The following is a 136385-nucleotide window of genomic DNA, read 5'->3' as shown; positions in this document are numbered from 1 at the left end:
TAAAACATAACATCTTAGCTCTATTTTGCAGAAAACCCCATTCATTATTTGGTTAAGTGGTCACAGAGAAATGTGGGTTGTAAAGCATGTCATGAGTCTAATTCTTTTGAGTTTATCACTTTGGATGCTGTTGGAAATGTAAATTAATGTGTGAACACAATAGACAAAACTTGGAGGGAAGATATTTCTGACATGCTCTACAAAATTCCTCATTTCTCTTTGACCACTGAAGCAAATCAAATTGGGTTTTCTGTGAAATGTGGGCAATGAGTTATACTTTCATACCCTGAAATTGTATTTGGATTGATTCATTATTTTTAAAGCTATCATTGCGGAGGGTATACCATTTTTTTTTGGGGGGGGGGGTGGGACATACGGTATAGGGCTACTCTCATGCATGCATTATGAAAGAGCCCGAATTGCGCTCGAATTCGAGTGCAATTCCACACCCAATAATGTACTCACATTGAAAAAATCAGACAAAAAAAAAAAAAAATTCCCTGATTAAAGTTTTATCAAAGTCGCACTATGTGGAGTAACAAGTGGTAGAATGTTTATTGCTCACATATATAATTTCACCAAAATACGATATCGGGAGCAACCTTGCACTTCTATGTGACGTCACAGAAAAATAAAAAGAAAGTCGCCCTCCCGATTTTATACGAGGAGACAAAACAGGTGAAATGGGTTAACCTGTAGCCAATCGCTATTATATAATAGTTGGAAAGAGCAATTCTTCTTCAATACGTAGTTGTAAAGTTTGGGATCGTAAAACATATGGGAAATTATATTTTTGCCTTCTTTTTTTTTATATAAAACACTTTTTTTTTTTGCAGAATTGCATGTGTGAATGTAGGTTTGTCTGCTATGTAAGAGGCCCCCTAATTGAAATGACGATGCTATGTTTTGAAAGTTGGCATTATAAGTCGTGAATAGAATGTGCTTATATGCAAACTTTCAGCTTAATCTGATAATCCCTTCATTGTGGTTGCTATTTCTGTGGACGTTTACATCCTGTTTTCGCCCAATTTATTGCAGAGAGCACAATTTGCATGGTGAGATAGCCCTTGAATAGACCCATTACCTTAAAGCCTCTTTCTCAATGTGAACACTTTTCCAGTGTGTAGGTCTTACTTTATATGCCATTATTTATAAGATAGTAGGAAAGTCCATTTGTATTGAGTTAAACATCATTTTAAAGCTGAGAGTATGCTCTTTCAGGATCTGCCCTTTACTAAAAATCCATGTCAGGTAATTTTCTGTTGGTTATCTGATGTATAGGGTCATACAATGTATACGAAATTTGGCGGGAAGCTACACAACTTTCTTTGTTATATTTTTCAGCAATGACATGACATTATGCTTGGTGGTTTTGCTAATTTTGCCACATACATTCTTGCCAATTCGTAAATAGAGGGAAATGACGTGGCACATAGTTAAAATGTGTGCATAATTATATACTGTCTGACTATTGTTTTAGCTTGTACATGTACATCGTTTACTGTTTCTTCGGTTATATCCTGCATGGGTTCTTCTGATTTGTTTCTTCACATAATTTTCCTCATAAAAGTATGTTGATGATTTGAATACGCACCTATAGTGATGAAATACGATGTCGTCAACTCACGTGTTTCCCATCGACTGTCCGTAAATCCTCACTATATTCCTTCTTTGAAGTGAAATCAGATTTTACAAAAAATATTAATATCATTATTTTGTATAATGAAATGAGTAATATGCACTTGCTTTATGCATAGTAGGTATTATGCCTATATAGCGTCGATGATTTCTAGAGGGGGGGGGGGGGGTATATTAGATCTATACAATCGACCAGGAGCATGATTGGTATGATTATTGTTTTCCATGGGGACACTAATTGGAGAGGTTTTCCGGGGGCCCTGACCCCGGGTCTGTTGCAATAGCGAACGAAAATAATGGATGAAGAGACAGGGGCGGATCCAGGAATTCCGTAAAGAGGGGGCGTGTTTACAAAAATAAAGGGGGGGGGCGCACGCACCCCTCCCCCATTTTTTTCTTTTTATTTCTTTTGTTTCAACAAAAAATAAAGGGGGGGTGCGCCGGTTGCTGTCCTCTCTGGTTCCGCCCCTGAAGAGAGGTTGATTGATATGTCAGGTGCTAAGGGGAAGCGTGACATTGAGGGAGAACAAACACAATAGAACGAAACAAATAATGGCGTGTTGCGCCACTGAAATTTCAGTGTTTTGACATAATTATTGATATGCAGTGACGCACAGTGTTGACAAAGACTGACAGTAAGACGAGTCAGCCAACGCGTGTCCACCGATTCTTCAGACTATAATAACATGTTCAATGAAAGTTAAACACGAGCGCACACATACAAGCATAAGCATGTGAACCCTTTTCTTACTTCATTGAGTTTTTATCTTCTATTGGCTATGTATTATAGATACGGAGTTGATGTATGCATCCCAGTCTTTGCTTACTTGTATCTGAAAGGTTTCAAAACGTCCTCATAAAATGCCGTCGGATCGATTCTCAGGATAATTTTAATTATGTTGTGGATGGTGTTTGTCTGCCCCAAGACTGGCACTAATTGCTGAAAAATTCCTCGAAGTGTAAGAGAGCCCCCCCCCCCTTCCACACACATACACACTGTTTAGAAATCCCTCTTGCTATCAAAAAGAAATACATAATATTTCTCGTAACAAACTTTATCCTTTATTTCTTCTTCGATATCAATACAGGAATCTAGGCTATATCATTGAGGGGACTGAACGACTGAACTGGACACAGCATAACGAGAGATGGCGCAAGCACCACACGCATTCAACTCATCCATACCCATTCGGAGTATTGATAATCTGAAGCCATCCTTCGTCACAATTACCACACGCTGCGATCGATGCAAAGGCTCGGTCGGTCGTAAAGTTTGTATCGACTGTAAGATAGACGACACATTATCGACCAATACAAAAAAAAAAATAACGAAAAGAAACAAAACATAAGACTGATAACACACTTGAAAATCACACATTCTGTAGCTTCGCGCCGTAATGTGTATATGGCAACGAATAATCACCAATTATTGCGAGGTTGGCTTGCTCTGGTCCGTGCACCATGTAAACTTGTAGGATATCAATATCGTCATTATTAGCATATGTCTGGTTTCATCTGTTGCTGATATTAAATCAAGTTCAATTCCATTCGAATCAATAGTTATCATTAATTCCATCAAGCAAAATCAACTGAAAAGAGTGAAATAATATATACAAGGCATTTTATGCATTACACAAATTATAAATTGTTTTACCAGTTTGAAAGAAATAATGTAGTGTGCATGGATCGTAAAGTATGTAATAAAATACACGTACAATTAAATAGAATAACCCAGAACAGCCACGCATACTTTTGAAGGTTGACAGCAAAAGAAAGTATGGAAGGAAAATATGGAAAAATGGATGGCCAGACGCTGATCTGTCGGTGTCAGGAATACCGGTATGTCATTGATATAACACGTCAGAAGTATGTTTCAATTGGCTATTATAGGTAGTTGTGCGATTGTGCATCATTTCGATTTGATAAATAAAGTGAAATAAGAGCAAAAAGAAAAGCAGGACGTTAGAGGATTTGCATAGAATCGTACTTTCTAATACGTCGAAAGAAGATGATTTTGGAATTTAAATGCTCCATAAATGTTTCCATGACAGGGGCAACTGAACCCCATTTTGGGGATCTTCGAAAGATAAAAAGGGAATGTATTTTTTTTTTATTGTAAAAAGAAATATTAACGACCATGGCTTTACGAAAGGTGTTTGTCCTTCTTTTCTCCTGTGTTTGTTTGTGTATGTATGTATGTGTATGTATGTGTGTGTGTGTGTGCGTGTGTGTGTGTGTGTGTGTGTATGATTGTGCTTGACTTTTTTTACTGGGGACGTACCCCTGCTGTTCTATAGGTTTCCCAACACATAATCGTAATTATCTATTATGAATGTAACGTAAAATAATACTCTAGACTGATTTCGTTTTTTGCATCATATAGATGTTATCAAAAGTCGGTATACTCCGAATTTTCGCTAATACCTGGTACAAAAAAGAAGAAACAATGCACACTTTGTCATGGAAACAAAAGAGAAGAAGATATCATAACGAAGGAAAAGAGTGTCCCACTAAAAAGCCAAGCTTGTAGGACGTGGAACACTGGAATGAAAACAACAACAACACCAATATACCAATTTATATATTTATATTAAATCTATCTACATACCATTACACATGATGCTGATAATACAAGCATACTATCAACTATACTTACAATGATTTTATAAATGCATATAAAATATATAATTAACAAAGCAATAATTATTATGGTACAATCACTATTTGGCCGTGTATAAGGAAAATGTGACCAAAAGGGAAGAATGGAGAAAGAAAAAGAAGAAGAAAGAATGGAAGAGGTCTGTATATACGCGCTACACAATCTCAATGACAAGTAAAAATGAGGATTTTTCATAAACGACACAATTTTGTCTCACCTCCCTGCTGATACCTATGTGGAGAGCAATGTTTTTTTTCCAGTTTATATTTGACTTCACAGATTCTGTTAAATTATAATCTAAGCTATTCCAAAGTCTGGGTCCAATATAAACAAATGTATTTTGAGTATGTGAATAGTTATTTTGCAAAAACCGATAAGTCCATTTTTGAAGAATTTGAAGTACGGTCTCTGTCATAACAGGGGCGGATCTAGCTTTTTATAATGGAGGGGGTGGGGGGGGGGTATGCGAGGGAGCGTAGCGACCGAGCCCGAGCGAGCGGAGCGAGCGAGGGGGGGGGGGGGGGAGGGTGTGGGAGGGGGTGTCCCCCCTCCCACAGTAGGGAGAATTTTTGAAAATCTGTGTGTGAAAATGGCGTTTTCTTGCATCTAAAACACCACTATTTTTGGTATAGAGGTCATTGCCATAAATATAAAAAAATAAAATTACAAGTTTTAAAAAAAAAGATAAGATTAAAAAAAAAATGGTCCCCGGATTTTTATTTATTTATTTATTTTATTTTTTTTTTTGGGGGGGGGGGGGGGTTGCAACCCCCCCCCCCACCCCCCCCCCCCCTCTAGATCCGCTTCTGCATAAAGTACAAAATAATACATTTTAAATGATATATTGGTCACTAAAGGTACATTTTTGAAGTTATGATCAAAAGAAGCAAAAAAATCTTATTATTCTCTTTATTTTTCTTGACCTTTAATGGCAAATATCTCCATTTGACAAATATGGACTTATCGGCTTTTGCAAACAAACTCTGACTTCATGTACAGTTCTCATTAATGGAAGATGGAATTCATTGGATTGTCTCGTGGGATAGTTATGAAGGACTACGTGGCTATTACGATAAGACAAAGAGTGAAATAGTTTGAGTAGATGGTTGCAGTTGTAATCAAACATAAATTAACCAAGTTAAAATAAATACAAATCTTTTATTTTCAGGATTTTATGTTCAAAGAACAAATTTCCAATATGTGCTCGGATACTATGTGTTCCCTCTGTCGCTAGAATAACATTCAGAGATGTAACGATTGCAATATTCTATTTTATGTTCAAAGAACAAATTTCCAGTATGTGCTCGGATACTATGTGTTCCCTCTGTCGCTAGAATAACATTCAAAGATGTAACGATTGCAATTTTCTATTTTCTTGGCCCTACACAACTAACATTTAGGTTTTATACTGCAAATATTATTATAGGCTAACATTTCTTTTTTTTTTATCAGTTTCAGTTCAGTTCAATTTGATTTTATTTCTACATTTTAAAAAAAATGCAAATCATACATAATGGTACAGTGCAAGCACAGTGTATTTTGAACAAAAATACATAAAGAATTTACAGTATAATGATTTAAAAAAAATATTTGAAGTGTTTTAACAGTTACAACGAAATCAAAGAAATCAACAATACACTTAATTTCAGCTGCAGAGAGGGAGAAAAAGGCAGCATTGCAGCCTCAGAAAACAAACAAACAAAAGAAGAACGAGCAGTGTGACCAGTATGATTTATAAGTTGAAATGGCCCAGCCTTTCTTCACGACGTACTGTGAGCAGACTAACTATGGTGTACAGAATCAAGAACGACTTCGTTGCAATTCATCCAGATACATTTTTCACAATCAACTCGTCTAAAACTAGGAAAAATCACGACATGTGCTTCCAAACATACCGCCCCAGGGGCAACATCGACAAATTTGCATTTGCCAGAGAGATCCATACCTGAGTGGAACAAACTTCCAAGCTCTGTAAATACGTAGTTTGTGCAGTCTCACCTGAGCAGTTCAAGGAGCTCTTAATGACCCACCTTAAAATCACACCTTGTGATTAAGACCACACCCCTCCTCTCATCGTGCACACAAGTTGTATTCATCTTTGTGATAGGCTGCAGTTTATAGCCCTTTGAAGATTATAGAAGAAGAAGAAGGAAGAAGAAGAAGAAGAAGAAGAAGAAGAAGAAGAAGAAGAAGAAGAAGAAGAAGAAGAAGAAGAAGAAGAAGAAGAAGAAGAAGAAAAAGAAGAAGAAAAAGAAATATGCACAGAGAAGGGCAATTTGCCATTGAAACTTTAATTATTCAACAATTGGAAGGAGAGGAGGGGGAAAAAAGAAGCAACGAGAGACTGCATGTCAGTTTGATGAGTTAGATGCAATTTTTGCCTACACACACCCACACACTAAAAAACGGTTTCGCTGCCGCTGTTTCCATAGCAACAACATTGCAATATGCCTGTTAATCACTATGCAACTGTCCTGGTTCTGTGAATACTGTCCACTTGCTCCATCCAGATCCAGGGCCCAGGGTCACACGTGTCGACCACCTGACCCGCCTGGCGCATCACATGTCTACGCTTACAGGTCAGTGGCGATGTCACATGACTTGATCACGGGTCTCGTATACACGACGTGCGTAGCTTGGCCAAGCGGCATGCATGCGTCGAGACGCGCAAGCTCTGTTCCAGCCGCTGCCCATGCCATGGTCTTGGAATCGGAGTGAAACTTGCGATTGTATAGACTGTGGTTCACGGAGGAGACGACGCTCGACAGGCTACTCGAGCTCTTTTTGCTAAATCTCCGACATCTTGCAGTGCAACAAGGGTCTAGCCAGCTAAGTAATTTCTAGTAAAGTTTACGAACTTGCAGTAAGTCAACAACGAACGACGGTACGGTATTTGTACTGCAGCGCTGTGACGTCCCTGTGTCCGCTGGCACTGGCTACCAGAACCACGTCTATAAATTTACTACTTGGCTTGGGTTGCCGGTTGCGTTTGTTGTGGGCCGTTGTTCGGATGATCTGCTGGCCGTCGTCGTCTAGCTCCAGTCTCTTGTTGTAGGAAACAGAATACCTGTAGTTGAAGCATGGACGTACCCACGGGGAACTGGTAGGTTTAGATCTACACTGTTATTGTCCCCTCAATACCCCCCCCCCCCCCCCGTGTTGTCTACGTACAAACCTGTTATTGTCCCCTCAATATCCCCCCCCCCCCCCGGTGTTGTCTACGTACTAGCTACTACTTGTACTAGCAGTAAAAGAGAAGGGTGATGACAAACTGATGTTGCACTGGCTTCTAAAACATTATTCCATCAAGAGTATGATATCATAAATCAAAGGGACTATAGTCTACAGCGTCAGTACCGACTACTACTGGTTGAGGTGGGGATTCATGTTTTGAACATTCGTGCATTCCTGAGTGAAATAATGAGAAACCTCTTATGAAATATGAAAGAGCATGTTCATGTAATATTAAGAAGGATTCAACGTTTATTTTGATGAAAATTGGTTTTCAAATGGCTGAGATATCCAAAAAAGTGAAAATAATAAAAGGCGACAGGCCACGCCTTTTATTAGGATCTCTTTGTTTCACCTTGTTTTTGGATATCTCAGCCATTTCAAAACCAATTTTCATCAAATAAACTTTTGATACCCCTTAGAATTGCATGCTCTTTGACATCTCATAGAGTGGTTTCTGAATATCTCGCAAAATGTTAAAAGCTAAATCCTCGCCTCGACCAGAACTGTACACACATGTGAATTATTACATTTTTCATCTTGAGCTAACTAGGGTATGTCTCTGTATGCATATGGATATGGATATGCCATTTGTTTGTTTGTTTTAGGAGAAAAAGATTCGAGTCTGCCATCATTCATAAATCCTAGTTGATGAATGGCAGTTGCCTTTCTATACTTTTTTTCCACACATTCAACTTGACAAGTATGAAGTAGACTAGTTGATGAATGGCAGTTGCTTTTCATTATTTTTCCAAACGTTCAACTTGACAAGTCCCCAAAATAGAAAACTGTTGAGATTTAAAGTTTTGATCAATGAACAGGCATTGTCCTACATTATCGTCGGATTAAAGTAAAGTAAGTAAGCAAGCAATGTACTTTCACATTCTCTTATATATCGATGTAGTGCATGCATGTGTGTACTGTGGAAGCAATAGGGTTAAAATTTAGTGGCCTACAGGTACTGTATTTCTGATAATCTGTTTTAAAACAAGATGCCACCGAACAAGAGGCAGATTTATTGGTCTAGGTAGTGGATGATGTTGAATTGAGGAAAAATTTCTTTTACACCTCCTGCTCACTATTCATGCCCTCCTTTTTGTCAGTTTGCCGTGCACTGTTATGGTGACAGAAGAATTTCGGACCGACATAGACTGCGATGGTATAATACTCGTGGCAGAGAATGCTGATCTCATCACAGATGCTGAGCTTGCATTTCTCCGGACTGCAATTGAAAGACAGAAGAAGGTGAAGTACTGTATGGTAGATTCCCCTTTAGAAGTTAAAGGACTCTTGGCAAATTTTTCCAACACAGGCCAAGGCAAAGAAGAACTATAAGTGTACACTGTATTTACTAACAAAAGAGATCTGTTTGTATTTGGTATCATTCTTTTGTAAATAAGCAGTGCATGAACCATTGGTCATCCCAACTCTTGGATTTACCACAGTTAATGTTGAACCAAACTCTTTCATTTCAAAATGATATGATTTAAATGGTTATAAGTCATTATATTATAGCGAGGGACACCTTTTTTTTTTTTACCTGTTGAGGACGAGTCCTGAATGTATTCAGGCAAGTGTCTATGGGAAATCCTCAACAGGTTAATGTTGACCATTGTTTGCGTTGATGACCTACAGGTGTTGGCACATTGTGTATGAATTTTGTATTATACTCACTAGAAACATAGCATATGTATCTCATTTCCTTATCGGTCTGGTGCCTACAACAGCCTCAAGTATTTGGAAGTATTTTTTAATGTAGGAATTGGAGAAGTGAACGAAAAACAGAGCAGTTTGGACCCTTTGTGGCACAGTCTCTGCCAAAAGTTCCAAAGATCACAGGTCACCTCCATTTCTTAACTTGGTACCATATTATTAGAATTCACAGTTCTTCCTTATTTATCCCTGGCTTTCTTTTTACTTTATTTTCACACTGAAGATACATGCAAAGTGTGTATGCTTACTTGCTATTGACTACATTATTCAAGCTTTGATTTGCCCATATCCTTACCGTAATATAAAACCCCAAAGTTACCTTTCCCAGGATTACACAAGTTTTTATTACCTACTGAATTGCAATTTAAAAATACTCGCATCCTGTGAAACCGTGCTTCACCATAGTATTGTTGTTTGTATGGCACTATGTTATTTCACATTGTTTTATCATTTCTATAAAACGCATCTATTTCACTTGACACAGATTGATGCTAGCGTCGGGAAGGAGGTGATGCTACTGGCCTTGCCCGACACTTCACTTCAGCGGTTGGTTTTCTCACCCACAGGACCAACAAACAGGGACTATGATGATCATCGCAGGTTTTCAGATGCTGCAGGAGCTGGACTAAAGAGGTAAGACCTGTCTTCTTGCCTGTCTGGACAAAATTTGCAAGTTGAATGGTTTGGCAAAAACGAAAAGAACAAGAAAATGATAGCACAAACATGGGACTAGATCTAGACTAGATGTCTAGTGTATTAATACTAGTGCTCATCTCCCTTCAATATAATTTCTACTCATATTTTCAGCTCACCTTGATTTTCTGGTTCTGGCCAAAGCCATGGCCACCATGACTTTTCTTCTGCAATTCATGATAGATTTGCGGGCATACCTGGACCGCAGAAATTTTTCAGTCACTATGTGACTGCATGGTTAGCACTGACACTGTAGACCTACTGTAAATCCACACCGTCCTGTACTGTGCAAGTGATGACTAGACTGTGATGTGAAGAGTTCTGCATAGTGCAGTGTTGTAAGCGTACAGTGCTGCAAAATTTATGCGCATGCAGTACGCGTACTAGTATGCTGCACTCTGAGTGCGCTCAGTCTGCCAGCTTTGCTAGTCTCCAGAAAGAAACATTTTCTACCACTTGTCATAATTATGATTCCCTGCGGGCAGAGTCAAGTTACTGGTGAAACAATCTTTTTATATCTACTCCCCTAGATTATAGAAGAAACTGCTGTTTATATTGTTTTTAAAGATTGATAGATTTTTTTTTTAAGGTATGAGAAATAAAATATACAGGAAGGACTACACAGTCTGAATGATTAGACTAAATTGTTAGTTACTGCTTTCTTCCGTAGGTTTTGTCAGTTACTGCTTTCTTCCGTGGGGAAACTTGCAAAGTGGAATCAACTGGATGCAGTTACTGCTTTTTGCAAAAGTGAAAAATTGCATTTTTGGTCACTTTCATTTTTTTTTTTTTGCAAAACTGACCTATTCACATTAAGAGCATTGGGTAAACTATTCATTTTTGCAAAAAAGTAAAATTCATAAAAATGTCAGTTACTGCTTTTTTCCGTGGGGGGGGGGGGGGGGGCAGACAAGCAAGTAAATGATATCAATGCGTAGCACCTGACGATTTACTTTGAATGTATTGCTTCAATTTTCCTTTTTTTTTTCATATCACAGAGCGAAGGATGCAGGCATGTCAAAGCCCCTTCTTATTGTAATTCCAAGTCCGGATTATCCAAATGCCACCCTGGTCGCTGCTCTTGGCCTACTCCAAGTTGCATATGTGGTGAGTCAAGTATTACTCTTCAGATGATAGTTGACCGATTGATTTACTAATTGACCTCATTGATTGACCTCATTGATTGATTGATTGATTGATTGATTGATTGATTGATTGATTGATTGATTGATTGATTGATTGATTGATTGATCGATCGAATGGATCATTGCTCGATTGGTCAATCAGTTGATCAATCAATCAATCAATTAATTGGGTGATTGATTAAGTGATTGAATGATTCATAGATCAAATGTCTATCTAGGATGGTGCATAGTTACATGTATTTGGCCTTGTGTTGTAGGTCAGTGTAAAGCAGCATTTTTGCATTGCCAGAGACTTCCACCCATCCAGTGCATGGTTCCTCTTATTGTCAAAACTAAAGTCAAATGTACAAATGAATGCATTCTCATCTGAATTCCAGATTGGATCCTTTAGCTGTTCTAACTTATACTTGAAAGTAGGTATCAGAGTGTATTTCGTCTTCATTCACTTAGCTGTCAGGGGTAATTCAACATGAGGACACATGATATAGGGCAGATGTAGGATAAACACTCTGGCTAGGAATACTATCCTGTTGTTGGGATAAGCAATGACCTGCCATCTTGGGGTTTTCCCTCTTTTCCCACCTAGCCTTTTGAAATTCGAGCTGACGTGCCGGAGAAGAGCAGCAAGCTGTCACAGGTGACCATCCTGGCAAAGGGGGCTGAGATGGCAAAGAATCTTCAGAAGTACATTGAAGGCATTGAAAGTGGCAGGTGTGTACATATTATGCTTAACAGGAATGCCTAGTTTGCTCTGTGTGTGTAATGTGGACAACTACAAAGGGAAACTCAACCCCATATTCAAAGTAGAGTGTAGAAAGCCAAAACAAAACAAAACAAAACAAAATAAAACAACAAACATCACTGTTTCATTAATATTACACATTAATGAAAGTTATGGAACATTTAATTTTCTTGTGTTTTCATAATGAATGGTATTCCATCACAGTCTCAATTGCTGGATGTCATCTCTTTAGAACTAGATCACTGGTCAGGGCATCGATATAAATATGAAGAGTATGATTCAATCTAGTTAAATTCAAGGTGTTGTGGTTGATTGGATAAGAGTGCTCTTCTCTGAATCACATGAGCATGGTTTGGGTTTGTGGGTTCAAGCCCAACAAAGGCCGACACATTTGTCCCTCAGCATAGCACTTTATCCACAGTGCTGCTCTCTACCCAGGAGTATAAATGACTACCTGATAGGATGGGTGGTGGTTGATCAGCATATGTGCACCTATAGATGGCAACTGGCTGGAATGCTCCCCAGGGAGTGGAGAGTGAGCACCCTACATTGTGGATTTGGAGCAGTATAGGTTGTATAATTATATCAGTATCATTATTGTTAATACGAGGAACTGTAGTATAGGTCCTTTTGCAGGCAAATGGGAGACATTAGCTTACAACACATCACCTGATATGCTTTCCATATGCATGACTATCAATGATATCACCACTCTACGAGAAGTATGAAACATCAATGCCTTCAACCATATTCAACTTTTCATGATTACCCTCTTGTGCTGTTGGCTGAATGTTACTTAACTTGAGCATGAAATGGACTTTTACTTTAATGTATTGTGTGAACAAAGAGCCGTATTGTGCTCGTAATACAAATTAGAGCACAGTGCTAGAGACTCTAAGCATCACAAATTACAGAGAAATATGGCATGTCTTTTTAAAATGTAATATTGCATTTTATAAAACTGTTATATGTGTGGAACTTCATGCATAACTACTCTTCGATTTTGTAGGCATTTCTGCTGCAAGCCACATCTTGGTTCTCTTTTAGTGACTACATGGACCTGTATTAACAAGACCTCATTGCTTTCACACAAGAAATGATTTGCCACAGTTGATTCTAATATTTATACTTTCTTTGTTCATCGTTTGTTTGGCCACAGGTTGGTGGCCAGAGACATCGGTGGCTCCGATCCCGAGAGGATGGCCGCACCAAATGTGGCCAAGTATGTCACGGGGATTTTTCCAGCTGGCTCCTCAGTCAAGGTAACTTCACAGTGGTCATCTTTGCTGGCCCGATAATCTTAGCAAAATTGACACGATGCATAGGTTGTTGAAATCCAGCCATACCTTGATGAGTCTTATTATCAGTTCCAGCATTAAAGTGTGCTTTTGGCTTGTCAGGTTAAATGGAAAGTAGCCCTTGTAATCTCATGATGCCTATATATGACTCTAAGTTTGTAGACAACAGATCTGGGTCCCGTTTCATAAAACTTGTTATCGGTAACAACTGCCACATTTCTATGACAAATTTGCTCTCAGCCAATCAGTTACAAGGATTTTTACAAGGATTTCAGTAGCTTATAACAACTATCGTAATTTGTTATTAATAACAGGTTTTATGAAACGGCGCCCTGAGCTGACTGTGGCAATAAACATGTATGATTTCCCAGATTTCTTATCGCAAACAACTTCTGTCTGTCTGTCTGTTTGTCTATCTCTCTCTCATCGTAACTCCTGTCAATCAAAGCAAATATAATGCAATCAGACACTGAAGTATAAATTACTGATATAAAACTAATGGAGAAAACACACACTGGTGAAGAATTTCTGATTACTCCATTTTCCTGGGATATTTGCTGATGCACATATAATGTGCAATATTTCTGCTTTCTTTGGTTGTGGAAATTACACATATATATCTACCCATATACAACATCCATGCCAAAAGGAGATGTAACGGCTGTTTTATTTCTATTAAAAGGTATTATCCCATGTTTGTTTTCATTCTAAAAAGATCAATATCTTTCAAAAAAAGATCACTTTCTTTCTAGCAGTTCATGAAATGGCTATGTATATTTTCTTTTTGTTGTCAAAATTTTCATAAATATTTCCAGGTGGAGGTGATCTCCGATGATTCGTCCCTGATGGAGCAGTATCCTCTCTTCTCGGCCGTCAACAGATGCGCTAAACTTGTTGACCGCCACAAAGGGCGTGTCATTAAACTGGAGTATGTTGGCTCAGGGGAGATCAAGAAGACACTGATGTTGGTCGGAAAGGTATAATAATTTTGGAACTGCTCCTAATTTGTCTGGTTTACCTGAATGTTTTGCTCCAACTGTATTCTTGAATTGTAGTGTTGTACCATAGTTGTCTTGGTCCTGAGCATTTACCGGCTTTAGATGAATAGAATACAAATAACTGAATACCAGTCTTGCAGTAAATTAATCGACCTGCTGGGACATAACAGTACAAGTCCATTTGCTGATGATGAAATGTCTGTTCTATATTAACCCGTTCCATACTGAATTCTGGATTCCCCATAGACTTATTACATGGGCCACTAGGTTCCCGTATGGAACAGGTTAAATGAATGGTTCTTGCATTGTCATATCACAAAAAATGTCCCATTACTCTCTCTCTCTCTCTCTCTCTCTCTCTCTCTCTCTCTCCCTCTCTCTCTCAATAAAAAAAAATTATGTTTCCAGTTATTCATTCAAGTTTTGTGATCTTCATTTTCTGTCCTGGAAGTTAATATTGATCATCAGATATGACTGTTTGACCAAATAAGTGTCGAGAGTACTATATAAAGCCCCAAAGAAGAATGTAAAGCCATACAAGAGATGTGTTTCTACGTTCCACAAGTTCCCATTTATGAGCACCTGACACATAAGTAAGCAAGGTATGACATGACCTTTGTTACAGGGCGTGACCTATGACACAGGTGGAGCTGATGTGAAGGCAGGAGGTGTTATGGCTGGCATGCACAGGTGAGATATACAGCATGTCAGTGTGTCTACCATAAATCACATGTTTTGTTTTGTTTTTTTCATTCTCTCTTTTGCTATAGTGGTGTGGTGGTTATGAGATGTGAAGAATATTTAATTTAGTATTCTTTTTCATGCCTTCGACATTTTTTTATGTAAGATCTTTTTGTGCCTAAATGACACTGCAGGAGATTACTCACCTCTGTATACTTGGTATAGTGATGCAAATATTCTGTGGAAGATACTTTGTGTTTGGAAAAGAAGAAATAGACATTGTACAGCAGGCAGAATGGAAAGTAATGCAGAAATTCTTATGCTTTAGCAGCAATATATTTCAAGGGAGTTCTTGCCCAAATGTGTTTTGCAGTCTCCAGTGCATGCTATTATTATACACTGTGTGACCCTTGGAATGATGCAATTGACTGGCTAGTCAGCCAATTTCTTTGCATCTTCTCAGTCATCGGAAGCATGTGACTGGTTCTCCCAAACCTCTCAACAACAAAAAAGTAGCAGTGATTGATGATATTTCAAATACAGGTTTACCTTTTAAGCATGATAAGCCTCTATAACTAATGATCATTTGTTCTCTCATCTAAATAGCATCGAGTTGTTCTTGGGCATCAAAGTCAAATGGAAGTTACCTGTCTTAAATGTGACTGTTGGAGGTAATAAACCGCTAAGAGTTGATAAAGAGTTTAATTGCTTATTTTTAACTTTATACCCTGTCAGGGATAAGTGTGGTGCAGCAACAGTGGCAGGATTTTTCAAGACACTGGACACCATCAGACCCGCAGGAATCAAAGTGGTTGGGACTATGGCCATGGTCCGGAATAGCATCGGAGTCGGTAAGGTTCAGCAGAGCAGTGATGAAGCTCTGTCTTTGCTTTGTAAGCCCTACTTCTACCTTTCATAAAACGGTACTATCAATAAATGCATAGATTCTAAATATTTCCTTAAAACAAAACAAAACAAACAAACCATCATAAATAAGTGGCCCCACAATTTGAAAGGAGCTAGTTTTTCGTCATGGCCTATCTTATGTTTTCAGGATTGATAGCGTGATTACTATGGACTTATTCAACACAAGAAGCATATATGCTAGTCAAATGGTAAGGAACAAATTGTTGTTTCATTTTTTTTCTCAGTCCAGAAAGAAAAAAAGAAAGAGAATAAAAATGCTGTAAAATTTTTTATTATTAGTACACAGCTCTGGAAAAGGAAACTGTTTTGAAACTGTTTTGTGCTTTCCTGTTCATTTGAGAAAAATGGCATACATGTGTTTGTGTCATAGGTTGTTGTCTTTGTCGTAGCATGTTTTTATTTTTTATGTTGTTTTTTGTAATTGTCATTTTCCTTTTAGTGATTCCTTTTTGTTAAAAGAACATTCTAACTTTAAAAAATGTGTTATCATGGCCATGAATATCAGATCGTGACCATATAAAGGAAAAACAGGCCTTATTTAAGAGCTGCCAAACCATTCAGATCGATCGATTGTATGCAACCATAGTCACCTTTGCCAATTTGGCTCATTTTGCGTCTGTCCAGAGAGTTATGTAGCAGATGAGATCATCACCTCGCGAGCTGGAGTGAGGGTCAGAATTGGCAACACGGACGCTGAGGGCAGGATGGCAATGGGTGACTGTCTCTGTGAAATGAAGGAAAAGGTGGGATAAGACATGAAAGAGATATCTGTCAGGATGTTGTTGATATTTTAAACTAGAATTATATATTAATATTTTCGGTAGAGCATTGTTATAGCTATCCAGAGGTCTCGTGTTTGTATGCAGAGATTGAATCCCATTTTCTTTGCTCAATTTTTCCTTCAAGCCACTGTTAACCATTGGGAGCAGTGATTTCAAAAATGTTCAAGTTATCACATTTTGATGCATATGTGTAGGTCAGTTGTATAACAAAACATCCTACCATATAAAAATTTTGCAGTAAAGCTTAAAATAAAAGGAGATATCACTATTTCTCTCACTAAACCATAATTGTAGACGGTTTAGTCTAGACATAATTTCATTATAACTATTGTTCACATTTTTTACATTTAACATTACATAACATTGATTATACTGATTAACTTTTTTACAAACATTGTTCCCATCATTCACTCACATATAAGAACTATTTTGAAGCACTAAAGCTTGGTTTTTGTTTCGTCTGCAAATGGTAAATTATGCCTTTACTAAATTATATTCATTTCTGGTCAGGTTTTTTCCCTTTTGTTTGCATTTATTAGATAGTTTAAACTGTGTGAGAACTTTATCAGGTGAGGTGAAGAATGGCCTATGAAGAGTTGAGAGATGGAGTTCTTGTGCCGCTTCTCTCTCTAACATGATTCTTTTCTATGCCTTTTTTATCTTCTTGCTGTTTAATGTGCACAATATGGAAGATAAAATCATTGACAAAATTGTCTACAACTATCTTTTAGTGCATCTCTTGATTGTATGCATGAAAAATACATGGTTGCATCCCTGCACAAACTGCAAATTGGGCAAAATTATTAGAAAGCAAAACAAAGGATGAAAAATGAAAACTCCCAGCCAAAAAGTGGATGAATCTATCAAAGCTATGGAAAGGGACACATTATATATTTCACTCTCTTTGGAATCCAGCTGTGAAAAGGTAGCATCTCTGTCTAAATTGCAGTTTGCTTCTTTTTTCACCCCCACCCCCTCCAGGCGCTGAATGAGGTTGAGCCTCAGATAATGACCATCGCTACCTTGACTGGACATGCGATCAGAGCTATGGGACAAGGTTATTCGGTATGCACACATTATTTTAGGATAGCCATGTGTTGTCTTTATCATTAGCTTTTTCTTGCCACATTAGAAATGAGGATGGAAAAAAAAAGTGTAAGAAAAAAAAAGAGGGACAAGAACACACTCCATTGTTGGAAACTTATGAGGTACGGGATGTATGTGGGGACCCATTTTTCAATAAAAAAACAAAGATAGTTTGCATGATCATAAGCTGGCATGGGATAATGGAGTTACTGTGGCAGCAGCTGCCTGATAAGAGATAAAGTGTAAGTTGTTTCCGTAATAACGCAAGTTTTTGCAAATTACAGTGATTGCAAATTTCTATTTCAAATGGGACTTGTTATTTTTTCCCCGAGTACTGTTTGTTTTTAGTCATCACATTTTCTGTATAAGTGATACTGTAATAATTGACAATGCAAGCACAAGGATTTTCATCAAACACTGAAGTTCTGTAGATATGATCTCATTATCGTTATATGTTCCATGATCAAAGAGTCAGGTAGAAACTGATTATGATGTTGTACAACTGAAAGATATTGAACTCTGTCCAGGTCACAATAAAAAATCTGAAGCATTACGAATTTGCCCCCACCAAGGACTGATTGTACTTGGACAGGGGCGGATCCTGGAATTCCGTAAAGGGAGGCACCTTTACAAAATTAAGGTGGGGGGGGGGGGGGCGGCGCATGCTTTTTTTTAATCTTTATTAAAAAAAAAAATAAAGAGGGGGCGCGCGCCAAGTGCACCCCCTCTGGATCTGCCACTGCCTGGACATTCATAAATCTCTGGAAGAGGACTTGTGTTGTATTTCAATGAAAACTGTAATAGAAATCATATACATGCATTATCTTCTGTACATCAATTCCATATTTTCACTTACTGTTATCTAGATCATCATGGACAATGGCCCGGCCAAGAAGAAAAATTATGCAATCAACATGCAGAAGGGTGCGTTAGTGTGCTCAACACAATTTTGTTTCCAAATTTGGTAATGGATCATATTTACTGTTGTATGTGTGTGGTATCTGTGATATTTCTTCGTTTATTTTGTTCTTATGTTCGCGTTGTAGTGGGACATTTTAGTGTATGTTACTGATCATGCATATTGTAGTCGCCTCTTTTGTTCTAATTTGTTTATTATTTTACAAAGCAATGTACTTTTGTCAATTCTTTAATGGGTACTCCATTTTCAAGTACATGTACCAGTAATCGTAGTGTGTGCTTTATTTTGTTTAGGTATGCATACTAGCCTTCATCTTTGAAGCCTATGCTATGAATTTAGATATCCTCTAAATAATGCCCACCAATTCAGGACCCATAATTGGGATATTTCACAGGAATTTGATATTTCTCAATGGGTCTCCTTAAAATGATCAAGCACCTCTGATATTTGTTGTGATGTACTTCAGTACTTCAATCCATGCCCATGGGACGGCAGAATTACAGTATGAATAGATCACTATGAAAACTTATGTCATATTGTAGTAAAATTTACTGATTGAAACATGACATCTACCTTGTACTTGCTGTTTGTGCAGCTCTGGACTTCAAAATTCAGGGAAAGATATTGAGTTCACTGATCCCACCAAGTGTGACAGAATGAGTTTACACATTGATTTTGCTTCTTGTGATAATTTTCCTGATAAAATTTGATGTTTCATATCAGAAATATTTGTTTACATTTCCTTCTTTCTAGTTGGAGACCTTTTGGCTGATCCGTTTGAAATTTCCAACATCAGACGAGAGGTGAGCTCAGGTCAAGATGTAGTCTTTTTCAAAGACCCACATGCTGTTAGCATTAACAGTCATACATGAAGCAACAGAGCTGAAGCAGAGTCAGTACAGGAGCTGGTAGAAAGCCTAACCCATTCCCCACCCCTACTGAATACTCATGTTAGTCCCTTCGCCCAATGGCATTGCTAGAATCACCAGCTGGCTGCTAGTGCATAATGATTCTTTGTGAGCTTCTTTGATTTTAGCTCCTTTTGATTGGTCTTGATTGTGCCATTAGATGTGTACTGTACAGAGTAAAAGACAGTATCAATGCCTATTCATAGTGTAGGGCTCGTGTTCTTTCAGCTCTCTATCAACTCAACAGAAACAGACAGGGCACCACACATGTTGCTTTGATGAAGTCTCCTGGCTAACTCACTGGTAGCCAGTTTAATAGTCAGATTATTTGGCATAGGTTTACATGCAAATTCGATTTGTAACATAAATATTCGTACACCAAATCATCATAACAAAACATGCAAATGAGGAAACAATAGTTAAAACTAAATATTTATAGTATGTAAATGGATGTTTAAGCTTGGGTGAGTTGAGCATGTTTCCAGCATTATAGAGACCAATCGGTGAGGAGTGAAAAAGGCAGGAAAATGACATGTGATGTGTGGAGTGTCTGTGATAGGCAGGGTGCATGGATGCGAGTGTGGATGTGAATATGTATGTGATGTGGGCTGATACGTTGGTGTATAGAGGGGTGGTGCATGTAACAACAGAAGGGAGAATACAATGCTGTAAAAGGTTCAAAATAAATCCCAACAATAGCAAACAATCGTTTGTAGGATGCTTTCTGCTATTGAGAGAAAATTTTGCATCACTCGATTTTCCCTCCCCACAATGCTTTGCACGCAGGACTACACTTTCCACAAGGGGAAGTCCGAGTATGAAGATGTGCTGCAGAGCAACAACCTGCCGTCCACTATGACTGCTAGAGGTCATCAGACTCCAGCCGCCTTCCTCATCATGGCCTCAGGACTGGACAAGGTATGACCATTTTCTCCTTGACCCTTAGCCTTATCCATTAAAACTTATTCAGTACCATGGTAGTTTGGCAATATTTCAACATAGAGTGTATTTGAAAATCCAGTATAACTCCCATTTCAAATGAAAGTCCATTACAATGGCTTGAGGTTGAATTTATTTTCCATTATATTTCATTAAATACAAACATGGAAATTGAGAAAATGAAACAAAATGATATCAGGAAGACATGAATACTGCAGATTAAGACAAAACAGAATGTCATTATGGATAATGTTAGAAAAAAGTAGCAAAGGTTATCTGCAGGACTGGAGATCCAAGAAAGATCAGCGGCAAATGATTATTTTGGAATACAAACAAGAAATTAAAAAAAAAAACTAAAACGATGATACATTATATCTCAGGCCTGTCAGCTGGGTGGATGAATAATAACAAAGTAACAGGATTGTATTTCCAGTTGATTTCAAAACGGATATGATGCAGGCAGTCAGCTTTGTGTGTGAGCCTGTACATGCTGCCTCTGGGTGATCCGAAATCTTTCTATGCTAACACAATAGAATACTTAGTATTCATTGTATAAAACAAATATTGACTCCTTTCTCATATGGGTCATGACAGTTCATATTAATGTAACACCATCCAACAATCCACACAAATACATAATACAAACACAGGCTGGGCACCTGTTGAAAGGAAATATTTCAAATCCATATCTTTCAAATCCTGAATATAACTGGAAAGTGTGGGAAACACAAGTTGTTTTATTGCATTGCAGTAAACTCATTTTTCATAGCACAGCAGCAATCTGAAGGTTTTATTCAGGCTTCCAATGAATTTGTTCCAATTATTGTTCTACTTTTCTGGCTGGAAACCTTGCCATCACATTTCTCAGTGTTTGATTTCTTTGTCAACATGCTTATCACAGCATGGACAGGATTCGCCGCAGCCCATACCCTACTCTCACATCGACATCGCTGGATCATCGGGCCCCTTCCCTGGTGTTCCGACCGGTGCAACCATTCCTGCAATGACTGCCTTGTACCTGATGGGTTACTGATCCACCCTGCCAATAATTGTCACCCCCACCAAGGAATGTGTGACCCTTGGTGAGAGGAGCAGCAGTATATTTGGTCCAGATACCCTGGGATATCGATGCCATTTTCACATCCATAATCACTGATTAAAGGGAGCGATTAGTTTTGGTTGAGACCTAACTTCAGGTTTCTAATATTTTTAGGTGAGATGACAGAGCATGTAATTCCAAGAGGGATTCAGTGTTTATTTGATGAGAATCGCTTTTAAAATTGCCGAGATATCCAAAACAGAGCATTCCTAATAAAAGGTGGGACCCATCTTTTATTAGGGTCTCTTTGCTATACTTTGTTTTTGGATGTCTCAGCGATTCAAAAATCGATTTTCATCTAATAAACTGTGAATTCCTCTTAAAAGGGTAAGCTCTGTACTATTTTATAAGTGGTTTGTTGGTATCTCGTAAAAAGTTTAAAGCTAGATTCTCATCTCCACCAATTCTATACAATCCCTTTAAACAGAGCATGTAATGCTACCTGATGCAAACTAGCATTGCATACCAGATCTTTATGCAAATTATGAAACCTCATTTACAAAGGTATTTTCTGTTTATACTTATTTTGCTGTATGTCTTGCAGATTTGTCATTTGTCATTTATATAAGCGCAAGTAAGAAGTCTGTAAAGACTTTCAATTTTGTGATTCAGTCAAAAAGAAAGTGATTAATTCAAACAAGAAGAAATTGCATTTGGTTTGAGGGCTGTTGAGATCATTTATGTAATACATGTGTAACTGACTGACATGGATATCATGCAAATTACATGACTTTGTCCTTGAAAATGAATGATAAAGATCGACAAGCTGTCATTAGAGTTGTATAGGGAATCTATGATGAAAAAATAAGAAAGTATTTTTTTTTATCGTAACTCGACAAATATTAATCTGACAATGTCTATGATATGCCCCTCAATATGATCAGCAATGTAATGCTCATGAATATACTCCTTTGAATTCTTCATTCAAAGTATTCATAAATACACTTGTGTCTTGAGATGGTTTGAAGGAACAGTCACCCAAAAAGACTCTAAAAGGAACATGAACAGGTTGTCACAAGTAATATTAAGAAGGAAATGAAAGACTGGAGTCTGCAACCAGTAAAGATCTCACACTGCATCACTTTCTTGTCCCAAAGACTTAAAAAACAAAGCAAAAATCATTAAAATTACTTATAGGGAAGGTAAACCCAAAGAGCAATGTGGATTGAGTGAAAGCAGCAACATTAGTAGAACACATCAGTGAAAGTTTGAGAAAAATCGGACAATCGATGCAAAAGTTATGAATTTTTGAAGTTTTGGTGTTGGAACCGCTGGATGAGGAGACTACTAGAGGATATGACGTATGAGTGGACAACAATACAAAGAAAATATAAAGGATATTCAACAAAAATTCATTTTTCTAGAATTATGAAAAAGCAGTGGACCAACCGCTTTCAGAAAGCAGGGGGAATAATTGCTACCCATATGTCATATACCATATGTCAATATCAAGTTGATGGAATTTGTTATTTTCATGAAAAATTGATTTTTGTAGTATTTTCTTTATATTTTCTTGATATTGTAGTCCACTCATACGTCATAACCTCTAGTAGTCTCCTCATCCAGCGGTTCCAACACCAAAACTTTAAAAATTCATAACTTTTGCATCGATTGTCCGATTTTCTTCAAACTTTCACTGATGTGTTTTACTAATGTTGCTGCTTTCACTCAATCCACATTGTTCTTGGGGTTTATCTTCCCTTTAAAAGAAATGTCAACTTGACGGGAAGTACCAAGCTGTGGTTGATGAGGGTGAATTCCACAATAAAATGCATCTTATTTGAAGGATGGACATGGAACCTGTGAATCTAGAGGGAACGATGTTTGTTTTCTTTTTAGATTCACTAAAATTTGTGCACATTATAAGTGGTGAAACTCGAGTCTCCCGTGAATGAACACTAAGAGGAGTTTATTGAAATTAAGCAGAAAAAAAAAAAAAAAACCCAGGAACCATGCCAATGTCAAGACTGAAATGAAACAAGTAGATTTACTTGCAAACATAGAAATTATTAGTTCTTTTATTTGCATTTTCTTTGCACGTGTCTCTGTGAGCATTTGTGTACAGATGTGACACCCAACATGGTCAAAATATTTGTCAAGGACGCCCTCTTTTGTTAGATTTATGATACATCATCACCGTATTGAAGTGGGTTAGATTCAGTGAAGCAACAGGGCTGGTTGTTACCATTCTCCAGTATATATGCTGAACTTAAACTTTCTGCATCCAAATTTGCCTTTGAATTTGGTAACCTTTGTCTTTTTCCGTGAGTATACCAAAGCGTTCACACCCTTTTATAATAATTGTTACCTAGCATGCCATATAGATGAGCAAATTAACAGGGTACACAATTGCATGTGGTAGATTGCCGAAAAACATAGCTCATCTGATACGAATTTAGAGTTATTGACTATGTACTGTAATGTCACACAATTCCATCAGCTTCAAGGATAGTGAGATTAAGTTTTCTTCTTTAGCACACTGTAGTATGTATGTACATCTGTGGCAGTGCCATCTGAATTACCTTATGCATCTTGTTATTTGTTTGTATGTGTATTTGTAAGTCATCTGATCACAATGTTTTATCATCTTTATTTTGTGTAGGTTTTTTTTCTGAGAAAGTAAAAAAAAAAAAAAGGTATATATTATTTGTGTTTGATATTCTCTTGTCGGTGTTATGACTCGGCAAAATACTTCCCCAGCATAGCAGGGAAAATGTTTTGGTTTGTAAAGTCAGTAAAGAGACCAACCTGACTTGAATTCCTGCAGCAAATATGAAGGAATTGAAAATAAACATTGCCTCTCTGCAACGAGGCTGCTTACATGTGAAATGAATATGTGTATTGCTCGCCGGTATGTACTTACAACCTGTATTAAGGAAAATATAAGGGTATATGTGTTTTACAACAATCTAATGAGTGTGCTCAAATTGAACTGACAAAAATCTGTCTTCCGTTTGACCTAAGGAAAAAAGAAAGTGAATTTCACCATCAGGTTAATTTGTTACTATCAGTGACATCATGTTTGTGTAGAAAATCAATATTATTTAGAGTTTGCCATTTTCAGAGGGTTAAAGGTCAGTTTACCTTTGGGAGCAGTGATTTAAAAAATGTTCAAGATATCACATTTTATGCATATGTGTAGGTCTGTTGCATCACAAAACATCCTACCATATAAAATTTTCGCAATAAAGCCTAAGATATAAGGAGATATCAGTGTTTTTCTCAATAAACCGTAACTGTAGACGGTTTAGTCTGGAAACATTCTTATTATAACTATCGTTCACATTTTGTGTATTTAACAAACTTAACATCGATCATAGGAATTCAAATTTTTACAGTGGTTGTTTCTATCCCTAACTCATATTTTAGAACTATTTTGAAGCACTAATGCTTACATTGCTAGGTTTTTGTTTCATCTGCAAATGGTAAATTATGCCTTTATGGGAAGTAGAATTGAGATTTAACCAGAATCACCTTTTTGTATATTTCACAAGTAGAAAAAAAAAAAAGATAAGAGCTCAAGATGTAACGTGTTCGACTATATCCGTAGAGGCTGAAATTGAGAAATATGAGATACATGGCGAAAGTTGGTTGACATTTCAGTGAGGGAAATCAATAAACAGTGAACATGATGAAAAAAGCATTTTAGATGTGTTGCTTTTCTCTGTGGAATTGATTTTCATCGTAGCTTACTGTGTGAAAATAGAATAATGTTTTATACATGTAATTAATGGTAGCAGGAATAGAATTCGATGCATGCCATATCCTACTCTCACATCGCCGTTACGGGATCGTCTGGCCCCTTAGCTTCCCGGGTGTGATTCCAGCAGGGATATGTCCGCAATATCATAGCATTAACCAAAGAAGAGCTATATCACATTTGTAAAAATGCATTTTTAAAGTCGCAGAATGACATAACGCGGCACCATTATTTCCCGCGTGTGACCAATAAGAGATCTCAACCCTGGAATAGTATTTCCCCACGATAATCGGGGATTACGGGGAAATAGCCACATCACTCCTGATACATACTGCTTTGTGAACGTGGTCGTTTTGGCAAAATGATCATCAAAGATTATTCAGTAATTCATTTAACAATTGAATGTATCTAACGTTATATAATAATTAAAGAGGTTTGTAAAAACCCCTTCGTAATCAAATCATACCGATGCACACACATCGCAAGCACATTTAATAAACATACTTACACGCTAGCAATATGACACCGCTTAGGAAAATAACAATACAATCGTGTTGACAATATTGGTGGCTAGAAGAAGTAAACGAGCAGGAACAACTGGTTCATATTGAGAGTTTTAATAACGATAAGCTCATTGTATCAGCACACAAAACCTTTAAATTGGATCTAACTACTGTGCATTGTGATTCGTAACAAAACATTCTATACATAACCAAGCTAAACTATACCAAGCCGACTGCGGGCGATTTTACTTTTTTAAGGGTGCGAAAATTACACAACACAAAAAAGGCCCTTATATTGCCTGATTACAAGGTGGGACAGAGATGTCAGATATTGAAGTCTGCGGTTGCATTGTTGGTTAGATGTTATTGTATAACTAACAAACTAACTATTATTGTGTTACTCCGCCATGATGCAGTCGTTTTGGTTAACTCAAAGAGTGCTGAAAACAGCTGATCCCGCAGAAAAGGTACAAACTTAAACAGTAGCTACACAGGTAATAATAGTAATGAACACAGCGCGACTACCTATTAAAGAATGTCGTCTACACAATGTGGCTAATGAAGAACAAGAACAACAGCAATGATGATGCCTTATTCGTGTATGATACATATTTTCTGTTTCCATAATTATGCAGTAGTTGATACACATCCCTATAGAATAGATGGACCATGCGGTGCAGTTGTTACAGAAAGTTGATTTCTTTTTGAATGCATCACGTGCGGCAAGCTTATATGTTCCACATTTACTTTTGTACGCATGTATTTATGTGTGGTCATGCATGTTAGAATTACGAGAGCGTGTCTTTGATATTATGAAATATAGATATTCCGCCCCGGTGGTGTGTCGTAATTGTAATCGCTTCTCGCCTATTAACAGCCCGGGGATGCTGTCGACTGGACTCAGTGGTTGGTGATCTCGTATTTCGACACCATCCGTAATTAAATGCCGGCTGGGTCCTCCAGATACAGCCTACCATCCACTTCATATCTTATATATTGGCAAAGCGGGGGGGGGGGGGGGGGGGGGGACACGGGAAAAAGAGAAAAAGATGCGATTATTGCTCTATAAAGATACGCAAGAGTCGGCCTAAATCGTGCATGTCTTGGCTTTTGCGATACACACACACACACACACACACACACACACACATAACACGTACACATACACGCACACACACAAGACACGACACATACAGACATACATACACACACAGACACACGAACACACAAACACATAAACAAAAACACACAACACACAAACGCTCCCACCGTAACGCATTGACTGTGAACTTGGGACTATTTTGTGCTTTTTTTTTTTCGCTATCATCAGGACTTTTTATCCACTTGGAAGTGTCTCTGTCATTTCCGAATTAGGCGAAGGTCATTGTCTTTGAGCACTGCTATATCAATGACAAAGTGTTAACATGGAGAGATTTTATTGCATTAATTTTTTTCACTGTACTGAACCGACAACTCACGATCCATGAAATTTCAGGTGTGAGCATATAGGGGAAAAAAGCACAACGAGGACATCGTCACAACACCAACAAGACAAAGAATGCAATGTCTTAACTTTGAGACAAAAGACTGTAAATGTCAATTCAATATAAAGCCTCTTTTAGAAGAAATAGAAAGTGATATCAAATATAGGTTTTCCCATTCATTTTTAAACTTGTTTCATTCAATTTCACAAATTTTTACTTCAATTTCGTCGCGGAATGTCGGGAGTTGGCCAATCTTACTTTCAATTCGTCTTTCGTCGTTCATTTTCAAATAAAGTCCATTCGTTTAGTCATTTTGGCATACATTTTCGTCATTTACAGTTAAAATTCGTCAGTCTCACGCGCAGCACTCAAAACAGCAGGATCGATTTCGTCTTTTGTCAATCATTTTCGTTAAATTTTCATTCATATTCGTCTCATATCTCTACCCGGTGTGATTTTCCAGTCATTAATGTATTGGTTGTTTTTTTTTTTCTGTAACCGTTCACATTTTACATTCAGGAGTTAACATACACACAAGTGCCCCCCCCCCCACACACACAGAACCACAGATACAGACACACACACACACACAAGCAATCCGAGTACACACTGATACAAACAGACGTATACCGTCTCGCAAACGAAAACACTGACAAACGATTTCTAGGCAAACATGATTTAAGACAAAATTTAAGTGTAGAATTGTCGCCTGTTTAATGTCAAAGAATGGATAACATAATTATGTTTGCTGCTTTCCAGGGTACAAAATTTAAACTTTGCTTCATGCATTATGATGCGAAAACCTGAACATTGCGAGTTAAAATTCAAAATGTGACACTGACATTCTGTCCTGGGCTATGACTTTTGACTGTCGTTTATCCTTCAATCATTTTCGTTGGCAGTCTTGTTTTTCGTGTGTATTGTTAAAGAAAATGGTTAGGGAATAATGTGTAACGATACAGTTTACGAGAGAAAGTAAAAATATGTCGGCTTAAAGTTGGTTCACCATCAAAATAAAGAATCGACAACATCTGACTAATTTGAATGAAAAATCCATGAAATTGTGTGAACAAAGACGAATTTGATCTTCACATTCTGCGATCCGTCAGCGGGAGGGTCGAATTTGAATGACAATTGACGATTCTGAATGCTATGTCTTCGAAAATGTTTGACGAAAAACGAATTACGATGACAATTGACGAAATTGAAGTTAGGATTTGCGTTCCACCTGCTTCTCGGGACGAAATTGAATAATAAATCTTTGAAATTGAATGGCAAAAGTGCGAACATGGATGGGAAAACCTATATTATATCAATAGTATCAACTGAGCACGTGAAGAACGATGCTTTACTTTAAACAAATTATTTCTATGTCTACCATCTTTTAAAGCCTCAGTTAAGCGGCTGAAGATTATGGAAAAAGTTGATTTTAACCTTTTGATCATTTTCCTAGATTGCTTACTATCCGTTATACTTTTCTACTGACACAAACAATCTAATAATTAGGCTTATTTATATCAAATTTGTCAGACTATACTTGCTTGATACATGGAACATTCGTCATACCTTTGTCTTTGTTCTGCGACAGACAAGAATAATTTAACTCTTTCCGCGCCAATGTACTCAAATGTGCACGAATTTCACACACATTACCTATATTGGGCAAGATAAATGAATTTTGTGCTCAGAGGGTTAGTTTTGACATTACTTGTTCATGATGGTAATGATATGGCTTTGATTATAATTAGATACATCTCTAAATTAACAGCTATGCATTATACACTTTTACATGTCACTATTATGCATAACGACAGTAATCGCAGTCTGCGGACGCAACCCGAAACCTGTAGTATAGGAGTCCGAAACATATTCCACTACACCACATACCACAAGGCACATGCATTCTTCTGAATGTGAATACCGGTACCTACAATGAAGTTTCCTGTCTTCGCCATTTTGGATACATACGAGGTCATTTCATGCTGCGCTACAGTAAGCATGCATGCGATCTTGAAATACTGCTTTGATATGAAACGAGGTTGACCATATTTTTCATGCAGGGACGCGAGGAACCGATTCTGTTCGATATCACCGCCTCCGGCCTCCCCACCCCCATTAACGCACCCACCCGAAGAAAACTGAAGCTGCCTGTTTCACATTCTGACATTGGAAGTAGCCGCGCACATTATCATGTTTCAAAATTAATCATGAAAAGCCTAATTAGGAGAGCATTAATAAACTGAATGACGGGGGTGAGGATCGTTTTTTCCCTTGTTGTTGTCTTTTTTTACCACGGATATAGGTCCTTTGGGGTTTAGGCTATTTAATTACCTGTGTAGTTGTGTGGGTGTATACAAGTACGTGACTGCGACAAATCGTTGATACGAATCAGGATAAAACGTCAAATGCGATAGAAAAGGAAAAAAAAAACCCATCTGCACAGTAATTTCACATTTGACAACTTTTTAACATTTCAAAGGAATGTGTTATAGGATATAGGATCTTCATCCGCATTATCATGAAAATTGATGCGTGATTTATATGGCTCCAATTCCAGTGCAATAGATTTCTAGTGCATGTACATCGAAGTATAACGATTCAGATACGACATTTTTATTACGATGCAAGTTTATCAAAGATACACTTCGTCCAAAGCATTTAGATATGAGCGCGAGTAAAAACATTCTCTTGATGAACACACTAGGAAAGACTCCAGTGGATTCTAGGGCCGCCATCGCGATGCAAACTGGACGGTTTTAGCGGTATAGAAATGTCGACACAACCACTGACAACACCAAATATACATTCATAAACTCAGCAGACACGACAGATGGTGGCATCATGATCATCTTCCGAGCCTCAACCTTCAACCAAGAGCTTGTTGCATATAAAGACGTTTGCAGTTATTGTAAATTTCTATGATTACCTGGTTACTGCCAAGCAGCATAGTTGATATACCTACAAACTGACCGGTTATCGCGTGGCTGCTGCCATAGTAACTGCAATTTTTGCAGCTTATTTATATAAAGTTGTGAAAACCTTAATACACCGGACTTGTGATCAGCAACAGGAGCTTCCATTGGACTGTGACTGCTGTTGTCTGTAACAGACACACAATACCAAAATGATGATGATGATGATGATGATGATGATGATGATGATGATGATGATGATGATGATAATGATGGAGATGATGATGATGGAGATGATGATGATGATGATGATGATGATGATGAGGGTGATGATGATGATAATGATGGAGATGATGATGATGGAGATGATGATGAATATGATGATGATGATGATGAGGGTGATGATATGATGCTGATGATGGAGATGATGATGATGATGATGAGGGTGATGATGATGATGCTGATGATGGAGATGATGATGATGATGATGAGGGAGATGATGATGATGATGATGAGGGAGATGATGATGATGGAGATGATGATGATGATGATGAGGGTGATGATGATGATGATGATGATGATGATGATGGAGATGATGATGATGGAGATGATGATGATGATGAGGGTGATGATGATGATGGAGATGATGATGATGATGATGAGGGTGATGATGATGATGATGATGATGATGATGATGGAGATGATGATGATGGAGATGATGATGATGATGATGAGGGTGATGATGATGATGGAGATGATGATGATGATGATGAGGGTGATGATGATGATGGAGATGATGATGATGATGATGATGTTGTTGATGATGATGATGATGATAATGATTATAATAATGATGCTTGTATCCAAAGAAAAGATACGGAGATGAGGTGACGTCACAGCCATGTTAAAAAAATAGCTTGACTGCTTGAGGAACGCAGTTTTCAGATCTGAGGTTGCACTCGCCACATTGGACGACATGTTATGAAAGACTTATGAATTTTTAATCTGCACATTTTCTCAAATTTTGTCCGATGTTGCACTTAGGCCTAAGTTGATAGTATAATTGATGTTATATTCATTTCACCCGCACGTGTTATAATGTAGCACTTTCGTTGATGTGCTATTCTTATTTTATGAATTTGATAAGAATAAAAACCCATTCAGATTATCCTAGAGATAACTTTTCCTTTTATTCGACTCCATATTGATTTGATACCGATATAAGGAGGCAGTCACATCCATCAGCCGGAAGCAAGGTGAACGAAGATGACAAGATTACAACCAGACAGTTCCTACATGATTGTACCATTAAAGGAGACCAAAGCCCAATATATTTGTAGATTAGATTGAGTGAAAGCAGCAATATTGGTAGAGCAAATCAGTGAAAATTTTGAGGAAAATAGGACAAATTGGTTCAAAAATTACGAGTAATTTAGGGTTTCGGTGCTGTCATCCCTGGATAAGGAAACTACTTCAGGTAACTATGGACAACTATAGAAGATACAAAGAAAATTCTACAAAATTACATTACAAAACTACATTGTCATGAAGAGTTCACATTCTATCTACTTGTTACTGACACATTATAGGGGTAATTTTCCATTCCCCCTGCTTTTTGAAAGAGGTAAGTCAAGTGCTCTTTCATTATGCTAGAGAAGTTTGTTAATATTTTCCTTATCTTGTTGTCCATTGTGACGTCATGAAGTGTAGATGTCTCCTTATATCCACTGATGATGGCACCAAAACTTTAAGAAAATCATAACTGTGTAATTGATTCGATCCGATCCGATTTTCCTCAAAATTTCACTGATACGTTCTACTAATATTACTGCATGCTTTCACTCAATCCAAATTCATACTTTGGATTTGGTTTTCCTTTAAACAAAGGAACACGGATTATTCCGTCATAAGAAAACATATGCCCCGCTCTTCTGACCTGACCGGACTCTCCCCTGCAAGATCACAGTGACCGACACGGTAAGATAACACGGTGCCGCAATCCTGGCCCAGGGTGCGGGGCACACACACTTTCGACCCAGTTCTGACCCTTGTAGGCCATACCCATTAAATAGTACACCCCTGCGTCAGATTTCACTTTGGAGACATCCAGGTCCTGTTTCAATTGATTTGGTTTCGTTTTGTTTCATTCTAATTCCATTTCAGATTAATCGGGAAGCGCTGTGGATAAGTTTGTAAACGAAATGAAAACGAAAACAGAGCCTAAATCTTGCTGTGAAACAACGTAGAAAGCCATCTGATTTTGCAGTCGTCGACAACGATTAAGGTCTGAAAGAAAGATTGTATAAAACCTCTGAAATTTAAGGTGTCGACAATCGTCTTTGATAGACAAGACTGTATATACTTCAGTTGTTGTTCTTGTTTCTGTTCTTGCATTTTTTTGCTGGTAAGTTAGTTAGTTAGTTAGTTAGTTAGTTAGTTAGTTAGTTAGTTAGTTAGTTGGTTAGTTAGTTAGTTAGTTAGTTAGTTAGTTAGTTAGTTAGTTAGTTAGTTAGTTAGTTAGTTAGTTGGTTAGTTGGTTGGTAGTTTGTTTGTTTATATCCCCGATAGAGGTATGCTGTCCTCGGAGGCAAAACCGAGCAGGGTATATGAATGTGCGCTTGAGGTCAAGGGGAAGTGTGTACAAGCGTGTGAATGCGTGCGTACGTCAGACGGGTCTTTCCGAATGAATGTGGGGCTTCCCGGTGGCCTATTATCAGCATATTACTTTGGCAAAGATATCTGAAACCAATCAGCGGCCGCCTCGAGCGCTTGCGCACTGGCCATCATTTCCACCGGTAAAATGATGACCGGTATCATGTAACGTGTTGAAATCATATCTGAGATGGAAGCAGCGTGGTTATTGTGTGGTTCGTTAACTTTTGCCTGATTTTTGGTAGTCCTCCACTGCCTACGATTTTATGTCAGCGAGCAAGCTCTCTTGTCTTGTCTGCCGCTATAGAGGAAGGACACAGTTCTAGAAGTGATCATGAAGTGCATACTTTTCATTTCCTCGCAGTCATCTGCCGCGCCGAGTTGTCATCATTTTTTCGAAGTGGATGGGGGCGCTTGAAATCAGATTCATTATAACGACTTGTATTTTCATGGTCAGAACGCAGCTGGACACGGCTTTGACAGTTTACCGCTAGACATTGTTGACGTCACAGCGAAGGTGTGAGTGGTGCCAACTGTCGTCTGCCACACTCCGATTACATTCGATTGGCGATAATAACGATTCTCCTTTCGGTCAGCACCTGATGGGCGGGACGGGGTCCCTGCCTGGAGAGACCACTCACGGAGTCAAAATTATCATTATTCCCCAATGAAATTGCAGATTTCATTCAGAATCTTAGAGCAGACAGCGGAAATCAAACAATAGTTGATTAGTCCAGTGTCACATGACCACATACTGTCGTCGAGGTAGTGTCGTGTGCTCGGAGTATCGGATGGTGGCGCCAAAACTTCGAATAGATCGGGATGCCTTGCGAATCGAGCTAGAATCCATATTCGGCTCCTAATTGACAGAGAAAGACTCACTGCCGCATCACAGTTGATTTGTTGGAGCGAAAGCCGTCGTGCTTTGTTTACACCGTTTCCTTTCCTGGTCTTCTGCAGGCGTGTAAGGGAGATAAATTTTGTTCATCGCAGAGATAGCTCGGCCACAATTTATTGACCGCGGTTCTTTCATAAGGATTTTCGTGGCAGGGAACAAAAACAAGAAACTACTCATATAGCAGGATGTCTGGATAATAACTGCCCAGTCGCTACCATTGATCACAGCTGACAGGTGAGTTCCTCGTTTGCGTTTTCCAAGTTGAGTGATGCAGCAAAATTAAATCTCCAAAATAATGATCAACCTCAATCGCAAAAAAAAAGTTTGCTTTTAAGAAGTCCGTCCGATCAATCAAAATAGATATTGAAATATCGACTGCCTCAGAACAAAGCAAAATCGCATGTAATATCTCCTGTTGTTTACATATAGGGCCTACGTACGATATGTAATAATCGCCATACTAAGCGACTTCATAAGTATTGTTGTATTACGAGCTTCTTTTTCTGTTTAGACCCCCCCCCCCAAAAAAAAAAAAAAAAGAAGAAAAAAAGTGGTACCAAGAAATATTACTTCTATGATTTTTATCTTCTATTCTTCCCGGGTATAATTGTAACTGAGGTCACATTAAAATCAAATCTTATCTTCAGACTTCCCTTTTATATGTGAAAATTATCATATAATATCATAGTTTGTTCATATTTCAAACAGCGTCAATATTTGGTTATATCGCCTTTTCATACCCCCCCCCCCCCCCCATCCCCAATCCAGTCTTGGTGCGCGCTTGGTCATCAAAGGCAATCAACAAATTTCGATATTGGAGCCCCTTTTTTTCTCGTATTTATAAAAAATGAATGTTTCATGGAGAAGATTTGAAGAGTTCTTTTTGTACAATGCAATGAGATCAGATAAAAGATGAAAGTAGTAGAAGGATAGAAGTAAAATATAAAAGTAATAATTCCCACAAAAAAAAACACAAAAACAACATTTTCTCGAGAGGACATTGAAATAAATGAGCACTCAACATAGGCGTTCCAGGAGGCGGAGTTGAGCAATTACTATTAAATGTTTGAATTAATAAGTATAATAATGATCAAGGTGATGTTTACATTTCATCAAATAGAAAGGGTTTGCGAATTACCTTCGCAATACTTTCTTTATGTCGATCAACATAAAGAATTTTCGCAAATTTTTTCTTAAACTTAAATAGAATTCACGATTATATCCCTACCTTTTTGAACTGGTTTAGTGATTTTATTTATGCTTTATAATTCGTTGATATTGTCGACTATCTCATATTGTAACATTGTTTGGGCAACTGCGAAAAGTCACATTGACAGTATATTGCTTCTACAAAAGAAAGCTATACGTATATGTACCAATTCAGGCCATCGGGACCATTCGGATCCTTTGTTCGTAGAATTAAAAACACTAAAGGTAAATGATATTACTTTTCTGCAAAATTCACTTTTTATGTTTCGTTTGTACAACGGTCAGTTGCCATCTTCTTTCCTCCCATTATTTCAGTTAAACAAGGATATACATTCTTATCCCACAAGGCAATCTGATAAATTTCATCTACAAAATCCTAAAACGGTGATGGCTCTGAAATCTATCAGACACACTGGACCTGATATTTGGAACTCTCTTCCTTCAGAAATTCGAATTTTAAAGTCTATGTATTCTTTCAAGAAAGCTGTAAAGACAATGCTGCTTTCTGGATATCAGTGATCTTATAATGTCATTGCAATTGTATCGTATGTGAAATTCCCTTGTTGAATTATCGCCGTTCAGAAGTTATTGCGTAATGTTATGTAACCGACCATGACTTGTAAGTGTTCACCTGTACCTCGGTGAGAAAATACTTTGCTATGCTTTATTCAGTGATCCAGGTGATCTAACTTTGTGTATAGTGAAAGCAGACAGACCTCTCCTCTCTCCTTTCTCCTATCCTATCTCTATGCAAGTCATCCCTCCCCTTATTTTCCTATATGTTATGTATTATGTACGAGGGCTGCATGCAAATCAAGCAATGCTTAAGCTGTAGCCCTTCTGCGTTATTCATTGCATCACTGATATGTTCTGTTGTACATTGTAAAAGCAATGAAGAAACTGTATTGCTGTACATTATAAAGGTAATGAAGAAACTTACCTTGTTAGCACTTAATGTCTATGTATATCCATTTATATGTATGGTACCAACAATGTATATGATATATGTGTATGTATCTGCATAAGCAATGATATAATGCAGGAACCAATAAATCAAATCAAATCAAATCAAATCAAATCAAATCAATCTTTTTCAAACTTTCATCGAGGGTTTTCATGGACTTTTCTGCATTCTTTGAATCCCCTGTCCATTTCAGTGGGAAGACTGCCCCTTTAAGAGGAGAAAGAAGAAACGCCTGGTGCAACGCCAGGGTGCCTGATTGTGTCCCATGTCCACGGTTTCCGGATCATGTTAAATCACAGAAAACACACACACACACACACACCCACACACACACACACACACACACACACACACACACACACACACACACACCCCAAACCCCAGAAACATATTAATAGCACGATACAGATACTTATAAACCTGGTGAACAAGGATCTCTCATGGGCGTGAAGGAGTTGATGCTTTATAGGGCGATCATGACAGATACGTGATGCCTTTTCTTCACTTTCTTTTAATATCTACTCGAACATATATATTTTTTTTTAATTCCAATCCTTCTGAAAGGAAAAAAATCCATCCTCAAATTCAAATAAACAAATGAATAAACAAGTACAAAGCTGGTGGTTGCATCGTGCAGTTAATTGGCTTTTGCCACTTAATGTGTTTTTTTTAATGATTATCATTGTGTTACTAGAATACTACTAGGCCCTACTGCTATAAAATGATAATATGAATAGATTTATAGAAGTACGTGGTACAAATACCATACTGCAAGTATGCATTGTACAATAGTCTATCTATATGGGCCCCGCGCAAGACGAAGAAAAGGCTCTAAAGTCAAAATAAAGGCAATGTTCGATGTCTTAATAATGGTTTATTTTCTTTCTCCTTGAAGTCATGTCAAGGAGGCTCAAGCAATCTGAGAGGAGATTGAACAAGAAAGTGAAAGTCAGCGACGAATCAATCTTTTTTTTTAGGGATGTTTTCGCCCTTTTTCTCATCTAAGAAAGAAATTCTCTCATTAGCCTCTGCAGTGATGACTGTTGACCCCGTCAATTCAATAAGCCGGCGAAAGTACCCAATGGCGAACTCATGAAAACTAAACTATGTGGTCGGGTTACTCCCGCCGTTTAACCGAACGACGTTTTGACAATCACGCTCAATTTGTATTCAATCAAACTCAACCAACATTCCGCGCTAATGAGTTCGCGCCCGCCTCTGTATGGGTATTTCTGTAATGGGATGCCAAACTCACAAGTGCCTATTGGGGGTCAATGTGTCCGCTCGTGCAATGGTCGTCATTACATCGAACATGGGTATGGGTCCCTTTGGAACGTCAAAAATGTTCATTACTTTACTACTGCCAGCATTATGAGGAGTACTTCGAGTGCGATAAAAGGTCGGGTGAACAATATGCTGTAGTTCAGCCTTTGTGATCTCTGTATACTACAATAATATACTCTCTTTCTCTCTTTGTTTTGCGTTCGAATTTATGAATGAGATTAATCCATCCTTGCATCATTATATATATATATATATATATATATATATATATATATATATATGTATATATATTATGAAGTCAATGATATTCCAGTGTTATATCATACATTTGTTCACAGTGCTCCCCCGGAAAACTGTTGATAAACTGAGGGAACTACTCTGTTCAAATGTTACTGAATATAATTATATATATATATATATATATATATATATATATATATATATATATTGAAACAAAAAAAGGGAAATCTGACCAGAAAATAAATGATAGAATGGATAAAATGGAAACCCAATTTCTCTATACACACACACACACACACACACACACGCACACACATAGATAAGTTTATATATAACACTACAATACTGTCTATACCTTAAAGACATGTGAAAGAAGATTTCCAAGAATCAATGAAGTATAAATCATTCATTTTAATTGCTGATATCAGATGAATATCAGCAGTTTTGTTCTACTGCCCACAACATAAATACCTCTGAACATAATTTGCCTTTGAAACAGCACCGTCTGTGGCAGAGAATCTTTGTATCCCCCCAATGTGAAATCGCATATACTAAAGATGAAGCAAGCCATAAGAGGGAAGCTGCCGAAACTGTAATTTTTCAGAGCGTGACAAACTATCAATGACAGTGTGGGCTACATTTGGGAACACATTAGTCAAAAAGACGTTTAGCGTGTGGTTTCGCTCTGCTAATCAGAGATATTGTCTGTAGGAACTTTGATTACACGCCTATGCGTAACTAGGCCCTACACTTTAAAGTCACTTTACCATTTTCCCACTCCATTTAATTCTTGAAATCCATGTGATGCATCCATACCATCAAAAGTCTTCCCCCCACATGTGTGTGTGTGTGTTCTGTGTATGTGCGTGTGTGTGTGTTTTGTGTGTGTGCGTGTGTGTGTTGGGAAGTTTGGGAAATAGGGGAGGTTGTTGTAAGAAGCCAGAAATTTGAGGGAAATATATATGATTTTTATTCTGTTGATAAAGAGGAATATAATATTTTTTTGAAAATTTTTGAGAATGTAATTTTATTGAAAGATGTTTCATTTAGAAAGGTGTATGAACTCTTTGTTACAAATTTACAGCAATTGTATGTTTTACGAATGAAAGATGGCCAAAATGATTATTTGTTTTCGAAAAAGGAAATTACACATATATTTTTAATACCAAGAATGACAACACTTCTAACGAAACTTAGGGAATTTCAGTATAAATTATTACATGGAGTTGTTTATACAAAGGAAAATCTTTTTGAGTTTGGTTTCGTTGCAAATAACCGATGTTCTTTTTGTGAGCAATCGGTAGAAACATATAAACATTTATTTTGGGATTGTGTGTATATTAAGAATTTGTGGCAGGAAGTGATAGATAGGTTAGAGATGGCAGATCTTCGAAGTATAGAGTGGAGAGATGTTCATTTTGGTGTTACGGGAAGGGATCCAAAAGTAAAATTTTATAATACAATAATTTTTATTTTGAAATATATCATTTTCAGATCTAGGTCGGAGGGAAAAATTCCTACTTTGGAGAAAATTTGTAAAAGAATAATAAGTTTTCGGGATGAAGAAAAAGAAATTGCTATAAAAAGAAATAAGTTGGGATTACATTTGCTGAAATGGGAAAATGTTTCTGAAACGAGAGTTTAAGTATTGTTTTGTTTTCTTTTTCTTTTTATTAGTACAGTGTAGTTATCAGTGGTGAAGGCAATATAATGTGTCATTGGCCGCGCGCGGGGAGGGATAAGTTTTTGGTGGTGTAAAAGTTATAGGATTTTGTCCGCAGCTGGGAGTTTGATGAGTTTTGTTTGAATTTGAATGGGTATTTGGAGCGGTATTTGGGTGCGGGCGGACGATGCTTTTCTGCATACGGCCATTACACGCTTGTATGTTGTACGTATCAATCAACATTTGGAAGTCGTTTTCATTTATAGGAAGGAAGGTGGTATCGCTTCGGGTGTGTTTTGTGTGTGGGGTGTGTGTGTGTATGTGTGTTTTTGGTGTTGGTGTGTATGTGTGTGGGTGTTTGGGGTGTATGTGTGTGGTGGTTGTGGATGTATGTGTTTGGGGTTATGGTGGGGGTGTGGGATAGGTTTGAGTGCATCGGGGTTGGTGGGGATGGGGATTTGATTTTCAATGAAATGATTTCATTCTAGTTTTGCTATTTTGCTTTTTTTATGTATATACCCTTGTATATACCCTTATATACTCGATTTATAATCGAGTTGTTATGTTGAAGAGAGATGATTGGCAGTATAAGTATACCATAGTCAAAGATATATATATATATTTTTTTTTGTACATGTCAATATTTTCTCGTGAAGATTGATTTATAATCGAGTTGTTATGTTTGAAGGGAGATGATTGGCAGTATAAGTTGGTAATTAATTTGTCTTTTGAATGGCATTTGTACCTTTTTTATGTTCATGTTACACCCAGAATGGGTTGATTTATGATTGATTTGAATGAAATCAATAAAATATCATTGAAAAACAAAAAAAAGTGTATGTGTTAACGCCGAAATTGTCTGAAATCGGTACATTCGTCATTGAATATTTTTCTTACATTATAAAAAACGTCAGAAGTTATCGTCGAGTATATTGCTTGTCGATTATTTGGCCCAAATGTCAATGAGTATTCTGAATTTTAAACCCCAATGCTTTTTGCAAAGACTGTATTATGATCTATATATTCATCTGCTTAGAAAAAAAAAATCTTTCAGGCCCCCAAGAAAATGATTAAAAAGAGAATCGAAGTTGTTTACAATGATTAATTACATTAGCAAATAGTACATATATATTCATATACGTATAAAATAACCATGTGTACGTATGTACGTATGCATTTATGTATTATGTACAAATCGTCTTGAACATAGCCTAAGTGAGGAGGCGTATAATAAATATATTATCATGTGCTTTTATACAAATACATATTCCGACACATTTCTCTCAAACCTGCGGCTAATAATGATTTAACTGTAAGTGGTACTCTAATATGGTCTTGTAGTTATAATGGATGGCTTGAAAAAGAAAAGGCAGGCGCAGCTTCATGAAAACATGGCTGAAAAAGACGCTGAAGAAGAAAACTGTTATCGAGCCAATGAGGGCGGGATAACCTTACCGATTGTTGTAGTCAAGTGGTTTAGGGCACCTGCGTTGTGCTAATCTATATCCACCTATTGTTACCTGCGACAACTGTTCTATTTTGTTTGGCAGGATAATCATTGTCAAAATAAAGAAATTGCTCTCAATACCTCCAAGACCTAAATTCGTTTTTTTTTTTACATCTTTTTCCGAATTTTAGTAGGGACATCACTGACTGTACCCAAGGTCAAGCATTCATTCGTGTGAAATTCCACTTAGTTTGCTCAATTTTCCACCCGAGCTGTTTATTCATTTCTTTTCGTCATTCATTCAATATTAGCAGACGACCCACATCGTTTTTCTTTTTAGTAAATTGCCAGGATCGCTTCACACTTTTAGAATGTCCACACGGTCTTGTTAAAATCGCAATAACAACGCAGTAACTGATTCGTTCGGCAGGCAGGAGCCGTTCAGGGTGAAATGTACAAAAATGTACAGGAGTGCTAAAAAGTTTAAAGACGGTAACAATCGAAGCAAGTGAGAAATCGATTGATTGTGGCTTATTTTTATTTTCGCATCAAATACATCAAGACATCAAGCACAAAAACATGCAGTTTGTTTGCAAGATTGGGGATTGAATATTCTAGATTGTTGTTGTTTTGTTGTTTTCGTATTTGAGGCGCGTCATTCAAATATGAATATTTACGCCTTTATCTTTATAATATGATTATTTTATATGTAATAAATAAAATATATTCTAGATTATAAACACGCCGGGTAGTCTTATCATCAGGATTGACAATGAATAATATTGTTACTCGCTTTTTGTCTTCACAGAGACTCAGAATCCATATCATGACTGCGTAATGACGGCTGAATTCAAGGCTCGTGACATCGAACCCGCGGCAGCCGCATAAGTGCTCCGCCCTTAAGTTTGCGATGCACTGGTGTTTTGCCAGTGATGCTCCTTGGAATGAAACCCCTTTGAGTATCCGCGCTGATCCTTACAGAGCTGATAAGGCTATTGTACCATGACGCCGCAATGCAATTGTCTCCCCATTCCTAGATCAATCTCCCGTATTGATAGCGAAAATTGTCAGAATGTATTGCCGGTGAGGTACAGTAACTTCGCAAGTAGCTAACTCTATATGGGACGATGCTTCATAATGCATGGCGAAATAAAACGCATTACACCTTGGGTAATTACGTCATGTTTGTGTCATTCTTTTTTCTCAACAGATTATGCGAGGATCTTCGTCGGGTTCTGACCACATTTACTCTGGGGTAGCGATGCTGCCCTAATTGACTACGTGGACACTGTACCGCTATCAGACTGAAATTCTCAAATATGGCAACCTTCATTGGTACTGATATTTTGACTGAGGTGTCAGTGTCCCTGAGTCCACGGAGCCCGACAGAGTCGGGTATGCAGTCGGAGACCACCACAGTGGGACAAGCCTACGAGTCAGTGACAGTAGAGGAGGTCGAGTCTTCGTCTTCACAACAGTACCTTATGATGACGGTTGACATCGGGACAGACGTTAGTGTGGACTCGAGTACGACATATTTGCCTCTGTCGAGCCTGTCGTCATCCACGTACGACGTCGCAGAAATGTCATCTGCAAATATGTCCGACCACACTACCTTGCCCGATGAAGAATCTTTCGATGACGAGTTGTTACGCAGTGTTTTAGTCGGATTGCTCGCCAGTTTCCTCGCTGTGATGATCATATTCGGAAATACCCTCGTCATTCTGGTTGTCTATCGAGAGCGTCACTTGCGAACCGTCACGAATCTCTTCATCGTCTCTCTGGCCTGCGCCGATTTCCTCATCGGATCCGTGGTGCTACCGTTCTCGATTCACGCGGAAATCACGAGAGGCTACTGGCCGTTTGGGTCGGTCTGGTGCGACCTCTGGCACGCGTTCGACATCCTCGGCTGTACCGCCTCCATTTTGAATCTGTGCATGATAGCGTGCGATCGCTACTGGGCCATCACGCATCCAATGAGCTACCCTACGCGCATGACGAAGCGCACGGCTGTATTTCTGATAGGCGTCGCCTGGGTATGCTCGGCAGCAATCTCCTTCCCCTGTATTCTGTGGTGGCGAGCCATCGAACCTCCTCACCCTCCAATGGAATGCATCTTTCCCTCAAATACAGTATACCTAATCACTTCATCATGCGTTTCTTTTTACATCCCATCCTTCATCATGGTATTCATGTACCTAAAAATTTATCGGACAGCGGTGGGCCAGGTGCGCGCGTTGCGTACGGGAACCAAGCTCATGAAGTGTTCTAATGGCCACGGGAACGGAATGGCCATGCGCGTTCACCAAGGGGGCGCCATTCGTAGCGTCGATGGAACTTTGCAAAAGCGAACAGGAACAAATTCAAACTCATTTTCTCAACAAGGAGTAAAAGGCGCTGTCCATCGCAAAAACGGTGCTCCCGGAAAGAAATTCATGTCGCGCCTTTCTCGAGAACACAAAGCTGCGCGCACGCTGGGAATTGTCATGGGCGTCTTTATTATCTGTTGGCTGCCATTTTTTATCGTCAATGTCACGGCGCCCGTCTGTACGTCGTGCTATTTTCATCCCATTCTCATTGCCTTTGTCACGTGGTTGGGTTACGTCAACAGCGCGCTGAACCCGCTGATCTACGCATTCGCGAGTCGTCGATTCAAACGCGCATTTATGCGCGTCCTCTGCGCGTGGAAACGCACAAAGATGAGCACAACCACGTCTGAAATAGGACGAGCGGGATCACTGGCCTGTAATTACCCCGGAGGAGTGGTGGCAGACACATCAATTACGCAGTACAGTGACGAAAGAAATTCGATGGATACAAGTAGCAGTGCACAATCGAATATGAAATACTCATTGCCTTTCATCTATTTTTAGACACTCACTCAAAAGTAAAGTGCATTGTATTCAGAAAAAACGGGAGGTTTACATTTGGTAAACCGCCACGCCCATATCTTGCTTTGTTCCCTGTGATGTAATTTCACATTTAAACTTCATCTTTGCAATGAATTTTCGTTCTTATTGAATAAGCAGTGATTATTTTCTTTGACAGTTAAAGGGATAGTACAGTATTGGTGGAGATGAGAATTGGGCTTTTAACTTTTTGCGAGATACCAAGAAAACACTAATGATGTAGTACAGAGCATACCATTTTAAGAGGAATTCAAAGTTTATTTGATGAAAATCAGGTTTGGAATGACTGAAACATCCAAAAACAAAGTAAAACAAAGGGATAGTAATAAAGTGTGGGTCCCACACTTCATTAGAATTGCTCTTTTTGGGATATCTCAGCCATTTCAAAACCAATTTTCATCAAATAAATGTTGAATTCTTCATAGAATTACATGCTCTTTCATATTTCATAAGAGGTTTCTCATTATTTCACCAAAAAATGTTAGAAACCTGAAATTAGGTCTCAACCAAAACTGTACGATCCCTTTAAACATTGTTAAGCTATTAAACCTATATGTGCCATTTTGGTGTACTTTGTATACGAAGTTTGACCAATCCTAAATGCATGTGTTTCTATCTTTTTCATCGGATATTAGAAATGACAATGTGGAAATAGGTCGGCCGTTTCAAAGATTCAACTGTGTAGTCTCAAGCCACCAAAATCATCTCAATAGTGAGTTGCATGGAGAACGGACATGTTCACGTATACACAGCAGAACTGTACTCCCTTTCTTACAATAATTTACAGTTTATCGAATTGAATGAAATATGTTTGTTGGAAGATGTTGTAATGCCCTTTGTTGACATTGTTGATTCAAAGCCTCATGTTTGGTACCCGATTTTACTACAGCAGTCAAGCATCTTAAGATTCATGTTGATCTATTAACTCAGGGGGGTGGAAAGAGACCCCTCCCTGATTAACTACTGCAGGTTTGGCATTCTACGCAACAAAACAGTGCTCACTCTCTTACAGTCTTTTACGGCTTATCAAATTGAATCAACTATAACATGTTTATTGGAGTGCACGTCACGAGACCGACACCCACGAGTCACACAGCCCACGAGTCACAGAGCTTACGAGTCATACAGCCCATGAGTTATACAGCTCACGAGTCATACAGCCCATGAGTTCGACTCTAAGCTAACAAGGCCCACGAGACCGACTCATTAAGCCCCGTGTTGTAGGCTAACCTGTCGAACTCGTTGTCTGTTTTTACCTATAGTGTCAAACTCATAGGCTTTATTTGCCTGGTGTGAAACTCATGGGCTATATGACTCGTGAGCTGTATGACTCGTGGACCTCTTTTCAATGTCGAACTCGTGGGCTGTATGACTCGTGGATGTCGGTCTTGTGAGATGACCCCGTTTATTGGAGGATGGTTTAGTACCCTTCTGTGGCTGGTGTAAGTGATGTACCGATGTCCCCACCAACGAGATGGACGAGCTTGATTTTAATTAAGCTATATGCATAATCCCTTTTCGCAGTCATTAAAATTCCATCGCCCAATCTATCTTGCATTGAAAGACCGGGCGAGAGGTTGGAGCAGACGTGAAAAATCTCTCCTAGCCAGTCACCTTTTTAACCCGCGAATTGCATAACAAAGCCCCACAAATAGATCGGTGAAGGAGAAGATATAAACCGTCACTGTAAATGTCATTCAAATTCACACACAGTAGATAATTGGGGCATCTTTGCCCAATATGGGCCGGTCGAAAGATGTCCTTGTTAGCGCTGCGTCCCAGAGGCAATATATATGGTAATCACAGTCTAGCTTTAGATTAAAAAAGTCTAAATAGGAGCACTTCATCATGCCAAGAACTATTTGGGTTTTGTTTCGCCATCTACAGATATCAGAAACTCATATTGTCTAAAGAGATTGTTCATTGCACGAGGGACTCTGTTTATGGGACTAGACGATCTGTGGGGATTCCTTGATGTTGCGTATCAATCTGTGTATTCCTTTTCACCATTTTATGTTTGCACGTTATTGAAAGGCGACTTTCAGAGATTTGAGGCAATGTCGGTCATTGTTGATGACTAAACATGCATAAACAGTCAAAGTACTCTTTTGTTTGTATGTTTGTTTTTGCGGGCTTAAGTTTATCATTTTTATCTTAAAGATCACATAATTTTGTGTTTCTTTGAAATTCCAGATTTTTTTTTTTCGTCCATAAAACTTAATCATCAATAATTTCCCCTCTTCCCCATCAGTATTCCCTTAAAGAAAAAGAAAAAGAAGTCTAAGTGCTTTTTTAAAGTGATTAGTATGAATTGTCAAACAATGCGTGCATGTCAGACATTATGGGTGTGCTTTATCTGCACTTCAAAGCTCAGTGAGTTGTCATAATCTTGATATCACACTTTATGCGCGGTGGCAGTGTATCCATGTTGTGTGTTCATGAAATTGGAAATACCAGTTCACTCCCATCACTGAAGTTTGTATGGGAGTCTTAGCTCCATTTCAGATACGCTGTCCTTCTAGCAGAATGGGGGAAGTGAGTATTTGGGCTTACGGGTAGGGGTGTGGGAAGAGGTCGTCACACCACCCTTCTTCTTTGTTTTTTCTTCGTCTTCATCTTAGAATTAATATTGTTATTATAATGATTATTATCAATATTATCACGGCATTGCAATAATTTTTTTTTCATCGTTATGGAGATAATCAGCTTTTGTGAAGCCTATGTCACCTTAACTGTGTGATACACACTATTTAAAGGCATACATTTTTTTTCTCTGAGCTCTCCTGTTCAGATTAGTTCTTACAATGTTCAAACTACAGCAAACAAAGTGAGCAGTTAGACGTCGATGTGCAAAGTAAAGATATAGACTCGCTTCGGCTTATAAGGAAGTTTCATGGAATGTTGTAAATCGTCACTAAGTGACTTGGTTACAATTCTATGTCAATAAGACTGACGGCAAAGAGGCAAAGTCTAAACAGTAATTATTCCGTGCAAGCGTCAACGATCGGGAATACTTTTTAAAGGACGTTATTGTGGTTTAAAATATTAATTGTCGCATACTTGTAATTTCACTCTATCACAATTGCCTTTGAGTCCCCGATCATTAAATAATGTTCACGCACCAATTTATTTGTGTCGTCAATGACGTGTCTTGATTATGTAATGTAATAAGTGGTTGTGTATGTATGTGTGTGTGTGTGTGTGTTTGTATGATGTGTGCGTGATTTTTTTCCAGGTTTACACTGCACTGACATTACACTGAAATCCGCCAAATCTAAAATCTAAACCGGCAATTCCTAATTACTGGTAGAATAAATTTGTTTGGTTTCTGATTGTGTGTGTGTGTTTTGAATGCTTATATATATATATATATATATATATATATATATATATATATATATATATATATATATATGTGTGTGTGTGTGTGTGTGTATACAGTTTAAGTAATTTGTAGTCCACATGTTGGTCAAATAATATCAGCAATAATTGAACAGAACTCCAGAAATGCGCATGAATCATGCTATCAGTACCTAGTATATTTGACGAACACACATATTGTCTTATATACGGATATATTATATATATGTATATATATATATATATATATATATATATATATATATATATATATATATAATATAGAATTGCTAATTCTGCAAAGAGAGAGAGAGATGATTTAGCTTTTCTGTTTTTTGTTCTCGATGCCGGTCTACAATAGACACCGAGGACAGTAGTTCTTGAATTTTATAATTATGCAGACTCACACCTATACAGTTTCACATACACTCTCATCCAAACGTAGTTGATCATACCGAAGTTCTTATGAAGACAAGAATGATGCAAGCATCAAACAAAATGAAAAAAAAAACCCGCAAACCCACATAATTACACAAAGCTACTGTTGTGCAAGATGATTTATTATTCTAACATTTTTTTTTCTGTCGTCTGCACTGATGTTGCTTTTCAAAGGACCTGTAACTTGAAGAAAGGAAGCGAGCTGACGATGTCACGAACTTTGAAGGGTATCTCATGTTTCCCATACGTCGTCACGCGCTCCAAATCAAGTGGCACCGCTTCCATGCCCAGGTTGATCACGTGACATCTGAGACACAAGTGGCGCCAGACGTACCGCCAGACATCCGGTGGCCGCTTCCTGACCAGAAATGGCGCCAAATTGCTGAAACTTTAGAATCACACAGAGATTCTCCCGAGCAGTGAACTATTTTTCTCCTCCGACAACGAGTTGATGCCTTGACATCACAGATTTCCTCATGGATTTGTTTTTGTTTTTGTTTTTGTTTGTGTGTTTATCTTTTTTTAAAGCTTTTTTTCGAAATGACCGACATACATTCTTGCTCTCTTTAACGAGGACATGCAATATTTTTGGACATTAACATGAAAAAAGCTTGACAGTCATTAGAATATTCCTTTCCTTTGGTCCTTGTCAGCGAGGCCGGCGTAAGTTGTGTTGTGAAAAGCAAAAAAGCAAAAAACAAAAATAAAAAAACAAACAAACAGACAAACAAAAAGCAAAAAAAAAAAAACCCAACCAACCAACCAAACAAACAAACAAAACAAACACAAAACAAATACAAAACAAAAAAGGAAACAAAATAAAACAAACAAACAAAGAAACAACAACATAAACCAGTACTAGTATACCAACTTCAATTCAATTTACTTCAATTTATTGAAAAACCAGACATAGTCACAGTGTTTTTGCTTTCGGAAAACCGATCGCAAGGACGCTCCTGTCTTGTTCTGCTTTTCATCTCTTTCTCTCGTTCCAAATCGAAGGAGCAAAGCCTTCGTCTGATATTATCAACGCGCACAAAGCAAACTCTTTTTACCTCCAATTTCCCCTCTGGAAGAGCAGACATTTTATCACTTACCGCGAACTGTATAAGGCTTCACGGCCGATCAATTCTTCAATGTCGCTCATTTGTAAGGTATCGCTTAATTGCACAGGGAGAAAGAAACAAGGAGAGGGGATTGATAGGATTATGTGTCCATTGCCGATAAGAAAACACAGTCGTTACGGTTAACCACTTTTAATGTTCTCTAAAGCTCAGTCGCAGTTCCTTTGGGATGCCATTACAGTGCCTGCACTGTTGTGTATGTAGGATGCAAACAGAATAGGCTGTAAACCCCTCTGCATCGAAACTGTAGGTACTAGTAGATAGAAGATTATGATTTGAAGTACATCCATAGTGTCTTCAGAGCTCAGTCGCAATTATGTTTTGTTGTTGTTTCATTATCAGTATAAACCCCCTACTGCTCACAGTTATACAAGAGTGTTCTTGCCCTATTTACTTCCCATTACGAGTTGCATATAATGTTTTCTACACACCGGAAACGACATAGAAACAACATATGGCCAGGATGAAAAAAAAAAGGGGTGGGGTCGTCATTCTCACAGTTTGTTAATCAAAAAAAAAAAAAAATGAAATAAGGTTCGATAGTCCGAAATTGAAAAACAGGGGGGGGGGTGCTAGCGAACCTTCTGACTTACTTACGAACCTTATTTTGTTTTCGGAGTAACTAACATTCGGAATAACGAGTCTCCTTTTTCGGACTATAACGAACCTTCGGAATAATGAAATGTATATAACATTTTCTCCGTCCTGCTTAAAGGGATAGTACAGTATTGGTGGAGATGAGAATTGGGCTTTTAACTTTTTGCGAGATACCAAGAAAACACTCATGAAATAGTACAGAGCATAGCATTTTAAGAGGAATTCAAAGTTTATTTGATGAAAATTGGGTTTGGAATGACTGAAACATCCAAAAACAAAGTAAAACAAAGCGATCGTAATAAAGTGTGGGTCCCACGCTTTTTAGAATCGCTCTGTTTTGGATATCCTCAGCCATTTCAAAACCAATTTTCACCAAATAAACGTTGAATTCCTCATGGAATTACATGCTCTTTCATATTTCATAAGAGGTTTTTCATTATCTCACCAAAAAATGTTAGAAACCTGAAATCAGGTCCCAACCAAAACTATACGATCCCTTTAACGCTGTATGGACGATGTTGATTCTACCAGGACGTCAATCGTCAGTCCTTTAATCTGGACTATAAAGTGACTATTATTATCATCAAGGTGCTTGATAGCATACCCCATATTCGACAAGGTTCTTCTAGGAGTAAAACAGCACCGATAACACTCAGTTCAGGCAGCCATTCACACTGATTGTGTAAGTGGACCTTAAAGCATAAAGCCTTGCGTTGGGAGTGAGTGATGGCTGGAAATGAAGAATGACAAAAGCCAGATCCATTGCAGCTTTGATTCGAGATCAATTATCTATTTTGCTCTACCTTCGTATCGACCGCATGTTTACGTATACCACGCCGATACTGAGTATGATCACGATGATAGGACATCTTGAAATAGTATTCCGTGCAACATGAGATTAAGAAATTTCTCCCAGAAGATAAATGAGTACAAGAGAATAATTATGACGATGATGATGGTGATGATGATGATGATGATGATGATGATGGTGATGGTGATGGTGATGGTGATGATGACGAAGGACTAGTAATAGCAGCAACAGTGGGTTATAGTATCTTTTAGTAGTAGTAGTAGTAGTAGTAGTAGTAGTAGTAGTAGTAGTAGTAGTAATGATAGGACTAGTAACAGAAGTAGTAATAGTAGTAGTAGTAGTAGTAGCATTTTTATTTTATTTTTTATTTATTTATTGTCTTCTTTATAAAAGCAGGGTAGTCCCATTCAAGCCGCAAGACCTACTTTCCAAGGGAGCCCTGCTGTAATGTATTATGATACAATAAAATATATACATAACAATCATATACAAACATACACAATAATATAGGTTTTCCCATTTATTTTCAAACTTTTTCATTCAATTTCACAAATTTTTACTTCAATTTCGTCGCGGGATGTCGTTAATAGGCCAATCTTACTTTCAAGTTCATCTTTCGTCGTTCATTTTCAAATAAAGTCCATTCAATTTAGTCATTTGGCATACATTTTCGTCATTTACAGTTCAAATTCGTCAGTCTCACTCTCAGCACTCAAAACAGCAGGATCGATTTCGTCTTTTGTCAATCATTTTCGTTAAATTTTCATTCATATTCGTCTCATATCTCTATCCGGTGTGATTTCCCAGTCATTCATGTATTTTTTCTGTAACCGTTCACATTTTACATTCAGGAGTTAACATACACACAAGTGTCCCCCCCCCCCCCCACACACACACACACAGAACCACAGATACAGACACACACACAAGCAATCCGAATACACACTGAAACAAACAGACCTACCGTCTCGCGTACGACAACATCTGGCTAATTTCAATGAAAAATTTATGAAATTGTGTGAACAAAAACGAATTTGATTTTCAAATTCTGCGATGCGTCAGCGGGAGGGATGAATTTGAATGACAATTGACGATTTTGAATGCTATGTCTTCGAAAATGTTTGACGAAAAACGAATTACAATGACAATTGACGAAACTGAAGTTAGGATTTGCGTTCCACGTGCTTCTCGGGACGAAATTGAATAATAAATCTTTGAAATTGAATGACAAAAGTGCGAAAATGGATGGAAAAACCTATACATACTAGTACAATAATACACAACAGTAGTAGTAGTAGTAGTAGTAGTAGTAGTAGTAGTAGTAGTAGTAGTAGTAGTAATAGTAGTAGTAGTAGTAGTAGTAGTAGCAGCAGTAGTAATAGTAGTGGTAGTAGTAGTGGCAGCAGCAGTAGTAGTAGTAGTAGCAGCAGTAGTAATAGTAGTGGTAGTAGTAGTGGCAGCAGCAGCAGTAGTAGTAGTAGTAGTAGTAATAGTAGTGGTAGTAGTAGTGGCAGCAGCAGTATAGTAGTAGTAGTAGTAGTAGTAGTAGTAGTAGCATTAATATCATGGTAGTAATGATAAAGTATAATAATAGTAGTAATAATGAAAATGATATTAATGATAATAATGATAACGGAAGAAGAAGAAGAAGAAGAAGAAGAAGAAGAAGAAGAAGAAGAAGAATTCGTATTAAAAAGGAGAATGAGAAGATGACAATGAGGAAGAGGATGAAGATGACGAAGGAGCAGAAGATGAGGAAGAGAAGAGAGATACAGAGGAAGGAGAGCAAGAAGTATGTAGAGATAACGTGTCTAGGTGAGAAGCATGCCGATTACAGGCTCGAGCGACATCTTAAATTGATGTAATAAGAGCTAAATTGGAACGAGTCGTTGAAGTAATGAGACTGAGGTGTCAATGCTTCAAAGAGGAAGAGACGGTGATGCACTCGTTTTGTCAAGTCGTTGTCAAAGTGAATCATGACAAAAGCCCGCCACTCAAAGTGGGTCGTGATGAATGCACTCCCGGTTACAAAATAGTTCTTCGATTGTCTGTCCTAAGGGCGTGTCGAATTTCTTCATGAAATTCATGTTTACACTCATTGTTCTTGTGGAACTTAATGAGATGGGTCTATAGGAAATGATTTCATAAGCAACAAATCATTATCATCATTAATTTTTCTGTATTTTGTGGGGTGGGATGGGTGGGGGAGAATTTAGTATATATATTTTCCTATGAAATATTCCAAGTAAGCTTTATGATGAAAATTTACGCCTTTATATTTTACATCACAATTTAGAAGTGTAGGTATTGTTCTTTACTTATATGATATACAAATGATTTCTTTCCACTTATGACCTACAAACTGATTAACCAGTTTACAATTGGATTATATCGTTGTTTGTTTGTGTATTGATTTTGAATGTCTTTCTCAAACACGTCTCCCTAGATTTCGTATCATATCTTTATGACCTGAAGCCATGCAGATGAATCCATCAACCTGTTTCAGGCACCCAATTCATTAAGCAACACTTACAGGGGGACAGGCCATTGACATCAAATCAAACACACATTAGGATCTAAGCCAGAGCAAAGAGACTTGAAAGAGCATCTCATTATTACGTAACGACCCCAAGGTGGCAGTAAATACAAGTGATGTTGGTTTCAAAAGGCGAGATGTGTATGTGTGGTCCGCTTGCATTTAACGCATCTTTACTTAATACACACACATGCGAGCTTTCCTTTAATTGAGTGATAATTACTTTTATACATTGATTCAATTGTGAGATAGGAGAAGAAAGAGATTCGAGAATAACAGCAGATTGATTGAGAAGATCAGTTTACATTGGGCTCGCAGTCATTTTTTCTAATGTGTGTGACAAGACGTTGCGTTTTTCCATGGACCTGTAGTTTGATATCAACGCGTAATGAGGATGGCCGTCACCTGTTCAAGAGAAAAATCTCAATTTGGATGGGAACAATTTTCGAATAGTCGTGTAATTCAAAGGAGTGGATGGAAGAAAGAAAGAGAAGACGGAAAAGGAGAATTGAGAGAGAAAGATATTAAAGGGACTGTACAGTACTGGTTGAGGTGGGGATTCATGTTTTGAACATTCCTAAGTGAGATAATGAAAAGCCTCTTATGAAATATGAAAGAGCATGTAATTTTAAGAAGGATTCAACGTTTATTTGATGAAAATTGGTTTTCAAATTGCTGAGATATCTAAAAAAAAAGTGCTAATAATAAAAGGCGACATGCCACAACTTTATTAGGATCTCTTTGTTTCACCTTGTTTTTGGATATCTCAGCCATTTCAAAACCGATTTTCATCGAATAAACTTTTGATACCCCTTAGAACTGCATGCTCTTTGACATCTCATAGAGTGGTTTTTTAATATCTCGCAAAACGTTAACAGCTAAATCCTCACCTCGACCAGAACTGTACACAGCCTTTAAACAAACAAACAAACAAACAAACAAACAGACAAACAAACAAACATACAAACAAACAAACAAACAAACCTCTTTTGGAAAGACAGCTTCAATCTGTATGTATATATGTTTATATAAGTTTTTCCATTCCAAATCACATTTGGATACTTTAATTTTGACATATCCATTTTCTTGTCGCAGGTATTCATTTCTTTGTCTTAGTCGGATTCAAACCATTTTGTATTCCCATTCTAAAATTTCAGATGGTAATGTGCTTGACGGGAATAGTATGTACATTTTTTCACTTGTTTACCTTGTAATATAATGTTGATAATCAGAGACCATGGTTCAAAATTACCCGACATAGCAACAATTAATGCATACAAAATGGATTCCAAGTACATTGAACATGCATAGTTTGATAACGTCATTATCACAAGGTTAAGTAAAGTATTTTGATATTGAGTTCGGTGTACGAACATTTTGCAGTATATCAGGCAATGGTTGAACAGCAAAAGTTCATCCACTCATTGAAACGAAGAGAGAAAGAGAAAGAGGTGAGAGGGGAGCGAGAAAGAGAGATACATGAATCAATTTTCAATTTTCAAATGTCAAGTTTGATTTTATTTTCAAAAAGAACATCTAATTGAATTCTAGTGTCATGAATATACATGCTCACAACGTCGTATAAAGAATACGGGAACCCACATAAAATTGATGTAAATGTACGAATAATACAATTCTATACACTCGTGTACACACACATCCACACACCCACACCCCACATAATTTTCATATACTTTCAGGAGCGCGATAAAATACAAACCAAAGATTGAATCGGATATTACAGTCTAACATTCATTGTACAAGACGGGAATTTGGTAACAGGAAATCCAATCCCATCATTGAATATCTACGTCGAAAACGGTTGCCGTGTTTCTCCCGGTTCCTCCCCGCAAAGTCAAACAAAATGTGCATGGTTTCCATCAGTGTCACACGAAAAATATTTCAGGAACTAGCTATAGATGCAAAGCTATGCAATGAATGCCAACAATGTTGGATCTCATTTCCCTCCTTACCGTATCAAGACCAGCGCAACATGTATCGAGTGTTGTAAAAGTGCAGGTTAAACTGATATAAGGATATATTAAAGATTTGAGAGCTATTGACACGTAACTACTCAAGGGATCATGCATGGATCTTGCATTTCAAAACATTGTAATGTCTACAGGTATTTCTTGTAAATTATGTACAGTGTAATAGGTTTGATGATCTCTTGCTTTTATATACATGCTGTTACACATGCTGTGATATACATGCCGTACTTTGGATATTCTGGCCTCATAATTTAAAGATTCAGATGAAGATGTAAAAGTATCCTGAATTATTCCTCAACACGTTGAATATTCGCACTGAGTACTATGATACAGTGCTGAACAATGCTAACAATCGTGATTATGTAACTATGTCGTTATTAATTGGTTGCTTGTACTGTGCTCAAATCAAATACAATCAATGATATGGTGGCAACATGCTTAGGCTTCATAGTTCATTTATAATATGATGGCAGAGCTTTTCCAGGTATTGAAACGCTGAAAGACCTTCCTCACGATAAATATTTAATGTCATTTATCATTCTATCTCTTCTTTTGTAAATCTATTTCTCGGAAATAAAGTGCCTCAGATACGAAAGAGTTCAACAGCTATCCTTATTATGTATATTTGCCTTGTATTATGCATAATCAAGATTGGTTGTATGATTTGCCTCGATTGCTACGATTGATCGTGTCGCCTCGAATTAGATTTGTTATCTTAATCTATGGATTTTTCATTATGAACAGTAATCTTGTAATACCTTCATGGTACAAATTCTTGTTCTTGGCTTGCTAAAACAACTACAACAACCAAACAAAAAATCAACAAGAAAACAAAACCTAGATTCCCAAACCAGCCGAGGACGCCGCGTCACTCGGATGCCACCAGACTTATCGGAGTAAATCCAGGTTTTTCCCCGGATCATCGGAGCTTGTGGATGCAGATAAAGGGAGCAAAGAAGCTTACACTGGTCAAAAAACATTAAGTTAAAGCGATCAAGAACAGAAAAAAAAATGGTCTGACATTAATTACCCTTGACACAGCTGACCTGCCTTGCAGAAAGAAGACGGATCTCTTTCAGATAATCTTGACTTTCATCAGACACTTAGATGGAAGTTTCCTGCTGGGAAACCGCCAATTTGATTATGAAGGAGACTGTGAACAATAAGACTATGAAGGAGAAGATAATGAAAAGAAAAAAGATTAATGACGAGGATTATCGAAAAGATAATGATCAAATTGAAGCTGGAGAAAATAAGTATTGATAGGAAAATGCTGATATAACATCTTAGTTGGGGATGGTCGAAAAGAAGAAGAGGAAGAAGCTGAAGCCGAAGAAGAAGAAGAAGAAGAAGAAGAAGAAGAAGAAGAAGAAGAAGAAGATGATGATGATGAAAGAGATGGAGATCAGAGAAAATGAAAATCCACCTCTCGACATTATTTATAATACGGCAATATTTTTTAGAGCCAAAACATTCACTCTAGTACTTCCACTTCTACTGATGATAACGATGTAGCTTAAGGCAAAGATGACGAACAAGTCAAAGAAGAAGAAGAAGAAGAAGAAGAAGAAGAAGAAGAAGAAAAAGAAAAAAAAAGATGATGATGTTGATTATGATGATGATGACACATGTGGATTGATGATGCTGCTGCTGCTGATGAGGATGATGATGATGATGATGATGAAACAAGAACTTCGGTACTTACAAGGAGAGGAACGCCTGTTCATTAACCTTGTTTTAAGGTGACCATTATCATTCCACTATTAAAGATGATGTCAACAATTTTCTTTCCTCAAAAAGAAAAACAAAATGAAGAAAGAAGTGGAACCCGAGGAAGAATTTGCATTAAAGATGCCTACCTCACTAGCAAGATAATATCTGTTTTTGTTTACTGGACAGTGCTCTCAGTGTAATATGTCTTCCATCAAGGATCTGGGCGCACTTGGAGGTCTGCCGTCGCGGGCTCTTATTGGGAATCACTGAGCTACCACGCTGGTAATCAGCTTCAGCTGAGACGATTTCCTGGAAATCTTTCTTGTCGCCAACATGAAGTACAACATTGAACAACGAAGGTTATGATAGTAGCTACGCATTTTAAGTGGTATGGTAGTTCTGAATGTGTAAAAACAAAGCAAATAGAAAATCAATTCTGTGACATCGTACTACATAACGAGAATTCATCGGCGTCAGGAAGTTTTTGTGCAAATAACAACAACGGTGTTCATTAAGCAGCTTGATGATACAGCGAAACACGAACGGAACAGAAAAGTCATAACTGTGGCTCATTAAATACATTTATCGCATACTCTGATTCTATTTATGCATTGTTAGAACATCGAGAGTCTTGTTCTTAATATCTGTATTTCTATATTTCTCATGCATTCTCTCTTTCTCAAATGAAGGCCTTTACGCATATTTACATCATCTCAGCATAATGTATATAAATGCGTAAGCATGTAAACATGTATATAGGATGACTCCAATATTTAAAGGTATTGTTTACCATTGGGAGTGATGATTACAAAAAAAAAATGTTCGAGATTCACTTGATGCATAATTATGTGCAGTTCAGTTGTATCACAAAACATCCTACCACATAGAAATTTCGCAGTAAGGCTTGAAATATAACAGATATCACTGTTCTTTTCATTAAACCATAACTGTATACAGTTTAGTCTAGAAACAAGTTTATTATAACTATTGTTCACATTTTGCATATTCAACAATACTTAACGTTGATTATAATGATTCAATCTTTTACATTGGTTGTTTCTATCCCTAACTCACATTTTAGAACTATTTTGAAGCATTAATGCTGGGTTTTTGTTTCTTCTGCAAATGGTAAATGATGCCTTTGACACACACAGACACATACACACACACACCTCAGTGTATGAGAGAAAAATAAAAATGATAAAAAATACACCATAGGATTATCATTCACACAAGAGACACAGAACGATATCATTTATAACAGCAAATGTGTTTTCTTCCATGGCAAGAGGTGAAAAAAACACAAATAAAAAGTAGACATGAAGTTGCAGTATAGTTTACAGTTTTAATTTCTTTTGTTTACCTCACACATCTTTATTAGAAGAAGAAAGAAAGAAGCAAACATGCCATAATACACATACGAAGAAACCAACCAAAGACCGACCTCCGTTCCTCGGTCACTTATCGGTCATGCGTGCACCACTGTCTCTTTGAAAGCCAAGCAACAATGAGTGTCCTGTTTCATGGGATGTTCGATCATGCGATAGACATAGATCTTCGCCCGACCTTGATAGCAGTAACGTCACAGAAGCCATGTGCTCGCCCTGTCCTTGATTGCGGGAGTCGTCACTGAGAATTGAAAATGATAGGCCAGACGAATTGTCTGCTTTCAGTGAGCATCCATAAGAAGTAACGGTAATCCAAGTTCTGATATGTGAATTCGGATAGTCGCCCTTTTGCTGATGTCTTTCCTCCTGCGCATGCTCAGTAAGGGCAATTTTAAACAATGAGTACAGTACACTGCACCAAATGAGGAATAGGCCTACTGTGAATCCCTGTGAGCCATTTTTTCAAAACCATCTTGGGGGGAAAATGGCTGGATGATCAATTACTGTTCTATACATCACGTTCATTATGATAATCAATTTCGATAAACGGCAAATGATAAATCATCATAAATTCTCAATAAAAAATGGCTTAAATGTTATATAAATTTCACGAGAGTCATCTCTTTAGGGAAGCAGTCGTCAGAATAATTCGATGCCGCCAACGATAGTCTGTGTTAAAAAGAAAAAAAAAAACTGTGGTAAAAAGAGTGAAACGTAATGGAACGAACAAAATATATGACACAAGATAAAGAAATGCAACTGCGAAACAACAAGAATAGAAAGGTGACGAAGATAGCAAAAAAAAAAAAGAGGAAGAAGGATTCAAAGAAGAAGAAGACAGGATAAACAGAAGAAGTTGGAGAGAAGAAGGAGAACAAAAAACAATGCCAACCAACAAACCTTTTTTATTCCTTTCAACCTTCACATCCCTTTTCGTGACCTGTTCCTTTAGATTTATTTCTGTCTTTTTCACTGTGTTGTTACATTCCCTATGTATTTCATATATCCTCTCGGCTCTTTAAAATCCTCGAAGTTCAAGTTGTTTATTTGTGTTGATGTGTTTTCCCTTCAATAAAAATAAGGGAAATTTCTCAGATGCCATATCGCCCCGAGGCCAGTATCTCAGTCAAGCGAATTGATTTTCTTCAACGGTCTCCTCCACCTGTATACCATTAGATAGGATGAAATGTACGTATGTACGCATATCATACACACAATTACATGTTTATCTATTCTAGGTAAACTCTCTTTTTTTTCTGTTTCGATGTGAACATTGCTGATTTTGTTATCAATGACTTCATTTGCACAAGTGGCGAAATTTAAGCAAACTGAACATATTAAAATTGAAACTGATTACTGATCTGGGAAAAGATCTTTAAAGGTAGGGAATCCCATTTGCATGCCTTAAATGAAGAGTTGTATAAACACAGTGGTATGTTGAAGAGAGTATCATTTTAGAAACTCTCATAAAGCATTGAAAGTGGAAGGTAACATTTAGTACATTTTTATTGACCGTTAGATTTTGAATTGAATTCTTTTCGGGGCTCACCGTAAATTCCAGTACATTACTAGGCTACCTTTGCAGACCCATGCACTGCATGTGTGTCCATCATGTATATTTTGTGAATAAAGTTCATCAAAACTTACAAACATTTCTATATGCATTCTTGCCACACACTCTATATGTTATTACATCAGCTCTTATACTTTTAGATTTGTGTTTATAGATAAAAAATACAGAAGACTGCAACAAAATGGCTTAAGTGTGGCTGACACACAGAACTACTGAGTAGTTGAGTTTTGTGCATTATTCAAATTGTAGATAACTGTTGACTTCCAAATTTCTAAGCAGTGGCCTAAACAAGTCCCCTGAGGTTCATATTTAATGTTTTGCTGCATTTTGGGAGTTCTGTAAAAGGTATCCCCTACCTTTAAAGATCTGAAAAGAGGCCACAGCATCACATGAACTTGTCAAAGGTAAATGGGTGTTAATGAAGTTTCCGAGAGATTATCGCCGCTGCTCAACTCGATGTCGCGAAAGCGGCTCAGCTGCACCTGTCATTCCCCACCCCTCCCCAACCAATCCCTCCCTCTTCCCCCCTACTCCCTGTATCCTTGAGACTACAGAGCCGTAAAGACCAAGGCAACGGGAAAAGAGTAACGAAGTGGTGCTGAAAGAAGTACCTCTAGGTTCCTGAGGTCGACGACATCGGACCCATCTGCTCCGCTTAACTCATTAGCCACTAATTTCGACTTGTTGGTATACACTCTCATTGGTGTTTTATGGCTGACAGATCTTAGAAGGGTTAAAAAGTCTATCATCTTGAACAGAATGTTGTGGAGGTCTTATTTTGGCGGACACGTTTAACGGTACGGAATGATTCTACTTGAAATAAACCTAACGACCTCGTAGCATATAATTAAACACGTCTCCCTCCGCCACAGATAGATAGAGAGAGAGAGAGAGTGAAAATTTCTGTATCGCGATCATGGAAATTAATTCACGTGATCTTCAACCACGTGCATTTTTTTTTCAACATGCCAGCCCAGAGCAATGCTAATAATGAAGAAAGATAGAATATTTGTAGGATCATCCATGTTCGACAGAATTTCCAATTCCATTTTCCACAGAATAATTATGAACATGTGTCTTAGACCGCTGTACTAATGCTCATAAATTGGATGATTTATTGATTCATTTTTCGCCTAGCAGACTTAGTAATGGACATGTCTTTTTACCTGTTAATTTTTTTAAAAGATTGGAATCTGGATTGGATTGTTCGGGTACTGTGTCTGACAAAAACGGCAATTTTTGCTTTTGTTTTTTGTTTATTTTCATTTCTATTTCTATTTTTTGATTACCACGGAAATATATGAGCAAATGTGTCTGTCGAGTTGTATCTTCTGGCTGAAAGTATAATTCCGTCCCTCGTGTTCAGATAGATAGATAGATAGATAGATAGATAGATAGATAGATAGATAGATAGATAGAATGAAACGGCCGGAAATGGTTTATATGACTTGTATCATTAAAATCAAACCTCGTGTTCAATGAGAAAGTTGCTGGATTTCAAATTTTAAAAAACAAACAAACAAACACCTAAATTAATCATACGAGTCACAACCACACACTATGCAAATCAGATAATGGACTGATGTCATCGCATCACATGTTTTAAAATGACCTGCATAGAAATATTTATTAGACTTCCTTTTATGAATGGCGTTTAGAAAAGGAACAACAAACACAGTCGCATCATTGTCATTGTCTTGTTATATAGCAATGATAATGATGATCCACCACCACCATCATCATCATCATCATCATCATCATCATCATCATCATCATCACCATCACCATCACCATCACCATCATCATCGTCATCATCATCATCATCATCATCATCATCATCATCATCATCACCATCACCATCACCATCACCATCATCATCGTCTTCATCATCATCACCATCATCATCAAGAGAGAAAACGATTTTAAATGTTAACACATCGACAAGTGAAACACAATATCAAATCCAAATCGAATTTCATGAATTTGAATAATTACGCAGTGCCCGCTGCATGCTATAAGGATTGAACGAACACTTGCTGTCGGGCGAAAGCTCGGTGGTCTAGTGGAGATGACGCCTGTCCGGTGATCAGGAGGTCGTGGGTTCGAATCCCGCTCGATTATGTACGCCTGTGCTTTTTTTTTATCATGGCTACTACTAAAACACTGATCAATTCAGAGCTTATTTACGTCGATGCAGGGCAATTTGTCAATCAGTTGCAATATCAAATCCTTTTGATAATAAAATGTACATTTTGTGCACGTAATATTTTGAATAGTGAAATACAGTCACGCTATGAAGTACACTTTCTTCGGCCTGTTCATCAATTTTCTAGTTGCTCTATTTGAGTATAACCTAAGCACTTGTCTTCACATCCTTATATATATATATATATATATATATATATATATATATATATATATATATATCTGAGAACAATTTGACCCATAATTTCCATATTATTTTAGGCATTTTCCGCCCGCATACAAGTCTTGACGCTGATTGTAGAAAATGAAGCGTGTCATATTTTTTTTCAATAAAAAAAAAATCATAAAACTTTCCAAGACCATGCACACACAGGAAGACACTACACTGTATTAAAGTATCAATAGTACATTTTAAACAAATCATCTGACTTATCATGCAGGACAACGTCTTAGGTCTGTATGACATTCCATTCTTTCTCGTGTGCTCATTAACCTGTAAGATGATGGTGAAAGGCAATGGTGTCAGAGAAATATTGTGCCGCTGAAACAACTCCATCCTTGCAGCTGATGTGTACTTAATTGAAACAAAGAACCACTGACACTATAGACTATTGAGAGGGTTATCAGAAATTGTGTCACAGCGATTGCAAAACGAACAGCCGGAAGCAACGAACAACTTTCAGCGGTCACCGCTTTTAGAGCTAGCTTTTGCCTATGTAGTTTGTTTTGTCGACTCTTGGTTTGGTTTTATTAGGTGAATTGATTTGTTTGTAGGCGTGGAAATATCAGCACAAGTTCGATTTGATTTTGACAGGCTGAAGTAAACAATACTTCTGACAACCGCTGAGGCTGCAACCAAGACAAAATAAGGTTTATTGCACAACTTGTTTTTTTTTTCTTAAAATACGAACACACCCAAGATCAGTAAAGGCAAAACATGTACTATTTCTCAGTACGGCGTAGTCTTTAGACCTTTTTGCTCCTTTCAAGTAAAAAAGCTGTTGTGCTCAAGATTTCATGATTTTATTTCTGTATCTTAAACACTACTTAGGGGAAAGAACATTTCTTAAGAGGAGCTGGGATCTGCGGGGATTGGAAAGGATCATTATAAGGCGAATAAAAGAATCACTTGCTAATATCAATTCCCCAACATTGTTTGATAATTCGTATGAACTTTAACAGATATCATCCGCATGTTTCCGCAATTATGTTGTTTGAGCCATTGTGCGTGGTACTAGTAGCCTGATGTATAGTAGCTTCAAAACTTGTCCTCTGGCGCTAATGGGAAAATGTCATGGCAACCATCAAAAGGCCCAACGGTATTTTCCATGAACGATGATTTTTTTTTAAAAAACTCTATACGATCCCTAAAATGTCATGCCCAAACCATACAATCTCCAATCTGTTGTGAATCCAAGTAGCTGGCTAGTAATATCACTGTTTTGTTTTCCTGGTGATTACGCAGGTATGTTTTGATTCATTTTCTAATTTCATCTCTCAAATGTGCTCACGCTGTGAAATGCATTGATCGGTAACAGCCGAAAGATATTCTTCCCTCTAGGTCTATACGAAACTAGAAATGAGAAGGAGTTGGACAAAGTTAACTCAAAACAGGTGGAGACAAAAGACAGAGGGGGGGGGGGGGGAGAAATAGACAGACGTCTATAGAAACTGTAAGATTATCACTCGCATCGCTGTATTCATTTTTTCAGTTGTATAATACAAAACTTTCTAATTGAATAAGTCAGATAGGAATAGAAAACACCCTAGTATTTTCAAGTGGAAAAATGATAGTGAATAAAAAAGATGGTGTACCCGCTAAAGGAAATTTTGTAATTTTTTATGTGGATATTTTTAGACAATCATGGAAAAGAATTGTTACTGCTTTAGGAGCCACCAATCAGTTCGCTTTATTGAATGAGAAGCGCAATTAAGTTTCTGTTTCCTTCATCAGACGTTTCTGGATTGTCTAATAAAAGGATGATGCCTTCTCATGTTCCCTTATACATCAGTATAGATCACATCATTTATATAGTTTAAATAGATAATGAGCTCCCTCAAAGTTGTAGGCAAAATATCTAACGGGTGGAAGGGGTTACGCCCATATAAGTGTAAGATGGTACAATATCTTTCTTACTCCAAAGGTTTGGATGATGTTATGAAGCATTAAGTGTACGAATAAATATATCACACCCAGTGACGTAGCTTGCCAACCGCACTTTATTTCCAAGCTTTGCGCCTGAGGCCTTCTTCGCTGCTGTTCATGTGATATTATGACAAACAAACAAGATATGTTAAGTGCAATTCACAACAAAATTTATTATGAATAGTGTATGGATAGTATACAATATATGTATATATATACATATATATGAATAGAACCGGCTAAAAATATACGGAGCGATAAAGAATGCAATTAAAATGTGAGATTATAGAATTTCCTTCGGTTATGAATTATTTACTTTAAGCCTATACTGATGTATATTGTGGGAATTGGTCAAGTGTATTTGGAAATAAAACAAGGTTGGCAAACTACGTAACTGGATTTGATCACCCCTCCCCCCCCCCCCTCTCTCTCTTTCTCTCTGTATATATATATATATATATACATATATATATATATATATATATATATATATATATATATATATATATATATATGTGTGTGTGTGTGTGTGTGTGTGTGTGTGTTATATACTATCAAGAAGGTACAGATAATGCGCAAATGCTAATACTTCGAAATATGATTATGAAAATGATGATATATAATGCTAATGATAATATTCATAATAATAATAATAATAATAATAATAATAATAATAATAATAATAATAATAATAATAATAATAATAATAATAATAATAATAATAATAATAATAATAATAATAATAATAATAATAATAATAATGATAATACCAAACCAATAATTATAAGATGATAATGGACTCATATGAAGCCCTCATTCTACCTGAGGACATTACTCACTGTGGGTTGTGAGAAAACTAGAAAATTAATAGGATATGGCACGTTCCAACGTAGTACCATAAAACATAGAAATTATATACTACGGACACCCACCACCATTATGTTTGATCCGAGGTATACGTAGGCCCTAATGTATATAGGATCTGTGAGTTAAATGAGATTTCGTGATATCACAAGCATGGCTCGTAAAAAATTAAGGATATCTTGAAAGTAAGTAGGGGCTAGTCTGTGTATAAAAAAATGTACGGTATATAGGATAATTACGATAATATTCAAAGTAATGCGTTTATAAACAGGGAGCAATGCACAGTGGAGGGACAGAAGTATTGGCCTAATATGATCTTTGTCACGTGACCAGTCCACCACATGCTTGAGGACAGTGTCTCCGAAACGCGAGGCCATTGTCATGTACAGGCTGGATTGTTATGCCACAATCACTAGCCATCAGAAGGCGCGCTCTTTCTTTTTTCTTGCGCGCGCGCATCGATGACCCAAACTTCTCGATCCAAAAATCGAGAAGTTTGGCTGCCAGGTGACCGCACGACAAAAAATCGCGATGACTTCGCGATCTTAAACTTCTCGATTTTTTGCCAGTCTGACCGCGCCTATGCAATTCAAAGGGGTATCAAAAATTTATTTGATGAAAATCGGTTTTGGAATGGCTGAGATATCCAAAAACAAGGTGAAACAAAGAGATCCTAATAAAAGGCGTGGCCTGTCGCCTTTTATTATTATCATCACTCTTCTCTTTTTTTTTTTATAGATATCTCAGCCATTTGAAAACCGATTTTCATCAAATAAACGTTGAATCCTTCTTAAAATTGAATGCTCTTTCATATTTCATAAGAGGTTTCTCATTATCTCACTTAGGTATGTTATAAACATGAATCCCCACCTCACCCAGTACTGTTAACGAGCAATCCTGGGGCCCGTTGCATAAAACTCCAACCGGATTTTTTTCCGGTTGGAATCACAAAATTCCGGTTGGAAGCTCCCAACCAGAGTTTTTATGCAACGGATTTTACATTCTTAAGTTAGCAACCTTAAAAAATTCAGGTTGGGCAAATCCCAACCTGAATTTTTTAAGGTTGCGAAAAAAGTTTTATGCAACGGGACCCAGGTGTGAAGTGCATTTTCATCAACCAGGGGAAAAACGATCAGCTATGTGTGTGTGTGTGTGTGTGTGTGTGTGTGTGTGTGTGTGTGTGTGTTACTTTCAGGTGCAGTAAAGACAATGACTGCAGCTTACAATAAATCTCGGAAAAATTCGGCCCCCAAGGAAATATCAACAGCTGGGTACATTAATGAGCGAAAAATAATAGGTGATTTGTCAATTCAAAAGCCATGTACATTGCACATCGGAGTGGTAAAACAAAGTCTGATAAAAGGAATTGTATCTCATTGCACCCGTGTTGGTTATGATGGATAACCATGGATATGTTTGGTTCGGTTATGTATAAATAAGATAAAAACTTCTTTTTTTTACAGTAAAAATTGTCACAACGTCTATGATGCAGTTATCTACTACAGCATGAAAAAAATATGACTGGACATAAGTCAAGAGAAAAATACAATGACAAAGTCAATTGATTAATCCCATTGTGAGGTACTAGAATCTGGCATCTGATGAAAATAATGGAGGGAAACCATGTACAATGTATGTATCACACACTAAAAGAGATAAAACTTACGATATTTGCAAATAAAAAGTCACTCTTGATAATACATAGGAATACAGAAAATACCACGCATATTAAATCTGCGCCGTGACAAGCGTCAGCATTAACCATAGTAGATAAGCGTCTTTGATTATACGCGCTCATGTAAAGATGTGATACGCGCTTGTATCATAACATAACCACGGCCGATTATCCACACAGTGTTCATAGCGCACATTTTGTACTTTGAATCATTTTCATATTGCTTGCATACACTATCATCTAAAGTTTACCATAAATTTTGAAGTAGAATTCCTCCTGACCATCGAACTAATGGCGGAATACGAGGATTATGACGTCAGCTCACCGGGTCCAAATTCCAGCCTTACGATGGAAGACCTTCGGAACAGGGTCTCATACCTGGTGCAAAATCTCGGCCAAGCCAGGGACATGGTCGCCGAGACTGCTTCGGACATGAACGTCATCTTGGACCGCTTAGACGGGGTAGCAAACGAGATGAAAAGGTTCAAATGTGAGGTAAGATTTTTATAATAATATATCACCAACACAGAAAAGGCCCATAACCTTAATTCACTCGAGTCGTAAACAAAGAAAGAGACCGAGAAATACGCCTTGGTTTGGGGCTTAACTTTAAGGGTCAAAGTCCTAACTTTACTTCCAGCAATCATGCACTTCATGTCATTTTGTTTCTTTTGTTTCTTTGTTTTTGTTGGTATGTTCCTACGCTCCTTTCTATCCTATAATAGAGTCTATACGATGCCCGTTTATCCACCAGGGTTTACCATCTAGTATCTACCGTAGATTAGCATTCATTGTGACTTTTTGAAATATTTTCTCCTTTTACTACTTTAATGATTGTTTTTGTTTTTGTTTTTGTTTTTTTGTCTTTGGTGGGAAGGGGGATAGTACTGGTATTATATTAGTCATACCGAAAATGGAAGTGAACATTGATGTTGCAAATGCAGCACTGAAGAGGGGGGGGGGGGGCGGCGGCGGGGCTGGGGTTTATCGAATATAAATTTCGTGTGTTTGCAAACTGCGATGAACATAAAATTCATACAGGGGTTCTGATTGATTAAAAAAAAAATCGTTACGAAACCAAATTGGGTTTTTATTTAATTCGCCAACAGCTCAAGGAAACGAGAGAAAAGCGAGAAAAACAGAAAGCCAAGATGGATCAGGAGCTGGACAATCAGACAGAGAGGGCGTTGTCGCAATTTCTTCGCGAGAATCTCCGCTCTTCCACTCCACGGGAGGACCTCTGTCTGTATCGCAAGATCCGCAAATCGTACCCGGTGTTGGAGCAACTCGGGACGCGGTCAGCTCTGACACAGACGGACTACGAAAAGGACGTCATATTCCTACTGTGACGTCAGACTGCGCACCTAAACTTTTTGTAATATATTTCGGCTGGGAAGGGAATACAATGATAAGTATAAACTGCGAATGAATTCAAGTTTTGTATGAAGATAGCATATCAAATTGTTGAGTAGAATCAGCGGATTTCGGCGGATAACGGCTGGAAATTCACATTACATGTTTCCTGCAATTTTCAGAGTTCTAGGAGCCTGCATCAGAACACACACACACACACGCACACACACACCCACACACACACACACACAAAACAACGGAGTAGGCCTGTATCAAAAGCAGACAGCACTACGGTTTAAAAAGAGCTCATACCTGTACCATATGCCAAGCAAGTGTATGGAATTTCTACGGCACGAGGCAAGTGATGTGACTATAAGAATATGAAAGTTATGTCTTTGAAAATGCAGCTCAAATACATAATGAGCAACAAGTCAGCGAAGTATCGCATTGTATAATATGAAGAGACAAGTGACTAGATTTCGAATTTTGGAAATTCCATGCACCTTTTTTTCCCCGTATACCCATCAAATGGACTGAATTTTTCACATACAGTGCAGTGAACAAAAATTTCCAATAACAGGGATCTGTGATCACCTGTGGTAAATCAAGATAATGCCGAGAATTTTTAATCATGAGCAAACCTGCAGATAAACCCCTCAGTTGCATAGAAGTAAACATAAAATCATGTATAGCAGGGAGTTATGTTATCTGTTACCAATGCGGACAGTGGTATACGTTGTACAGTATATCCATTAAGTTGTATTATATGTAGTCTCGAGTAGATGAATAATCACATGCAGACAAGATCATGGAACTCGTGGTGGAATAAAAATGACACATTTCACAAATCTTGTTGATTTCTCTGATTTATTGTAGAATATTGATACATCTCAGCCAAAGCAATGTTGTAAGCAAATATACATAGAGACTGTTCAAAATTGTATACACACATGATTCTGCTGTAGTATCTTCATAAACCTGAGAAAATGTACATGTGCATCATTGAAGAAATATATAGCTATTACAACACATGAGCACACTGTTGAAGACTCACATTAGGATAGTACACTGCAAAAGTGATGATATACCACTCTGAACACACACACACATGGTTATATTTCAGAATATAATGAGTTTGGTGAAGACAATGGAATGAGTTACACAAAGGAATTAAAAGTGCATGGTCCCGGTGTTTTAGTCAAATGCGTACGCGGGCGCACGGCGCAAGTTTCCTATAGAGACCTTCACTATCGACTCCTCTTTGGTGCTTACGCTTTGGCCCACTTCCCCGAGTCCGAAGAAGTCCGATTCACTGTAGTCAGTGGTCCGATCACAGTTCGGCTCATGATTCGGGGGATGACAGCTTTAGCAAACTTTTTTGTGATGTCATAATAACAAGCACATATGCACGCACCCTGGCATTGCTACAGACTGCGCGATGCGCAAAGAAGACAACGAAGGCAACGTTACTTAGCAACACCTACGCATTTTACTCTTGATGACAGCTCAACTTCGGTAATCTTCGTATCAATGCTAACGGTGATCGGCAGTATCATCAACAGCGCCATCTACACTAGCAGGACTATGCACCTTTAAGTTGTGGGGGGGGGGGGGAGCAAGAAAAGAGAGAACAAAGAATACTAATATCATGATTACAAACTTGAATGATGTGGCACAATAATGCAGAAGATAGTCTATAACACAGATTGTTCTTGTTCAAGATCCTGTTTACCTTTGGGAGCAGTAATTTTAAAAAAACGTTCAAGATATTACATTTGATGCATATGTGTAGATCTGTTGTATCACAGAACATCCTACCATATAAAATTTTTGCAATAAAGCCTGTAATATACGGATATATTAGTATTTTTCTCATTAAACTCTAACTGTAGACGGTTTAGTCTGGAAATATTTTTATTATAACTATTGTTCACATTTTTTGTTTGTTTTTGTATTTAACAATGCTTAACATCGATTACAGTATACAGATTGAAATTTTGACAGTGGTTATTTCTATTCCCAACTCACATTTTAGATATACATAAAGCACTAATGCTGGATTTTTGTTTCTTCTGCAAATGGTAAATTATGCCTTTAAAGTACTGTCTATGAGAGAAAACACACAAGGGGACAACAGATACAGAGATGCTAATATATGGGTAGAGATGAGAGACACACAAACAGAGTCACACACAGACAGACAAAACTGGAGATGCGTTTATACAGCTGGAATGAAAACTTTGAACGAGAGATGAGAGAAATAGTAGTAACATTTGCAGTTAGCAGATTTAACAGAAAGTTTCTTCACAAAACAAATTAAAAAGTTATGTTTGTTTCTTGCATTCAGTACCTTGTTGTAACAATAATGGCACACATCGCCGATAACTTTTCAAGGCAGTAGACAGTACAAAATAAAAAAGGTAGCACATGGAAGACAAAGTGTCATATCTGCTGTTTGTGGCCATTAAAAAATGCAACTGTTTATGCATACTTTCTTCCCCTCTGGATCTGCTAAAAATTCCTTTTCATAAGGCTTTAAGAAACATGAAGGGTGATTTTTTTTTTTTTTTTAATCTCCATAAACTGAGAGAGTTGTGTTGGTTAAAATTTGATCATCTTTCTCTTATACAAAATAAGATCATCATCATCATCATCAGTATTGTCATCTCAAGAAATAAACAACAACAATTCATTGGAAATTGGGAAAGTTTATCAATAAGTGGAGAGAGAAAAGGCTACAATGCCTAAAGATAATAATGAAGTATGGTATGAATACAGTTATTAAAATGGAATGTGAAATAAAAGCGCCTAAAACAGCATCACTTCATTCAATCACAAGAAAAGGTCTACTTTTGTAGCTACTCAAGTGGGATGAAGACATGCAAAATTTTACAAAGTGCATCAAACAATATTTCAATATCTATCAGTTGTGTAGGTTAGGAATGCAAGGTTGAGCTGTCAATCATATGTTTGTTTCATCCCTCTCTATAAACTTGCCACATTTTTTTTTTATACCTGTAAAATTTAAGATGCAAATTACCAGCATGTACATAATAACGAAACACACTCAGATGCCAATTCTTTGGTCATTTGTTGATAGTAGACACTTGTGCAAATGAGCTTTTCTTTGAAAAAGAAAGAAAGAAAGAAACAAACACTGAGCAGCATTCTTTCTTTGTTAATCAAAACATGACTGGAATATCTATTATTCACAAGCAAAAACGTTGGGACCTACATTAATACAATGTACGTTCATTTCATTTTGGTCCCTGTGTTTTGTATTGTTTTCTACCTCCGTGGCAATGTTTTTGCTGGCATTGGTTTGTTTGTCTGTCTGCTTCAGGATGCAAAATAACTCAAAAAGTCATGCACGGATTTGGTGAAACTTACAGATTCAGGATACTCTCTTTAAAAATGTTATTGAAGGATTATTGTTGGCAAACAGGGCAACAAATTAGGGACTTCGAGCTGTGCATATTTGAGGTGTGCATACTGCACTGAGTGCACGCTCAAGGTGCAGCGTGCAGTAAGCTGCAGATGAGGCAGATACTAAAAATGAGACACTATATAAAGGCTTCTTTATTAATGGGAATTATGGGCAATTTTCAGCACCTGTGTACAGGTGGAAATGAGTTGCTAGGCAGAGGTCTGTGCTTTCTGAGTGCATTTCAAGTTTTAAATACACATTGTATATATTATCATCAAAGCTCTGAAGACCACAAAGATAGTTGAAAGCAATGTCTGCTTGTGTAGTAGTATGTGCACTTCCAGCACATTTAGTGACAATCATATTGAATCATACTGCATCATCTTTCTTCCAATCTGTCTTTGGTATTTTTCTTAGTCACATGCATCATTTTGAAATTCAAACATTGGTTTATAAAGACACAATGCCTATCATTCTCTATTCTAATTATGATAACCACAATGGGTGATTTCAAGTTCGGTGCTAGTGCTAGTGCTAGTGCTAGTGCTAGCCCCCGTATAACAACACTAAATCGACCTCCAACACCGACGGTCAGATTAACGAGGCGATACCGATCAAAATTATAGATCACTAGCACTAGGTGTTGGAATCACAGCACCGCCAGCTCCGCGGGAATTGCGCGATGAAAAAAGTGGTGGCACTTAGTTAAAGTCAAATACAAAAAGATTTAACCATAACTGCTTAGTTTTAGACACGTAACGAGGAAGACTGATTAAAATGCCACAAATGTTACCCCTTCTTGAAAACACAATTATCTTTATTTTGCTCCCGGGCTCAGATTTCTATGGCCATGTCTGTAGTGTTCGTGTTCTTTACGTGGGCGACCATTGCATTAGCATAGACTTTGCATGTAAAACGTGCATCTCTTATGGAAGTGAATACGGGTCTCGCACGGCAACACTAACACCAGCACCGAACTTGAAATGAAGAAAATGATAATCCCTAGGGGCTAGTGTTAGTCAATTGGGAAAAAGCATGTAAATCGCTAACACAGACGGCGGAGCTCGGTTCAGCAGACGACATTCAACACCGAGCCCAGCACCAGCAACCAGAAATACGTCATAATTTTTGAGGTCAACTCCCAACACCGACGTGATTTCAAGTTCGGTTTTATCGCCGGTGCTAGTGCTGAGATAGCACTAGCACTAGCACTAGCACCGAACTTGAAATCACACAATGCATCCCGAGGTAATTGGCTAAAAAAACAAAACAAAACAAAACAAAAACCAACCAAATATAAATGGGAGGATTTAGCTACGGGGTTTCACCATCTATGATCTATTTGGCATTCAAAAACAATGTAAATTACTTGACTCACTTAAAACAAGCAATAACATTGAGGTTGATCAGTGGGAATAGGTCTAACGTGCAAGGAGACAAGAGGAAATGCAAACATTTTGAAATGACTGACACAATGCCCTTTCCTATTATAACACAATGCCCTTTCCTATTATATACTTATCAAAACTTATTAAGGATATTTCAGTTGCCATGACATCATCTTTCATCTTCTCATGGTGGTAAAAATAATCACAACTGATATGGTGCATGGTTTTGAATTACCTTTCAGCCAATGTTATCATATATCACATATTCATTAACAGGAAAGCAAAGCTCTGCCAGAAGACATGTATACATTAACTTTGGTGCCACGATGTCATGGAGGTCATTTGCTGACATACCACGACATCAAAACTTACAGCTGACTAATGCTTGGAATATATCGAAATGAGTTTGCTACAAGCAAACGTTTGAAGGCATTTAAAAAAATTTGGCTTGTTTGATCATTTGCTTGTGTTTACGCATGACATGTGCTTTTAACAACAAAAATAACGTATCATACAAAGTAATATTTCTAATGAATACTTTCAGTCATGATACACTGTATTATAACATTCCTACGAAATATGGTACTACAGCTTGATCTCAAATCTGCTCAATCGATCAGATATAACATGGAATGTACAACAAGATGGATACACAGCATAAAGATACTCTTTGGTACTCAAGGTGAAAAAGTCAATATATTATATTGGCTTAAAAAATTACAGCCATGATAGTAACAATGTCTTTGATATGCCAGTCTGTTTATCAGCAAAGTTTCAATACATAGCAGCAGTGATTTCTACTACAATGACAATAACTGGATTTTTGTCCATGATGGCTTTTCCATGAGGTGTTGTTTCACATCCACACAATCTGTAACTTCCTCTATAAACTGAATGAATTGATTCTTAAGCACTTATGATAGCATAACATCGCATTCCGTACCTTAGGACAGTACTTATACAAAATACTGTCAACTACAATATTTTAGTGCCCTGATGAAAAATAAACCCCTAATACCCATGTAACAGGGCGCATTGATATATCAACATGAAGCCCGGACCTGAAACCATTTGAATATTGTAAAAGTGGAAATTTTTGCGCATTTCGCGCACACAGAAACTAGCGCGAAAATAAAAGCATGTGAATGTTTTTGCTTGCCATATGTTCCGGTAGTTGATGTCTTGATTCCGCAGAATTCCACACATGAAATTCTTCTTACCCGGCGGAGAGTGAAAAATTAGTCGCGCGAAAATATCCACTTTTACAGTACAAGAAAAGTAAGTTTTTCCCAAGTTTGCCTGTGAGAAGTTAAAAATGCAGAAAGCTACATCCAACAGTGTAAACTTGTGAGCAACACAGAGATGCTACCACCTGGCCTGTCATTACTTCATCACGATCTCGGTGAGCGAGGGCGCCGAGATGTTCTTCTTGATCTTTCTCAGGCCAAGGTGGTCGGTATCCTCACTGGACGCTTCTATCAGGCGATGGCGGTGCAGCTTGCGCTTCCACTGCATGGCAAGCGCCTTTGCCTCCTGTTCGTCCGCGTCCGAATTTGGCTCTCCGCCATCACTGGACTGCAAGCCCTGGATGTCAGTGGCATGAAAAAAAAAAAAAAGAAGCTAAACATTGTAAATCTATTAACAGATGCACATGTGAGATATCATCAATATTTCAGTCTCACTTGATGTGATATTGCTATGTTATTCCTGAAGGCATAACTTCCCACTTTACTACACAACCAAAACATAATGTATCACATGTGCACATACCAGTAATATCTGAACACATAAACCCACATCAATTTTTCTGTGTAGAAAACACACACATACACACACAAACATAATAAATCAATCAATTTCACACTGCCATAGAGAACTATCTGTTCGACAGTACTCCCCAATTTGACAGTACTCCCCAATGAAGGGAAGGAGCGGAGTATCGTAAAGTTTGTTTACTTTGACACAGGCCGCCTCTGCTGCCTTCAGAGTCTTCACCACAGCACCCATGAGGTTCTCGGCGTTCTTTACCAGCATGGCGTTGGACGTGAGGTCATCCGGGGTCGCGGCCTTGACGCTGGCCAAGATGTTGAGCTGGGTGCTGAGGGCCGGTATGTGCTGAGATTCAGCGCGCAGCTCTTCTGCGAATCTGTCCAGTGGGTGGATGACATAAAAGTTTGGGTTCATTGCAAAGGTAACATTCCTGAGTGAAATTGTTGTTTAACTGCCATCTGTTTGAGCAAGGACAACTCACTCATCCCAATAATTAACAAATTTGATCTACCAAATAATGAATTAGATGTGATATATGTTTTCTTTCAAGATTTTTTTTTTTCTAGAAGGAATCCCTATATAAGTACTATTAGACTGGATTAAGCAGTTTGAATGAAAAGAAGCCACACTGATAAACAACATAATAAAACAAAACCCTTCTGAGTAAAGTAGGCTGTTTAACTCCACCCCTGTCCAATCAAAGTCTAATTCAGAGGGAACATATGTCTCAGTGAAATATACTGACATACATAAAAATTGTATCATTTCAGCAGACAGACACATACAATGTACATCCATACATACAGAATGAGACTATTCCATGGCATATATCCTTTGCATACTTGAAACTTTGCATTTGCATACTTGAAGCACATTTAACTGACAGCCATGAAGCCGTTCTCTACTGCTCACCTGCGATCGACAGAGTTTTTCGCAATAATGTCAGCAAACTTGACGATGACGGCTCCATTGGCAGCGATGGCCTTGGCTGTGGAGATTAAGTCCTTTTTGTCCTGTGAGATGAACATGAAAAGATTAAAAGTGCATCCAAATGAATAGATAAAATCATCACCAAAATAATTAAGTCAAAGAAAACATACATTTGACTGGATTTGATGAAAAAGAACAACTAACTATACAATTTTAACAGATAGTCTATTAACTCATTGAGGATGAGCTGATTTTTTTGCTTTAACATGCATTTCCCATAGACACCTGTCCAAGTATACTCGCGACTCGCACTCAACGGGTTAAGGTATAAATGACATCAAAAGGGACTTTACCTCAAATACCTACTAACTAGCAAAAGCATGAGTCAGTTAAATATATCCCGTGTACATGATACACACTTCATGTTTATATACCAGTCAATTTGCATTGTGATATTTTACTCTTAAATACTTAGTAATGTCATTAAGAGTTATATTCTATATGTAATTTCATGCTGTATACCTATATTTGAATAATAATGTCACTATTTGTATGAAAATGAACACAATATTGCAAAATATATTGTTTTCTTTGTTATGTTTGCATTCTTTGTCATTCATTCTTAATAATATTTGAAGTAAAAATGTGCAAACTTAAATCAAATCAAATCAAATCAAATCAAAAGATGGCACTTGCTTACCTCGATGCAGGAATGCCTGCGTGCATACTTGGCCAGAAGTCCCATCTGACCGGCCATGACCCTTGCCACCTTGATGATCTCATTCTTGTCCTCTTCCCAGCGGTCAGTCTCTTGCTGGAGAGCCAGGGCTGCGGCCTAAGTGACCACGAGAGCATCACAATATTTTAATAGCAGACAGGGGAAAATTGAACCCGTGCGGTACAACCACAGCTTTTCAGCTCCTTATGCCTTCCATTTTACCAAGGGTGATGATACGATCAACATTTTGTATAGAAATAAATAATACATACATGCACCATCACCTATGCTTGAAAGGAACAAAATGAGATGCACAATCAGTTTCATAAATGACACATTCTATATGCTAAGATAAAATATTTCTATTCTCTTCCTTCAACAGTCTCTTGCCTTAGTATGGGTAACTGGTAATTCTTATTACGTCTGGACATTTCTAGACTGTACGTTCTTGCCTTTTTCTCTTTCTTTACAGTGCTTTATAGACATTTTAATGTGATGAAAGCTTTATAAATATTTTGAATCATTATTATCAAGAGGATGAGTAAACAGGGAATTCACACCACATCATGTCTGCGAAACAGAAAAGCATTCGTTATCAGTTGTAAACCAGCTTGGTCAAAGCCTAGTTGAAGATGATTACGCCTGTATATCACTACTTCTATTGCCAAAGCAGACTTCGGGATTGATTGATTGATCAATATTGTTAGATATTGATAGTACTGATAAAGTTGTGGTCTGTACTAACTGTGATAGAGTTAGAGTACTGGACCGAGCCACTCTCGGAAACTCCGTTGCTGTTGACCGACAGCAGGCTGGACGTACTTGCAGACTTCATCTTCAAGGACCTGGGCGTGCTGAGAAAGCAGAACAAGAAAAAAAAAAACTGCTAACTTCTCCTCTGCTGATGGGTGTGTCACTTTTTGGTCCATTGTTAGCATCAAAGCTAGTTTATTCTTCTTTCCTAGTTAGCACCCAAACACACTAATTCACAAAGTTTCAGATACCCTACTGGAAAGTACTAATTTTGCACATGTCAGTTGACACATATTATACAACGTCCAAGTAGATCCTTGTAATTTGATTGGAGGATTGTTGGTGACGTGATATTAAATAAGTACTCCATTCAACGCGCCGTGCAATTTTGGTTCTATTTTTGCGTGCAACTTGGTTCGATTTTTTCGTTCTATTCCACGGTTCGAGAAATTGTATGGTACTGCGTGTACTGTGTGTTGCATATTGAGGATCGCATGCAGCTAGCGCAGGTACATGCGTGTCCGGTACATGCATGCGCGTACGTAGGCCTACGTAGTGCTAGTGTACGTGTATGAGCGCTAGTATAGCTGTGACCTGTATCTACACTGATTGCACAAGCCAGAAAGAGAATCGCAGTGGATCCATATGTAAGTATGGCTATATTTTTCATACATACTTCTAGGCCTACTTAGACCAAAAAGATCTACTTGGACGTTGTATAAATCAAATAGTGTATGGTCTTTACTTGTGCAATGGAACGAGATTTCGCACTCGGTGAAAGATGAGGCGCACTATTCAACTCGGCTTCGCCTCGTTGAATAGAGCGCCTCTATCTTTCACCTCGTGCGAAATCTCGTACCACTGCACTCGTGACCATTCACTATTTGTACACTAACATACATTATATTCCAATGGTTCACATTTTGCCACTTTAAAATAAATACCCTTGGTAGCACTAGGATTTTAAGTCAATCAGAAGACCTGCACCATATTGTGCTCTACAACTAGCCATCAATATATTATCAGATAAGTCCTACCAATTCAGGCCAAATTACATAGCTCCATCATAAAGATGTTGTGAATTTGTGAAATTTTCTTGCAGTATAGTCTCTGAAATCTTTAAAATTCAGTTCAACGTAAGCTGAAATGCCGTGCAACTTACTCCGTCAGTCCAAGATGTCTGCTCCTATAAGGGCTGCAAAGCAAGAAAGAACAATACAAAAGTAATGTTAGTTTGTGGATATCATTGACACAATAAATTATGGCCTTTACAGGGGGAGAAGGTTTTGGGGCAAAAGGATTCTTACTTATTCATATGATTTTTACAATATTTTGTTTTCCCCTAACCATGGGCAGAATGGGGGGAGGGGGTGGTCATATTATTACCCCATCTAATTCATCTATGTGGTGGCAGTGATATCCTTGTTTCCTTGAGCCTTTAATATCACTTAAAGGGGTTGTATAGTTTTGGTTGAGACCTAATTTCAGGTTTCTAACATTTTTTTGGTGAGATAATGAGATAACATGGAAGAGCATGTAATTCCATGAGGAAATCAACGTTTATTTTATGAAAATTGGTTTTGAAATGGCTGGGATATCCAAAACAGAGCAATTCTGATAAAGTGTGGGACCCACCTTTTATTACGATCGCTTTCTTTTACTTTGTTTTTGGATGTTTCAGTCATTCCAAACCCGATTTTCATCAAATAAACTTTGAATTCCTCTTAAAATGGTATGCTCTGTACTGTTTCATAAGTGTTTTCTTGGTATTTCACAAAAAGTTAAAAGCCCAATTCTCATCTCCACCAATACTGTACCATCCCTTTAAGTTCTTGTGTGGCAGATTTTTTTTTTTTTTTTAATGAATATTCTTCCACTTTGTTGGTCTGATTTTATTCTATTCCTGAAAGTCAACTTGAATGTGAACCTGCATTTTACTTTGATACCACAATTTTAACTTGCAGATAGAACCTTGGAGTGTGACTCAACATTGGACTTCCTTTTTGCTTAATCTACACTAGCTCAAATATGATATCAATGTGAGGATATATGGATCCATCCACATACAAAACAACTGTCAGACATGGAAGGGATGCAATAGGATATTTCTCACACAGAGTTGTATCAAGGGTGCAGTCAAATATTAGCATGTTTTCAACAACCCCTCCTCCACACTCTTCCCCCATGACATTATTGACAGCAAAATCAAAACTGAACTCACCCAGCTGCACCCAAGTCTGTCTCAGTCTGCGCTGATTTCTTCTTTGATGGTGGTATCTTCCGGTCACCAGCATCCACCTGGTCATGGCTGTTGTGGAAGCTGTGATGAAGTGACCTCAGACGACCAGGAGACAGGTCATGAACGCCGGCACCTTGTTGCCTAGGAGACAAAACCCAGACAAAGATATTCTGACTGGACAGAAATCACTTGCAGAAAAAAATACATTGTTTTGAAATATCATTTCCCCTACTAAGTGGGATGACCAGTTTATTGCATTTAAGTACCACTAACAGCGTTATCCAACTTTTCGAGACATTTTTCAAAGACCAACCACAAATGGAAGACAGGGGGCTCAACACTTTGTCACAGAGGGACTACAACATATTTGAGTATTTCGTCTTGTCCCTACAGCTTTTGAAAGTGTTAAAGGACAAGTTCACCTTCATTAACATAAGGATTAAGAGAATGTAGCAATATTAGTAGAACACATCATTGAAAGTTTGAGGAAAATCGGACAATCCGTTCAAAAGTTATAAATTTTTGATGTTTTTGTGCAGTCACCGCTGGATGAGAAGACTACTGCAGTGTATGATGTCACATGCGTACAACAATATAAGGAAAATATAAAGAGAATTTCACATAATTTCATCTTTTGAAAAAAGTACACATTCCCTTGACTCGTTACTGACATATGTTATGGGTAATATTATTCCCATTGCCTTTAGAAAGAGGTAAGTCAAGTGCTCTTTTATTGTGCGAAAAAAGTGAAAATATGTTGAATTTTCTTTACATTTTCTTTATACTGTTGTACTCATATGACATCACAAGCCTTAGCAGTCTCCTCATCCAGCTGTTCCAACACAAAAGTTTTAAAAATTCATAACTTTTGCATCGATTGTCCAATTTTCCTCAAACTTTCACTGATGTGTTCTACTATTATTGCTGCATTCTCTTAATCCTTATGTTAATGAAGGTGAACTTATCCTTTAATGACGATGGTACATCAAAAATAGTTTATGGTGCTGAGACAATCTGTTGCAAAGATGTTGAGTTTCCTCTAGTAATGAGATAAATCCATTTGTAGCTGTGGTATACAATCCGTGAGTGTCCGAACATGTAGGTCATAACAAGTACTCCAGAAACAACATCTGTACAGACACACATCAGTGTTGAGATGGCAGACCTTGGAGATGCAGAGGATGGCTCCACGATCCGTGGTGTCGTCACGTTACGGATGGGTGTGGTCATCCCGGACGACATGTGATGAGGATGGTTACCATGGAAATAGGGTGAGCCTCCTCCTGGCGGAGTCTGGATGACTGGAACACCTGGTGCATGAGATAAACCTTCAACTTCACTACAAGAAGGTCATGTGCTTACACATACGAGTTATGAGAATAAAGATATGCTCCTCAACACTTCTGTGGAAAACGAAAACACACCTCCAAAACAACAACAAAGATGCCAAACAAACAAGAACAGCACAGACTGGTATAAAACAGCCTTCTCCAATTGGGGCCATCAGCACTACTTACCAAAAGATGTGTGATGTAGGTTATTGCTTCCGCACTTGATGTGTACATTAAAATGTAAAAGTAAATGGCGCACTATGTAAGTATTGCGAACAACATGAAGCATGTTATTTCATAAAGCTGCAATAGTCTGTACTTTACATAAATTCACAAACAATCAGGTCCTTTTTTAAAACATCATCTGGAAACATCATAATATTTACAGTCAACTGAATCTCCCCAAGTATCTTGTAATATCTTTTAATTGTACAAATAAATCATTGACATTAATTGTGGAGGCCAGTACAACTTTGTGTGATATTGAAAACACAGCTTAAGAAAATTTCAAAGGTTTTGTTGTTGTTGTTTACTGCAATTCATGGTTTTACCCACTGAACAACAATAGCTCCTCATTGACATGAAGTCAACAGTTGAGGACACATACTGTACATACACACACACACACAAAATACACACGTATGGTACACTCACCTTGTTGTGGCAAAGATTGCAGGAGTCTCCACTGCTCAGGAGTGAGTTGTGGAATGGTTGGCGGGGTGAAGAAAGTGGGCTGGCCCATTCCTGCCATAGGGGTGGGGAAGCTGGTGTTCAGGAGGGACACACTGGCACCGGGAGGAGTTGGTGACTTGTCTTGCAGCAGAGATCTTGCCATCTCTTGTCACAAAAACACAAAATAAAATTTGTGAATTTTTGCACCTAGGTGATTTGATTTGAAAAGGCAGCTTAAAAAAGGGGGACTATATCAGAAAAGCATTATCATATATCTTGATAACATCTCACTGAAGTTTACACATCTTTGCCTAAAACAACAAAACAAAACTGGTGTATACTTATCCTAGTCACTGACAAAGTTTTGCTTGAGAGCAAACAGGGCATTTACTATTAATTCAAGAATACTGCGCCAGTAATCATTTGTGCAGGACTACTGTCACATTTTCAGACTCTACCTACAATAACAGTGGAAATGACCAAAACAGTTGAAACAACTGGCAGCTACTACATTCTCAATAGGTATAAATTCTGGCCATAGACAATTACATAGTTTTCTCCATGTCCTCATTAATTTTCAGCTTGTGATACCAGCTCTTGGATCATAATGCGTAAAATGTGCTGGGGTGGGCTGTTGTGAAGTTTTCCATTAATTACATCTTTCGGGATGAACATCTCAGATCAATCTGTCTCACCTTGTTTGATGGCGAAGTCAACGCCCGGAAGACTGTTGATGGCAGAGATCAGGGCGTTGGTGTAACACGCCCATTCCCGCTTCTGATTTGTGACATCACTATTAGCACTTGCAGAGGAGCCATCTGGAAAGAAGAGTTTTGATAGAGCAATCACATTTTGAATCTATTCCCACATACAAATTGTGCTCTGATTTCAGTGTGTGGTAATTTGATAATTCTCTACAGCCAAAGAAAAGACAATTTCTGAAAACCTTGTGTATTTCACTTGCCTCATTTTCATGGCACACATACCAGGGACCCAGTTCAGAGGAAAATCGTAATCCTCTTTGTAAGATGGGCACCCTTATGGGGATCAGCAAATTGCCTCCCAACTTGTGCTTGCTTGTGTGTGTGTGTTTATGCATATGAGTACATAAATATACATGTTTGCGATGCTGTGTATATGGGATCTCTTGCACATCTCACCCGCCATTTGCCGCATCTTAGACAGCACAGTAGGGGTGATCCTCGCCAGGGTGTCCACGCACTCAAAGATGGTGTCCCTCTCAGGGAGGTTGGACACCCCTTGGAGCAGCATGGTACAGTCCTGTCTGATCTTGGTCACAGCCTGGCTGAGTCCATCGGCCTGTGCCTGGAACTCTTCCATGATCTGCTGCCGGGAAGGGCCTGAAACACGATTAAGGAAAGGATAACTTGGTCAGGTTAATGAGGTAAGCACATACAGGTATATAAAACAAGAACTATTCGTGTGCATTTTAATTTCACAAATTTCGCGAGCGCCAAAATATGCACTGGATGCCAGTGGCAATTCACGAAAATTTCATGCTGCCAAAAAGGCCATCAGCTCCAATTCACAAAATTTTATAGCCCATCCAGGACCGGCATCAAATATCATCTCATAAAAGAGCCCTCTCTGCCATCTTACACTAGCCACATCTCATTCAATTTAGTTTGAATGATTTTGACTATCTGATAAGCACACTATGTAATAATCCCTGATGCAGCTCTCTGTCTTAAAGTTAAAATAAAAAATTGTATTGACAGAAAACGAAATCTAAAAGAAGGATCATGATCATTTGCCATTCATAAGTACCTGTGAGGCGGTAGGTCTTACCCTGAGCTTGCCTGGCGGCAAGAGCTGCCCCGGTCAGCCGGTCCAGCGGTATCAACATCTCAATCACCAGGCTGTCGATGAGACATTCCACCAGCTGAGTCTGAAACACAAAGAGCATGACAACCTCGATGGTAAAAAAATCTCACTGATGTTGAAAGTAATGAAGAATAAGAGCAACCTAATGAACCTATAAAGACAATGATGTGGCTGAACTAGTCTACAGATCTTCAATCTCAAATGCATGTTACACTGAGAGAACAGGAACAGGACAGCAATAAGATCTGATCCTCTCAACTGGAAAGCTCTTACTATGAAGCCTGATAGCACCAACAGAAATCCTTCCATCCTTAATATGTAACCATGAGATTGAAGAGTCTAGTTAGGTAATATATAAGTATCTAGTACCTAGATAAGTCTAACCTTGTGAGAAAAAGAGAAAAAAACATACTTTCTTTGCAAGCCAACTTAAAGGTTTTGATAATATAAGTATCGACTGAGAAGCCTGATATTACAAAATTCATCTCTAAACTCCAATCGTGCTTAACAAGAGCAATCATATTGTACTCATACGTGAGCTGTATATAACTGCAGAAATTAACTTCCACATTCTGGAGCATTCAGTTGAGAGGTACGTCTTCCACTTGACATACCTTTACCAGCCATTCTCTGTGAAGCAAGCTGACCCTATGCAGGCGGAACTCGACATCCGATGACATTTGACCCTGGGAGGTGGTAACCATGGAGATGGCTGCCGTCGCTAGGGAGTTGGTGGAGAGGTCCAGATCTTTCAGCGCTTGGGTCAGATTCATCTGCTTGCCAACGTCCGAGCACCTGCACAAGGAAAGGGGATGAGGAATAGTACATTTCTGTAAGTAACAGCTCACTTGCATGGTGATGAAATGTGAATATAGAAACAGAATGATTATCTCACCATATGAAAAAACAACAAGATTCTTATATGTTGCATTGCATATATCTCAGTGCAGGAAAACAATGCACAAATCAGATAGGCTTTTATATTCACGTGTCAGCACATAATATATCTGATTTTTCTGGAAGCCTACTGTGGAAAAGGAGAAACAAGGCAGCAGTGCAATTATATTTCATACAGACAATATGATGACTTCTGCTTTTTCTCTTTACAAATATTTCAATGTTTGTTCTCACCCTATGATGGCCTTGTTGGACTGCTCCCTCAGTTCCTTCCCTTTGACATTTAACCTCCTGACCTCTTCCAGCACGGGACCCTCTTGACCCGACCTCATGGCCTCCGCCATGGCGTCAAAGTCCGGCGACCTCTGACCCAGCACCACGCGGTCAAAGGTGGCCAGGAGCTCCAGGCCACTCACTGCCCAGTCCAGGTTGAGGTATTCTAACCTGTCCAGCAGTGACCGGTCACCTGGTAAGGGCAAACAACAACAGCATATTTATCTTTTTCGTGAGTTTAATTTTGTTCTTTTGTTAAGCTTTCAGGAGCAGATGGCACAAGCAGTGCAGATCTAGATATGAATACATAATGGCAAGGTACACAGGCAGGAGGAAAAACCTTGTTGGTTATGCACCTGTTCAATGTAACGATAAGTTATCATTTTGACCACTCTTCTTTTTCCGACGCCAGACAATATCCTTTCTATCAAAATGACAACAGAAAAGGCGTAGTTTAATCGCATTAATGGGCCGAATGCATAAAACAAACAATTGCTTGTAAGCAATTGCTTCAAACAAAAGCACAAGCTCGTCTAGTAAAAGGTGTAGCTCAAGCAATTGCTTAAGTACATATGCATAATCTTTTGCTTGTGCACATACCTTTTGCTTGCATTCAGCAAGCAATTGCTTAGGGTTCGAACAATAGCGTCACGCTTGTGCGAACACTGTACGTCTGAGAACAAAGGCGTGTTTCGTATTAGATATTTCATAGGGGCATGTGTGAGCTGGAACCTGACATAGCAGTATAGTGATCATATCAATGCTCATATGAAATACACACACACACACACACACACACACACACGCTTATACCTTTTGCTTGTCCCGCACAAGCAATTGCTTGCGTTTTCAACAAAAGGGACGTCACGCCTGTGCGAACACAAGAACAAAGGCGAGTGTGGCAGCATGCATTTGAAAGGGCATGTGTGTGCAGAAACATTTCCTGACATAGCAGAAGAGCTATGAAATGACACTCATAAATGCACACACAGACGCACACACACACAACTATACACACACTCGTATTACCAAGGAGGTATACTCTCATACCTCCTTGGTATTACTGGCTGATTCAAATCACTGCTTACAATAGCCCGCATCTGCCAGATCGCACGTGGAGAGACGTCACCTTGCTCTCCACCGAAGTGAGACATCCTACCTGTTTTTCATCAAATTTTGCGTGCTAACCACTGGACATTCCCGTTGTTGAAATGAAAAAATCTCTTACTCTACTTAAGAGTAATTTCTTGTAGATTTATACCACTCCTTCACAATTGTTGTCTTTCTTCCATGAACATGAAAATGATACTTAAAAGGGAACATCCCAGATAAGCAAAAGCTCAAGCTCATTTTACAGAGCTTGGAAAATCGTAAGCAATTGCTAGCAAGAACTAGCAAAAGGTATGTTTTATGCATACGTTTTTAAGCAAATGCTTGGTCTCTAAGCAATTGCTTGCGGACAGCAAGCAATTGCTTGTACTTGCTAGCAAGAGCTTCTGCTCGCAAGCAATTGCTTGTTTTTATGCATACGGATTCGAGTAAAAGGCTAGCACAAGCAATTGCTAGCGTTTATGCATCCGGCCCATTGACTGTACTTCTCACTCTTACACCTGTTCAATGCAACGCTTTGAATACTACATGTTCTGGGATGCCAGTATTCGTAAATCTACAATATCATATCAATTATTTTCAGCCAATATTGAATGAAGTGGTATGAACTCTATGCCAAACAAGCATTTCGCCACTTGAAGTGACAACTAGCATCTCAACAGCATCTTTGTACACTCTGCAATGCTTGTCAGTACACATCATACTATATTTCATACAATAAATTTTACTGCAACTAGTTATTGCTGCCAATTTCTTGATGTGGATGCTGAAAGTAAAACTTGTCATTTCAACACACATTTAGAGTGTCATGATGCATTTTTCATTTGAATCACAACTTACCAGCATCTATGAGAATTCCGCTGCCCAGAGAATGCAGGGCACTTGTCAGTTTGGTCCAATCAGAAGCCTTGCTCTGGATCTGTTGAATATGCATGAGATGGGTGGGTGTGTCCTCCCCTTCCAGAGTTTGAAGGATTTCCTTCAGGCCAATGGCCACACTGATTAAGTTTGTGATGTTGCCTTTCAGAGTTGCTACATGATCCAGCTGTTGTTGTTGTTGTTGTTGTTGTTGTTTAATAGAAAAAAAAATGCAATTTCATTCAATACATACTGCAGACAGCTGTTGGAAAATTCTATAAATCAAAGCCTTAACTGCAGAATGCAAGTGTTCTACGAATATGATATGTTGATACCATCTATATGTTGAGTTTTCAGGCATATATCTCATGTCGGCAAATAAAACCGCTACCAGTACATGAGAGAAACGGTCTGATTCACTTTGAATGGTTGATTTAATGCTCATTACTGTATATCTTTCATTATGTGGACAAGTAAAATTCCATGTGACACTATGTTGCCAATAAAATAAGCTTGAAAACAGTAACATTGAATTGAAACAGGTTAGACCAGCAATTCCATGAGTAATACTAACAAACATTGATTCAAAATGCACATACATATGCTAGGGTTAAACAACTCCCTAAGGTCTTCGGTCTTCTCTATCATAAAGTAATTATGAACATATAATGTCTCCCTAAAGTTGGATTCATAGTTATATATTTACATACACACAGACACAGATAATACCTATGCATGCACACATACAATACCTGTCATACATTTGTACATACATACATACATACATACATACATACATATATGTCACAACATCAAAGTACTCTCACCTCTAATTGCAGCTTTGTCATGTCTGATGTTCTGGAGGCGTGGCTGGCCTTCCTGTTTAACTCGGTCCACCAACCAATCAAATCATGGAGCTCTTCCACCACTTCCGTCATGTGACCATTCCACTTCTCCGCCCTGATTACGGCGTCTGCCTTGTCACTGTCTTCGCCATGGAGACTCTTGTCAAACTGGTTGATGAGGTCACAGGTCAACTGCTGAAGATTCATGACCTTGGATTCGATAGATCTGAAAGAAGCAAAAAAAAGGGGGGAGAAGACAAACAATGGTGTTAGTCTCTTATCTGTGGTTGAAATTGATTTTTTTTTTCTTTGCCGGTATGAGTGCATACAGGTGGGAACAGTTAGGACAATAAACCAGTTACTGTAAACGTGGATATTTTCACGCGACTAATTTTTCGCACTCGGCCGGGTAAGAAAAGTTTTATGTGTTTTCAATTCCGCAGAATCAAGACATCAACTACTGGAAGATATGCCAAGCAAAAATATTCACATGTTTATATTCGTGCTAGTTTCGAGTTGTGCGAAATGCACAAAAATTTCAACACCCTGAAAGTTTCCACTGTATACAGTAACTTCATCTTGTAAAAGGAAGATGTGCCACGCATCCAATATCATAGCCTGGGACTGGAGTCTACATACATTTGGGATGTCTCATGGTACTGGCAATGACTGCTGGGACCACCTTGAACAAGATGCGTACCTGACAAAGCTGGATTGAATTTACAAAGGCAGGGCCCTCTGGAAGACCAGCAAGTGCTCACACTTAGAAAGCCATCTTGGATAAAGATGGTATCATTATCATAGCCACCATTGGGGATTAATATTTGTTGCCTAGCAAATTGACCTTTTTTTTTTGGGGGGGGGGGGGAGGAAAGATCAAACTGTCTTAAGGGCTATCAAATACATTGTATATCTGGTGCACAATGTACTTGGATATAGACTGGTCCACAATGATGACAAGCAATGGTATGACAGTGCTGCATGCAGTAATAATTTCCCTCTTTTTTGCTTTGAAGGCTTAGTGTCACACACTGGTATGCTGAGGTACCTTCTCTACAGGAGAAAAGGTAGAAATGACCTGGACTCACCCAATTTTGGAGGCGTCAAGCTTCAACTTTTTCATCCTCTGAATGAGCGGAGGATAGCAATCCACTTTGCGCTGCGTCTCTTCACAGTATGACTTGACTTGGTCTCCTTGTTTGGCGAACAGTGCCCTCACCAGCTCATTCATGGGATAGGCCATTTCTAGCTTCTGAATCATGTCTGTTCATGGGAACAAAAGTAGAAAACAACAAGAGCAATGACAGTAACACCAACTCATCATTTTCCAAATATTATGATGTTGGCATCCATTCTGATAGCAGCATGTTTATTCAAAACCAATACTATGTAAGTGAAGAACCTTCAATCTTATGTGAATACTAGGCACAGCAATTTGTCAGACTAAGACAAAATGGGCAAAATAATCACCTATTTCACAAAGACAAATTTTGCTTCATAAACAGACATAATATTGCAGAAATTAAATCGGTAGATATGAGATACTCTGGTCATTCTTTAACTTTGCTTTAATTCATTCTTTCAGATTACAAACAACCTTTCACTAGATGACTACACCATGCCAGACAAAACAAATTCAGTAAATATAGGGAGTGAAAAATGTCATAATGCGCGAGTTGCACAGTCAACACCATAGTCAACAAATAGGACGTAACACTCTAAGAAAGCATGTTAAAAGGAGCCGAGCAAACTACCTCGGGTAATCTTTTTGGGTGGTAGAGGTTTTGAGTCACCACCCAGATGAATGGGAGAGTGTTCAAGAAGCCCCTTGGTCTGGTGTAAGTGGGATGCGGCCAGTGGGGTGGATACAGCATCACCATGGAGACGGAAGGAAGGTGTGGACTCCAGGAAAGAGAGATGTTTGACTGACTTGCTGAGGTAGTCCTCATCACTGGGGTCCAGCCGAGATCTGGGCTTCATTGAGATGGGTTTGATAGGGGATGGTTCTGGGGCAGCTTCCGCCAGGAATTCTGATCCAATGAACGAAGAGAGGAAGAAGGAATCAACTCGATGATGCAGTCATAAATCTGATTTTTGAGTTATGAAGAGACTAAATCTGATCCCTCATTATGCTCCTGTGGACATCTTCTACGAACTGAAGTGGAAATATGATGCAGTGATTTTGTTTTTTGGGTTTGCTTTTTTCATTAGCCCCCATGGAATGATGCATGAAGTTCATTAAAGCTCTGCAGAGGTGAAACAGCTACAGGTTAAGAGACAGTATCAATTCATGAAAAACACAACTGCACTTTTGTAAAGGTGGTAAACCATGCAGTGCAAGAAACTCGTTTGTCTAGAGAATTTCACCAGCAGCAGCCAAGCAACAATACTCAGAGCTACATCTGGGCTAATCTTTCTTCTTGCTATACTGTGTGAAATTTGAAACACTTCTTGAATCTCAAATTATGCTTAGAGAATCTCTTTACCAATATCACTATGAGTCAACCAGCTACTATGACTGTGCACAGGGATACTAGTGGCTGAAAGATAAGTCTGTCTGTCAAGACACATCCTGCACTCATTTCTCCAGGCATACAGCAAAACCTTCACCTTTTATCAGCATATAAAGACTGAGTGCTATTATGAAAGAGTTATCACTGCCATGACACAAAGTGATGGTGTTATGTGGTACCCCATAAATATGCTTGATGATTCTCTAAACTTCCAAAGGCAAGTGCTGTTGTAAAGTTAAGTCCCAATTTCACTAAAATGTTGTCTATCAGTTGGTTTCAATTCCACTGTGTTATTCTGACATTGTTTTGCTCTGTATGGTCACAGCGACTTCATAATGAGGCTGATTTCATAATGAGGCAGATATTATTGCTCACCCTCTATGTCTGCAGTATCTTCAACGGCTGCACCGTGCCCCCTTGCACTGCACCCAGCTAGTCTCAATGGACTGAGGATACTGGGCTGGTTGGCTGGGTCAAGACTCTGGTGGAGATTGTGGATGCACTGGAGAAGGTGACGGGCGTGGTCGAGGAGGGCGGAAACGGCCCTCTTGTTGCGAATGTTGCCCACCGCGTAGTGAGCTCTGTTCTTGACGAGCGGGATGGCTAATTGGAGCGCGAGTGAGAGTGAAGAAATGTCATATGTGCAATGAGAATCATCTTCAAGGCTAAGTAGCTCTACAGGACAAGTCTTTCTAACCTAACACCAGTTTGTATGAAGTTAGCAATTCACTGATTGAGAACCAAAATTGCATTAATGCAGATGACTGTTTATGGAGTTGAGGATTTTTGGTATTAACTAGTGGAAAGACATCACAAGACAATGTATCACATTACATTCTCTTCTCTTTCCTTATGATCAATTGATAGCTTGTACTTCACGACATGACAACTTCATGTAATATCGTATTATATTTTGCAAGTAAACATAACATACTTAGAATGTGAGTGGCATTCAGGTGAATGTATGACTTCGTAGCCTGTGTCTAACATACAATTCTTAATTTGAGGTTCCTGACCAGTATGTACATGCAAGCCTGCAATGTGATCTACAAACACACACCATCACCACGCAAAGGGGAGCATTGCTCTCCTACTCTTACGGGCAACAGGGAAAACATCTCTGCATCTATTGGCCTACCAATCATGCCTTTCACGCCTCAGTTAAACTCCAGGGCAGACAGAACCAGCATTGACATAATCATTTTATTTCATGCACTGATATGATTGACACCAACATCACTCTTTTCATGAACGCAGGCTACGCTTTCACATCAAACAACCTCCTTGTCCTTCATCTTACCAGTTATTATATGAGACTTCTGTAACTGCTTTGTTGTTTCATTTTAATATACCGGTATTTACTCAATGGAGTACCGAAGTGTGACGGCATAATCATTCATAACCATGCAAACTGGTTCTAAACAACCTCACATAGCCCAAAAATCTGTGAATAGAAGGGATGCTAACCATGCTTGAAAAAAACTGTGACAACATCTCTTTGGTACCGGTACTCTTTTCAATTGATACATGAAGTGTCGTTCCTTGAATGGGCACTATAGTGCTGAGCCCAAGACCCAAGACACCAACAAACCTGTCATCAACAGACCAAAACACCTCCACTGGGTGAATATTGTATCATCAGCTCACCATTTTCCACCTGCCCAATGAAGACTTGTAGCCCGTTCCTGTAGACAGCATCACTGCTCTTGTTCTGGTGTTGCCTAGCAACGTGCAGCAGTCTCTTGCATCGACCCAGGATGTGATTGGCAGCCTCCGAGAGCAGGTCAGGGTCGTCAATCAGGCTGGCCTGGCGACACTCCTCAATGTCATCCTCCAGACACGATTCTGGAAAGATGGGAAAGAGAAAACTATTTTCAGAACTTCCCTGAAAATGGTCCCACTGAATGCAAGGCCACCTCTGTTAATATATGTACACAAATGCTATCATAATCATTATACTGACATGCACTCACTAAATAAACATTACATGTTCACTTTGTTCACTCACTTCACAAACAATGTGTTCTTTGCACCACATTATCGATATTGTATATGGTGGCCTTAATTAAACAAAAATGGGAAGAAATTAGGCTGTGCCTAACCTGAAACTTCCATAAACTTGTGGGAATCAATGAGGCTGTCCACCACATCCAGGAGCTGATTCACAGAGCTGTGCCACTCCCTGCGAACCAACTTCAAATGCTGTAAGGCACCCTTGTTGGAAAGATTCTGCCGCACCGCAAGGCATGATGGGAAGGCATCGGAATCCAGCTCCTCCATGTTGGACACGATGCCCAATACCTCCTGGCCCCCTAATAGAGAGATGAAAATCATGAAGAGTTGGCAAATGTATGGTCAACCTGTTTCATCAAGGTGTTTTAGTCTAGTGGATTGCCCACCATGATTTCAATCAGAGGCTCCAGGGTTCAAACCTTGCCACAGCATTCCTGTCCTTCTAAGGAAATCTACTGCAACAAACATCAGTAAGTGGATAGGACACTGCTCACTGTCCATAGTGTCTATGTTGATCACCTACTTTTGGTCATCAGACACATAAAAAGACAACTGCAAATCAAAATGCATGGTAAACTCACGATTGCGGTCGATACAGCTGGCTGCGATGAAAGCTGCCAATTGAAGGACCCGATCTGAATGATCATGGAAGTCATCATCAAGGGGCTGTAGTAGCTTAGTGCATAACTCTTCTTTAATTGGCCCTTTCTCCTAATTTAAGCAACATGAAATGCACATAGAAAGCATATATTTAATTTCTTTACTTTGTACATTCAAATCAAGAACATTGATAGATAAATGGGCATTTAATACAAGCTTGATAGAATACCGAGTAACAGTTCTTGAACTGGACAAAAAACTGGCTTCATGTAAAAATTGATCTTTCATGCCACTCAATTTAACAAACTTTCCTCTAAGCGATCAGATGTTGATCATGAAATGATCTGGAATTCACACCTAAATCAATTTACTAATATTTGTTTATTCTACATTTTATAAATCAGTCCATAACTCAAAATGTGTCATTCTCAAAGTCCTTACACCAGGCAATTCTTGCATTGGCATTGTCTAGTTTGACCAAGACGAATAAGATTTGATAAAAGCAACTTCAGTTCAGAGCAAACATCACACTGCAAGTATGTTCTGACATTATTTGATCCTAAATTTGTATACATTACTGGTCTCTCACAGTTGAAATATGTACTAGCCATAAATGATACTTCAGTTTCAACGAAATTATGAAATATAAAAAACCCTGACGACTATTACGAAATTACAAAATAAAAATTAATATGTCTGAAGGTTCTCACCTCTTACAGTAAAGAATTATTGTGTTGATCCACAGTCTTAACATAAAGAACAGGTTTGGATATCTTCACCCTTTATTCTTGAAATTATACGTCTTGGAGCTCTTACCCCTCACCTCACAGTGAAGAATTTAACCTGGTGTCCTTACCTAAACTTTCCAGAAAATATCTTGTTGTTCTCACCTTTAATCTCACAGTAGCAGTCTTGACAAGCCTATCCATGGGCTCTGTCGTTTCCATGAAGACGTCCACAATCTGGTGGGTGATACTGCTCTTCACAAGACTTTCCAGGGTCATAAGGTTACGAGCCAGCTCTTCACACAATGCGCCGAAGTCCGCTAACAGTTGACTGTAGGACGTGTTGTCTTCCATGGCTGTGTGGGTCTTTGTGACCTCCGAACGAAGCTGCAGTATCTGTTGATTGTAATCAGTAGGTGTTAAAAGGGGAATCTTTATTTTTATATCAGGTCTCCACCTATAATGACCTAAAAAAAAAAAAAAAAAAAAAAAAAAGCAAGCAAACACTTAAACGATTCATGGATGGCTTCCCTGGCCAAAACCATGCAACAAGCTCAAAACTGTCCTGGTTGAGTAAATGAAATCACTCATTAATAGTCATTTTACTGAAAGTTTCAATGTGAGTATAAAAGATTGGTGATTATCAAACTTGGTAGAAGCATCACAATTATAGTCTTTTGACTAAATACATGTTTGCCTAGCATGAAATGGGTTGATCATATACTGCAAAGCAAGATATTTTCACGGCATGAAATTTTTGTGAATTGAAGCCGACAATCTTTTTCACGGCATGAAATTTTGAGGAATTGCCATTGGCATTCCATGGATATTTTGTAGAAAAACTTTCACAAGCATTTTAACTTTGCGAAATTCACGAAATCAAAATGCACGCTAACATTTCTGGTTTTCCAGTACACATCACATCAAGTAGTAGCTGGCTCTTTTTGGAAAATAGAAACTCCATCCTTATGAAATGCTCCTTACATGTTTACACTCAGCAATTATGTCATCTTTGATGGACTCCCTGGAGGCTGCTGCCACGCTCATCCCATGCCGAACTGTCTGCTCCAGGATGCCCTCAAAGTCCCCGCCCAGTTTCATCCGGTGGTCAGGAGACAGCATCTCAATCAACTAGGGTGTCACAGAAAATCTTTGCATGAATATGTTGTGACATTTGATTCCTGAGCATGAAATTTTCCTATCAAGGGTGTACATAATGTAAGCAACAATGCCAAAAACAAGGTTGACACACTGCATCTGAAATGACCCAACATTTACCGGTATATTAGATTAGAACAGAACATGAAATTTATGACTTTATGTCGAGAATCAAGTGACAAGTGATCAGTTCTTTGCAGGAAACATCAGTCATGCTACTGCAGCCACTCATCTACGATGCCCAAATGATATGATGCTAAATAATATATTGATATTTACTTGATTCTATGCAGCAATAGAGGGAAGAGGGGAGAAGTGGAGGAGGGGGAGGAGAAGGAAGAGGAGGAGGAGAAAGAAGAGGAGGAGGAGAGGGGGAAGAGAAACAGGAACTCTACTCTAAAAGGCTATGTGACCTTTTTTTTTCTTAAAATCAACAGAGAATCCCCCCTGCCCTCCCACCCACACACACACACCGTTTCAATGCTGTGGGCAAAGAGGCCTGGCTTCTCCGAAGGGATGCTCTGGGTCTCTGACACCTGGACTGTATGCTGGTCCACTGCCTCCAGGATTAGACTCACTGCATCACTGATCTGCTTGCAAGTGTAATCCCTGCTGGCCTGGTTTCAATGATGGAATGAAAGCAAATGTTGGTATTTTACTTTGCAGGGTGAGCTGTGCAACATATTTTCCTCACCTATTTACACATGTCACATACTACAGGTAATCAATTTATGCAAATTGCAAAAAGTTAGACAAAGGATGGCTGTGGTGCATTCACAGATTTTAATTTTAAATAATAAATTTTTATTAATTAATTCTAATCTACCTTACAAACTTAAATGGATTTAGATTTACGACGTAATGAGACACGCTGATCGAAAAATGGTATGTGCAGCCTTGTTATATCCTCTGTTGGGTATTAAAACACAATCTTTCTGTCAGATAGGAAATAAAATGAAGGTCATGCATGTAAGTGAAAGAGAGAATCTGAAGTCATGCACATAACAGATCCAACTTCACTTCTCACAAAGAAGAGGGTGTAAACCTGGTGAAGTGGTTCATCCTCTACATATCATCTGAATCATTTAATCGCCCCAACCAATCTCAAGTAGTGAGCTAACAGTCTCAACCAGGCACATCATGCCACACGAGATAAGAAGTACCGCCAATCTCTTGCCAACCTTGGTCTGCACGTTGGTGGGGTACTTGACGAAAGCTTGCATGGAGGAGTTGAGCAAGGGAACAGTTCGTCTGAGTGAGGCCAGGGCCAAGATAATCTTCTCCTTCCTCCCCGGGTCATTCAGATCCTGCTGTCTCTTATCACACAGGTCACACAGTAGGAGGACTGACTCCGAAAAGTCCTGAAATGTTCAGGAAAAGCAATACACCAGTGGTAATGTGTACATCGAACAAAGAAATTTCAGCACCCAGAGCTAACGACTCTTCTGCAACAACCATCACAGTGTCATTCATTGTACTGTACAAGTTGCTACAGGATTTATATCTTGTCCCCAAAGGTTAAAGGTCAGTGATGAGAGATGAAGTGAATGATAATTGATGGGGGAGGGGAGAGCATAAGAGAAATATACAGCAAAAGGAAAACAAAATCACATTAACTTTAGCACTTATAATGTATAATGCAACTTGCAGAAAGAAAACTTGGCTTCCACAAAAGGCAGTTGGCTCTGAGAGCAAAAGTCATTCATTTGCTGCAGAAGTCAGTTATACCTAAAGGGTTTATGACATTAATATCATTGGGTGCAGTGATTCAAAAAAATGTTCAAGTTATCATTTGATGCATATGTGTTGGTCAGTTATATCACAAAACATCCTACCATATAAAAGTTTTGCAATAAAGCCTAAAATGTAAGGAGATATCACTATTTTTCTCAATAAACCATAACTGTAGACAGTTTAATCTATAAACAATTTTCTTATAACTATCAATTGTCAACATTTTATATATTTAACGATAATTACTAAACATTGATTATACTGATCAACAATTTTCATTGGTTGTTTCTATCCCTTACTCACATTTTAGAACTATTTCGAGGCACTACAGCTGGGTTTTTGTTTCATCTGCAAATGGTAAATAATGCTTTTAATTAAAGTGTCCTTTCCCATTCAAAAGAGAGCTAAGCTGAAGGAAAAATAGACTTGCACTAAAGACAAATGTTCAATCTGCGTATTCAAACATTTCACATACCTTGAAGCACTTCACAAGTTCCTTCATGGAGCCCACGGCCCTCATGTCTTGTAGACCGTCCTGTACCCACTGGCAGGCATCAACGATGCGACGAACCTCGGCATCGTCTGAAATTAGCAGAACCTGGTATTCAAGAAGAGTAATTATTATGACAATCTATGATAACAAATACTTACATGATCAATAAAACATTGCTTGCTATTCATTTTCGTGGGAGTTATCATACAGATAATTAATTTCTCTGTGAAGATACCTTTACTACGCATTCAATTTTGATAAACATGTATGATGAAACAAAAGAAATGAGGAAAAAACCTTTCATTAAGTCAACTGTAATACACAAGGCTGCAAACCTCTGCAGATCTAACTAGATATATTGCTACGGCGACTGATATGCCTCCGCCATAATTCATGGTTCTCCTAATAGGTCTATAGTACAATGTCTTGACAATGTGTGATGACAGTTTCAAACAATTGGCAAAATATTAAAATTACAGGTTTGACACAAATATGCTGAATGTTTACTTTCCTAGAACTAGGTTCAATTGGATGAATGATTAAAATGTCAGAGTGCAGGTATTTGGGGAACTGATGATTTTTACTTGACTTCTGACCCTTTTATAAGTTTATGCATTGAGTAATTTTTCAAGGTATTGAGAAAAAGTATAATTTCAGTATCAAATGGGAAAATAGCATTATCTAAACCTGGCCTTTGACCTTTGACCTCACAGTTCTAAAGAGAATCACTGTTAGGTTGAACATGCATAAATATGTAAGCTTCATGATGATACCTTGAGTTACTTTTGAGATATGGAGGAAAAAGTGCAATGCAGCACTTTCACTTGACCTTTGACCTTTTGACCTTTGACCTTTTGGCAAGAAACCTCCCACAGAATATATATTGGGTAATACATGTATACATCAAGTTAAAAAAAAAGAAACTTCATTCATTGCATAAATATAAGGAAAGTAGTGATATTTTGAGAAGTTGACCTTGACCTTTGACCCCCCTGACCTTTGACCCATGACCCCCAACTTCTCTAGATAATCACTGCCCATCGGTACAAGCATATATACTAAGTTCCATGAAGATACCTTGAACCATTTGCGAGATATGGAGAAAAACATGAAATTTCAATTTTTTTTTCACAAAATAACCTGTGACCTTTGACCTTTGACCCTGTGACCCTAAAATCCACAAAAAGTATTATCCCCCAAGGATATACCCTCATACCAAGTTTGATGTAAAACCACCACACGGATCTTGAGATATCGACAAAAATAAAACGGGACGGACGGACGTACGGACGGACGTACGGACGGACGTACAGACGTACGGACGTACGGACGGATGGACGACCCGAAAACATAATGCCTCCGGCCACTTCGTAGCGGAGGCATAAAAATATATTGATGCACAGAGAAAGAAAGAAGAAGAAGATTACTTTGAAAGGAAAAAGATATTCTCATTCACAAAAGAGAAAACTGCAAATATAACATATGCTCAATAAAACTCAATAAAATAAGACAGAAAAAAATTACAATTTTGTTTTCATGCTTTCAATGAACCCTCCCCCCCCCCCCCCAAAAAAAAAAAAAAAAAATATCATAACAAAATGTAAGTTGGACGGAGTGAACAAGGATATTAAGCTTTGTACAAGTGATTACATATATGCTATATATATTATATCTTTTAATGACGTATAGCTTGGTATCTCATTGAGTTCTAGGCAATGTTTGACATTGTGGAATAACGCTCACTTAAACGCTAGTATGAACAAAGTTAAACACTACTTGCTGCTCTGCAAATAGCCTAGAATCTAACTGGCTGAACAAGGATTTAATTGAAATAGCAAGATTTGCACAGAATCACTGAAAGTACCCATATCCTGAAATATCTGCAATACACATTCCCTTTATCATTACTCAGTTCTACACATGTTCCTTTAAAAATACAGGTAAACTAAGTCTACAAAAATTGAAATTATATCTTTTCATCCAGACCAATAATTTGATTATCTTGAAACATTCTGAGTAACTATCAACTGACTGTAACCACGTTTTTAAATCATGCCTCTGATGTTCTTTTCTCACTGTCCAAAACAATGCATTTGTCCAAAATCCAACAAGTCTCTCTTTTTTTTTTTTGCAACTGATTGACAAATTGCCCTACTTCGCCGTAAATAAGCACTGAACTGATCAGTATTTTAGTAGCAGCCATGATAAAAAATCAAATATGTACATCCATGACGTTTTTATCATGGCTATCACTGAAACACTGATCAATTCAGTGCTTATTTACGTCAATGTAGGGCAATTTGTCAATCAGTTGCAATGAAAACATCTTGACGGAAGAATTTAATGAATTTGAAAGTCTCTTTTTATACCTTCATGGTCGTTTCTAAGAGCCGCCTGGCTGCAGTCACCATGTTGTCCCTGGCTGCTTCTGACTGGGGCTCTGCCTGAAGACGTTGGACTGCCATCAGCATGCTGCGTCCCGCTGCAATGGTCGCATCACACACTTCGGGCATCTCTAGCTGGAGTTTCTAAAATTGCCATGTAACAATGGTATGGAAATTTTCACAAATTTCTTGCTCAGCTGTTCACACATGAAAATAAGAATAAGCTAAATATCAGGGAGATATTCTCATATGCAAACTTAAAAACAAGGGATTTTTTTAATTTTATTTTTAGATTGGTCCAGAGTATTGTGTGAAAGCTCTATTATATGTATTATACTACAGTACATAGTATCACACAAGCAAGTGATGGAAATCAAACATAAAAAAAGGTCTTTCCTAAATCTTAGGGACGAACTCTTCACAAAAACATTCAAGTAATTTCAACTAAATCTTGACGGGTTTTTGTGTAAGATATTTCGTTTCTTTTTCATATCCTCTACAAACAAACAAGCATTCAACAGTAACACTTCAAAATCAAAAGAACAAATCAAAACATAACTTAAAAGACTATACACTATTATATTTACATTAATCTGCTAATTGATACCTCATCATCAGTGTCTTTAGTCATCTTCTGTCCCACCTGGACCAAGTCCTCCGTCGCTCTCAGCACAGTCTGGGCAAACGGGATGAGGTTCGGCAACTTGCCTCCATCCCTTTCCGCAGTCTCATTGAGAATTATCAGCTGGGATACCTGGAAGTCGAAGCATGACAAAGCAAGATGTAGTCAAAACCACAGACACACCTCTTACCCCATCCCCCTTAGCTAGTAAGCAGAAATGACTAACAGTGACACTAACAAGGCTCCAAAATGTGAAGTACAATATTACATGTACGACAACACATATTCCACATAATGCTCTGTTCAGTTTGGGAGTAAAGACCTGCTGGCTGGTGCTATTAATTCTATCCCTTCTAATCATACAGGTTAAGAAAGCCGTCTTTTGAGTTCGACTTCAAAATATTGAATGTGAACATACTGGTGATAGATTCTCTATAGTGACATCAAGTCAACAACTGGATGGGTTTACGGTTTAGATCTGGGCTGATGGGGTAACTTCTCACATATTTTTTTCCTGACAGTCAGACCTAACATTGGATTTCTAGGTAAGCCAGAAGTGGATTCTTCCAACTTGAGGTATCCAATTAATTTCAATATTGTAATCACGATGGTAGATTAATTGTTGATACTCATTAAACGAACGTTCCTCTGAAGGCGAAAGTGCTCTGCTACAAAACACTTGTCCTTCCAGTTCTTGAATATGCTGCCATTGTATGGGACCCATTTAACCACAAGAACATCATGAAATTGGAAATGGTGCATTGCCGCTACGCTTGCTTTGCTGTAGGAGATTTTAGCTGTACAAGCAGCGGAACTGACATGCTGAAGCAACTTCAGTGGGACACTCTTCAGAAGAGAAGGGCTCAGCAGAGAGTGTGCATGGTATACTCCATAATCCACAGGGGGGGGGGGGGGGGGGGGTAATTGCCCTCGGGGGGTAATTGCCCTGATCAAGCTGATACGAAGTATGATCGAGGGTACCACCTATCGGCACCCTAAGGATCTGCAGCTTGTTTATTCCAAAAATATAAAACAAATTCGCCTAAGTTTTTCCTCATATATGCTGTAAATACTGCAGTTTCGAATCTCGTGACCATCCTGTTGATTCTGAATCTCCCTTGTAAAATAATGCAATTTTAGTGCATGCGTTGCATTTTCTTCGCGTGGCTTAAAAGGGTACCTCACGATCAGCAACCCCTCCCTCCATAGGTAATATGGTTGGGTATGCCACATGTAGCCACCCTAACATTCAACCAGGCAAGTGATTGCAATATCAAAACTGACTGGAAATTGGCTAGAAATGTAGTCATATTGTGGTGAAAACTCTACAGATTCCGATGCTGTCCTCAAAATTAAAATTTGAGGTGGCCTTACAAGAATATCGCGCACAGTGTCAGTTTTCTCTCGCTCATTTTGGTACGCAAGATATCGCCATCCCTAAACTTTTACCGGGATTTTGATGTGAAAAAAAATAAAAAAAAAAAATCAAATTTACCTGATTTTCACCTCACAAAGGTTGAAAATACCGCAGGTTCAGATCCCGATCTCACACACTCATTTTTGGATTCCACCTACATGTATGGAGATATCGTCGTCTAATTGCATTGACGCATTTCATGGCATAGAATAGGTAAAAATTTAAGAAAACTGGCTAAATGCCAAATTGAAAACTCCAGAAAATCACAAATTTGAGCAATTTGATGCCTGTTTCCACTTTGTTTCTTAACAGCAAATAACACCAATGCATGTTCTCGGTGTATTGCGCCTATCTTACTGCGCATTTTTGTCTTGCTTTGTGCGCAAGCAGCAAATTTATACATGCTATGGCGATATGGGGCATGGTGGCGAGATGTGGCTTAGAATTTATTAGATGTCTACCTCCCATACATATGAATTTCACAGTCATGCATTGTTACTGAGCGGATGTGTAATTGAAATGTGTTTAGTTTGGTTTATGAATTGTTAATTTGTTTATGAGTTTGATTTTCTTTTCTTCGTTATTACTGTTTTCATAGCTAAATTTAATGCCAATGCCATGGCACTTAATCCCACGTGTACCTTTTCGTTCTAACTTCTATAGATATAGATCCCTCTACGCAAACAGCCATGATAGCGATAGTAAAATTTAATTAGTATATGCAGGGTGCCGACGTCAAGGTACCGGTACCCTGCCGATGATAGGTGGTAAACTAACCCGGGGTTCTGCTTCCTTTAAGTTTACACAGTTAGGTCTATGATTATCACCCATTATACTATAGATCTAAATTTAGGTCTACTGTGGAAGCGTTGGGGCTGGTCGCAGTTAGTGGTAAACGTACCTTTACCATACTTACTAGAATCTAGATCTAGTAGACATAATACAGGTTCTAACACTAGATAGAAGTAGAACATATTTTCTTTCTTATTATTAGCCAGTGGTGAACCAAATATTGCATACAACATGGAGGTAAAGAGGTCACATCCCCTCTTTTTTGCATTGTTCAGTGCATTTTATGTGCTATATATGGTGAAGGTCTGGAGGAAGGTCTTGAAAGCGATGGCATTGAACTGTAACAGTCTTAAGGGGAGCTCAAAAAGAGCTAACTTTCAAGCAGCCATTACACACCATGCACCAAATATCATCATGGGATGTGAATCTAAGATTAATGAAGATATTTCTTCTTACTTAATCTTCCCTGATGAATAAGTAGTTTTCCGAAAGGACAGAAACCAGCATGGTGGTGGTGTTTTCATTGCTATCAAAAACTCAATTACAGCCAGTACGTGTCCTCAATTTACTACTACTTGTGAATCCCAGTGGTGTTCTATAGAGATGGAAGATTCAAAACCATTCATTTTTGGTTGCTATTACTGCCCACCAAACAATTGTCAGGCTAGTGTTGATGGCCTCGCTGAGTCCCTGTCTTTATTGATGAGCAGTTTTCGTAAACACCCAAATATCATCATAACTGGGGATTTCAACCATCCAGACATTAACTGGGACACGCAGACTACAACCAATCCTACTACTGCTGCCACGCATCAGAAGTCATTGGATGTACTGTTGAGCAATTCCTTGTTTCAGATGGTGAAAGAAGTTACTTGCCCTTCTTCAGGGAACACCCTCGATCTGATAGTCACATCTAACCCTGCTCTTGTTGATGATGTTAAAAGTACACCCTGGCATCTCAGACCATCACATCCTGACATTCCACATCTCATCTAGGCCAACGTACCAACCAAAACCTCCGAGAAAAATCCACCTTTTTAACACGGATGACCTCGATGAGCTCAAGCAAGCTGCTGCAGAATTCTCAACTCACTTCCTTCAGTCTGACCCTGAAAAGAGAGATGTGGAAACAAACTGGACGATCGTGTCAAACTTCCTGACGAGATGTCTGACGGAACTCGTACCATCAAAGATGACCAAAGGTAAGCGACATCTACCGTGGATCACCCCAGCAATTAAACGGCAGATGAGAAAGAGGGACCGCCTCTTCAAGAGTGCCCTTCGTCAGAATTGTACAGCCACATGGGGGAAGTTTCGAGAGTTTAGAAATCAAGTGGCAAAAACTATTCACAAGGCCCACTGTGACTATGTAAACAACATAATCGGGACCAGTCTTGCAGACAACCCCAAAGCCTTTTGGTCAAACGTCAAAAGCTGCTGATCTGAGCACATTGGAATACCATCTCTTCATACTACATCCAAGTTGTGTGCCACAGCTACAGAAAAAGCAGAGGCTTTGAACGACTATTTTCATCAAATGTTTTCAAGTGAAAATACTCAACAGAACCCATCTCCACTCTGATTATGCATCGATAGGTCACCTGCACTTTCACAGGACTGGAGAGGAGAAGCAACTAAAGCAATTACACCCCTCCAAGGCCAGCGGGCCAGACGAGATCCCACCCAGACTCCTGCAGCTTATTGCACATGAAATAGCCCCAGCTCTCTCATTCCTATACCAACAGAGCTACAACGATGGTACAGTTCCATCACAATGGAGACAGGCCCTCGTAGCTCCTGTACACAAGTCTGGTGACAAGAACGAGACTTCAAATTACCGCCCTTTTCATTAACCCGCATTTGTTGCAAGGTAATGGAGCACATCGTCCTTAGCCAAGTTTCAAAGCATCTTGCATCCTGTAACATCCTCTCAGATGCACAGCATGGCTTCCACCGAGGACTCTCCACCACCACCCAGCTCACATCTACACTACATGACTGGTCCTCCACCATGCAGAATCGTAGCCAGGTTGACGCTGTCTTCTTGGATTTCCAGAAGGCCTTCGATAGGGTGCCCCATCAACCTCTGTGTAACGTACCAAGCTTCGCTATTATGGCATAACGGGGGACACACTAAACTGGATTATGTCATTTCTCACCAACACTACAGAGAGCAAGCTGTGGTTGTTGATGGTTTCAAGTCCACATGGAAATATGTCACGTCTGGAGTGCCCCTAACTGCGACAGCCGCCACACTGCGTGTGGCGGCTGCGCCGTGCTCCCATTCAGATCTTCATGTTGAACAAACGGGTGCCTTTGCGGCGCTATATTTCCTTAATTTTTCAACAGAAACTACTAGGAATATTTACATGGGTCGATGAAACCTAAATGACTATCATCGGGGCGACTGTTTGATGCATTTCATTGTTTGTGATGCACAAAATGATGTCTTATAAGCAGCTCATCGATGCGATGTTCACAGAATTCACAATCACTTGCACAAGCGCAATAGGGAAGCTATTCGTTACTCACATAAGCGAAACTGTGGGGAAGCCGCCAGGACCGCGCCGCCAGGCGCGGTCTCCGGGGCTAGAGTGCCCCAAGGCTCAGTGCTAGAACCAACTCTTTTTCTCCTCTTCATAAATGACATACAAGATAATATTCAGTCAAATATCCACCGCTTTGCTGATGATTGTGTCATTTGCAGAGAAATAATATGCAAACTCAGACCATCAATCACATACTACAAGACCTCCAGCAATTATCCACCTGGTCTTCAACTTGGCTTATGAGCTTCAATGTGAAGAAATGTGCTGTCCTGTCTATCACCCGGAAACGTAATCCCTCTGTTTTCCAGTATCATCTCCACAATGACCCTATACCCAAGGCACAGGAATACAAGTACCTGGGAGTGACAATCACTCATCATGACTTGAGCTGGAACAAGCATTGCCAGAACATCAGGCACAGAGCAAGCAAGACACTAGGGCTTCTCCGCAGAACGGTATCACCATGCACCAAGTAAAGGCCAGAGGCTATACTGCACTTGTCCGGCCCCAGCTAGAATATGCATCAGAAGTCTGGAACCCACACACAGCAACAATATGGTAAACTCTCTCGAGCAGGTGCAGAAAACTGCACTGATGCACGACACTTCTCTAAATCTACCATCCCGGGATAGTTTAGAGCCTTGAGGAACTGCTGAAAGGGATTACTAGGTTATGAGGTTCAAGGTTCAAGAACCCTAGTAACAGTTATCAGTAGCCAAATACTAGTCTAGTAACGTTAGATATATCTAGGTGATCCCTGGTCACTTACCGCTGGTTCCCCATTACGTAGGCTTGATGCCCCCGCCCCCGCCCGCGCCCCCCGCCCGATCCCGACAGCGCGACGTTTGCGTTGATTTTTACCTGTGCAGCAATAGGTGCAAGGACGCGTTCGATGGAACGAGTTTGAATCGCCGACTGAAACGAACTTCCATTTTGCCTGCGAGAGTGACTGGACGACGACTTTTTCAATCGCTCACGTTTCCCCTTCCAAACGTCTGATTTCAGCATTGCAATGCCTACTTGATACCGACATTGAACTCCAAAACATTCGAATGCTACACCAACAGGTTGGATAGCGTCATTGACGACAACATTTTAACACGGCGCTTGGTCACGTCATGTCAGTTACTTGGAATTCCGAATTCCGTGCGTGCGTGCTTCCGCAGTAGTCAGAAATACGACAAAGCGTTGCGGTCGGTAAATGCGTGTTGTGTGTATCCTTGTTAGTTTAACTTACTAGACCTCACAGAATTTTTAAACGATTGGTGATGGTGGTGTCCACAACAAAATAAAAACAATGATAGCAATCGGTATTCTAAAATAAACACCTTGTTGCGAGAAAATTAATAATTGACATGCAATCAGAGCTAACATACAGATGTAGGATGACATTTTGCAAACCTGTTCAATCTTAGGTATCATAGGGTATCGTTAATAAAGACTATTAAATTTGTTAACAATCATTTTATGGGCTGCAATCGATTGTGATGTCTTCTAGCGTATATCGAAGGGGTAACTCATTTTTTTCTGCAAATTTTTGGACAAAACGAGAGCTAAAATGGTCTGTTTGAAATGAATGACGACAAAATTTCATTTTCTAAAGTTGATTTGATCTATGATGTTGGACATTTTATGCAAGAAAAATTAAAAATAAAATTATTTTCTTCATAAGCTGGCGTTTCATAGTTAATTTTTATAGTTAGAATATATTATTAAAACTTACGATAAGCAACGCGAAGCCCGGTTAGCTCAGTCGGTAGAGCATGGGACTCTTAATCCCAGGGTCGTGGGTTCGAGCCCCACATTGGGCGCAATTTTTTTTTTTTTTTTTTTTTTTTTAAACATTTCTCATGACCACAGAAGTTATGTTTTGAAAAGTGATATTGCGGGAAGGCTTGGTGGTTTTCACGGGATTTGTGTCCTCATTCAGGAAGGTTTGTTTTCTTCTACAACCAAAATAGCTGGCACTACATCAGAGTCTATTTTGTGGATTCATTTTAGCAAGTCCTCTTGGGTTTTGAGTTTATCTTAGGAGCAGTTTATTTGCCATGCGAAGGTTCAGTATTTCACATAAATTATATTTTTCATAATTTTTATCAGGATGTGTTATATTTGAAAAGTAGTTATGATGTTCCATTCTGTCTAGTGGGGGATTTTAATTCCAGAACAGGGCTGCTTGATGATTTTATGGTAATTGATAATGCTGTTACTGAATTGTGTGGGTATGATGCTTCAGATGACAGAGTTTACTCCAAGAGGAAGGATATGTTACAAAAAGACATAGTATGGATAATTTTGTAAATAATAATGGTCGGCAACTTATTAGTATTTGCCAGAGTTTTGATTTGAAGTATAGTGAATAGAAGATTTGGCAGTGATAAAGGTGTTGGTGATTTTACATGTTACAATAAGAATGGTGGGAAAAGTGTGGTTGATTATGTCATTCTATCATGCAGGCCTATTTCAATATATTACTCATTTTGAAGTGGATGTTTTTGATAAATGTATTTCAGATGTACACTGCCCGTTGAATTTGACGATTTCTAATATTAATGTTTTTGATAATTCTGGGGGCAATAAGTCTGAGCATAGGGATGAAACCTTTCAGAATGTCAAGTATGTTTCATTTAAGTGGGATAGTAAAAAGGCATTAGATTTTAGTTTAAAGCTTGATCAAAATATTCAAGCCTTGTTGAGTCAACTGAGGTGGTTGAAAGATCATCCACACAAGTTCATAATGATATCTTTAGTGCGTTGTTGGGTGATATTTTCATGAATGCTGGAAAAGAAGTTGGTATTTGTGAGGAAAATGTTCGTAGGATAGGTAATCCTAGGAAACCTCGCAAAGAACAAAAGCCGTGGTTTGATAATGAGTGTGTACAGGCTAGATTGCATTATCTTAATTTTAAGAATAGGATTAAACGGAAGTGTAAAGGGAAACCTATGAGAGAGAAGGAGCAAATGCTGGCTGACATTAAGACTGTTGCTAGTAGTTACAAGAAATTGTTGAGAAGAAAGTAGAAGGCATATGATAAATCACTGCATGATCATCTTCGTAGCGAAGTATTGGAAGTTACTGAATGGCCGTAAGCGTGACCTCTTGTGCGGCAAAGGTCCCTTTGGTTGATTTCGTGCGTCATTTTAGTAAACTGAATTCGGTTCGAAATTTGATTTCAGTACCAGAGTATGATTTGGATGGATCAATAAGTAATAATGAGTTAAATGTACCAATTGTAATTGATGAAGTCATTAAGATGGTTCAGAAGTTAAGGAACAATAAGGCATGCGGTATTGATTTGATTATAGGAATGAATTTTTAAAACATTGTTCAAGTCGTGTTTTAGATTGTATTACAGTTTACTTTAATATAATTTTGGAAAGTTGTTTAGTTCCAAAAGACTGGTGTCTCGGTACTATAGTACCAATTTTTAAGAAAAAGGGAAGGGATACAGACCCACATAATTATCGTGGAATAACAATTTTAAGCTGTTTGGGGAAGTTATTCACTTCTATTTTGAATCATACAATAACAACTTACCTTAATAATCAAGGTATGCTTGGGGAAGAACAAGCTGGCTTTCGAGCTGGATATTCTACAATGGATCACGCCTTTGTTTTGAAAACTTTAATTGATATACATTAACTAAACGCAAACGAATTTATTGTGCATTCATTTATTTTAAGAAGGCCTTTGATATGGTTGATAGGGTATCACTTTGGCATAAAATGTTGAGGTCTGGTGTGGATGGTAAGGTGTTTACAGTTATAAAGAATATGTATGCTCAAGCCAAATCTTGTGTATTAGTAGATGGTCAACATTCTGAGGCTTTCCAGTGTAATGTTGGTGTACGGCAGGGTGAAAATTTATCGCCTCTGCTTTTTGCAATATATCTCAATGATTTTGAATAATTTTTTAGTTGTCGTTTCAAGGGACTGCAGTTTTTGTTTGAAAACGTTTGTGTTGATATGTTAGACAGAGAAGTCAATGAGGATCTTTTTATACATTATTTATATACATTGTTATATGCAGATGACACTCTTATTTTAGCCGACAGTGCAGTTTAAGAGCTTCAGTTGGCTTTGAATGCATTGCATCGACATTGTAAAGATTGGGAGTTTAAGTGTCAATACTACAAAAACGAAGGTCCTGATTTTTTCAAGAGGCAAAGTACGTAACTTTCCATTGTTCAGTTTTGGTGAAGACAAACTTGATGTAGTGGATGAGTTTGTTTATTTAGGTATTCAATTTAATTACAATGGAAGTTTTAAGAAGGCTATTTCTAAGCAGGTGTCATAGGCAAGGAAAGCACTTTTTCTATGTCATTAAAGGTTCAGAAACTCAAGCTTCCTGTGGATATTCAATGCGAACTGTTTGATCAGTAATAGTGTTACCAATACTATATTGGGTGTGAAGTTTGTGGTTTTGATGATTTGAGTCAAATCGAAATTTTTCATAGGAAATTCTTGAAATCGTTGTTATGTGTAAATAAATTTACACCAGATTGTATGGTATATGCAGAAACCGGGAGAACACGACTGGCTAATACTGTTCAATATCGTATGGTTAGCTTCTGGCTGAGGATCGTAAAGGGTTCTTCTGCTATTCATTCAGGTTTTATACACTCCAAAGATTAATAAGTCAACAGGACACGACCTTTGTATTTACGTGGATATCCTATATTGAGGAAATTTTAAACCATGCTGGTCTTGGTGTTATATGGCTAACAAAAGGGGAAGGATTTAGTAATAGCTGGATATTGAGCACCTTGAAGCTGATATTAATGTCTAAACAGGATTTGATGGTAAATGTTTGGTCAAATAGAGTATGTTTAAATTATAGGATTTTTAAGACGAATAGTCTGTTTGAAAGGTATTTAGTCAAGTTGAGTATAAGAGGGATAGAATTTCATTGAGCCGTTTTAGATGTAGGTCAAATCAGTTGCCAGTTAATAATAGAAGATTTGTACAGTCATTTGATGAAAGGGACGTTCAGTGCCCTTGTTGTGATAGACATGAAACAGGTGATGAATTTCACTATGTTTTCGTATGCCCCTTCTTTGAAAAAGAAAGACAGTTTTATTTAAGCAATCATTATTTGGTTGAACGTCCTTGCTCAGTACACATGTCCAGATTATTTTCATGTTCACATTTAGGACAGCTTAAAAAATTAGTATTATTTGTGAGGCTGATCATGTCAAATTTTGCAAATTTGCAGAAGCCTGAACAAGTTGAGTGTACTTTAGTCAAGAAAGAAAATATTGTAACTCGTAGTGGTAGAAAAATTAAGCATCCAGTGATACTCGATCTATAGTAGTTGTATGTTACGATTGTTTGGTCGTATGGTTCATACGATTAGTTAACCTTGCTTGCCAATGTGTATATCTGCGCGGCAGATCCTGTTTGGCACATGCTTCAAATATTTTTGAGCGGCGGATTCGAACATCTAGCAAAGGAAACGGTTGTGACTCCATTCTCTTGTACCTCCTTGGTATACAATTGCCAATTTCATCGTTGCCCCATCAGTGCAGTGCATCAGTGTGACAGAGTTACTGCGAACAGTTGTACTGACGTCCGTATTAATCTTGTTCAATTACACAATCGATAATGCAGAGAAAGTGCAAAAATATTATCGTTAACTTCAGATCGAAACCATACGCGATTTTACAGAGAAACCACTGATAGAGCGTGATGTCTTCCAATTTCTTCGAATTTAGCGAAGTTAGTCAACATTTTGAAGGCGCCCTCACGTTGTTCCCTCCCGTTACGCTACGGGATTTCCCTTTTCTTTCTTTTCACGGAGAATTCTTCCAAATTGCTAATATGTAAAGTAATTAATTTACATAATTCATTGACAAAAAAAGTAATTTCAACTTGCAAGTTGTTGTAACAAGTATTGTAAACAATTAGTATTGTTAACACCGTAAAATGTAGTAACTTTTAAGTCTTATGGTCAAAGATCTGTTCAATATTCAATACCTCATCTTTGGAATCAGCGCCCTAATGATCTCAGAGAATGTTCATCACTAGATCAGTTCAAGTCTTTATTGAAGTCTCATTTATTTCGTTGACGATATGTTCATTTAGTTACAAAATGTCATTTCGTTACAAAATAATCATCTCATCGATGAAATGACTGATTTCGTAGTAACGAAATATTCCATGCGACACTTGGCGCTCCATGGTTTTTGTCCATGGTTTAAACCATGGTTTCATTTGTACCACCTTCGTGAATTCGGGCCATAGTGTATGGTCTTTACTCGTGCAATGGAACAAGATTTCGCACTCGGTGAAAGAGGAGGCGTACTATTCAACCCAGCTAGAGTGCCTCTATCTTTCACCTCGTGCAAAATCTTGTACCATCGCACTCGTGACCATTCACTATTTGTATACTACACTGTAATAATCTGTGGCTCATAAACCAAACCTCTCTGCAAATGGAAATCACTACCTTGCAAAAAACACACACAAACAATACCCTCAGAAATTTTATAACTAGTTTGCTGTTGCTTTTTATTATAACTGCTCAAGTGATTCACAATCCACATGCAGTCTTTCACTGTGCTTCCTCACTGCTGTTTGCAATTCTAATGCAAGGCTGCATGTTTGTTTTACTATACATGTATAAAGCGTGATGTCAAAAGCAAAAGGCGCCTTGTAACCGGAGGGCCAAACCCCAAAAAGTCGCTTACTTAAGGAGTGAGTTGCACTCTCTCTACAAACTAAGTAGACCATGCTTATTTTCAAGTTTTTATTGTAACAAACTACATTCCACTGGTCTACCTCAAAAAATTTGTTGCGAAAGCCTCCAAATCCAAGATGGCGTCCAAGATGGCCGCCATATTTACTGAATTTGTTATTTGCATGATAGAATTTGATTGAAACATCAAACTTCAACAAATTTGATGTCATATGAAAGAGAATAAAATTATCTACAAGTTGATACCATTTTTGTGGGTTATTGTTATAACTGGATTGAGATTTTAAGGAAAAAACACTCATTTTTTGATATTTTTCTGAAAAAAGGAAAATCATAAAAATGCTTGATTCAGCTTAAATCAAAGAAAGACGGAAGGATTATCTTGAAACGTTTCAAAAATTTTGTTTGACATATAATTAATATTTGGAGAAAATTAGGGGTCAGTACCATCTTTGGTTCAGGAGTAATAATGTCTCAAACTTGAAAACTCACTACGCAAAAATGGCCACTTTAGTTGTGACAAGACCTTGTTGGTCGTGAAAAAAGCCTGCGCGCGCAAAGACTACTACACGCACCACTGGCACTGGCGCTTGTAGCAGTGCCAGTGGCGCATGTAGTAGTCTTGGCAAACGCAGACTTTTTCTTTGACAAACAAGGGTTTGTGCCTGCAAACTAACTTTTCATACCAAGTGGTAGCTCAGGTGACGCTGATTGCTATTATTTCAAAGTAGATTGTTCTGAAGCAGATGAGATGAAGCAAAAAATATCTTTCAAATAGAGGTAGAAGCTTCAAACACTAACCTTGCTATAGAAAGTTTAAAACAAAATTTGGATCAATCACTCAAAAAATTCAATATTGCAGGCCATCAGAGCTGACATAGTGTATTGCGCCAAAGTAAATGTATCATTTTGATTTTGATACAATTTTGTCTGTTTTGCTGTCTATTTATATGGTTTTTATATATTCTGAATATTCTAATGGTATTTCAAACCATCTTAGGTTTTTATGGAGACATTTTTCAGAATGCACCATGAATATTTCTCTAAAAAGTAAAAAACAAATAAGATTAAAAATGTTTATGAAAACCATGCAGAAATTGACATCTTTGCCATGATATAATCAATATTTGGAGAAAATTAGGGGTCAGTATTGTATTTGGATCAGGAGTTATAATGTCTCAAACTTGAAATCCAATTTTACATAATATATATTTGCACGCATCTGTTCCCAAAGACGTCACAGAGGGTCAAATCCAAGATCGTGCTTACTTTTCGAGTTCCACTCTCTCTATAAACAAGATCATACATATAATAATTAAGTATACTAAGCAATGTTCCGTAAGCACACCTCAATAGATTTGTTGCAAAAACCTCCAAAGTACAGATGCGGTCCAATAGGGCCGCCATTTTTATTGAATTTAACATTTCAAACATAAAATTTGATAGAGACATTGGATTGCAACAAATTTGATGTCATATGAAGGAGAGCAAAACTTCATAAAAGTTGATACCACTTTAGCTGTGTATTGTGATAAATTGGGGGGGGGGGGTTGTTTGCTTCTCTTTTTTTTTTGGGGGGGGGAGGGAATACATATTTTTATATTGTTTTGAAAAAAGGAAGAAATGTAAAAATGCATGATTTGATATTTATCAAAGACAAACTGAAGAATTGTTTTGAAACCTGCGATTGAGCTTGAGATTTACTGAGATTGAGACATAATACATATTTGTGGAATTATAGGCAATATCATACACTGTTGACAAGTTAAAATCTAAAACTTGAAAATATTATATTTATGCATTATAAATTTTGCATACAATGTGTTTACATGGTCACATGCAATATTGTTATGATTTAGTGACTTGCAAGTACCTGCAAACTAACTTTTCATGCCAAGTGGTATATAGGTGTCGCTATACTGTGGCATTTCATCATAGTAGATTGTTCTGAGGCAGATAAGATTGAACAGGAAGTATTTTCCAAAAGAGATAGGAGCTTGGAATTTGACACAAATTTTGCCAATGTGTAATATTTAGCGATAAACATAGTATCCACACAAAATTCAAGATGGCGGTAATTAATCAAGGTTGTCATTCAAGGCATTATTTACCATTAGTGCACGTAAAACAAAAACCCAGCTTTACTTATAATGTCTCAAACTAGTTCTAAACTGTGACTTAGGGATAGAACAACTAATGTACAAACTTAAATAAGTATAATTAATGCTAAATATTGTTAGATATACTAAATAGATCTGATAAGAATGTTGTTTTATATACTAAATTGTTAACAGTTATCATGATTATGGTTTCTTGAAAAGAAATGGTGTTATCTCCGTATGGTTTAGGCTTTATTATATATTTTTTTTACATGGTAGAATGTTTTGTGATACAACTAACCTGCACATATAAATCGAATGTGATATTTCTCCCAATGGTAAACAATACCTTTAGTGTGTTGCGTAAAAGTTAAATCTCAACTTATACACTGTAACTTATAATTTGATATATTTTTTAATCTTCTTATATTGCTGTCTATTACATGTTTCTGTACATCCGAACGATATTGTAGTAGTGTAAACCATATTGAGGGTCTTTTTTTTTTTTTTTTGGGGGGGGGGGATGGAGCTCATTCCAGTGTTTGGGTAAGGCCCAATCTTTGATTAAAAAAAAAGAGACATGCTTCTGTATCAAAGATATGCTTTTTTACTTGTATGTTACTCTGCTGTTGTAGAAACGTGAATGATGATGGTATATGTGTAATAATGTCTGATCCGCAGATGTCTTTGAAAGCCCTTCTGATCCGAACCCCCCCCCCAAAAAAAAAACAAACAAACAAAACAAAACAAAACAAAACAAATCCGACATGGCGGCAATTTCTCAACTTTGCTCTTAAATGTCTTGTGCGAAATTACTTTTCAGTATATCGTTCGAATAAAATTGTCCAAATTTATTATTCGTGCTGTATATTCACATTTACAAATAAGCATGCTGAAACTGTATTTACTGTTATCAGATTTTCTTACATTGTTTTTAGGCTGATTTCATGTGGGTTATAGTGTCACAATTGATCTGAACTTATGCCATTGGTATGTCTAGATGCTTTCCCATATTAGACATAAGGATCTCTCGACAGTGAAAATGTTCATTTTCATTCATTTTAGAGTGACCTCGTGGATCACTCGAAGAGTGACGAGTGATCCCTAAGGCAGGGCTCGACACTAACGGTGGTCCGGTGGCCCAGGGCCACCAAAAACGCACGTCGGGCCAACAAAATGTCAGAAATGAAGAATTTGGTGGCCTGATCGGGCCAACGAAAAAGGTCGGATATTTGCCTTTGGGCCACCAAAAATAAAAGTTCGTGTGAGGCCCTGCCTAAGGTCACTCTAAAATGAGTGAAAATGAACATTTTCACTCAAAAGTCACTCCAATTTCACTCTGAATTCACCGTTTTCTGTTATTCAATCCTCACATCAAAATTAAAAACTTCCACTCGATTTGGGTTTTTTTTTCGGAGAGTAGAATATCACTGGTTTTAAAAATATGTCCATAAAAACTTAAGACGGTTTAAGATAGCGCAACAGACAAAATTGTATCAAAATCGAAATAATACATTTAATTTGGCGCAATACACTATGTCAACTTTGATGGCTGTCATCTTGATTTTTTTTTTTGTCAGCGGTTGATCTAAATTCTGTCTTAAACTATCTACAACAAGATTGGTGCCAAGTTTCAAGCTATTACCTCTATTTGAAATGTTTGTTTTTTTTTTGCTTCATCTCATCTGCTTCAGAACAATCTACTTTGAAATAATAGCGATCAGTATCACCTGAGCTACCACTTGGTATGAAAAGTTAGTTTGCAGGCACAAACCCTTGTTTGTCAAAGAAAAAGTCTGCATTTGCCAAGACTACTACGCGCACCACTGGCACTGCTACAAGCGCCAGTGCCAGTGGTGCGTGTAGTAGTCTTGGCGCGCGCAGACTTTTTTATGACCAACAAGGTCTTTGTCACAACTAAAGTGGCCATTTTTACGTAGTGAGTTTTCAAGTTTGAGACATTATAACTCCTGAACCGAAAGTGGTACTGTCTTCTAATTTTCTCCAAATATTAATTATATGTCAAACAAAATTCTTGAAACGTTTCAAGATAATCCTTCAGTCTTTCTTTGATTTATGCTGAATCAAGCATTTTCATGATTTTCCTTTTTTTCAGAAAAATGTCAAAAAATGAGTGTTTTTTCCTTAAAATCTCAATCCAGTTATAACAATAACCCACAAAAATGGTATCAACTTGTAGATAATTTTATTTTCTTTCATATGACATCTCATTTATTGAAATCTAATGTTTCTATCGAATTCTATCATTCAAATAACAAATTCAGTAAATATGGCGGCCATCTTGGACGCCATCTTGGATTTGGAGGCTTTCGCAACAAATTTTTTGAGGTAGACCAGTGGAATAGTGTTTGTTACAATGAAAACTTGAAAATAAGCATGGTCTACTTAGTTTGTAGAGAGAGTGCAACTCGACCTCTGTTTTCAGCTTTTGGCCCCCCGGTTATTGTGTTTGTTATACATGTATTATCTGTCAAGTTTTTCTTACTAACTTGAAGGTCACGCAGTGACTCGTTACTCATCATTTAATCTTATACCTCCAGAATGGTATGACATGCTCACGTGTCTCACAGAAAGAAAGAAATATTTCAATTCTACTCCAAATCGGTTTTGACATTTTAGATTTTCCATGCATATCAACTATTACTAACTATGCATATCAACTATCTTTTTTAAAGGAGTGCTTCTGTGTTACATAAATGAACAAACACAGACCTAAGATAAAAAATAAATCAGTCTATGGTAAGATTTTACAAACATTATATCAATAAACATGGCAAAATACATGCTAACAGTAACATGTATAATTGATAATGGATAATGGTGCACTTATCTTCAGATATTTCTGGCACTTCTTTCATGTATATTAGTATTAGGCAACAAAAGAAAAAACATATAAAGGTAAATAAAAAAAAAGTTTTGAAATTCAAAGTGATACATATCAATTAAGTAAAAGAAGTAAAGGGATATTTCAAAATAGAGAAACAGATCACACACAAATCTGTCAATAACCATAATTGTAAATAATGAAATAAAATTCCCATAATGTGGCCATTCATCTTGAACAGTATAATATGTAATATAATGTTTGCCTTGTGTGCCTGTCAAACATATCCCTCTACAACAACAACTCAAAACTAATGTTGCACAATTCAAGTACTTTCCATGATGGGGGTCACTATCACCAATAGAACATTCCTCCTTTGCTTGCTTCCACGAGTAAAGCATAAATTAAAACAGAAATCATTATAAATTAACAGAGGTTTGCATGTAACTTACAGTATACTCCCCTTCTACTCATTTCAATGAGATCGTTGCCACGAATTCTTGAATCAAATTAAACAATGATTCATAATAATTGTCTGTCCACAACAAATATGGCAGAGAACATACACATCTCCTTCTCTCTTACTTGTGATTCAACTCCTGAGTCAAAGTGTAAACATCACCTAACATACTGTACACAACCTAGAATATCATCTTCAATACATGTACATCACAGACAAAACTTAGAAAATATGGAAAATGTTTGTGCAAATTCTGAAGCACACAGCGAATCATAGAGACAATGGAAATATGCAGCATCTGGGAAAAAGAAAGTGGTTATTCTCTTGAAGGTAAGTACATGTAATTCACAAACAATTAGCATTTGCTTCATGAAAACATTTTTCGTTGAATTGATACACACATACATACGGCTACAGATTTACTCCACTGTAAAGGTACACCTTGGTACACAAACATGGAAACTAAAATAAAAATCAGTTAAAAGGGGAAGGGGATTTCTCCCTTAAGACACAAAACACATTTATTGGCACATTAATTCAAATATGAAATGCTGAGCAATCATATTGCTCTCAATTTATAAAATACGTTAAATTTAAGTTTGCTTGTTTGCTACAATTTTTCTTTCCCCATACAGTTACAAAACATCCAACAAACAGTAAGCACTGCTTGGGATTATTCACATCTACAAGTAGCATTGTAAACTTACTTGGGCCACTGCATTACTCTGATCATGTATGACTTCTGGGCATATGAATTTGAGACATGTCTCAAATATTTAAGTAGTCAATACATTAAAATCTAGCATAGCAACCAGTCACAAGAAACAAAGGGAGTGACTTGGATTTTATAGACTGGTGGCTACAGCATACAGGTTGGTGACCATTTTGATTCCAATCCTATTATCTGTCATACACTTGTAGATGCTTCTTGTACACACATGAATTCATAGGCTCACTGGATGTTACTGTCTTACTTATACCAGGGTACAAAATAACTATGTTTCTTTCTTGGTTTCTCATATACTGTATACGCCGAATATTTCGCGAGGTTTTTATTTTCGCAAATTTCGCGAGTCAGGTGCTATTCGCGAAATTAAAGACACGCAAAAATATTGACTCTGATCCTGATGTGAATGTGCATACGCATGTACACTTCTCTGTTCAGTACAGGCCTCCATGATTGCGAATTTAACCACTCACGAAATCGTCGGGAATTCCGGATTCGCGAAAATTTAGACTCGTGAAATATATGGCGTATACAGTAATCGGTCTACAAGTCTGTTTTTCAACTGAGTACGGCTGCTTTGTGATACACAGGAAGATGTTACATAGGGAACAGGAAGTTTATGCCACTATATCTGGGGCTGAAGTGGGAGTATGTACCCATTATACATAGTGAAAAATTGCCCACAGGAGATAAATCCCCACTGGACGTTTTAAACATGTGGTCACTACTATGCATGGTCTTTAAAATTATTCTCTGCAAGGGAGCTGAAACTACAGCTGTAGCTGACTGCATGGTCCAAGTGGGTTTACACACTGGAAAAACGAGCCCTTACAAGAAGGTTTGATTACACAGGTTTTTTTTTTTTACTCATCTACCAGATATTTGATAAATATGATCAAGAATATACAAAAAATAACGCCGACAGCGACTTTGGCGGCAGAGGCCTAACAATGAGGTATAGCTGTAAATGTCTACTGAAGGAGCAGAAATTTTCACAGAAACCACATGTGGGGCAGTTATATGCCTGTTCACTGAACAGCTTTTCACAAAATATCTTGAGAGACTGTACCCCTTTTGTAAGCATTGCATATAACACAAGAGTTTTACTGCAAATGCCTATTCATATCAGGTAATGATGCTTCATGCCCTAGCTCAGGTGATATGTGATTCACACAATCCTTTTACTGTACAGTTAGCTATGCTCCCACACCAGCTGAGAGGCTTCTTTTTATGACAACACTTTAGCATTCTTGCCATTTTGCTAGATCTACAGCAAACCTTTCTTGTAAAGCGATGTGTCTGATGCGGTGAGATTACGAACAGTGGATGTGCGCACAGCATCCAAAGCCTATATCCACTCGTCTTGCTGTAGTCTAATTATCAACTTTGAATCAGTGGCAGTTTTCGAACGAATAACTGCCACTGATTCACAGTTGATCATAAGAAAACAACGACCAGAGCAAGAAGAGTAGATAGAGGTGGTGGATACTTCCACTGTTCGTAGTCTCGCCGTATCCCTTAGCGAAGACAATAGCTGCATCCTCCGCCTAGATAATAGGCTACCCTTTGTAGCGGAAAAAGCACTAATATAACATAGAAAATAAAGAAAATCTACTGGTCTATAGATTACCATTATTATTTATGAAAGAATTTGCATCATGATTACCACATTGGGTGAAGATGGGGGTGGGGGGAACATTCATTAAATAAAAAGTACATTCCTATAATGTGTTTAAAGCACTATGGCCCGAACTCACAAAGGTGGTACAATTGAAACCATGGTTTAAAACCATGTTTTATGCGAATTTCTTCTACGTAAATACGATTGACAGATTGTGTACGTCAATAGATGTCCAGTCGCAAACATGCATTGATATATGCATGTCAAAGGTACACCTATTTCATGCTTATTTTAGACCATGGTCTAAATTTGCACCATGGTCTAAGTTTAAACCACCTTCATGAATTCAGGCCTTTGAGTCTCAGGGACGGGAGAGATGCATGGGAATGTGTATGTAAAAAGTGTGGTTCACTATGAACAAACTTCCATAGAATAATGAGCCACTTTTCAGTAAACCAACCACTTGACTAGTACCCTGTTCATATTATCAAAACTTTGACCCCGTTTACAGTGCGAGGCCGGGCTCGGCCGCGGCTCGGCCGTGGCCGAGACCGGCCTCAATTGCGCGGCCGAGCCTCGCAATTTTGTCCGTTTACACTGCTGGGCTCGGCCGCGCTTTTGATTCAAACCTTTCAATATTTTGTCGTAGTGGCGCTCTGCTTGTAAACAAATGCAATTTGGTATTGTCTGGTTTTCAGACCCTTTGCCAAATGAATTCCGTGGCGACGAAGTCGCCGTTCGGGCAAAGGCCTTTGCCGAAGGAAAGAATCCTTTGCAGGACAAAACCACCTTAAAACTATACTAGTTTTCGACGTTGAGGGGGTTAATATCCTGAACAGCGAAAGATACAGGCAGAGGGTTTGGAAGCCAGACTAAAACTGGCCGCGCAATTGGCCGCGCATTTGGCCCAGTTTGCGTTTACACCAAGAAAAGGCCGGGCTCGGCCGCGGCTCGGCCGCGGCCGAGACCACCTCCAGAGCGAGGCCAAATGCGAGGCCAATTTTGGCCTCGCATTTGGCCTTTTGCGCGTTTACACTGAAGCGGGGCTGGACTCGGCCGAGCCGCGGCCGAGCCTCGCACTGTAAACGGGGTCTTTGAAAGAAACATCTCCAGTTGTGGCATTTGAAGGACCAATGCACCAACAACTGCTTATTCAGAGTGATTCGCATCTCCAGTATTTGAAAGTTTCCCAACACCACCCACATTGCACAAAATGGTGGTGTTAAGTATGCCACACATCGTGGTACAATTATTCAAAGTATTCGAAGTCACATCTGCTCCAAGTATCACCAAAGTATGTGCTTCTAAAGATGACATAATTCATACTTGGGCATGCACATTTGTTTTTGATGTGATATGTCTACAAATTCTCTCTTACAGCCTTCAACATTTTGAAATGATATGTGTAAGCACTGAAGTACATCAAGTACAAGTGTTGGTCATAATTCCTTGCACAACTTCACAGCAAGTACTTAAGTAGAAAGATCAAAAAATTACCGAAAGGTAGTTACTTCCTCAAATTGACTGCCTTGTGATAGATCTCATATTTCATGATTCTAACTACACATTATTTAGGAAAAAAAAAAAAAAAAAGGAGTTTTCTAGAGAAACTAATATCACCACTACCACTAGCACTACATTTAAGAGGAATATCCTACACGAAAAAAGGCAATATTTCAGCATTTTGACGTTCTCCATATCAAATGTGATTAACCATTATGATTCATATAATAATCATGACTGGTTTTTTTTTGTTGTTGTCTGTTTTAACTTGTGATTACAGCTTAGGCACACTGGAAATTGCTGCTGCTTTGACTATTTTTGTTTGCTTTAAATTACAGCATTGAGAATATCTGAGACAGTAAAACATTAATTATGTTTGCATAACATAAATCTTGTCCCAGTTAACAAAGCATACTGTTCTCATGGTACCACAGCTCAAAGCCTCTACTGAGACAGTAGATACACAGTAGATACACAGTAGATATACTGAGACAGTAAATACACAATTACCCAATATTTTCGCGGCATGAAATTTTCACACGTTGCCTCCAACATTCAATGCGTATAGTGTAGACAAGAACTTTCACATGCATTTTAATTTCACGAATCTTGGCTCTTGCAAAATTTGTGAAATCAAAATGCATGTGAACATTCCTCGTTTTACAGTAATCACACACACTTACACACTAATTTCCAGCACTTGTATGACAACATAACAGATAACTACCACTACTATATAGACCATGAGGTGTAAAACATAAAAAGGAAAAAAATACTGGGAATAACCGAGACTGGGGTACTGTTATCTCTTCGTGTTCTTCATGGCTGCCTTGAGCAACTTATCAAATTCGCTCTCCTCTGCCGCTGGTTCCATCGCTTTCGCATTTCCATGGTAACCAAACTTAAGCTCTTCCGAGGCTTTCGTCAGGGAATCTGATTGTGGAGGGGGGAAGAGAGACAAAGAATCGTGAAAGAGTACTTGCAGAAGAAACCTGTTGCTACAAATGAATGATGTGACAAAGAATATGAAAATCAAGAATGCATCATGCTGTACAAATCTTAAATTCCATAAATTTGGAGCATAATTTATCTGACATCATATTATCGTCACTCCTATCATTATAATCATCACTACCAACCTCATGACAGCATGCCACATATCCATAATCATTATCAGCATACTGTATAAGCTGTTATTTCTGCGTACAAAGTCAGAGATGTTTTTACGAATTGATACCGAGGCTACAGTTACTGTAAATACACGATTACCCAAGCACATGGCAACATTTTCATGTGTTGTTAAATTTGCGGTCCAATAGCGATTCGTGAAATTCACGGAAATAAAAGCTTATGCTGTAGTTACTACACCCAGGTATCATTTCACTTCAGTTTGGGGACCTTTCTCAGAAGTACAGGAATAATGGTAGCCCTGCAGAACCAGAACGTGTAGTTCATTGACCACAGCTGATCAATCGAGGATACATATAAAAACTTTCAAATTTCCCCATTTGAACAGTGTGAAAACTATTCGCGTATGTACATGTCTTAAATATGCAGAATGAGCAGGTGCATTAGGGCCTAAAGAGGGTGCTTTTTTGTTTCAAATACTCTGAACAAACAGGCATATGCCTGGTGCAAAATGTATCCTCCATAGCCTGGAGTAAACACTACAATACTGCCAATGAAGCCATTTATGACAACACACACGCAGACAATGTCCTGCAAACATTTGGAACTTTCCACTCACCAAGATCCTCATACTTTGTCTTGCAGAACTTTCTCCTTCCTCCAAAGCACAAGTCGTACTGCGGTCCGTGAGGATCATTCCCCGCTAAAAAATGGGAGAAAAATGGGAGGGAAAATTGCTCAATCTCAATTTCCTTGTAAAACTGCAAATAACCATTCAATTCCTTGCACACTGAAGAAGTCCAGTAAATCCAAAGGTTAACATTCTATGGAAATTTGACATTGATGGAAAAGCAAGTTATAAAGGGATCAATATATATTATAGAGCCAATAATTAATCACTTAAGACATTCTCAGATCACAGACCCCCCCCCAAAAAAAAAAAAAAAAAAAGAGACCCGCGGGTCTAGCGCTCACCTGAGTATCGCAAGTTCACCTTTCACGCAGTCACTAATCTAAATTATTCACAGCTCTACTAAAATTTGACCAGGCTTCTCAAGTAGAAGATGAAAATGTACAATAAGGGCCGAAATTTTTAAAGATTCCTTCATTTGGGGGGATTGGGGGCCCCCTGGGGCCCTCTGGGTGGGGCATGGTGCCCATTTTGATAAATTGAGATCCTGACCCCCTAGGGATGCTACCTGCCAAGTTTGACGAAAATCCATCATGAGGTTTTCAGGAAGAAGATGAAAATGTACAATTCAGGCCCCCATTTGGACCTTCCCAACCCCCCCCCCCCCCCCCCTGCCCCCAAGAGGGGCACCCCTGGATTTGCTATGAACAAACTTGAAACTACAGTCATTAATGTACTCACTCATAGTATTATCTTAGCTCTATAACTTCTGATTCTAGAGAAGATTTTTAAAGATTCCTTCATTTTGGGGGGTTTGGCCCCGCTGGGGCCCCTGGGTGGGGCATGGTGCCCATTTTAACAAATTGAGATCCTAACACCCTAGGGATACTACCTGCCAAGTTTGGTGAAAATTGGTCATGGGGTTCTCAAGAAGAAGAAGATGAAAATGTATAATTTAGGCCCCATTAGGACCCCTCCCCACCCCCCTCCCCTGGGTCCCAAGGGGGGCACTCCTGATTCTGATTCAAGAAGAAGATAAAAATGTAAAAGTTTACGCACGACGGACGACGCACGACGGACGACGCACGACGCACGACGCACGACGGACGCCGGACGAAGGGCGATCGCAATAGCTCACTTGAGCCTTTGGCTCAGGTGAGCTAAAAACTAGATATATCGCTACGGCGACTGATATGCCTCCGCCATAATGCATGGTTCTCCTAATAGGTCTATAGTACAATGTCTTGACAATGTGTGATGACAGTTTCACACAATTGGCAAAATATTAAAATGACAGGTTTGCCACAAATGTGCTGAATGTTCACTTTCCTAGAACTAGGTTCAATTGGATGAATTATTCAAATGTCAGAGTGCAGGTATTTGGGGAACTGATGATTTTTACTTGACTTTTGACCCTTTTATAAGTTTATGCATTGAGTAATTTTCAAGGTATTGAGAAAAAGTATAATTTCAGTATCAAATGGGAAAATAGCATTATCTAAACCTGGTCTTTGACCTTTGACCTCACAGTTCCACAGAGAATCACTGTTACATAGAACATGCATAAATATGTAAGTTTCATGATGATACCTTGAGTTACTTTCGAGATATGGAGGAAAAAGTGCAATTTAGCACTTTCACTTGACCTTTTTGACCTTTGACCTTTTGGCAAGAAACTTCCCCCAAAATATATATTGGGTAATACATGCCATACATCAAGTTTTAAAAAAACAAAACCTTCAGGCATATTGCATTTTAAGGAAAGTAGTGATATTTTGAGGGGTTGACCTTGACCTTTGACCCCCTGACCTTTGACCCATGACCCCCAACTTCCCTAGATAATCACTGCCCATCGGTACAAGCATACTAAGTTCCATGAAGATACCTTGAACCATATGCGAGATATGGAGAAAAACAAGAAATTTCAATTTTTTTTCACAAAATAACCTGTGACCTTTGACCTTTGACCCTGTGACACTAAAATCCACACAAAGTATCATCCCCCAAGGATATACCCTCATACCAGGTTTGATGTAAAACCACCACACGATTCTTGAGATATCGACAAAAACAAAACGGGACGGACGGACGTACGGACGGACGACCCGAAAACATAATGCCTCCGGCCACTTCGTTGCGGAGGCATAAAAATTATCATTGAATATCCCCATTGTGCACTGTTCTGCTCTAATTCAAGCTCACTAAATACCCTCCTATGAGAACAAGAAGTTGTTCCATTGACTAGGCAAATTTCCTCTCAATAATACTACATGCTGCTTAACGCAGCAAAGAGCTTACTTATCAAATTTTGGAGGGGCAAGAAGTTTACCTGCAATTGCTGCCACAGCATCACACTTATACCGAAAGGTCACAAAACCGTAGCTGTCCCTGTAGGTGAGAGAATATAAAGATGACAATGTAGTCAGAGGTCCAGAAGTATAATGTGACAGCAGTAAAAATCGCTCACATTCTTTACTTCACATAAATAGGTATGGTGTCCCTAAAACCAATAGTCATGAAAGTGTGACCATTATGACCGTCATGTAAAACAGTCAAATTTTGGTCAGTTTTCCACACATAACATCCTCCACTTGTATATATATTACCCCCTCAACACCATATAAATTCACAAACAGTGTCAACACATACGATGTGTGCTCGAAATAAAAGAAGGTATGGAGGAAAGGAGACTGACATTACGAATGTTCTCTTCGGTCATAAATCTACTTCCAAATAAATGAGCACTAAAACAAGGTTGAATTGGCAGAGTTATCTTTACACTTGAGCAAGTTGTGTCCCTGTTGGAGAATCTTGGAAATCTGAGCACCCCAGAAGGGTGCAAGCAGTTGACCTTTATTGTGGATGAAAACTGGCACATAAGAGTAGACTGTACAGGACGAACATTTTGTGAAGTTTTTGTTTTTGCGAATTTTTTTAGTCCACTGCTATTCGCAAATTCAAAAGCGTGAAAACATTAAGTCTGATCCTGACATGAATGTATGTGCACGCATAATTTCTCTGTTCATTACTGTACTCCAAGATCACAAATTTAACGACTTGCAAATCATCAGAAAGTCCCAATTTGCTAAAAAAGTTGACAAGCTAAATTATGGTGTATACAGTAATTGCATTTTAAAACTACAGTAATTGCATGAACTACAGTACAATACTATTTGTGTCTTGGTTCTGTGTCTTAGTTCAGCCATACTGACACGCAGGACTAGCCTCTATATCAGCCTGGCTGGTGAATGTATGGCTTCTTATACTCAGTAGGAATCCCTCTTATGTCGGTGGCAAAAGAATAATAATAATCCTAGATATAATATGCTGGAAGAACAAATTCCAAGGACTGTATGACAGACGATAAACTTACTGGTCCTCTCGGAAATGTAGGGTGACCTTCTCCACAGTACCGAACTTGGAAAACTGCTGGTAGAGGTCAATCTTCTTCGTTTCGGCATCAATATTGCCAACATATACCACTCGCCTTTCAGCCTGCATGGAGAACATCAATCAAAAATCTCAAATCATCTGCTAATAGCTTCTGATGAGAGCATATATGTTTTGAAAAGAATGGTACTGAACATATGGAATATCATGAAAATACAATGAGAAAAAAAGGGGCCCAAAAAAAAAAAATCAGCATTTACACTCCTGAACCTGTTATTTTGACAAATACTGTGAACTTCCATCTTTAATTGCCCTGTTACAAAGAACAACAACAAAACAAAACACAAACAAAAAGTCTCCATCATTTAAGATTGATGGGCATTCATAATGGACAATCCTAGTGAAGACAGAAAAAGAAGAGAAAAATTTACTTATAAACTTTGCATAATTGCACATTTTGTACTATACCTTCTGTGCACAATGACCTTACAATGGAGCATGAACAGACAAAAACAATATGTTATCATTTGCATTCATTTGAAAAATGCTATTAACACTGTAGTGTAAACACATTGTGCCCCAGTGTAGCTTAACCCCAACTAGGCCGGGGAGGGGGGCCTCCGAGCCCCCCCCCCCCCCCCCCGACGTTCCGTGCGATGTATTGCTATCGCGAAAAGCTATTGCCGCGATGTTTCATGACTTTTTCTTTCTAGTCTCCCGTATCTTTTGACACCAAATTTGCGATGCCCGGGCGCATGGTTCCAAAGTTGCACATAAATATGTACGTGCATGTCAGACCAAAAATTGCTCAAAAATGTGAATTCGTGTACAATGTCAATGCAAACTGTGCTCACAGGCAAATTTCATAAAAGCACGATTATTTTGAGGTTTTATTGATTAAAATCAATTAATAACATTTTTTCTCATTCGGAACAATGTCTTGGACAAATTTCATTGAAAAAACAATGAAAAACATAAAGTCGAAAAAACAAAGAAATACGTAACAAATAAAAAAAAAATACTTAAGAAATTTTTCTGAAGGCACAATTTTTGCTAAGGACACTAAAAAGAATATTTACACAAAAAATGTGCCTATTTTGAGCTGTATTTAGTGATTTATACCAAATTGTCTGATTTCATGCATTATTATGCATACATTAGCATAATTTAACATAAATGATAACTTTTTGAAAAATTAACTTCATGGTACTTTAGATTACATCATAGGCAATGTGTGTGCCAATTTTGGTCACGATCGCGCGGTCGACAGCCGAGATCTGGCGGGCCTAGTCTAGTCTAGTCCTAATCTTGTCAATGGAAACACGGAGAAGGGATATCATTTCAAAAGAACGACATTTTCTTAGAAAAAAAAAATAAGAGAAATACATGTAGAATTCTTTGAGGCAACCTAACTCTTGGGTCTGTATTTCAAAGCGACGTACATGAGAAGTTTATTTGAATGACTGGTAGCTGGTCAATGGCTCAAAGAACCACCCACTTTGGTGAGAGAAGATTTGTGATGAATGTATCCCTCACATTTTGAGGCTTGTTGGATTTAAAGCTTGAATCATTAAGCTGAACATGTCTGTGCTACTAGAAATCTCCATAATAAAGCATCGTCCTGTACAAAACCACAATTACTATTCTAAGTTTCATTAACATAACAATCATTATCACACGACTTTACTCACAAATTCCTGCAGCTGTTCTTCAGTGTATTTGACTTCATTCGGGTCAAACGAGGGACCCAATGCATGGCGGTTACGCGACCTATTGAGTGGAAGGCAAAAGGGCGGGTGTTCAGACTCATAGCAATGTCTTTCTTTCTGCTCATTCTCTGTATTCTCAAACATCTAAACAACATATCATATATGCAATCTTTAAGACATCACAAATTGCCATTGTCATCCTTCAGGGCAGAGTAAAAAAAAAAAAAATGCAGAATGTAACAAATATTTCATAGGTCATAGAAGAGGGATAGGGGTTCCATTACCAAGTAAGCCCATAAAAGATTATTTGATCAAGTAAGAGCAGCATTGCTTCTTCATTCAAGTTCAGATATCAGGAATCTATCGAGTACACACAGAATGGCAAAAAACAAACAAACAAACAAACAAACAAAAAACACCAACTTCAGGGTATCACATCAAAATGCTGGAACTTACAATCTGCTTTGAAAATACATCTGTCAATGAACCATTACCAAGTTCCTTGACAAGATCACCTTGTTAAACGAGTTTGTCCTTTATACTCATTTGTTGATCAAGTACACTCATGTGGACCTTGATCTTATGGACTGACCTTTATCCTGCTGTGCATGCTCAAATGTTTTCTGATTTCTACAATCCTTACTTAAACATTACATGATACAGTGGACTCCCCTTATCATGAAGTCGTCGGGACTGGCAGTTTTCTTTCGTTATATCGATATTTTGTTATAACCAAACAAATAAAGCAACTAGAAATGTCGCTACGGTGACTGGTGTATGCCTCCGCCATAATGCATGGTTCTCCTAATAGGTCTATAGTACAATGTCTTGACAATGTGTGATGACAGTTTCACACAATTGGCAAAATATTAAAATGACAGGTTTGCCACAAATGTGCTAAATGTTCACTTTCTTAGAACTAGGTTCAATTGCATGAATGAATAAAACGTCAGAGTGCAGGTATTTGGGGGAAATGATGATTTTTACTTGACTTTTGACCCTTTTATAAGTTTATGCATTGAGTAATTTTCAAAGTATTGAGAAAAAGTATAATTTCAGTATCAAATGGTAAAATAGTATTATCTAAACCTGGCCTTTGACCTTTGACCTCACAGTTCCAAAGAGAATCACTGATAGGTAGAACATGCATAAATATGTAAGTTTCATGATAATATCTTGAGTTACTTTTGAGATATGGAGGAAGAAGTGCAATTTAGCACTTTCACTTGACCTTTGACCTTTTGACCTTTGACCTTTTGGCAAGAAACTTCGCACAGAAAAAAAAATTGGGTTATACATGCATACATCAAGTTAAAAAAAAAATCCTTCAGGCATTGCATAAATATAAGGAAAGTAGTGATATTTTGAGGAGTTGACCTTGACCTTTGACCCCCTGACCTTTAACCCATGACCCCCAACTTCCCTAGATAATCACTGCCCATCGGTACAGGCATATATACTAAGTTCCATGAAGATACCTTGAACCATTTGCGAGATATGGAGAAAAACATGAAATTTCAACCTTTTTTTCACAAAATAACCTGTGACCTTTGACCCCGTGACCCCATAATCCAAACAAAATATCATCCCCCCAGGATATACCCTCATGCCAAGTTTGATGCAAAACCACCTCACGGTTCTTGAGATATCGACAGAAACAAAACGGGAGGGACGTACAGACGGACGGACGTACCGACAGACGGACGTACGGACGGACGGACGACCCGAAAACATAATGCCTCCGGCCACTTCGTTGGCGGAGGCATAATAAAAATACATAGAGAGGATAATGTCGGGGCCTGAATTTTTAGTTCATTGTAATTGAAATTTTGTTATAACCGTGTTCATTACAACGGGAGTGCACTGTATACATTTAACAATAGACAACACCATTCTGCAAAGAGCAAGATCAAAATCCTATAAACACAGTGCCAAGGCTCATAAGCATACCATTTGTACTTATTATATCCTATATGTTCACAGATACTCGGGTACATAGATGCATGACATCTAAACTGACGATTACCTTGATTCACTTCTGCCACTCTTCCGTCTTGAACGTGACTTGGACCTCTCTGATCTTGCTCTTGACAATGATCTTCTATGAGACACTGATGATCGAGTTCTAGAGGGTGACCTAGACGGTGACCGAGAATATGAACGTGTATGTCTTGAATATTTTCTTGACTTCGACAAGGATCTTGACCGTGACCGCGAGAAGCTTCTCGATCTTGATCGGGAATACCGGGGCGACTGCGAATATGATCTGGATCGCGATCTGGATCGTGATCTGGAGTAAGAGCGCGACCTGGACCTAGAGTACGAACGCGAACGTGACCTTGAACGCGAGAACGATCGTGAGCGAGAGCGCCATCGGGAATCAGGGGAACTATACGATGAGCGGGAAAGAGATCGGGAGCTGGAGCGAGATCGTGACCGTGATCGGGAGGCTGCAGAGCACATGCTGCTTCTGGTTCTTCTCCTCCTCCTCCGGCCCCAGCTCTGGGACCCAGAGTTCAGAGGGGAACTGTGACCATCACTTTTCCTGTACGAGTCGTCAGAACAGGAGCTGCAATCCGACTGGGAAGAGAGTGAGTTTCTGCGAGGCTTCGACCTTCGCAGTGAAGACCGGCGTCGACGCCTGAAATGAGATTGCGAGTTCCGCTCACCATCTTGACCGGCATGCATGTTTTCCTTCACCTCAGTGTTATTATTCATGACAAAGATGCTCTGGTCAAAGGCTTGATGCACTGGCTTATTGGGGTTGTCCTGGTCAATCTCCTTGTACATGCCGACCAGCAGCTTCTTAGAAAAGTATGCGGGTATCTTATCAAACAAAGGTACGGGGTTTGGACAAAGCGACTTTGCAGCGGGAGCCTGCTCGTTTGCTTCCTCTTGATGGGAATTCGGCGACCCGCTGGCCGGTGACATGCTCGCAGGGGAGCTGCTGACTGACGGACTTAAACTGGGGCTTTCGTATCCTTGCAGTTTCTTTTTCACTCTGTATTTGTTTTTGTAGTAGGCTCTCCGCTCCTCCTTGGACATGTGACTTCCGACGTCCGAGGCACTGCTCTTCTCCGAGGCAGCAGGGCTCAGACAGTAGTCATGCTCCATGCTCAGGTACTTTGGTGCCGGAATGAGAGCCTTGAGGTTGAACGGGATGGGCGATGATGTGTTGCTCCTGGCTAAGTGGATGGCCTTCTGGATTTCTGCTTGAGGGGAGGGCTTTACAGGCCCCTTGGCTTGTGGAACATGGCTCACATTGGGTGTGTCTGACAATTTTCTGCCTTCCACTGCTGCCTTGGCCTTTGTTCTTTTAAGCGGCAGTGCCTGTGTTTCCAGTAGAATAGCAGCTTTCCTCTTGACTGGTGCAATTTTTTTGATGACATCCTCTGGGTTTCGAAATGGCCTTGGATCTCTGCTTCTGTGAAGTCAATGAAAATAAAGGGTCATTTAAATAACAGAAGTAAATCCTAATTCAATTGAATACCCCCAACTTTACACATTTCACAATTTCAATGTCAAGCAAATCAAATTATCTTTGTATTAATCACTAATTTTTGCACATGACAGACAATGCTTGGGAGTTAAAGAAATTAGTAAGATGTGTTGGTGTTGATCTCTATGAAGGTATTTTATCTGAACAGCTGGACTGTATTAGCCAAATGAAAGTGTCACCCAAGCTTATTGACGTATCCCAAATGCAGGTAAATTGAACAAATCTTGATATTGTAAACTGAAATCCTCATAAAAATCATAACTTACATTTCACCTACAGATGTAAAGGAATGCCCCAAAACATGATGAATTGCCTCAAGAGGCTATCAGTGCACCTCTTGTTTGCTGAATACTCAAATGAAGCAAATTAGAATTGAAACTCACACTTTGGGTTCTTTTCCTTGTGGGAGATCTGTGCACACAGCTGGCGGGGCTTCAGCAACCTTCTTTGGCGACTCGCTCTCTTCAAACTGCTCGAGCAGACTGTTGAGGTCGCTTGCTTCAATTCCTTCATGTTACAGAGACAGAGAGAGAAAAGAGGCAATGAGCAGTGGATCGCAGAATGTAACACAGAAATTTCTGCCTCTGGGGCATATACTACTTGACACCATCGTCCACATTTAATCTAGTCCTAAATACCTCATCCCTTTATCGTGACGGTTTATTGGAGCTGGGATTTCTAAAGGAAGCATGATCTTGCTGACCCCCAACCTCAGTTTCTTGACACGAGTAGTCTCAAGGCCAGTACCTCTGCCACGACTTTTAACCCTAACTAGGCCGGGCTATTTAGGTAGATCATAGAGCCGGGGGGGCTCCAGATCTCGGCCGTCGACCGCGCGATCGCGACGAAAATTGGCACGCACATTGCCAATGATGTAATCTAAAGTACTACGAAGTTAGATTTTTGAAAAATTGTCATTTATGCTAAATTATGCTAATTTATGCATAATGATGCATGAAATCAGACAATTTGGTATAAATCACTAAATAAAGCCTGAAATGGGCACATTTTTTTGTGTAAATATTCTTTTTAGTATCCTAAGCAAATATAAGAGAAAACTAGAAATGTCGCTTTGGCGACTGGTATGCCTCCGCCATAATGCATGATTTTCCCAATAGGTCTAGATAGTACATGTGGACAATGTGTGATTACATTTTCACAAAATTGGCAAAATATTGAAATGACAAGTTTGTCACAAATGTGTTGAATGTTCACCTTCCTTGACCTAGGTTTAATTGGATGAATAGGAGAGCATGTATCTGGGGATTTAAGGACTTTAACTTGACTTTGACCCATTCATACATTTAGGCATTGAGTAATTTTCAAGGTACAGGTGTGGAGAAAAAGTGCAATTTCTGAATTGAATAGTAAATTGTTACCATTTTCATCTGGCCCTTGACCCTAAAATTCATAAGATAATTACTTTCAGGTAGAACATGCATAATATGTATATGTACTAAGTTTCAAGATAACTTGAGCCACTTCCGAGATATGGAGGAAAAAGTTAGTTCAGCACTTTCACTTGATCTTTGACCTTTTGACCTTTGAGACAAAAAAAGAAGAAAAAAAAACTTTCCAGAGAATTTCTATTAGGTTACACACACATACACCAAGTGTAAAAGAAATAACCCTGCTGGCATTGCATAAATATGAGGGTAATAGTAAAATTTTGAAGTCTTGCACTTGACCTTTGACCCCTGACCTTCGACCCCATGAACCCTACATTCTCTAGATAATCACTTCCAGTCAGTACATGTATATATACTATGTTCCATGAAGATACCTTGAACAATTTTCCAAGGTACGGAGAAAAAAAAGAAGTTTTAATATTTTTACTTGACCTTTTGACCTTTGACCTTTGACCTCATGACCCAAACTTTCACCAGAGAATCTTAATTGGGTAATACATGTATACACTAAGTTTCAAGAAAATCTCTTCAGGCATTCAATAGATATGGTGGAAATAGTGAAATTTTATGTATTTGACCCTGACCTTTTGACCTTTGACCTTTGACCTCATGACCCAAACTTTCACCAGAGAATCTTAATTGGGTAATACATGTATACACTAAGTTTCAAGAAAATATCTTCAGGCATTCAATAGATATGGTGGAATTAGTGAAATTTTATGTATTTGACCTTGACCTTTTGACCTTTGACCTTGAGCATGTGCACCCAAAAGTTGATAGGCACAACTTCACCCCCTAATACACATACATGCCAAGTTTCATCAGGATACCTCAACAGGTTTCGATAGTTACCTTGTCCACAAAATTCATTACAGACGGACGGAAGGACGGACGGACGGACAACCCGAAAACATAATGCCTCCGGCACCACTTCGTGGCGGAGGCATAAAAATTGAGCCATCCAAAAAAATTTCTTAAGTATTTTCTTGTTTTTTGAATTTCTTATGTATTTCTCTGTTTTTTCGACTTTATGTTTTTCATTGTTTTTTCGATGAAACTTGTCCGCGACATTGTTCCGAACGAGAAAATGTGTTATTAGTTGATTTTAATCAATATAACCCCAAAATAATCATGCTTTTATGAAATTTGACTGTAAGCACAGTTTCCATTGAAATTGTACACGAATTCACGTTTTTGAGCAATTTTTGGTCTGACATGCATGTACATATTTATGCGAAACTTCGGAACCGCGCGCCCGGGCATCGCAAATTTGGTGTCAAAAGATGCGGGAGACTCGACAGAAAAAAGTCATGAAACGTCGCGGTGATAGCTTTTCACGTTAGCGATACATCGCGCGGAACGTCGAGGGGGGGGGCCTCGGAAGGCCCCCCCCGGCCTAGTTAGGGTTAAGGAATGTGGTGGAAAACTAGCTCTGGTGGGCAGGGATGCTACTCCCCGAGACTCTCTTACGGAGCCCTGTAAGAGTGTCTCGGGTTTTCATTAAGGTCAGGAATAAACAATATTTACCTCCGCTAAGGGGGGAGGTTATGTTTTCGTTACCGTTGGTTTGTGTGTTAGTTAGTTCGTTAGTTCGTTCGTTTGTCCGTGTGCAAGATAACTCAAAAAGTAGTTAACGGATAGAGATGAAACTTGCAGGAAAGGTTTAGAATGACACAAGTGACAAACGATTAACTTTTGGTAGTGATCCGAGAATTTTTGGGGAATTTATGAAGGATTTTTGATATTTTGGCAGGTAGGGTCAATGAACTTGGGAGTTCAGGCTGCGCGTACATTGTATTTGAGGTTTGCATGCGTGCACTAAAGTGCGTGCTCTAGTTTGTGCTAGGGCAAGGCGCGCGGTGCAGCTGAGGGTTTATGACGTAACAAAGGCTTCTATATTGGGAAATCGGGCGGCTTTCAGCACACAATGCAGTACGTATGGGTGGAAATCACTGATCTCTGTGGAAGACAAGATCAGTGCAGGTGGAAATGGGCTGCATGCTTGGCGGAGGTCTGCGCTCTCAGAGTGCTTCTCTAGTTGTGTCATGCATTGCATTCAATGGCTCTGTAGGTCACGAATCTTCTTGAATCAAAATGCACGGAAATGCTTCTTTTTCTTACATTTTAATTTGTATCGTTGTGCGAAATCAAAGATTATATCATATCAACAAGGAAGATTTATTGTAAACCTAGTCATCACTACAGCAAAAATAGAGCCGACACCCTTCTAATCAAAGTGATTACACCAGTACAGTATCATAAAAGTGTGGTTTGAAGAGGTCAAAGGTGATGTCCTTTGGACACCTTTTCATCCATACAAGACTCACCAATATCCAAGATGTCTTCCTTGCAAAACTGCCTCGTGGAGCCATGCTGCTCTTCAACGTCCAGAAGATGGATGTCATTGGTTTCCTGCCCGATGTCCTCCCCAACATGCTCGATGGTCACGTTGAACTCTTCAGTCGCGTTCGCCTCGCTGCAAGATTACAAAATGCCAAAGTGCTGATCCACATGTTGAACGTGAGATATAACTATGCAAGGAGGTCATGCGTTTCTAACCATTCCAACTGCATTTCAAAATTTTGATACACAACTCTTTCGCTTGCATAAACATTTGAGGCCATGTACAGAACACAAACAGAAATCAAAGCATTGCTTGATTACCACTGATGATTATCTGCATGTCTTTCTTTAATACCATGAATTTTCAGCTACGTAGAATTGCTGCTGGTGTACTCCTCCCAAAAAGCCAGTAACTCGGGTTCTGTCCCACTTTTTTTTTGGTCGCATCTTTTTATTTCTCACTCACCTATTGTAAAAATGGTATACATTTCCTCTTCTTCCTACTTGCTTTCATGTTTTCACTTCCTCTCTTTCTTCCTTGTCCACCACTTTCATTCTCCTTTATTTTTCTTCCTCACCCTATTCACGTTTTTCCTCTTCCATCCTCCTTTCCTTCTTTCCTCTGCAAACTCCTGTGCTCTTCTTTTTGTTCATCTACCTTTATCTTCCTCCTCTTCTTCCCTTTTCATTCATCTTTCTCCTCCATCTTCTGCTCTACACTTTTTTTTTAATCTCTTTTCCTTCCACATTCACTGCCTTCATTCCTTCCTTCCTTCCTCCTTCACTGCCTTTCTTCCTTCCTCCTTCAAGGAAGGGTCCTTACCTCATGTAGCACTCGCTATCCTCGCCGTCACACTCTTCCTCAAGGATCCCGTCGTATTCCAGCAGCCCGCTGTGGCCTATCTGGTCGCAGTCGGACGCATCGGAGAACGCCTCCGGGATGGCCACCAGCTCAAACTTGCTGAGGTCATAGCCCTCATTGCGCATGAGGCGCAGCAGTCCCTGTTTGTCGTTCATGAGGCTTGGCCTTGGAGCGCCCTCGCTCGTCTGTCGAGGTACGTATGTACATGAAAGCAATTGGGAATACACAAGTCACATGGTAAACCTCTGCATAATATAATTAACACACATACACAAACAATCTTCCGCACGACATAATCTTCCTTATTACTTTAACAACACTAAGGAAGAATCGTTCAAGATACCAGCATCTAGTAAAAAAGAAGAAGAAATAAAGTATGTTGAAGATCATCATTCATTGTTCTTACAGGTATACACAACGTAGTGAGTATCTTTACACACCACTACAAAGTCAAACAGCAAGGGCAAATACTCAGAAGCTCTTGCTGGTGCAAAGGAAATGATCACACTACCATGGGGTGTCCCTTTAGAACAAGCAAGATGGTGTCAAATACATTTCTTCTGTGAGTAAAATAAACTTATGACAGAGGAGAGATGAAGAAAAAGTATGAGAAGGGGAAGTTCACCATACTGAGAAAGCAGGGGCAGTGTGTTAGAAAATATGGGCATGAGTATCATGCATGGAATCTCACAGTCATTATGACTGAGCGCTACTCTGAATGACGTGGAAGACACCTTTCTCGAGTCATTCTTTTTGTACAGCAGTGAGTGCTATTTGCCTGTCTGAAACCAATGTCACACTACTGCTGGTCACCCTGGTTGCATGCAGAGTACAGCAGAGGGGGTGGTCATCACTCACCCAGGGGAGCTACAAATGCACCTGCCCAGGGCAGCTGAATCTCACTGTGGGGCAAGTAATACATCTACCAACAGGCACTTCCTTGTTTACAGTGATGGTAGTTTTGGTTAAGATTGGGATTCGGGTTTCAACTTTTTGCGCGATAATCATATACCACTTCTATAAAATTTGAACCCGTTGAGGATGGACTGATTTTGCCACAACACGCATTTCCCACAGACACCTGCCCGATTATACTCGGGACTTGTCCTTAATGGGTTTAAAGAGCATGATACAATTCTAAGAAGAATTAAAATCTTATCTTGTGAAAATCAGAGTCGAAATGGCCGAGATATCCCAAATAAAAGTACTACAAGGTGGTGGTAATCAAAGGTGGAACCCACCTTTAAATAGGATTACTGACACCTCATCTACACAAAACACAGAAAAAACACCCCCAATCTTTCATTTGGTTCATTACTGTTATACAGCTGATTGTTCACACCACACAACCTCAACCTGTCATAGAAATCACCCTTAGCATGTACCCCCACGAGGGCCCCCACTAACCCCGAGGTTTGGTACATGAATGTAAGATAATTTCACAAATTATTCATGTAGGAAATTCAATTTGTTTGTGTGCAATGGCTCATGGCAAATCATATAAAGTACATGTATACAGTTGAACCTCTCTTATCCGGCCTCCCTTTATCCGGATCTCTCTATTATACGGACGCAATCTCGCCGTGATTTTTTTTTTTTTTTTAATAATTACGGGAGGAAAGGGGGATTCCCAACTCCTTGAGAACTCCTACACAAACACACATGAATTACATATTACTTCCAACATTAACATACACCTCTATTTTGGGGTCTGTTACTGAGAGTAACAATGAAAAGGTTGCAGTATACACATTACTACATGTGGTACTACAATGGGCTACATCAGTACATGTGTATGTATATGTACATGTATAAAGCATTGAGTCCCCCGTATCCGGCCAAATCCCTTATCCGGATGAGCCCCGGTCCCGACTTGTCCGGATACGAGAGGTTCAACTGTACGTACAACATGTACACCAACTGTGGTGTGGCAAGAGTAGAATGCGTACATCATAAAATCAATGATACATTAAGTTGAGATAGCAGGAAGGTAACTCCATGGGAAATTATCATTACAAGCAATAAAATTCCTGTTCTTTTACCTGAGCTCGTGTTTATCTTTTTATACTGGTACCTTGTGTGGTACTAATACTACTATAAATCTAGGGCAATATTTTTGGTATTTGGTGCTGGCCAATGCTGCACTTCCCCAAGGCCATGCTTTTATCATCACCAAAGTTATTTACTATTTAAGTCATGAACTTCTCATGAACTTGTGATCTCAAGCGATACCAGGATCTATAGGATAGGGACATACATTTACATAAATAGTTTCTCTTGGGAGTTTCAATGACTGAGTTTCGATCTCT

The 136385-nt window shown here is 38.5% G+C and overlaps 5 protein-coding genes, 1 non-coding gene and 1 pseudogene across 6 annotated transcripts; 5 read left to right on the top strand and 2 right to left on the bottom strand.

Annotated features, from left to right (window-relative positions):
• Nucleotides 1–7238: 7238 nt before the first annotated feature.
• Nucleotides 7239–23011, top strand: LOC140241666 (putative aminopeptidase W07G4.4). The gene is made up of 15 exons (XM_072321410.1): nt 7239–7400; nt 8632–8773; nt 9726–9874; nt 10933–11041; nt 11666–11790; nt 12981–13083; nt 13935–14096; nt 14743–14807; nt 15534–15649; nt 16350–16468; nt 17489–17572; nt 18460–18517; nt 19266–19315; nt 20207–20338; nt 21261–23011. The coding sequence occupies exons 1-15, from the start codon at nt 7378–7380 to the stop codon at nt 21390–21392; spliced, it is 1569 nt and encodes a 522-aa protein (XP_072177511.1). The 5' UTR covers nt 7239–7377; the 3' UTR covers nt 21393–23011.
• Nucleotides 23012–41733: 18722 nt separating this feature from the next.
• On the top strand, nt 41734–43287 carry LOC140241465 (dopamine receptor 2-like). The gene has a single exon (XM_072321195.1). The coding sequence runs from the start codon at nt 41734–41736 to the stop codon at nt 43285–43287; it is 1554 nt and encodes a 517-aa protein (XP_072177296.1).
• Nucleotides 43288–65921: 22634 nt separating this feature from the next.
• LOC140241905 (uncharacterized) lies at nt 65922–67945 on the top strand. The gene is made up of 2 exons (XM_072321653.1): nt 65922–66239; nt 66854–67945. Exons 1-2 carry the CDS (start codon nt 66036–66038, stop codon nt 67091–67093), a joined length of 444 nt encoding a protein of 147 aa, XP_072177754.1. The 5' UTR covers nt 65922–66035; the 3' UTR covers nt 67094–67945.
• A 5350-nt stretch (nt 67946–73295) lies between these two features.
• On the bottom strand, nt 73296–104181 carry LOC140241464 (uncharacterized). The gene is made up of 29 exons (XM_072321194.1): nt 104015–104181; nt 98381–98527; nt 97759–97917; nt 95372–95494; nt 94344–94523; nt 93636–93779; nt 92989–93135; nt 92170–92400; nt 91261–91390; nt 90769–90978; nt 90314–90511; nt 89090–89269; nt 87908–88219; nt 87242–87416; nt 86136–86379; nt 85291–85495; nt 83302–83533; nt 82785–82965; nt 82135–82234; nt 81486–81686; nt 81021–81143; nt 80308–80490; nt 79488–79632; nt 78305–78463; nt 76076–76184; nt 75313–75447; nt 74595–74695; nt 73869–74058; nt 73296–73496 (listed from the first exon to the last, which is right to left on the bottom strand). The coding sequence occupies exons 1-29, from the start codon at nt 104159–104161 to the stop codon at nt 73296–73298; spliced, it is 4992 nt and encodes a 1663-aa protein (XP_072177295.1). The 5' UTR covers nt 104162–104181.
• Nucleotides 104182–104891: 710 nt separating this feature from the next.
• Trnak-cuu (transfer RNA lysine (anticodon CUU)) lies at nt 104892–104964 on the top strand. The gene has a single exon. It is a non-coding gene; the product is annotated as a tRNA-Lys (tRNA).
• Nucleotides 104965–106849: 1885 nt separating this feature from the next.
• Nucleotides 106850–108464, top strand: LOC140241717 (uncharacterized; annotated as a pseudogene).
• A 10237-nt stretch (nt 108465–118701) lies between these two features.
• LOC140241601 (uncharacterized) lies at nt 118702–134260 on the bottom strand. Its single transcript, XM_072321336.1, has 9 exons — nt 134038–134260; nt 133199–133347; nt 129846–129969; nt 127990–129387; nt 125946–126024; nt 124238–124359; nt 123194–123252; nt 120853–120936; nt 118702–120038 (listed from the first exon to the last, which is right to left on the bottom strand). Exons 1-9 carry the CDS (start codon nt 134229–134231, stop codon nt 119908–119910), a joined length of 2340 nt encoding a protein of 779 aa, XP_072177437.1. The 5' UTR covers nt 134232–134260; the 3' UTR covers nt 118702–119907.
• Between the last annotated feature and the right edge of the window lie 2125 nt (nt 134261–136385).

Source organism: Diadema setosum, chromosome 18 (genome assembly GCF_964275005.1).
Source record: "Diadema setosum chromosome 18, eeDiaSeto1, whole genome shotgun sequence".
Taxonomy (NCBI): Eukaryota; Metazoa; Echinodermata; class Echinoidea; order Diadematoida; family Diadematidae; genus Diadema; species Diadema setosum.
The sequence above is the reverse complement of the archived record's forward strand: the minus strand, read 5'-3'. Positions and strand labels throughout refer to the sequence as shown.

What these genes read in the sequence shown, in the direction of transcription:
- LOC140241666 (XM_072321410.1), top strand. Translation starts at nt 7,378, where the DNA reads ATGGACGTACCCACGGGGAACTG. An exon ending in CACTGATGTTGGTCGGAAAG is followed by an intron (nt 14,097 to 14,742) that starts GTATAATAATTT and finishes CCTTTGTTACAG; the next exon opens with GGCGTGACCTATGACACAGG. An exon ending in TGGCCTCAGGACTGGACAAG is followed by an intron (nt 20,339 to 21,260) that starts GTATGACCATTT and finishes TGCTTATCACAG; the next exon opens with CATGGACAGGATTCGCCGCA.
- LOC140241465 (XM_072321195.1), top strand. Translation starts at nt 41,734, where the DNA reads ATGGCAACCTTCATTGGTACTGATATTTTGACTGAGGTGTCAGTGTCC.
- LOC140241905 (XM_072321653.1), top strand. Translation starts at nt 66,036, where the DNA reads ATGGCGGAATACGAGGATTATGACGTCAGCTCACCGGGTCCAAATTCC. An exon ending in TGAAAAGGTTCAAATGTGAG is followed by an intron (nt 66,240 to 66,853) that starts GTAAGATTTTTA and finishes ATTCGCCAACAG; the next exon opens with CTCAAGGAAACGAGAGAAAA.
- LOC140241464 (XM_072321194.1), bottom strand. Translation starts at nt 104,161, where the DNA reads ATGCTGAAATCAGACGTTTGGAAGGGGAAACGTGAGCGATTGAAAAAG. An exon ending in CCATCCTCTGCATCTCCAAG is followed by an intron (nt 78,464 to 79,487) that starts GTCTGCCATCTC and finishes TTTGTCTCCTAG; the next exon opens with GCAACAAGGTGCCGGCGTTC. An exon ending in ACAGACTTGGGTGCAGCTGG is followed by an intron (nt 76,185 to 78,304) that starts GTGAGTTCAGTT and finishes CTGCTTTCTCAG; the next exon opens with CACGCCCAGGTCCTTGAAGA.
- LOC140241601 (XM_072321336.1), bottom strand. Translation starts at nt 134,231, where the DNA reads ATGAACGACAAACAGGGACTGCTGCGCCTCATGCGCAATGAGGGCTAT. An exon ending in GATAGCGAGTGCTACATGAG is followed by an intron (nt 133,348 to 134,037) that starts GTAAGGACCCTT and finishes GTAATCTTGCAG; the next exon opens with CGAGGCGAACGCGACTGAAG. An exon ending in AAGAACAGCTGCAGGAATTT is followed by an intron (nt 124,360 to 125,945) that starts GTGAGTAAAGTC and finishes TTCTCCATGCAG; the next exon opens with GCTGAAAGGCGAGTGGTATA.